The sequence below is a fragment of the Carcharhinus amblyrhynchos genome, chromosome 22, assembly GCF_965287045.1.
Source record: "Carcharhinus amblyrhynchos chromosome 22, sCarAmb.v2.hapA, whole genome shotgun sequence".
Lineage (NCBI taxonomy): Eukaryota > Metazoa > Chordata > Chondrichthyes > Carcharhiniformes > Carcharhinidae > Carcharhinus > Carcharhinus amblyrhynchos.
Genome location: NC_137345.1, coordinates 12,011,936 through 12,156,114, shown reverse-complemented (window position 1 = coordinate 12,156,114; position 144,179 = coordinate 12,011,936). Strand labels below are relative to the sequence as shown.

At 46.5% G+C, this 144,179-nt stretch overlaps 1 protein-coding gene and 1 pseudogene across 1 annotated transcript; both read left to right on the top strand.

The window, feature by feature from the left end:
• Positions 1–41,447: 41,447 nt before the first annotated feature.
• Positions 41,448–119,130, top strand: LOC145356902 (N-fatty-acyl-amino acid synthase/hydrolase PM20D1-like). Its single transcript, XM_080209891.1, has 12 exons — positions 41,448–41,974; positions 64,440–64,672; positions 66,072–66,158; positions 74,875–75,008; positions 79,222–79,341; positions 86,740–86,815; positions 96,190–96,251; positions 98,944–99,022; positions 107,035–107,106; positions 109,421–109,586; positions 110,793–110,892; positions 116,680–119,130. The coding sequence occupies exons 1-12, from the start codon at positions 41,686–41,688 to the stop codon at positions 116,807–116,809; spliced, it is 1,548 nt and encodes a 515-aa protein (XP_080066017.1). The 5' UTR covers positions 41,448–41,685; the 3' UTR covers positions 116,810–119,130.
• LOC145356888 (small ribosomal subunit protein eS21 pseudogene) lies at positions 71,824–72,196 on the top strand (annotated as a pseudogene).
• Positions 119,131–144,179: the final 25,049 nt, after the last annotated feature.

Sequence of the window (144,179 nt, the reverse complement as noted above, 5' to 3'; positions counted from 1 at the left end):
GCTATTTACCATTTATATAGATAATCTGGAGGAGGGAACCGAGTGTATGGTGTCGAAATTTGCTGATGACACCAAGACTGGTGGAATGGCAAATTGCGCGGAGGGTGTGGAGAGTCTGCAGAAGGATCTAGATAGGCTGGGCGAATGGGCCAGGAAATGGCAAATGGAATTTAATGTTGGCAAGTGCAAGGTGGTCCACTTTGGTCGGAATAATGGTAGAAAGGACTATTACTTGCGTGGCGAAAAACTGCAGCAGGCGACGGTGCAGAGGGACCTCGGGGTCCTTGTGCATGAGTCGCAAAAACCCAGCCTGCAGGTGCAGCAGGTGGTCAGGAAGGTGAATGGGATGCTGGCCTTCATATTGAGGGGGATTGAATATAAAAGTAGGGAGGTCTTGCTGCAGCTGTATAGGGCATTGGTGAGGCCGCAGCTGGAGTACTGTGTGCAGCTTTGGGCACCGTACTTACGCAAGGATATTTTGGCCTTGGAGGGAGTGCAGAGGAGGTTTACTAGGCTGATACCGGAGTTGAGGGGGTTGAGCTATGAGGAGAGGCTGAATAAACTAGGCTTGTACTCGTTAGAGTTTAGAAGAATGAGAGAAGATCTCATTGAGACGTATAAGATGATGAATGGGATGGATAGGATAGAGGTGGAGAGATTCTTCCCGCTCAGAAAGGTCAGTAGGACTAGGGGGCACAGCCTCAAGATAAAGGGGGGCGGTTTAGAACGGAGTTGAGGAGGAACTTCTTCACTCAAAGGGTGGTGAATCTCTGGAATTCTCTGCCCGTTGAGGTGGTGGAGGCTGCCTCGCTAAATATTTTTAAGACGCGGGTTGATGGGTTTTTGATAAGCGAGGGGATTAAGGGTTATGGGGAGAGGGCGGGAATGTGGAACTGAGCCACGACAGGTCAGCCATGATCTTATTGAATGGCGGGGCAGGCTCGAAGGGCTAGATGGCCTACTCCTGCTCCTATTTCTTATGGTCTTATGTTACTGAAAAGTTCGGGAACCTCTGATGTAGAGTGAACTGAGTAACATGAAAGAATTATAGAAAAGTTCAGGGGAACTCATTAGGGGGCGTGTATAAGAGCAGGGTTTAGTATTCCTGGCACAAAGCTATACTCAACGGAAGTGAGCAGAAGGAGTTCAGGCTTGGAGGTCATAACTTTTTTCACAGTCCATAGGATATCCCTCCCCTCCATTAACTTTGATGGATGGGAAATTGGACATTTCACATTCCAGGTGTGCTAAATTTCACACCCAAACTCCTAATTTTGACTCCTGTCACGCAAAGCTTAACACTGGGAGCACTGAGTCCAATCACTTATCTCTAAGAGTTTGTCCACCATTAACCCATGGCATCATTTCAGGGCCAACTTTAACTGCAAAGATCCACTTGACCCTTTTGCAAATTACAGTTAGTCGTTCACTAGCAATGGTTGATTCCTTTAAAAAATTGCTAACTGGTTTGATGAACCTCTCCAGACAGCAGAGTTCCGTGCGTTGACTTTGTAGACCAATCTCAGCCAGAGGCATGAAGCTTTGGCCTTGTTAATCTGTAATCACGCGCTGAAACCAGAAATATGTCAAGCGCAGGTGGCTATTTTTTGCTCTGGACAAAGTTACCATGACATCTGATTGCAAAATAAAAACACAAGGATGAAAAGATGCAATCGTAAGCAGAAAAAATAGTTAAAAGCGTTGCAACAGAATGCAACTGAGGCCCAAGGTGAAGCAATGCGAGGCATTTAACAACAGCTTTATCATTAAAGTTGATCATTGGCAGCGTAAAGCAAAACAAGACAGGGACACTGTTCTCAGAACTGTATTCAATTATCGCAGGATGTTGAATGAATGAATGTTATGGTATCAGCAGATCAAGATCTTGTCGCATTGTTAGAATGATATAGTACCTTGGGTTTATTTACTGTACAAGGCACAAAGCACCAATTTCTCATGAGACTTGGGTAAATGTGTTGTGGGTTAATTTATTAAAACTAGGCTCATAACATAGGTATAAAGCCTGAAGACTTCAGAGCTGTGCGTGTGTGCTCTGCTCCAAGCAGAAGTGAGACTAAGACTGGACCATCTGACACATTTGCTTTCTTGCAATGTCATGCTGATATCCCCTAAAGACATATTACAACATCCCCCTTTCTTTTTCAAGATATTTTCGCCCTTCCGAAGGAATTTGACTACTTTTAATACATGTTTATGTTTAGTTACCATTACATCAAACTGTAGAACAAATGAACCTATCATTTCAAAGATATTTTCTTTACTATGTGCTTCCAGATCCAACATCCTAACATCCTAACACAGCAAAAACTCCCATCAAGACCAGTAAGTTTTCTGGAGATGCACATCGCTGGACTTGTTCCTCTGGAAACTGGCGGGAAGACAGGTAAGTCATTTAAATCAGTTTTAAATGCATTCTAAATATGCTTTCAATCTAATTATCTAGAACATTCCAGACCCAATTGGATCTCCCACCGCGCCAGGAGTACTTCATTCTGGCAGGGTTTAGACTAGTTCCCCACATTCGGGGAACTAGTGGGAGACCCCTCAGGATTGAAGGGGGTGCAGTTGGGTCCCCCGAGGGCCGGGCAGCAGGAGGAGTTGGTGCTGCCTGGGCATTGACACCCTGGCAGTGCCAGCCTGTGCCCATGGCACTGTCCAAGAGGCAAAGTGCCCATGTCCAGGGGGCACCTTGGCACTTCCCATCGGGGGCAGGGCCTATTCATAGAATCATAGAATCCCTACAGTACAGAAAGAAGCCATTCGGCCCATCGAGTCTGCACCGACAGCGATCCCACCCAGGCCCTAACCCCATATCCCAACACATTTACCCACTAATCCTTCTAACCTACACGTCTCAGGACACTAAAGGCCATTTTCAGCATGGCCAATCTACCGAACCTGCACATCTTTGGACTGTGGGAGGAAACCGGAGCACGCGGAGGAAACCGACGCAGACATGAGGAGAATGTGCAAACTCCACACAGGCAGTGACCCAAGCTGGGAATCAAACCCAGGTCCCTGGAGCTGTGAGGCAGCAGTGCTAACCACTGTGTTACCGTGCCGCCCTTGTGGGCAGGGCCTAGGGGCAATTGGTGGGGGTGAAAAGTTTTGTTTAAATAAATAAATGCCATTTTTAATTTACTTATTTTCCATGTACCTCCTGTGCTTTTGTGAAGTGGAGTAGTTATTGAGGTTCTAATGTTCAATTCAGTCACCTTCAAAATATGCAAGCGAGCTTTAGAAATACGGCCCAGGAACTGACATCCTAGTGTTAATTACGCTGCATGTTTCATTTTCATTAGCTGTGAAAGAAGTGTTGGACCTCAGTAATTATTTCACTATGAAAGCACTAACAAAGACGTGTTAGATCTTTTCTGGCGTTATTAAGCAGCGTTTTCAACTGTAATACCACAAGAAACAAAACAAGGTGCAAGCAAACCAGCAGCAAATGATGTATAATTTGCATCCCTACAGCTGGTTCGCAAATATATTTGTCCTGTGAGTTACAGGGAGATGTGCTGGAGAAGGTTTTCTATGCAGAGAGTGGTGGGTGCTTGGAACGTGCTGCCAGAGGAGGTGCTGGAAGCAGGCACATTAGCAACATTTAACAGGCATCTGGATGGGTACACGAATAGGGAGAGAGTAGAGGGATACTGCCTGAGTAATGACAGATGGCTTCTTTTTAGTTTAGTTAGGGCATCATGAATAGCACAGGTTTGGAGGTCCGAAGGGCTTGTTCCCGGGCTGTACCTTTCTTTGTTCTCCTTTGTGTGTGTGGTATAAATCTAGTCATGAAGATATGCTTTTATCAAATATTGATTTGTAATTCACTGACAAAAAACAAGAACTGGACATTTAAAAATAAATTATTTTTCAAACAGGCTAAGTGATCTCAAGCTACATGGTCAACACTCCTTTACATTACCATATAAATTCCATATTTCAACCATAAGGAGAAGAGACGGCAAGTCTGAGAGACCCACCAAAGACAGTGACTCCCCAACCCACAGCCCACAAGTTGGGATTGTATATAGCCATCTTCCTATCTTGTCAAACACACCTATAGAAGCACTTACAGCACTCAACAATTGAAAATGAATCATTCAAATATTAATTGCTTTTGCCAAGAAGACGTCATTTGGAGATAGCAAGCAGACTGGATTTAATTGAGCTGTGGGAGGAACGTGTCATTAGTTTTTGAATTACTGACAGCTGTGGGTGGGGAGAAGTCAGGTAGCAAGCCAAGCCCGTGTTTAAGTATGTGTTTTTCAGCAGAACTGGACCAGCAGCGGAGCAAAGTGGAGGGTCCTGCCTACCACTCACTCTCCACTCAACCAGAAGTTTGGATCATGTCTATTAATGTGACCAGGTCTCCATTCTGCAGTAGATAGGGGGTTTCAATTTCTCAACAGAATCTCCACTGAAGAAGAAATACCAATTTTTGAACTGCCTCAGCCTGGATGAATGATCCATTGGATTCTACCAGCAGCCAGTAACAGCCAAAGCTGTGGACTTCCTTTATTTTTATAAACTCTAATTTAGCCAAATCTATCCTCCTGTACTGTGTAACCTGTATTTGTGTGGGTGTGAGCCTCAAGTGTGTGCGTGTGCGGAAGTATTTATTAGTTTACGGAGATCAGTTTAAGTATAAATAAAACAGACCACATATTAAGTTGATCTTTCTCTAGCTATAACTGTAACACTACGTTCTGCATCCTCTCCTTTCCTTCTCTATGAACAGTATGCTTTGTCTGTTACAGCGCACAAGAAACAGTACTTTCACTGCATCCCAATACATGTGACAATAATAAATCAAACCGGAAACAAACCCCTTTCTTTGGGAAACTCAAGAAAATCTGTCCGACTAGTGATCATTGTTTGTAAGCAGTTAAGTACACATTAAACTGGCAAAGATAGACTTACTCAAAACACAAAAATACATGTTGCAGTCAGATGAGAGGGAAAAGAAGGGAATCCTTGTAATAATTAATAATAATAACGTGTTGAAAATATACTACAGAAAAAAATGAGAAATTTCTGTACACAGAGTAGCAAATGTGTGGAACACTGCCACAGAATAAAATGCAGTCCGATTTCAAGAAGAAATTAGATATAGTTTTTGGGGTTAAAGAGATCAAGGGATTTGGGGAAGTGGGGATCAGGATATTGAATTTGATGATCAAAATGAATGGTGGAGCAGACTCGAAGGGCTGAATGGCCTACTCCTGCTTCTAGTTTCTATGAGAAAGGAATGCAGTTACTTTCTACTATTCTTCTTTACTTGATGATCAAGCTGATGGGTGCAATCTTACCGGCCGTTCACACTGTGCTCTCACTGCAGCGAAGTCGATGAATTTGGCACCCAGCCACACCTCAGTTCACTGCAGTGGGCTGGAAAATCCCCACCAGTGTGAACAGCCGTAACATTCCAGGTGATGTTGTTGGGGTTTTAAAGACAAATCATTTCTGTAAATTCTCTAAGCACATGGGATGAAAACTCCCTAAAGGCCCAAACAAAATAAATTGATACTTACCTGGAGTATTGTGCACGGTTTTGGTCGCCATAGTTGAGGAAACGTGTAGTGTCATTGGAAGGAGTTCGGAGGAGGTTCACTAGATTGATTCCAGAGATGAGGCGTTTGTCGTGTGAAGAGAGATTGAACAGCTTCGGCCGATACTGTCTGGAATTTAGAAGCGTGAGGGGAGATCAAAGTGAGGTGTTCAAGATGATAAAAGGTAGGGATAAAGTAGATGTGGAGTGGATGCTAACTCTGGTGGCATTCTGGGACGAGAGGTCATAGTCTTAGGATAAGCGATAGCAAATTTAAAACAGAGTTGAGGAGAAACCATTTCCCCCAAAAGGTTGTGAATCTGTGGAATTCTCTACCCCAAAGTGTGGTCGATGCTGGGACAGTGAGTAAATTTAAGGAGGAGTTAGACAGATTTTTAATTGGTAATGGGTTGAAAGGTTATGGGGAGAAAACAGGAAAATGGGGATGAGGAGCACATCAGTCATGATTGAATGGCCTAATTCTGCTCCTATACCTTATGAACTTACGAACTAAATAATTCAGCAAGAAAAATGAATAACAAGCTTCAGATTGTCAAATTATCAGGTCTTCGAGTGCCGCATAAATAGAGAATTATCCAATATTTTGAACATACTTTTGAAAAATTCATCTACAGGACTTGAGCATCGCTGGCTAGACCAGCATTTATTGCCCATCCCTAATTGCCCTTCAGAAGGTAGTGGTGAGTTGCCTTCCTGAACCACTGAAGTCCCTGAAGCGTAAGTACACCCACAGTACTGTTTGGGAGGGAATTCCAGGATTTTGACCCAGCGACAATGAAGGAATGGCAATATATTTCCAAATTGGGCTAGTGACTGACTTGGAGGGGAACATCCAGGTAGTGGTATTGCCAGGTATCTGCTGCTCTTGTCCTTCTGGACGAGTGGGTTTGGAAGGTACTGCCTAAGGAATCTTGGTGAGTTCCTGCTGTACATCCTGTAGATGGTTTACAGGGCTGCCACTGTTCACTGGTAGTGGTGGGGTGTCAATCAAGCGGGGCCGGGTTGTTAAGCCGCTGGAGTGTTGTTGGAGCTACAGTCATCCAGGAAATTGTAGAGTATTCCATCGCACCTCTGACTTATGCCTTGCAGCTGGTGAACAGGCTTTGAGGAGGAAGGGGAGTCAAAGTTGAGTTACTCACCATAAGATTCTTAGCCTTTGAACCACCTCTTAGTCATGTGGACCAAAATAATGAGGCTTAGATAGTGAAAATGTATGTTGCTGTATCCAACTAGTTTTTTAAGGGTCAACCACTAGAAATGAGGTCATCTTGTAGGGAAATCTATTTTGATGTACATTAATCACACATTTCACTGAGCTCACCATCCACGTCATTCGCTGGACATTACATGTGACTCTTGACATTTACGCATGTAACACTCGCACAAGCTTATTGCTTCGTTCCTGCTTGCTGCAGAACGTAGCTCGCTCATCCAGTCAAGCTGTGATTGAATCATAGAATCCTACTGTACAGAAAGCGGCTACTCGACCAATCGAGACTGCACCAACCACAATCCCACCCAGGCCCTTTTCCCGTAACCCCACATATTTACCCTGCTAATCCCTCTGACACTAAGGGTTAATTTAGCTTGGCCAATCAACCTAACCTGCACATCTGCTGGACTGTGGGAGGAAACCGGAGCACCCGGAGGAAACCCACGCAGACACAGAGAGAATGTGCAAACTCAACACGGACAGTGACCTGAGGTTGGAATTGAACCCGGGTCCATGATGCTGTGAGGCAGCAGTGCTAACCACTGTGCCACCCTCCCTGGGCTGATGGTACAGTGGTTGGCTGAATAGACTGCCACGGTTTCCCTAAATGATGGGACATTTGGGTCCTTTTTTTGATTCATTCATGAGACATTGGTTGGCCAGCATTTATTACTCATCCTTAATTGCCTTCATGTAACATGTAGGCCAGACCAGGTAAGGAGGGCAGATTTCCTTCCCTATAGGGCATTAGTGAACCAGATGGGCTTTTCTGACAATTGGCAATGGTTTCATTATCATCAGTAGATTCTTAATTCCACATATTTTTTGTTGAATTCAAATTCCACCATCTGTCGTGGCAGGATTTGAACCCTGGGTCCCCAGAACATTAGCTGAGTTTCTGGATTAATAGTTTAGCGACAATACCACCAGGCCATTGCCTCCCTCTAGGATCTGTTTTCAAAATATCTGCACTGTCCAAATGGGAAATTTAATTTGGCTGTCAGGTCTTGGGATCATTTCAGAATGTACAACATCCGTAACATAAATGATGGAAACCATTCAGTCCTTTCACTTACCGGCCCATACATTATTTCCAAAGTCAATATTGATCCCGGAAAGTGAAGCCTTTGCTATTTAACATGAACGCAGCACTGCAGGGCCCAAGCATACGTCCCACACATCTCAAGCAAGGTTAAAGAGTAGACAATATTTCCCCACATGATGATGAGTATTGCTTTTGGCTAAGTGGTGCACACAGAAATAGGTCACCATGTTTAAGAGTCTCCAAATTCCGCTATTGGTAACGTTATATTTGTCCAACAAGGACACATCCTGCCTAAATTTAGGGAACATAAATTCTGCATGTCAGGTGCTAACGTGCGCACAAGGTTCTGCTGGAGTTTAACAAGAAAATCTATGCAACCTGCCAATGCAAGGGCCATTGGCTTACAAAGCTATCTGAGGCCAACTGCACAGGGACCCAGTGTCACTTCCGCTCTTCTAGTTTCCATTAGCGAGCCTGGGCTGCTCGTCAGTTGCTAACTTTCCACGCCTTAATGACTGCGGAGCAGCCAGGTTTAGCCTTCGTAAGACATTACTAACCAGAAAGGGGCCATTCAGCCCATCCAGTCTGTGCTAGATCTCTGCAGAACAATCCAGCCATTCCCATTCCCTCCCATTTCTATCCCCATTCTATAGTTTATTTCCCATTGATCAGAAAACACAGGTGATTGATTGGATTATGGTCTTCCATTACCAACCATTAACCAATCTGAACTCAAAGAAATCCTCATTGCTTATCATCCCCACTGCCAACTGTCCCCTCTACCAAGATGTGGAAATATTTCACACCAAGAGCTGAACACCAGAAAGGTTGCCAGTTAAGGGCATCGAAATGTTATTATTATAAAGGATGTAGAGAAAGGAACTTTTCTCTCTTTCAAACCTCTCCACATCCCGATAGCACACAAGTCACATTGTCATCTGTTTCTAATGCTAATCATTCCTGGAATAGGTTGGCTCGTCTATTACCAGAAATTATAGCTTGACAGGCATTACACCACATCAAACACATCAAACTAAGGGGCAATTTAGCACGGCCAGTCCACCGAGAGCACACACCTTTGGAGTGTGGGAGGAAACCCACGCAGAGACAAGGAGAATCTGTAAACTCCACACAGACAGTGAGCTGAGGCTGGAATTGAACCCAGTGCTCTAAGGTGTTAACCACTGCGCCACTATGTCACCCAGAAAGGAACTTAGTGCTCCTTAAAGTGGGGTCCCACAAGTGGTGATGAGGAAACCACTTTAATAGAATAATTATAAATAGATGAAGAAGGATTGATGGGCTGAAATATTTTTGCTTTAGACCTTTTTAGATGGGGAGAGGGTGGGGCAGGAGGGGGGTGTGAGGGGGGTGGGGAGGGCAGGATTTCACAGCCTTGCTCGTCTCGAAACCATAAAATCCTGCCCGAGGTCAATGGACCTTTCCATTGTTCGCCCCTCGCCTGCTCCAATTCCAATGATAAAATTCCATTCCTGAGTGCCCAATTTTAGCTCGGGAATGATATGAAGCATTCCGTAACCGTTGAAATTCACTCCCCAGTACAGTATTTATGTAGTTACGAATTGAAAAACGCCCAAGCGAATGCACTGTTAAATACAGATCTTTAGAGTGCCAATCCATGTTTATTTAGTTATCCTCTTGAGCGCCGGGAGGACATGACAACCCTCACAACGTGCCATCCACAAAAAAAAAGTGTGCTAACTTGGGAAGCAGATCTGTTAAATTGTACAAGTGGCAGATTCATTAGTAATGCTTTAAGACATGATAATCTGGAATTTTATTATATTAGGATTGTTCAGTTAAAAGCTGTGCACAAGTATTAATTAAATCTGGGGGCCATTTGATGTCTTTCATTTATTTTTTGAAGTTGCATTAAGTGTGATTCTGGCCAACTTGTGGTTATTTGTTCCAGTTGTCACCAGTCAGCAAGGTACAAAAAAATAAATAATGTCTTCACAAATGGGGATTTTTCCCATAACATGTTAGTCTATGGAGCAAATTCAAAGCAGCCTCGAGCTATCATTATTTTTGATCAAATACCCAGCACATTTTCTCGCTAATTGCTCCCTTTAGTCCTTGTTTCTCCTTGTTCCCACACAATGGATTCTTCTGGGCTGAGTCTAAATCTGGCAATAAAAGCTTCATCAGTCACAGGCACTTGGGAATTGATGTTCCCGCTCCTTCTGGAATTTTTTAAAATTGCGGTAACTCGGGTAGCAACTCGCATTATGTGTGGTAAACATAGGCATTAATGGGTCCAAAATCTGCACCCCCCCACAAACTAAGATGTGTAAAAGAACACTCCAAAATACTTCAAATTACAATGTGGAGATGTCGGCGTTGGACTGTGGGGTAACAGTAAGGAGTCTCAGGTTAAAGTCCGATGGTTTATTTGGTAGCACGAACTTTTGGAGTGCTGCTACCACACTCACCTGATGAAGGAGCTGCGCTCTGAAAGCTCGTGCTACCAAATAAACCTGTTGGACTTTAAGCTGATGTTGTGGGACTTCTTACTATTTCAAGTTTTAAAATATGATAGGTAGGATTTTACGGCCTCGCTCATCCCGAAATCGTAAAATTCCCCCCTAAAGTCAACAGTCCCTTCCATTGTCCACCCCTCGCCTGCTCCGATTCCGTGACGAGTGAGACAAGTAAAATTCCGGCCGATGAGTACAATTTTACTCCTAACTACTGGGATGTCTCAATGCTCTTGATCGTCACAATTTACATCCCATGTCAGGCATGCAAGCTGAGGGGTGTTACACAGCATCCAACCCCTTGGAGGACTATTAGTCAAAGGTCTCTGCCCATCATGTCTCTGCTGTGGCTGCCTCAGACTTCAGTGCACCCTTCAGTGTGTGCTCCTGGGAGTATACCAGTCTGTGGTGGCGTTCCCAATCATAGAATCCTTAAAATGCAGAAGGAGGCCAATTGGCCTATTGAGCTGCACTGACTCGCTCTGACAGAGTATCTTATGCAGGCCCTTTCCCCCATCCTATCTCCATAACCCCACACACTAACCATGGCTAAACAATCTAAAATACAGAACTGGCGCACTAAAGGACAGTTTACCATGGCCAATCCGCCTAACCTACACATTGGTTAGGTGGATTGGCCATGTTAAAATTGCCCCTTTGCTCCTGAGATGTGTAGGTTGGAGGGATTAGTGGGTGGATATGAGGGTGGCCTGGGTGGGATTGTGATCAGTGCAGACTCGATGAGCCAAATGGCCTCTTTCCGCACTATAGGGTTTCTATGATTCTATGTTCCTAGAATCATAGGATCCTAGAGTTCAGAAGGAGGCCATTCAGCCCATCGAGTCTCCATTGACCACAATCCCACCCAGGCCCTATCCCTATAACCCCATGCATTTACCCGAGCTAGACTCCCTGACGTTAAGGGACAATTTAGCCTGGCCGCTCCACCTAACCCGCACATCTTTCGACTGTGGGAGGAAACCAGAGCACCCAGAGGAAACCCATGCAGACACAAGGAGATCATGCAAACTTCACGCGCACAGTAACCCCAGCCGGGAATCGAACCCAGATCCCTGGTGCTGTGAGGCAACAGTGCTAACCACTGCGCCACCGTGCTGCCCCTATGGGTAATGGTACCATGGCTAATCTATCTAACCTATACATCTTGCAATCTTAAGGGACAATTTAGCATGGCAAATCCTCCTAACCTAATATCTGGTGTTATTGTTAAACTTGCAAGGCCAAGGAGTAAGAGCTACAGCTGGGGTGCCACCACTTGGGTAACTCTCTAATGCACCTAGCCAGCATGTCTTTCAGAATGTGGGAGGAAACCAGAGCACCTGAAGTAAACCCACACAGACATGGGGACAAAATGTTGACTCCACACAGACAGACCATCACCCAAGGCTGGAATTGAACCCAGGTCCCCAGTGCTGCGAGGCAGCAATGCTGAACACTGGCCACTGCGCCTCCCTGGAGCAGTGTGAGCAGTTCTGGTCACCTCACTATAGGAAGGATGTGATTGCACTGGAGAGGGGGCAGAGAAGATTCACCAAGGTGTTGCCTGGGCTGGAGCACTTGTGCTATGAAGAGAAGCTGGATAGGTTCAGGTTTTTTCTTTAAATCTGAGAAGGCTGAAGGAGGGGACCTGATTGAGGGACATAAGATTATGAGGGTTCTGGACAGGGAGAAAAGGGGGGAAGCTGTTTCCTTAGTATAAGGGCATAATTTTAATGTCTTATGAACTTGGTTCTTATAATTTTAAGGTGAGGGCAGAAGATTTGGAGGGGATCTGAAGAAAAACCTCTCCATCCAGAGGATGATGGGAATCTGAAATGTGTTGCCTGCCAGGCGGTTATAGAGGCGAGAAACCTTTAAAAAGTACACAGATGAGCAATTGAACTGTCACAACATACAAGGCTATGGGCCAAGTGCTGCAAAATGGGATTGGTATAGATTTAGTGTGGTTTTGTCAGTGCAGACTCGATGGGCCAAATGGCCTCTTAACCTCTGTATTGTATGACTTGAGTCTTACGTACCAGAGTCACTGAGCAGAGACTGATAGCCAAGTTCCGCACACATGAGGACGGCCTCAACTGGGATCTTGGGTTCATGTCGCGCTATTTGTAACCCCCTTGATTTGCCTGGGCTTGCAACATCTCACTTACTGTCCTGTCTGGAGACAATACACATTTCTTTAATCTATGCTTAATGCTATCTCCACTCGCATTGTCTGCACCTTTAAGACTTGATCAGCTGTAAAGACTCGCATTCTAATCAGTATTCTGTAAACTGACTGTGTGCCTTTATATGCCCTGTTTGTGATCAGAACTCCCCACTCACCTGACGAAGGGGCAGAGCCCCAACAGCTCGTGGCATTTGTTACCAAATAAACCTGTTGGACTTTAACCTGGTGCTGTCAGACTTCTTACTGTGTCCTGAATTGCCAGCAGGTGGTGCTATTCAACAATTGGGTGAAATTTTGAGACCATGTCTTGCTTTGTCAGAGAATAATCAACAAATTGGAGGATTTGAACGGTTTAGGGACTTTGGGATCTGCGGAGCTGTTGACAAGATTGCTGAGGTTTGCAGTGTATCTCAAAGATTAATATCAGTCATCAAAATGTTATTTAACCTTCGATAAATCATTGTCAATATTTTGCTGATCTTCCAAGCCCCACATCCTCTCCATTAACAAGTCCACTTACTTCAACCTCCGCTATATCACCCAAATTACTCTTAGCCCCCCACCCCCAAGATCATCAACTGCTGAAACCCTCGTGCACAAATTGATTGCCTCCAGATTTCATTGTTCTAACACTCATCTGGCCAGTCTCCCATCTGATGTAGAGATGCCAGCGTTGGACTGGGGGAACCACAGTAAGAAGTCTTACAACACCAGGTTAAAGGCCAACCAATTTATTTGATAGTAATCTCACAAGCTTTCGGAAACGGTGCTCCTTCGCCAGGTGTGTGGAAGGTTCTGATCCAAGAAGGGCGTATAAAGACACACACAATTAACAGATTACTGATTAGAATGTGAGTCTTTACAGCTAACCTGCTATTCAAGTCTTAAAGATGCAGACAATGTGAGTGGAGATAGCATTAGCATAGGTTAAAGGGATGTGTATTGTCTCCAGATAGGACAGTAAGTGAGATTTTACAAGCCCAGGCAAGTCATGGGGGTTACAGATAGTGCTGGATCATCAACATGGATAACATCATCTCACGTGAGAACACCATCCACCAGGTACACTGTACATACTCTTGCAATTCGGCCAACGTTGTCTACCTAATACGCTGCAGGAAAGGATGTCCCGAAGCATGGTACATTGGGGAGACAATGCAGACAATGGATGAATGAGCATGGCTTGACAATCACCAGGCAAGACTGTTCCCTTCCTGTTGGCGAGCACTTCAGTGGTCACAGACATTCAGTCTCTGATCTTCGGGTAAGCATTCTCCAAGGCGGCCTTTACAACACACGACAGCGCAGAGTTGCTGAGCAGAGACTGATAGCCAAGTTCCGCACACATGAGGATGGTCTCAACCGGAATCTTGGGTTCATGTAACTCCCATCTCCCAGAAATGTACCCCAGTGCAGAATTCAGCCATCTGTATTCTGTCATAGAATCATAGAAACACTACAGTGCAAAAGGTGGCCATTTGGCCCATCGAGTCAGCACCGACCACAATCCCATCCAGGCCCTATCCCCATAACCCCACTTATTTACCTGTCTAGCCTCTTGATACAAAGGGGCAATTTAGCACAGACAATCAACCCTAACCCACATATCCTTAGACTATGGGAGGAAACCAGAGCACCGGAGGAAACCCACGCAGGCATGGGGAGAATGTGCAAACTCCAGACAAACAGTGGCCCGAGGCAGGAATTGAACCCGGGTCCATGACGCTGTGAGGCAACTGTGCTAACCACTGTGCCACCGTGCCGCAATCAGGCCCACTGCCTTGGCCTAAACTGAATGACCCGTCCAGTTCTACTCTTGTTATAGTTTTCCTCGCAGTGTGATGGAACTGAGTGACTTGCTAGACTGTTTCAGAGGGCAGTTGAGAGTCAGACACATTGCCGTGGGTCTGGAGTCACATGTAGGTCAGACTAGGCAAATTTGACAATTTTCCTGGGTTTTTACAACAGTCGTCTTATTGTCACCACCGCTGATATTAGTTTTTTATTACAGATATATTTAATTAACCAAATTTAACATCCACAGCCTCTGTGCACATTTAGACGACTGCAGCTCCAACTACACAATCATCCCAATCTTCAGTGACGTGCCGGAATGGGAACGCTTATGTCCGTAAAACACATTGGACGGGATTTTCCGGCTACGCTCGACCCAAGGTCGGAGATTCCCGTCCAAGGTCAACGGGCCTTTGTATGGTCTGCCCTCACCCACTACGATTCCCGCAGCAGGTGGGACGGGAGAATCCCATCCATTGTCCTTGAGGCAAGGCTTTTAAATTGTACAATGTTCTCATTGAAACAAAAACGCTTGTATTTATCTACAACCACTCGGGAGTAACAAATGAAGTGCCTTTGAAGTGTAGTAACTGTTGTAATATTGGAAAAATGGGAACCAATTTGTGCACAGGAAGCTCTCACTCAGAGGGTGGTGAGTGTCTGGAATAAGCTGCCAGAGGTAGTAGGAGAGGCGGATACAATTTGTCTTTTAAAAAGCATTTACACGGGTAAGATGGATATAGAGCGCGGCTAATTTGGGCTAGCTTAGTGCTTTAAAAAAAGGGGCAGCATGGACAAGTTGGGCCGAAGAGCCAGCTTCCATGCTGTAAACCTCTATGACTCATTAACATGAGGCAATGCGATAATGATCAGATCGACTGCTCTTGTGATGTTTATTGAGGGACAGATGTAGGCCAGGGCACCAGGGATAACTCTCCTTTCCTTCTTCTGAGATAGTCTCTCGGGATCGACCATGTTCACCTGAGAGAGGCTCTCACCTGGAAAGTAGCACACGTGCCTATGCAGCACTCCCTCACTCCTGCACTGGAGCTTTGCTTTGTCTGCTCAGGTCCAGGGATGGGACTTAAATCTTGTAAATTCGGAGGGAGGGGTGTTACAAAGACTGAGAAAGGAGGAAGCACAGGAAAGGGAAATGGATTTCAGAACGTAGATGAAAACACGGTGGGGGGGTAAAAGTCAGAAGTTAGCGAGCCGAGGGAATCGAACGCGTGGAAGCAATTTGCTTGGAGCAGCAGTTAGTGATGTCGCTCTCGCGTGCTTAAGGGTAATTAGATAAATATCTCAGTGATAGAGGTGCAAAGGGTGAGGTACAGATGGTCAAATACTGCGTGTTTTGCGTATTGCTTGAGTCATAAACAAATTCTCTGCCAGAAACAACTATTAACAGAAAATGGGCCACAAGCATCATGACTCACGGTGGCACATCAGTTAGCATTGTTGACTCACAGCGCCAGGACCCAAGTTCAATTCCCAGCTTGGGTCACTGTCTACGCGGAGTCTGCACATTCTCCGTGTGTCCGCGTGTGTTTCCTCCAGCTGTTCCAGTTTCCTCCGAAAGTTGTGCTGATCAGGTGCATTGGCCACGCTAAATCCTCCCTCAGTGTGCCCAAACAGGTGCAGAATGAGGCGACTAGGGGATTTTCACAGTAACTTCATTGCAGTGTTAATGTAAGCCAACTTGTGACACTAATAAATAAACTTAAACTCATGTATGGGTTATGAAAAATGATGCAGGAACTAAGAGGATTGGGTGCACTCCCAAACATTTTTTTTTATTCAATCTACGGGATGTGGGTGTTGCTGGGTAGGCCAGCATTTATTACCCACCCCGAGTTGCCCTTTAGAAGGTGGAGGTGGTGAGCTTCCTTCCTGAACGGCTACAGTCCCTAAGGTGTAGGTACACCCTCCATGTTGTTCGGGGGGAGTCCCAGGATTTTTACCCATCGAAAGTGAAGGAACGCAATATATTCCCAAGTCAGGATGATGAGTGACTTGGAGGGGAACCTCCAAGATGGTAATGATCATGAGTTTGGAAAGAGCTGACTAAGGAACTTTGGTAAGTTCTTGCAATGCATCTTGTAGATGGTACACCCAGCTGCCATTGTTTGTTGCTGATGAAGGAATTGAATATTTATGGTAGGGATAGCAACTTGCTTTATCCTGGATGGTGTCAAACTTCTTGAGCATTGTTGGAGCTGCACTCAAAGTAGAGTTTATTTATTAGTCACAAGTAGGTTTACGTTAAAACTGCTATGAAGTTACTGAGAAAATCCCCTAGTTGCCATACTCCTCTGGTGAGCACACTGAGGGAGAATGTAGCATGGCCAATGCACCCAACCAGCACATCTTTCAGACTGTGGGAGGAAATCGGACCACCTGGAGGAAACCCACGGAGACACGGGGAGAATGTGCAGACTCCTCAGACAATGACCCAAGCTGGGAATCGAACCTGGGCCCCCGGTGCTATGAGGCAGCCGTGCTCACCATTGTGCCACATCCAGGCAAGTGGAGGGAACTCCATTACACTCCTGACTTGTGCCTTGTAGCTGGTGGACAGGCTTGAGGGAGGGTCAGAAGGTGAGTTACTCACCACAGGATTCCTAGCCTTTGACCTAGTCCGGTAGTCACAGTATTTATTTGGCTAATGCAATTCAGTTTTGGTCGATGGTAACCCCCAGGATGTTGACTGTGGGGGATTCAGCTATTGAATATTAAAGGTTGATGGTTAGAGCTTCTCTTTTTGGTGATGGTCACTACCTGGCATTTGTGTGGCATGAATGTTACTTGCCACTTGTTGACCCAAGCCTGGATATTGTCTAGATCTTGCTGCATTTGTACATGGATTGCTTCAGTAGCTAAGCAGTGGCGAATCGTGCTGAAAATCATTACTTCACAGTAAAAATAATGTAAGTGCAAATTGATTGCGCACAAAGGTTGAGCTAATTTTGACCATCTATTCTTTTTTCCAAATGAGGCGTTACCTGTCATGTTTCATTTCCACTAACACAGTGGAGACGGAGTGACAAGGTGTGTGTGTGATTCAGCTGCAGGCAAAACCAACAAAAATACTTCAGCAGCAATGAGGAAACCTGTCAGTTAGGATCCTTCTATAACAATGCTCACATCACATTTCTCAAGCTAAGCTTCATTGCCGCTAAATAGATTGCACTAATGGAAATGTTGCTGCAATTGCGCAAAGATTTTGGGATGAACTTTGGCAACTGGGGGGGATTCTCCACAAAAGGCCCAAGTCTATTCAGCCCTGGGAGCCTTGGGAACCCTTGGGAACCCTGGGAGCAAAGGAATGGTCAGTTGGCCAAAGTTCAGCTGGTCAGGTAAGGGGAAGAGTTGCATCCTAGTTTATGTCCTGGGTTGGCCGCAGTTGGGATCAGGGATATCCCGATTGTATAGCTCTGGCACATAACAGTCCAGAAAGTACAGAGGGCCAGAGGGACCTTGGAGAGCATGTCCCAAGATCCCTGAAGGCAGCAGGAGAAGTAAATAAGATGGTTAAGAAGGTGCACGAGATGCTTGCTTTTATTAGCCGAGGCATAAGAGCAGGGAGATCCGTATGGAGTTGTATATAAAATGCTCAAAAGGCCATCCCTAGAGTACTGAGTGCAGTTCTGGTCACCACACTTTGGGAATGATGTGATTGCACTAGAGAGGGTGCAGAGAAGCTTCATCAGGATGCTGCCTAGACTTGAGCATCTCAGCTATGAGGAGAGGCTGGTTAGGCTGTTGTTGTTCTCCTTAGAGCAGAGAAGACTGAGGGAAATCTGACTGAGGTGTACAAGATTATGAGGGACATTGATAGAGTAGATAGGAAGAAACCTTTCCCCTTCATAGAGTGGTCAATAGCCAGGGGGGCAGAGAGTTAAGAGAAGTGGACAGGAGGTTTAGAGGGAATTTGAGGAAAGATTTTTTCACCCAGAGGGTGGTGGGAATCTGGCACTCATTGCCTGAAAGTGTGGTAGAGGTGGGAACCCTCCTTACATTTAAGAAGCATTTAGATGAGCACTTGAAATGCTGGAGCACACAAGGCTATGGGCCAAATGCTGGAAAATGGGATTAGAGTAGATAGGTATTCGATGGCCAGAGCAGACACAATGGGCCAAAGGGCCTTTTTTCCCTGCTATTAAACTCTGCAACTATGACGCTATGGTATAGGGTTAAAATGGGACTGAGTGTCGTACCACCCACACAGAGCAGCACGGTAGTACAGTGGTTAGCTCTGTTGCATCACAGCTCCAGGGTCCTGGGTTTGATTCCCAGCTTGGGTCACTGTCTGTGTGGAGTTTGCACATTCTCCCCGTGTCTGTGTGGGTTTCTTCCTGGTGCTCAGGTTTCCTCCCACAGTCCAAAGATGTGCGGGTTTGGTTGATTGACCATGCTAAAGTTGTCCCTTAGTGTCCTGAGATGCGTAAGTTAGCGGGTAAATATATGGGGTTACAGGGGTGGGGCCTGGGTGGGATTGTGGTCGGTGCAGTCTCGATGAGCCAAATGGCCTCTTTCTGTGCTGTAGGGTTTCTATGATGATGTAAGAAAACATATGACCTGCACCTCAAGAGTAGACAGAGCTGTATGTACAAGCAAGCTTGGAGACAGCTCCGAGCTTGAACCCTTTACAATGTATATGTACACCGTTATTGTAGTTAATAAGTGCATACAATTAACCTATTTAGGTCTACAAACACTTCACGAAGACCTACTGAACGGTATCCAACACTCTACTACAGTGTCCACTCATAGAAAAGAGACAATTCATTAGTTTTCCAGAAAATAAAGTTTCTGCTAATGTTGCAGTTGATTCTTTGGTAAAATACACTGTGACAGAGTGTTTAGCACTGCTGTCTCACAGTGCCAGGGACCCAGTGTTCGATTCCGGCCTTGGGTCACCGCTTGTGCAGAGTCTGCACATTCTCCCCGTGTCTACGTGGGTTTCCTCCGGGTGCTCTGGTTTCCTCCTACAGTCCAAAGATGTGCAGGCTAGGTGGATTGGCCTTACCTCAGTGTCAGGTGGACTAGCAGGTTAAACACGTGGGGTTACAAGGGTAGAGCCTAGGTGGGATTGTTGTCAGAGTAGGCTCGATGGGTTGAATGGCCTCCTTCTGCACAGTAGGGATTTTATGATTCAACGAAATTCTGACTTCAACATCCAATTTTTACCAGCCCCAATATGCCTTCATTCATAGAATCATAGAATCCCTACATGCGGCCTATCGAGCTTGCACTGACACCAATCCCTCTCCCGTAACCCCACATATTTACCCTGCTAATCTCCTGACACTAAGCCAATTTAGCATGGCCAATCAATCTAACCTGCACATCTTTGGACTGTGGGAGGAAACCAGAGCACCTGGAGGAAACCCGCATAGACATGGGGAGAATGTGCAAACTCCACGCAGACAGTGACCTGAGGCCAGAATTAAACCCGGGTCCTTGGCGCTGTGAGGGAGCAATGCTAACCATTGTGCTACCATGCCGCCCATCACTGCTTTCTAATTCAGAGTTGCCTTACGAGAACAGGTTGAGCAGGTTAGGCCTCATTGAAATGAGGGATGAATTTACTGACACATGGGGGGACTTGAGAGAATGGGTGCTGAAAGACTGTTTCTCTTCATGGGGGAATCTAGACTTATCAAATATTTATCAAATATCTTTATCAAATATTTAGTTATCTTAAGATCGACTTGCATCAGGATCAAGGACCAAATTAGGATTTTGCAATCCACCTAGTCCCAGAATGACAGTTCTTCCATTTATTAGAAGGGTGAGGAGAAGTTTATTTTCTCAGAGGGTTGTGAATCTTTGGAATTCTTTTCCTCAGGGAGCAGTGGAGGTGGGTCATTGAATATACTCAAGGCTGAGGTTGATTTTTGATTTACAAGGAAGGTCAAGGGTTAGGACGATTGGTATTCATATTGGGATGAACCATGACCTCACTGAACGGTGGAGCAGGCTCCAAATGGCTGACTCCTGCTCCTATTTCCCATGTTCCCATGTTTCCCAGATGGACCCACAGAATACACTGTCAACAGAGGAGTCTGTCAGTGAGAGGTTCATCAAAAAAACAGAGGGAGTGACATCCAAATAGGTCACTTCGAAGCCTCCCTTATGCGCCCTTGAGATGGCGATGGTGAGTCAGCTTCTCGAGCTGCTACAGTCCTTGTGTTAGGTAGGCCGTGGTTGCTGTTAGGGAGGGAGGGCAGGATTTTCCAGTCCTGTCAACGCTTGGCGTCATGGCAGGTGATAGAGGAAAATATAAAGGAGGACCAAAATTCGGTTCTCAGCAATAAAACTTTGTGATTGTTTTATTAGCTGAGGCATAAGAGCAGAGAAGGGTTAGAATGCCTCATAATTTAGCATAAATAATTTAGCATAACTCCAAACATCGTCTCAGCTGAGGTCACTTGGCATTCCTTGAGATTGTTTTCTATCCTTGGACTCCCGCCTCATCATTTATTTATCGTACAGCACATACTTTCCTTTTCTTAATCGATTCTGCGTGTTTTAGTTCCAGTCAGTGGGTGCAAACAAGATGAGGCAAGGCAAGTGTATTAATTTCCAGATCTCAGTTAGATTTCATGGGCAGGTTTCCCAGTCCAATGACATCACGAAGGGGAAGCTAAGCTTATTTTCCGTACTTAATTCCTGGCGGGGCCCCCAGAAATCTATTTGTGTAGCATCTCTTTAAGGGCAATCCATTCTGGCAAACAGCCCTGAGAGGTTTCTGCCAACTACTCCATCCAGAAATAATTCAGCAGTAAGTCATCAGACTCTTTCAGGCCTCTTTTGATTGAAAGAAGTGAGGGTAACCTTTTGCAAGTCTCAACCTTAGATTTATCTGCTCTTTTTATCTCCTCACTCACAGTGGGTGCACCACCATCGGAGGCTCCAGCTATCCGCACATTAGCTTCCAGTAGGCACTCACTCGGCATCTGCAAGAGAAAATGGGACGCAGCATAGTGAGCTTTCCTGTGTTGGATGGCTGAGATAGACACGGAACGTAGAAAATAGAAGTAGGGGTAGGCCATTCGGCCTGCTCCACCATTCATTTTGATCATTGGCCGATCATCAAATTCAGAGAAGGATCATGGAATCCCTACAATGCAGAAAGAAGCCCACCAAGTCTGCACCGACCACAATCCCACCCTATTCCCATATCTCCACATATTTACCCTGTTGATCACCTTGAAACTATGGTCAATCAACCTAACCCGCACATCTTTGGACAGTGGGAAGAAAGTGGAGCACCCAGAGGAAAGCTATGCTAACACAAGGAGAAGGTGCAAACTCCACACAGACAGTGACCCGAAGCTGAAATTGAACCTGGGTCCCTGGAACTATAAAGAACAAAATCAGCCCGGGAAACAGGCCCTTCGGCCCAACGAGCCCGCGCCGCCATCTCAACACCACCAGTCCCCCACTCCACCCACGACCCCTGTCTAATGTTTTATGGCCATCCAGATTGAGGGAAACTGATTTAGGGACAATTTATTCCTGCCAATCAGCCTAACAGCACATCTTTGGGGTGTGGGAGGAAACCGGAGCACCCGGAGAAAACCCACGCAAGCACGGGGAGAATGCGCAAACTCCCACAGACACCGGCCCAAATCCATGTGTCTGCACAGCAATCAGCGATAGTCACTGAGCTGTCGTCTTGCCCAGTATCTTGCCCAGTTTAGGAACACACTAATGACATGAAGCACTAGGCCAATCTCGAACAACCAAGAGCAGCCCCAGTACGACCCATCGCGTGTATGCCCCTCGGTGGACACGAGGTGGACCGACTTAAGACCTGTGAATGAAAAGAGAGAAAACATTATTATCATACCATACCCATTTACATTACCAGGGACGCCCCAATGCTAATGACCCTTATTTAAAACAATCTCCTATATCCACCCATCTCCAACCCACTCATGTGCCTGTCTAAGTCATTCTTAAATGACTCTAGTGTGTTTGCCTCCACCACCTTGGCAGAGCATTCCATACCCCCACTACCCTCTGTGTGAAAACCCTCCCTCTAATATCTGTGTTGTACCTCTCCCCCCTCACCTTAAGTCCATGGCCCCTTGTCCTACGTGTCTCTATCATAGGAAATAGCTTACCTCTGTTTACTCTATCTATACCCTTCATAATCTTATACACCTCTATTAGATCCCCCCTCAGTCGGCGTCTTTCAAGGGAAAAGAGCCCCAATTTCTTCAATCTTTCCTCATACCCCAGTCCTTCCATACCAGGCAACATCCTGGTAAACCTCCTCTGCACTCTCTCCAGAGTCTCCACATCCTACCAGTACTAAGGCGACCAGAACTGGACGCAGTACTCCAAATGCGGCCTAACCAACGTTCTGTACAACTGCAACATTAGACTCCAGCTCTTATATTCTATACCCCTTCCTATAAAGGCTAACATACCATAGGCTTTCTTCACCACACTCTCCACTTGCACTGCCACCTTCAAAGACTTGTGCACTTGCACCCCCAGGTCTCGCTGCGATTCTATACTCCTTATGGGCTTACCCTTTATCATATAACTCCCCCCTACATTATTCCGGCCAAAATGCATCACCTCACATTTATCCAGATTAAACTCCATTTACCATGTATCTGCCCAATCAACCAGCCTATCAATATCCTGTTGTATTGCCAGACACTGCTCCTCACTGCCCGCCAATCTAGCCATCTTGATGTCATCAGCAAATTTGCTGATCGCACCACCTACTCCCTCTTCCAAATCATTTATATACACTACAAAGAGAAGAGGTCCCAGTACTGAGCCCTGCGGCACATCACTAGTGACAGACCTCCAGCTAGAAAAAGACCCCTCCACTACTACTCTCTAACTCCTCTTTGCAAGCCAGTCCTCTACCCATCTAGATACCTGGCCACGTATCCCATGAGCTTTAATCTTCTGTACCAACCTACCATGAGGGACTTTGTCAAACGCCTTACTGAAATCCATATAGACATCAACGGCTCATCCTTCGTCAACCGTTTTTGTCACCTCCTCAAAGAATTCTACCAGATTTGTAAGGCAAGACTTCCCCTTGACAAAGCCATGCTGCGTATCCTTAATCAGATCGCAACGGTCTAAGTGCGCATACATCCTATCCCTAAGAATCCTCTCCATCAACTTACTTACCACTGATGTTAAGCTCACCGGCCTATAGTTATCCGGGCTATCCCTCCTACCCTTTTTAAACAACGGTACCACGTTCACTATCCTCCAGTCCTCTGAGACCTCACCCGTGTCCAAAGAAGAGACAAAGATTCGCGTCAGAGGCCCAGCAATCTCATCCCTCGCCTCTGTAAGCAGCCTAGGATAAATGCAATCAGGCCCCGGAGATTTGTCGGTTTTAATGCCATCTAAAAGCCCTAACACTTCTTCCCTCATAATCGATAGATCTTTCAATTGGTCTACCGCTCCCTCAATGACCGTACCAGACATCAAGCCCCTCTCCTTCGTGAATACCGACGCAAAGTATTCATTCAGGATCTCCCCCATTCCCTCTGCCTCTAAGCACAATTCCCCACGTCTGTCCCTGAGAGGACCGATTTTACCCCTAGCCACCCTTTTGTTTTTAAGATAGGAGTAAAACGCCTTTGGATTCTCCTTAACCCTACCTGCCAAAGCCATCTCATGCCCCCTCTTTTCTCTCCTAACTCCCCGTTTGAGATCCCTCCTACTCTCTCTGTATTCCTCCAACGCTCTCTCCGTTCCCAGCTGCTTAGACTTGACATACGCCTCTTGTTTCTTCCTAACCAGGTCTTCTATATCTCTAGTAATCCATGGTTCCCTAATCCTACCTTTCCCATCCTTTCTCCTAACCGGCACATGCCTTTCCTGCACCCATTGCAGTTTTCCCTTGAAAGACTCCCACATGCCTAACGTGGCCTTGCCTTCCAACAGCCTATCCCAGTCTGTATCCCTAAGCTCCTGCCTAATCCGGCTGTATCTAGCCTTCCCCCAATTTAGCACCCTCCCCTTAGGACAGCTCTCGTCTTTTTCCATTCGTATCCTAAAGTAGACGGAGTTGTGGTCACTATTAGCCACATGTTCGCCGACCGCAACCTCAACCACCTGACCCGGCTCATTTCCCAGAACTAAATCCAGTATCGCCCCCTCTCTAGTCGGGCTATCTACATACTGTTGCAAGGATCCTTCCAATACACATCTTACGAATTCCTCCCCATCAGACCCCCCAGCTCTAGGCACCTTCCAATCCACCCCAGGGAGATTAAAATCTCCCACTACAACAACCCTGTTCTTCCTACACTTATCCAAAATGTCCCTACATATACCCTCTTCCACTGCCCGGGGGCTATCTGGTGGCCTATAGTACACTCCTAGCATAGTAATGGCCCCCTTCCTATTCCTCAACTCCACCCACAGAGACTCAATTTCCAACCCCTCCATGAAACAGCAGTGTTGACCACTGCGCCACTGTGCTGCCCTTAACACCTTAATCTCGCCTTCCTCCACATCCCTTGATCCCTTTAGTCCCTGTGTAATTTCTTCTTGAGATTACACAACATTTTGACCTCAACTACTCTGTGTAATAGTGAATTCCGCACACCCTCTGGATGAAGAAATTTCTCCTCACCTCAGTCCTAAAAGGTTAACTCTGATTTTCAAGCCTTGACCTCTAGTTCTGGACTCCCTCACCATCGGGGAACATTCTTTCTGAATCCACCCTGTCCCTGATGTGGAAATCAGCCCCACCACGCCCCTCCCCTGTGAGAACTGTATGAACCAGAGACTCCAGGGCTGAGATCTGATCTGTACCAGCCTGGTGATTGTGCCTGATCATACGCATGTAGCTTGCTGGTGAATTCAGACACTTTGAACAGACAAAAGAAAGCAAAGTTTGTCTTATTAAGTTTCCGTTAAGTGTCTATTTCTCTACATTTTAAGTAGATGGCCCCAAGTAACCCTAATTATTCAGGTAATCTCAGAGTAAGGGGTGGCCCATTTAAGACAGTGATAGGGAGGAATTTATTTTCCCAGAGAATAGAGAATCTATGGAATTCTTTGCCACAGAGCTGTCAATAGTCAATGTACTGCCAACTAGGGTGGTGGAGGCAGGCATGCTGTGTAAGGCTTACCTAGATAGGCACATGAGCAGACAGGAGATGGAGGGGTACAAAAGACTGTTCTAAATAAGGATCAAGAGCCTGAGGACGTTCCTGGGAATTGTCAGCTTGGATCGGGAATGTCCCAACTTCTTGGGACTCTGAATTGGCTTTAATTTGACTTGATTGGATTGGAATAAAGTTTTTAAAAAATCAATAGATTCCTATGGGCCGTCCAACATATTGTATGTCTTACATTTGAGCTTCTGGGAATCTTCCATGAATGGCTATATAAGCTGCGTATGTTTGTTGCGTATGTCTTTTTTTTACATCCACAGGTGATTCAGTCCACCTTGTTGTCCAACAAGGGGCATACACGCGGTGGGTCGTGTGAGGGCTGCTCTTGGATGTTGCTTCGAGAGTTGCTTAGTGCTTCACGTCATTAGTGTACGCTTAAAATGGACCATCTGACGGGCAACACGACAGCTCAGTGACTATCACTGTCTGCTGTGCAGATACATGGACCTGGGTTGGATCTCCAACTTGGGTCGGTGTCTGTGTGAGTTTGCACATTCTCCCCGTGTTTGTGTGGGTTTTCTCCGGTTTCCTCCCACATCCCAAAAACGTGCTTTTAGGCTGATAGGTGTTAACAAATTGTCCCTAAACTAGACCTTCCTCAATCTGGCACGGATATAATTCTCTAAATTTGCACACCTTTATTGTGGAGTCCACTTTATTGTGGACTTTTGCGTAGGCAAAAGTCATAGGTAGAAGAAGGATTGGAATGAGGCGCTCACTGAATGTTAAAATGGCGGCGCGGGCTTGTTGGGCCGAAGGGCCTGTTTCCTGTGCTGTGTTGTTCTTTGTTCTTTGTTCTTTGTTAAGATAGACAGATTCTTAATCAATATGGGAATCGAGGGTCAAGGGGATAAGGCAGGAAAGTGAAGTTGAGTATTATCACATCAAATTAGTCATGATTTCACTGAATGGCAGAGCAGCCTCGATGGGCTGAATGGCCTACTTCTGTCCCTATGTCTTATGGTCTTAAGTAAGAAGTCTCACAACACCAGGTTAAAGTCCAACAGGTTTATTTGTAGCAAACACCATTGGCTTTTGGAACAGTTTCGAAAACTAGGGGCGTTTGCTACAAATAAACCTGTTGGACTTTAACTTCTTACTGTGTTTACTCCAGTCCAACGCCGGCATCTCCACATTGTGGTCTTAAGGGCATTCGAGGCTTCAGTAGAAATTCTGAAGGGCATAATGTTACCATTTGGATTGAAATTTCACAGGGCAGAGGGTGGCACAGGTGAGTTTGCTAGATTCATAAATGTCTCCGACCCCAGAATTTTATTTACTCTTTTAGCAAACAGTATTGATAAAGGACAATTTCATCGATTTTTCTCATCCACATTGCTTCGGAGATGATGACAACTCTTGCTGTGCCGCATGCCTCCCGTTGGACGGTATTTCACGGACGCTGGGCGGGTCATCTCACTCGCAGCAAGACAACCCCAGGGTGGAGCAGAAGGAATGCTTCTGGGGTATTCCCAAAGCATTCCTGAAGAGATCCCTGAAGAGATCCACTGATCTCCCATGAGGGGCATGGGCAGGATGGATAGGGAGCAGCTGTTCCCTTTAGTTGAAGAGTAAGTTACAAGGGGACACGAGTTAAAAGTGAGGAGTGGGAGGGGGGATTTGAGGAAAAACCTTTTTACCCAGAGGGTCCAGAATGCACTGCCTGGGAGGGTAGTGGAGGCAGAATGCTTCACATCCTTTAAAAAGTACCTGGATGAGTACTTGGAACTCCATAACGTCCAAGGCTATGGGTCAAGTGGGATTAGGTGGGCAGTTCATAGAATCATAGAGTGCAGAAGGAGACCATTCAGCCCACCAAGTCTGCATAGATCACAATCCCACCCAGGCCCTATCCCCACAACAACATGCATTTACCATCGCTAGTCTCCCTGACACTAAGGGGCCATTTAGCATAGTCCATCTCCCTAACTTGCACATCTTTTGACTGTGGGAGGAAACCAGAGCACCCAGAGGAAACCCATGCAGATATGGGGAGAATGTGTAAACTCAACACAGACAGTGGCCAAAGCCAGGAATCGAACCCAGGTCCCCGGCGCTGTGAGACAACACTGCTAAGTGGATCTCTTCAGGGATCTCTTCAGGAATGCACCACCGTGCTGCTCACCTTTCATGCAGACTCGATGGGCTGAAGGGCCTCTTCTGCACTGTAGTAGTCCGTGATTCTGTGAAATGCATGGGGTTACAGGGATAGGGCCTGGGTGGGATTGTTGTCGGTGCAGGCTCAATGGGCCGAATGGCCTCTTTCTACACTGTAGGATTCTATGATTCTCTGATACATTGGGATCCTTGCACACCCCACACGCGCCCCCCCCGCTCCCTCAATCCCCTGAAATGGGGAAAAAGCGTTTGTCGGAAGGCACCAAGCACCTGAAGAGGCTTTGGCAGGAGCCTGCAAGGGGAAAGTCCAGGCAGCGGGCTGGGTGTACAACTCCTCCCAGGAAACACAGCTACTCACCCTTTCAAACAGCACCCACTGCTGTTTTTTCATTCATTTATGGGACATGGGCATCGCTGGCTGGCCAGCATTTATTGCCCATCCCTGGTTGGCCTTGTTCAGAGGGCAGTTCAAAGTCAACCACATTGCTGTGTCTCTGGGGGGTCACAAGTAGGGCCAGACTCGGTAAGGATGGCAGATTTCCTTTCCTAAAGGTCATTGGTGTATACGGTACAGTCTGCTGATCACTCATCAGTCTGTTAAGCCATCTTCAAACACACAGAATCAAAAGGAGGTGACCCATGATCCTGAGAGACTGTCTAAGAAGAAGAAGAAACAATGTTCCTGTGCTGAGTGTTCTCCCCCATCCAGCTATTTGTTCCCAATAGCCCATCTCAGATCGAGAAATGGAAACAGAAAATGCTGGAAAAACTCAGCAGGGCTGGCAGCATCTGTGGAGAGAGAAGCAGAGTCCTTCATTCTTCACCCGAGACATCCATTGACTCCGTCTCTGTCTACACTTCCTGCGGCCTCAGAAGAGCAGCCAGCATAAGGCAGCCGGAAAAGCCCAGTCAATTTAACTCCAATCCCACTCAAGGCACAACATTCTCCAAACGTTGCCAAGTAGTTAACGGGTGACAAGGTGGCACAGTGGTTAGCATAGGTGCCTCACAGCACCAGGGACCCAGGTTCAATTCCTGCCTTGGGTCACTGTCTGTGTGGGATTTGCATGTTCACCCCATGTCTGCGTGGGTTTCCTCCGGGTACTCTGATTTTCTCCGACAGACAAAGACTTGCTGGTCAGGTGCACTGGCCATGCTAAATTCTCCCTCAGTGTACACGAACAGGTGCCAGAGTGTTGCGACAAAGGGATTTTCACAGTAACTTCATTGAGGTGTTAATGTAAGCCGATTTGTGATGAATAAATAAACTTTAATTTTCCATAATCATGGACTCCATGCACCCAGAACATGCTCTTTTCCACCTTCTGCCATTGGGAAAAAGATACAAGAGTTTGAAAACATACACCAACAGACTCGAGAACATGTTCTTCCCTGCTGCCAACAGACTTTTGAATGGTCCTATTAAATATTAAGTTGATCTTTCTCTTCGCCCTACGTGTAACTGCAACATTATATTCTGCACCCTCTCCTTTCCTTCTCCCCTCTGTACTCTATGAATGGTATGTTTTGACTGTATAGCACACAGGAAACAATACTTTTCACTGTGTCCCAATACACGTGGCAAAACTAAATCAAATCAACTCAGAAGATAGAGAATGTTGGGCTGTTTGACCGTGGAAGGCTTTACAGTCAAGTTCATTCCAAACCCACTCAAGACTCAACTTTCTCCAGAAGTTGCTAAGTAGTTAATTACGGAAACTCTGATTTCCTCACCCACCAGGATAGAGTGGGAAGATGGGTGTGTGACTAATTGAAGCATCACACATTGGCAGGATCCAACCAAAAACGTCAACATGGACCCAGATTTAAAGCCAGGATTGAGGACATTGGTTGCTCAGTATCCTACCCATGCATTTACACATTAAGCCAATATTTTTTCAAAATAGGTTGAGTTTAATAATTGGGTTGTTTTCACCAATGCCTTCTACACCCCTGTCAGACAAACAGACTAAACTGCTCACCATCCAATTCATAGAATCCCAAAAGTGCAGAAGGAGGCCATTCGGACCATCATGTCTGCAGCGACCACAATCCCACCCAGGCCCCACTCCCGCCGTCCCACATATTTACCCAGCTAATCCCCTGACACTAAGGTCAATTTAGCATGGCCACTCAACCTAACCTTTATGTCTTTGGCCTGTAGGAGGAAACCCACGCAGACATGGGGAGAATATGCAAATTCCACACAGACAGTGACCCAAGCCAGGAATTGAAGCCGGGAGTCGAACCCAAGTACCTGGCGCTGTGAGGCAACGGTGCTAATCACTCTGCCACCCTGCCACCTGGATTTGGAAATTTGTTTGTCTTCGTGCACCTAATGGGGTCCTAAAGCAGACCTTCATATGTTCCGACAATTCTCCACAGTGGGAGACTGTGGGCAGCACGGCGGCACAGTGGTTAGCATTGGCGCCTCATAATGCCAGGGAGCCGGGTTCGATTCCCAGCTTGGGGATTCTATAATTCTTCCAGGTGAGGACTTAAATCCCACCTACTGCCAATCAATGATCATTTGAATGTAATAACGGCAGCAGGGCTGTGGGATCCCATGGGAACGTATTCCCGGAACATTCCGGATGACGGGTGCTTGACTTCCTGAAAATTCAGGCCTAGCAGTTCCAAAAACATGTCACAATTTTCTTCAAGCCTGTTCCTCACTTTCATAAATGGAATGCAAAAAGGTCGAAGTCCATCTGGTCCCTCATCGCCAGCTTACCGTTGTATATCGTGCTGAGGGAGGGTTGGCATGTGGACCTCCAGTGGCCCACCTTGAACTAATTAATGTTAATCCCAAACCTTCACCACCCCTGCCAACCACCCACCACCTGAGAGCATGTCAGAGAGGGTTCTACATGCGGAAAGAAAGCAGGGCTATTTCTATCGCAGACAAGGGACTCACAGGCATCAAACTGTTAAATTCACCCCTTTAAATTCACGGCCGCACTAACTGCAGTTCTACTTCATCTATTCTTTCAAAGAGAAACAAGTCCAGCTGCTGCAGCAACAAAAAATGTTTATTTTGAATTCTAATTAGCCTGTCTAGACCTCCCAACAATTGCAGGATCTATTCTGCCACAAAATTACACATGCTTAATTGAGGGGGGGGGAGGTTGTTCAACAATTTTGCCCAAGGGCATTGCAGCATAGTAATTTCATCCAGTGATAAATCAAAGTTCTGAGTTAACAGCTGACTCAATATTCAGGGCAGGGGAGGCATTAGGGATTCATACAGTAAGTAATCCCACAGCAATCGTGAAATACAGTTTTGTCTTCAAAATTAGAAGTCTCACAACACCAGTTAAAGTCCAACACCATCCTGATATTATCCTGTATAAGCCCCAACAGTATGCAATCAAAATCAGTCAAAATTAGGCAGCGCAGTGGCACAGTGGTTAACACTGCTGCCTCACAGTGCCAGGGACAAGGGTCCAATTCTGGCCTTGGGTCACTGTGTGGAGTTTGCACATTCTCCCCATGTCTGTGTGGATTTCCTGCGGGTGCTCCGATTTCTTCCCACAGCCCAAAGATGTGCAAGTTAGGTGGATTGGCCATGCTCAATTGCCCCTTAGTGTTTGAAGATTTGTAGATCAGGAGGATTTGCGGGGTAAATAAGTGGGTTTACAGGGATACAGTAAGAAGTCTCACAACACCAGTTAAAGTCCAACAGGTTTATTTGGAATCACGAGCTTTCAGAATGCTGCTCCTTCCTCAGGTGAGAATCAATGCTCTGAAAGCTCGTGATTCTAAATAAGCCCGTTGGACTTTAACCTGATTTGTAAGACTTCTTATTGTGCCGACGGGAAGGGAACACTCCTGCCTGGTGATTGTTGCGCAGTGTCCGTTCATCCATTGTCGTAGTGTCTGCATGGTCTCATTTGACTTTAACCTGGTGCTGTGAGACTTCTTACTGTGCCCTCCCCTGTCCAACGCCAGCATCTCTACATCCTCAATATTAACCTTCAAAGTGTTAGGCAAATTAACATGTGAATGAGTGATGAAACCATTTGTTTTCAATGGTCTCCCTGGTTATGATGATGTGAAAGGATTTTACTTTTTCCCTTATGAAATCCTACAGCATTCGAAAAGTAAAACTGAAAAATTATTCACGCAAAGGTGCGAGTTCTGGTCACTGGGTAACAGAACCAAGAACAGTTTCCTTTATAATTCATTTGTAAACGAGGCATGTTTTAAGAGTAGAAAGTCCTTGCAATCAGGGCATTGAGGTTGGGAAGTTATGTTGCAGTTGTATGGGGCTTTGATGAGGCCGCACCTAGAGTATTGTATTCAGTTTTGGTTGCCTTGCTATTGGAAATATGTTATTAAACAGGAGAGAATGCATAAGAGATTTACAAGGATGTTGCCAGGACTTAAGGGACTGAGTTATAGGAAGAGATTGGACAGGCTGGGACTTTCCTCTTTGGATCGCAGGAGACTGAGGAGTGATCTTATCGATGTGTATAAGATCATGAGAGGCATGGATAGGGTAAATGCATTTTTTCCCAGGATTGGGGAATCAAGAACTAGAGGTAGATTTAAGTTAAGAGGGGAAAGAATTAATGGGAACCTGAGGAGCAACGTTTTTACACAGAGGGTGGCACATATGTGGAATGAGCTGCCATAGGAAGTGGTTGAGGCAGGGACAATTCAGCAAGGCCAATCCACCTAACATGGCCTGAGAGAGGAAACCCGAGCACCCGGAGGAAACCCACGCAGACACGGGGAGAATGTGCAGCCTCAGCACCGACAAGGCCAGAATCGAACCCGGGTTCCTGGCGCTGTGAGGCAGCAGTGCTAACCACCATACCACCCACAGATACGCAGTAGCACTTCCATGGTGGTTGCAGGGGAGGGAGACAGGAATAGCATAAGCACCTGGAATGAAGGTAACTATTTAGCTGGTGAATGGGCACTGATCTGAGAGAATTGGGGCAGACAAGACAGACACAAAAAGTTCCTGTTGAGTTTATGAGCCTTGCTTTCCAGTTTGTTGGCCCTATGGGTGTTTGCTCCCGTGAGTAAGCAGTTGGCTGAATAGTTACTATAACATTTTGCTACAATGTTTGAAACAATGTTTTCAATATCCAATCATGTACACCCTGCTGTCAATGATGTATGAATTAGCTGTGACATATCCACAAATAAGAACATAAGAACATAAGAAATAGGAGCAGGAGTAGGCCATCTAGCCCTTTGAGCCTGCCCCGCCATTCAATAAGATCATGGCTGATCTGTCGTGGCTCAGTTCCACATTCCTGCCCTCTCCCCATAACCCTTAATCCCCTCTCTTATCAAAAACACATCAACCCGCGTCTTAAAAATATTTAGCGAGGCAGCCTCCGCCACTTCAACGGGCAGAGAATTCCAGAGATTCACCACCCTTTGAGTGAAGAAGTTCCTCCTCAACTCCGTTCTAAACCGCCCCCCCTTTATCTTGAGGCTGTGCCCCCAGTCCTACTGTCTTTTTTGAGCGGGAAGAGTCTCTCCACCTCTATCCTATCTATCCCATTCATCATCTTATACGTCTCAATGAGATCTCCCCTCATTCTTCTAAACTCCAACGAGTACAAGCCTAGTTTATTCAGCCTCTCCTCATAGCTCAACCCCCTCAACTCCAGTATCAGCCTAGTAAACCTCCTCTGCACTCCCTCCAAGGCCAAAATATCTTTGCGCAGGTGCGGCGCCCAAAACTGCACACAGTACTCCAGCTGCGGCCTCACCAATGCCCTATACAGCTGCAGCAAGACCTCCCTACTTTTATATTCAATCCCCCTCGCTATGAAGGCCAGCATCCCATTCGCCTTCCTGACCACCTGCTGCACCTGCAAGCTGGGTTTTTGCGACTCATGCACAAGGACCCCGAGGTCCGTCTGCACCGTCGCCTGCTGCAGTTTTTCGCCACGTAAGTAATAGTCCTTCCTACCATTTTTCCTACCAAAGTGGACCACCTCACACTTGCCAACATTAAATTCCATTTGCCATTTCCTGGCCCATTCGCCCAGCCTATCTAGATCCTTCTGCAGACTCTCCACACCCTCCGCACAATTTGCCGTTCCCCCAATCTTGGTGTCATCAGCAAATTTCGACACCCTACACTCGGTTCCCTCCTCCAGATCATCTATATAAATGGTAAAAAGCTGAGGCCCCAGCACCGACCCCTGAGGCACTCCACTTGTCACCATCCGCCAATCTGAATAGCACCCGTTGACCCCCACTCTCTGCCTCCTATTTGACAACCAATCCTCTATCCACGCTAACACCCTACCCCCAACTCCATGTCCCTCGACCTTCTGCAATAACCTCTTGTGAGGTACTTTGTCAAACGCCTTCTGAAAATCCAGAAAGACCACATCCACCGGCTCTCCTCTATCCACCGCCCTAGACACATCCTCATAGATTGTTGCCGTTTATGCAGTAGCGGACAGCTAGCAAGTGATTACATTTTCTGCCTTATTTTCTCAGCTTGAGTCTTCCTTGACTTTCTTACTGGACCTTAAATTAGATTCAGTTGGATTTTGAATTTGTCTTTTGGAACAAGCAAGGAATGGATTCAGGTCCACCCTGTCCACTCCGAGCACTGGCTTTGTAACTTTAAGGATAGAATAAATACTTTTTTGTCGAAGGAACTTTCTGTGATTTAACTATTCATCCGCCTGTACATAGACATCTCCTGTTAGACTGTTTCTACCCAACTGTCAAACAGAAAAGGAAAGGGGATTTAAAGTAACAAGTGGAGGCGAAATGAGGAGAATATTTCTTCCGCAGCGAGTTGTTATGATCTGGAATGCGCTTCTCGAAAGGTCAGTGGAGGCAGATTCAACATTAACATTCGAAGGGAACTGGATAAATTCATGAAAGGGAAAAAATAATCGGTGGGATGCTGGGAAAAGGGGCAAGGAAATGAGATTAATTGGATCGCACTTTCAAAGTGCTAGAACAGACATGAGGGCCCAGGTGACTTCCCTCACTGATGCATTATTCAATGATTCTGAAGTGCCAAAGCAAACCCTGATATCATCCCATATAAGCCTCAAAAGTAAGCAATCAAAATCAGTCAAAATCAAAGTGGGTGGCACAGTGGTTAGCACTGCTGTCTCACAGCACAAGGGACCCGGGTTCAATTCCTGCCTCGGATGACTGTGAGTTTGCACATTCTCCCCTCGTCTGCGTGGGTTTCTTCCGGGTGCTCCAGTTTCTTCCCACAGTCCAAAGATATGCAGGTTAAGTGGACTGACTATGCTAAGCTACCTCTTAGTGTCCAAAAATGTGCACATTATGTGGATTGGCTGTGTAATTGTCGCTTAGTGTCAAAAGTGAGCAGATTATGCGGATTAGTTGTGTTAAATCGTCCTTCAATGTCCAAAAGTGAGCAGATTAAGTGGATTGGCCATGCTAACTTGCCCCTTAGTGTCCAAAGATGTGCAGATTAGGTGGATTGGCCGTAGATTGGTCCCGGGTTCAATTCCGGCCTCAGGTACTGTCTGTGTGGAGTCTGCACGTTCTTCCCGTGTCAGGGTGGGTTTCCTCCAGGTGTTCCAATTTCCTCCCACGCCCCAAAGATGTGCAGGTGAGGTGGATTGGCCATGCTAAATTGCCCCACAGTGTCTGAAGATTTGTAGGTTAGGGGATTAGTGGGGTAAATAAGTGCGTTTACAGGGATAGGTCAGGGGAAGGGGCTTGGGTAAGATACTCAGCGTCAGTGTAGACTCGATGCACTGAAGGGGCCTCTTCTGTTCTGTAAGGTTTCTGTGAGTGATCCACATGCCACATGGCTGCTACCATTTGTTTCCTTATAATGAATAAGACAATTTCCTTGGAGCCACACACCTTTGCTGTTGTAGTTAAAACTCTCTTTATGTGGTTAGCTGAGATTTCCAGTGAAGTTACGACAACAGAGCAGGAAAAGCTCTGAGGACCTTTATCCAATGTTTATAACAGGAGGTTAACACATTGCTGTAATATGTGGAGAGATGGTTCAGAGCATGTCAATGATAATGGATAGGCAAAAAGCAATGAGGCGAGAGGGGAGAAAGAAAATGACAGAGTGGGGCGGAAGCAATAGGGAGGAATTTTAAGGGAATCTTTGACAAGGAAAAGCTGCATTTATATAATGCCTTTCACAACCTCTGAATTTCCCAAAAACCTTTCAACAGTGTGCGGATTGTAGCTACTTTTGCAATGTAAGATATACAGTGGATAATTTGCAAACTCACACAAACAGCAACTGGAACCTGAGCGTAAAATCAGTCTCATCAATATTGATTAAGGGATAAATATTGGCCAGAACACTTGGGATAACTCCCCTGCTACTCTTTCAACTTGTTCCATAGGATCTTTTATGCCCACCTTAGAAAGCACGGTGGCAATGCTTCCTCACAGCGCCAGGGACCTGGATTCAATTCCGGCCTCGGGTGACTGATGTGTGTTCTCCCCGCATCTGTGTGGATTTCCTCTGGCTGCTCCAGTTTCCTACCACAGTACGAAGATGTACCGGTTAGGTTAATTGGCCATGATGAATTGTCTCTTAGTATCTAAAGGTGTATGTAGGTTTGGTAGATTAGCCATGGTGAATGTGTGGGGTTAAGGGGATGGGGAACAGGGGCTGGGCCCAGCTGGGATGCTCTTTCAGAGAGTTGGTGCAGACTGGATGAGCTGAAAGGTCACTGCAGAAAAAACGCACACGAGCCTTCAAGTTAATGCTGCAATTGAACCTGCAAATGTGCAACACCTCCTTCAGTACTGTAGCAGCCTCGATTCTTGTGCTTAGATCTGGAATAGGATTTGAGAAGGTCTAAAGGTGTGCAGGTTAGTTGGACTGGCCAAGCTAAATTGCCCCTAGTGTCAGGAGATTAGCAGGATAACTATGTGGAGTTATGGAAATAGGACCTTGGTGGGATTGTGGTCAGTGCAGGCTAGATGAACCGAATGGCCTCCTCGTGCGCTGTAAGATTCTAAGCTAAGGATGCAGCAGCAGAAGGGGCAGCCACTGATGTTTCAGTGTACGGATCAGGGAATGAGAGAAAGGCTGGTGTGTGTAGGGTCATAGGTTATTTGGCAAGGCATGAGAGAAAAGCCACATGAGAAGGACAGAAATAGAGGGTGGAATTTTACAGTCATCCCAGTCAGCAGCACTTTCCAGTCCTGTTAAAGTCAGTGGGCTTTCGAATATCTCGGCATATCACAATGGAATCAGAAAATTCTAACCAGGTTCTCAGTTACATGGGGAAGCCCATGCCGCTCACAATAATAAGCTTAACATCATTACTAAATTCACAATTAAACGTCAGTCTCCTTTCGTAAGCAAATTGTCTTTTTAATTAGACATAAAGAAACAAAAGTGATCATGTGCAAACTAAAAAAAATGCCTTGTACATCAGGATGAGTCATGGCACCAGAGTTGGAAACAATATTTTTGAATAACTGGTTAATCTACTTTGGCCACAGTTTCTCGACGGAAAAACACAAACAGTAACCAAAGAGATTAAACAAAAACAGGCAATAAGTCTCAGAACTTTTTTGACAAATAAGGATAACTATTCAATATAGGCAGATTAATACAATAGTGTTGCTATGGTGCATTGCTTGGTAACTCTTGAGAGAGAAACTCGGATGAACTGTATAGTACAATGATTAATTATATTAAATGTCATCCCTTTACATTTATTTCTGAAAATATTGTGGTATATAGTCTTTTGGAACCTAAACAATCCAAATGTTTTTTTGCATTCTATCGCCAGTGTTGGGGAGCTGCATTTAACTAATTAGTTGCTTACCCTATCCTGTAAGACTTTGAGGAGACAGAAAATGCAATTTACAAAGGGGATAAACACTTAGAATGGACTGAATATTATTTATGGGACACATCGCAGACACTGGGGAAGAGCGGAGCCAGCATATCGACTGCGTTTAGATAACGCTGCAGTGTAGCAAAACATCTGAAACTGCATAGAATCATAGAATCCCTGCCATGCAGAAGCAGACCAGTTGGCTCATCAATTTTGCAGCGACAACAATTCCACCCAGGCCCTATCCCCGTAACCCTACGTACTTACCCTGCTAATCTCCCTGACGCTAAGGGTCAATTTAGCATGGCCAATCAACCTAACCCGCAGATCTTTGGAGAGTGGGAGGAAAGTGGAGCACCCGGTGGAAAGCCACTCAGACATGGGGATCCGATCAGGCAAAACTTATTTTTAATGGGAATGGGGGAGGGGGTTCTGACTGGCCCAACATTTATTGCCCATCCCTGAGGGCATTTAAGAGACCACATTTTGCTCTGAATCTGGGGTTACATGGAGGACAGACCAGGTATAAGGATGACAGATTTCCTTCCCTAAAGGACAACAGTAAACAAAATGGGCTCTTATAATTGTTTCATGATCATCAGTAGAATTTGATTCCAGATTTTTATTGAAGTCAAAGTTTGCCCTCTATCACGGAGAGATTCGAACCCAGGTTCCCAGATCATTACTATGGGTCTCTGGATTACTAGGCTGGCAATAATACCACTACTCCACAGCCTCTTGAAACCAAACAACAGAGGAGATATTAAGACAAGGCCTTTTGGATAAGATCAAGTCCAAGATGGAGTGCAATGCCTTATCTTGTCAGCTTGGATCTTGTTTGTCTTTCTTATGGAGATTCAATTTGAATTTGAATTTGATTTTTGGAGCAAGCAAGGACATGGATTTGCCCGCTCCGCTCTGAGCATTGACCTTGTAACTTTAGGAATGGAGTAAAACATTAAATAAATAGACAACTTAAAGGGGGAGAGGGAGGTGGAGAAGCTAAAGGAGGGAGGGAGTTCCGGAGTCGAGCATCCAGACAGCTGAAAAAACAGCTGACAATGGTGGAAGGAAGACAGTGCAAGAAGCACAAGAAAAAATAGAACAGGAGGAAAGCAGAGTTGGTAAACACTTGCAAGAACTGGAGGAAATTGCGGAGTGAGGCAAGGTCAAAAGTGGTGGGATTATAAATCCGCCTGGTTCAGTGATCAGGAAGAATGTTTGCCGTCCCTCTCTGTCTGGCCCAGCATGCTACTCCTGACTCACAGCTGTGTAGCTGACTCTTAACTGTCCTCTCAAATGGCACTCAGTACAAGGGCAAATGGGATGGGCAATGAATGCTGACATTGCCAGCAATACAAACATCCCAGAAACGAGTTAAAAAAAAACCCCTTAATCAGAGTGCTGGCATTTTACTCATTTGTGGGACATGGGCATCGCTGGCTGGCCAGCATTTATTGCCCATTCCTAGTTGCCCGAGGGTAGTTGAGAGTCAACCACATTGCTGTGGCTCTGCAGTCATATGTAGGCCAGACCAGGTAAGGACAGCAGATTTCCATCCCTAAAGGAATTCTATGGACTCTCAAGTATGTAAAATTTGATTTTAGTTTAAAACCAAAATGAAAGCAGCTTCTCCTGCCTGGTTAATTTTATAGTTCCACTAACAATAAACATAAAAATAATTACACTACTTTTTGATTTACTTTCCTCAAAATGGTCCAACATATGTTGAAGATGAGTTTTTCCAATAATTGACAATGGTTTCATGGTCATCAGTAGATTATTAATTTCAGATTCTATTTTGTTGAATTCAAATTCTACAATCTGCCAAGACAGTATTTGAACCTGGGTCCACAGAACATTAGCTAAAGTCCTAGGTTAATAGTCTAGTAATAATACCACTAAGCTATCACTTCCCCAGCAAAGATCAGGCTGCACAGGTAGGATGGGTGATCAGGGTTTGGTGATATAGAACAAAGAACAACCCAGCCCGGGAAACAGGCCCTTCGGCTCAACGAGCCTGCGCCGCCATCTTAACAATGTCTTTTTCCTCCTCCACCCTTGACCCATGTCTATGCTTATGGTACCCTCACTGGAAACCAGATTAAGGGGAGAATAATTTAGGGACAATTTGTTACACCAATCAGCCTAAGAGCACATCTTTGGGGTGTGGGAGGAAACCGGAGCACCCGGAGGAAACCCACGCAACCACAGGGAGAATGCGCAAACTCCCACAGACACTGGCCCAAATCCATGTATCTGCACAACTGAGCTGTTCTGGTGCCCATCTGCGGGTCCAGTTTTAAGCATACACAAACGACGCAAAGTACTAGGCTACTCTTGAAACATCCAAGAGCAGCCCACGCACGACCCACCGTGTGCATGCCCCTCGTTAGACAACAAGGTGGACCGACGCACCTGCGGAGTACTGTCAGGGTGACTGTAAGGGTACAGGCAAAAATAAGATTTAAATTAAACTGGAAAAAATTAAGGAGAGGCTAGCGGAAATAGGATGAAGTATATCTTGGAACTGACACAGGAAGTCATTTTTCAAACAAAGAATGATCAACACGGATGTTTGGACAATGCAAGCTTTCAGCATTGAGAGCAACAGTTTGTAATTATTGAGTCAGGGAAACAGAGTCACATCTGGTTCAGGAAGCTCTGATACAAATGTCAACCCTCACCCTAACTGAATGGCAAGCAGACTGGATTATTCCTGTTTCTACATTACAAACCTCCAGCGAGAACAGTGAACTCTGGATCTCATCAAGGAAAAAGGCGGATGCCATCATAAATTAGAAAGACTTGCATTTATATGGCACCTTTCATAACTTCACGACTCCCCAATTCCAGCCAATGCAGTGCTTTTGGAGTGTTGAACTGTGGAAAGTGTATCAGGCAATTGGCGCACAGCAAGCTCCCACTAGCTCGCCACGGGGCAGTGACCAAAACATCCATTATTATTGTTTTTACAATGTTGGCTGAAGGATAAATATTGGCCAGGGCACCAGGGATGAACTTCCTTCCCCCAATAAACCTCAACCCGCTGGCTTTCCCTTTTCAGACAGGAGACTTTCATACATTCATAACATCCACACATAGCAGAAGAGGCCATTCAGCACTGATTCTCTGATAGGGTATCTTACCCAGGCCCTCTTCCCCTGCCCTATCCCTGTAACCCCACACATTTCCCATGGCCAATCCACTTAAATCTGCACAACTTTGGATACAAAAGGGCAATTTAGCATGGTCAATCCACTTAAACTGCACATCTTTGGACACTAAGGGGCATTTTAATACAGATAATTTGCCTAATCTACACATTTTTGGACACTAAGGGGCAATTTGGCACGGTCAATCCACATAAACTGCACATCTTTGGACACGAAGGGGCAATTTAATGCGGCGAATCCACCCATCTGCACAATTTTGAACAGTAAGGGGCAATTTAGCATGGCCAATCCACTTAAACTGCACATCCTTGGATACTAAGAAGCAATTAAATACAGCCAATCCACCTAATCTGCGCATCTCTGGACACTAAAGGACAATTTAATATGGGCAACCCACCTAACCTGCACATCTTTGGACACTAGTAAATTTAGTATGGTCAATCATAAGAACATAAGAAATAGGAGCAGGAGTAGGCCATCTAGCCCTTCGAGCCTGCCCTGCCATTCAATAAGATCATGGCTGATCCACTTAACCTGAACATTTTTGGACTGTGGGAGGAAACCAGAGCGCCTGAAGGAAACCCACACAGACATGGGGCGAACGTGCAAACTTTTGACAGCCCCCGACTCCTCCCCGCACCCCCACCCCTCAGCCCTGGCCAGGACAGATGGTTTAACATCTGGTCAGAAGGGTGGACACCACCAACAGTGTGGTATTCCAGTGGGAGTGGGAGTGATTTGGTGGGGGGGGGGGGGGGGGTGGTGTGTGCGCTCTGGGGGTGGGCAGGACAGACACAGATGAGTAGAATAGCTTCCCGAATAATGAACCAGGCTGAACACTGAACTCTGCAGGCTGAGAGCAGGGACTACAGTTCCCACCCGGCACTGCAATTTTCACAGGCTGACTGGCCAGTTGTTGCTGCTATGTACGTGAGAGTTTGCTGCTACACTGAGGATTAGTGAGGATTACTCCTGCTGGAACAGTGAGGATTTCTCTTGCTGGAACATTGGAGATTTCCCTGGCCGGAACATTAGGAATTTCTCTGACTGCTCCAAGTGTTTTTATTTTGGGAAAGGAGGATGAGGGATTCTAAGGGGAAAGTTAAAGCCGCTCTAATACTTATGCTGCTTCTAGTGTCTGTCTTTCTAATCTTTTTGAGCGCCCTGCTGATCCGGACTTACACCCTCAGACCGGCCGGCTCCTCCGGCAGTGCGAGCACCGTGGGCACCGCCGCCAACTTCACCCCGGGGGAGAGGATGCAGCTCCTGGACAACCTGCGAGGATCTCTCCGTATTGTCACCGTGTCCAGCAGCGCCGGGGAGCTGGACAGCGGCGCCCTGCAGGAGTTCGCAGCCTTTCTGCCCGAAGGTACAACTCATTCATTCAGCAGCAGCGAACCTGCAACTGGGGGGGACCAAACACAACCCTGCTGATCCCCCGGGTACATCCCTGCTCATTCCCTGGATACAACTCTGCTGATCCCCCTAGATAGATCCCTGCTGATCCCCCGGATACATCCCTGCTCATTCCCTGAATAGATCCCTGCTCATCCCCCTGGATAGATCCCTGCTCATCCCCCTGGAAACATCCCTGCTCATCCCCTAAACAAATCCCTGCTGATCCCAAATAGATCCCTGCTCATCCCCTGGATAGATTCCTATTGATGCCACACCCTGAATACTGAACCCCCTGAATAGATGTCTATAAATATCCCGCCCCTACTGATTCACCTGAGTATATCCCTGCTTGTCCACTGAATGATCCCTACTGACCCCCTAAATAGATCCCTACTGATTCCCTGAATAGATCCCTTCTGAACACTCTGATAGATTCCTGCTCACTCCTCTGAATAGATCCCTACTGAACCCCCACCCTGAATTGATCCCCATGAATAGATCCCCATCAATCCCTTCAAATAGATCCCCACTGATCCCCTGAATAGATTCCTGTTGATCCACCTGAAGAGATCCATGCTGGTCCCCTAAATAAATCCCCATTGGTGCCCTGAATAGATCCCTATTGGTGCCCTGAATGGATCCCTACTGACTCCCTGAATAAATCCCCACTGGTCCCCTGAACAGATCCCCATTGATCCCCCTGAATAGATCTCTACTGGTCCCCTGAACAGTTCCCTATTGATCCTCCAAACAGATCTCTATTAATCATCCTGAATAGACTCCTACTGATCCCCTGAATAGATCCCTATTGAACCGTCACCTTGTGATACCATCTATCTTATAACTGAGAATAACTGATCAGGGTTAAACACATCCCGACTGATCACCTCCACCTCCCCCCCCCACCCCCACCCCTCCCTCTGACTGCAACCCAGAGAGTTTCTTTTAAAGTTTTCATTTGAGGATTAATTAAACAAAACACAGGCAACAAAATTCCAATGAATCTGATATATATTGATTTGGTCAGGTTGCATGAAAAATCTCTCTGCGCCTTTTCCCCTCCACTGTTTTCTGCTGTGGGGTGGGGGGGGCGATGCGGGGGGTTGGCTCTGGAGAATGTGGTGATGTAGTTAATGTGTTTTGCAGCCAGGCATTCAGATATTGCAATGCTATGGGGCGGTGTACACGGTCACTGAAGGGCTGGTTTTGCAATGGAAATAGTGCACCCACACGTTTGTCTGCAGGTGTGTCTCTCTCCCACCTGCCCGCCAGTCTCTCGCCATGATCCCCACTCGCAAAACGGAGGGTATTTTGTGAGGGGCACTAGGAGGAAACTTAGATTGGGGCTCCTTTGATCAGCTGCTAGTGGTGAAACTCATGAATGAGTGTTCAGGTCAGCGTTTAAAGTAGAGTAGGAATTGCATGTCACCCACACTTGTGATGTATCCCCGTTTACAACAAACACTTTAAGTATTTGATTATGTTAGGGCACTGTGGTTGAAATATTATGCCCAGGAATATACTTGATTGAGCTCCAGCTGCAACTATGAATGGAGTTGTAACTTTGCACAGTCATAGAGGTTTACAGCATGGAAACAGGCCCTTTGGCCCAACTTGTTTATGCTGCCCCTTTTTTTAACCCCTAAGCTAGTCCCAATTGCCTGCATTTGGCTCATATCCCTCTATACCCATCTTACCCTTGTAACGCTTTTTAAAAGACAAAATTATGCCCGCCTCTACTACTACCTCTGGCAGCTCATTCCAGACACTCACCACCCTTTGTGTGAAAAGTTGCAGAGTTCAAGTCGAACATAGACTGATTATTTGGTACATCAAGAAGTCTCACAGCACCAGGTTAAAGTCCACCAGGTTTATTTGGAATCATGAGCTTTTGGAGCACTGCTCCTTCCATCAGTTAAGTGATATAGGAAAAAAACTATACGAATAGAAATCAGCAGAATGCAACACTTGAGGAAGGAGCAGCACTCTGAAGGTTCGTAATTCCAAATAAACCTGTTGGACTTTAACCTGGTGTTGTGAGACTTCTTACTGTGCCCAGTCCAATGCCAGCATCTCCATATCCTGATTATTTGTTGCAAAACATATTAAAGAGACACTTTGATATAATGGTAGTTCTCCCTGCCACTGCTTTGCCTGTGCTCTGTTGACTCATGTCGGGTTTGGCTTGGCCAACCGTTTGACATCTCACCCAGTGACTGTGTAACAGCCTGCACTGTGAGTCTTGACGATCCAACTGTCTGGGCGACATGGTGGCGCAATGGTTAGCACTGTCTGCCTCACAGCACCAGGGACCCAGGTTCAATTCCTGGCTTGGGTCACTGTCTGTGTGGAGTCTGCACCTTCTCCATGTCTGCATGTGTTTCCTCTGGGTGCTCTGATTTCCTCCTACAGTCCAAAAGACATGCTGGTTAAGTGAATTGGCCATACTAAATCCTCCCTTAGTCCACCTGAACAGGTGCCGAGGGAAATGTGGCGACTAGGGGATTTTCAGAGTAACTTCATTGCAGTGTTAATGTAAGCCTTATTTGTGACACTAATAAATAAACATCTCCAGCCCAGGGGCCACAGCTGAGTTCTGAGTGCAGCCCATGAGATATTTTGTTGACCGTTGCCCAAGCTTAGGGTTGCCACTTTCTGCTGATTCCTATCCACATAGTTTTTTCCCTACTGGTGGGGAATTTCAAGTAATTTCATTGCAATGTTGATGTAACCCTTACTTATAACTAATAAATAAAAAAAAAGGTGATCCCCAAGTGAAGTGAGGTGAATGCTGGTTGCTCACAACATTGACTGTACTCGTAAAGTGTCAACATTTCTTTGTTTTTAACCATTTATAATTCCCTGCTTAATATATAAATGATTATGCATTTTCTGTAAATCATTATGAAATGTTCATTGCGTATTAATATGTTTTTAATCTTATGGGGACATGGTTAGCGAACAAATGGATTTGCAATCTTGCAGCCCATTTAGATGAAGGAGGGCCACCTATGACCCACTCACCAGCCTAGCTTGTACGTCACTGGTCTTTGTGTTGCAAATAGAAATAGCTAGAAGTTTCTCAATCGGTCTGTATTGCATGTGTAATGCTTTCAAAATGCTATAAAGATGCTGTCAGATAACAAACCTTGTGTATGGAGGGCGCTTGTCTTACAATGTTGCACTCCAGCTGAGAATGCCATTTTCACCCGCTGGTCCTATTTAAGACGCAGCAACATCGGTGCAACTCCCGTGGTATTGCTCTTGTGTAGCGTGGACTGGGCCCTTAATAACAGCCCCATTACTAATATCAGTCATCACTGCCTGGCCTGTGAGGGAACATAAATCTGGCAGCTGAGGTCAAGGTTTAGATCACTGATGATCTGTGTCTTGTTTCCTGTGGATAAAATAAATCTCCCTGAAAGTTGGCACCCAGGTTGATAAGGTTGTTTAGAAGGCAGACGGTGTGTTAGCTTTTATTGGTAGAAGGATTGAATTTCAGAGCCGTGAGATCATCTAACAACTGTACAAAACTCTGGTGCGGCCGCACTTGGAGTATTGCGTACAGTTCTGGTCGCCGCATTATAAGAAAGATGTGGAGGCATTGGAAGGGGTGCAGAGGAGGTTTACCAGGATGTGGCCTGGTATGGTGGGAAGGTCATATGAGGACAGGCTGAGGGACTTGAGGTTATTTTCATTGGAGAGAAGAAGGTTACGAGGTGACCTGATTGAGGCACACAAGATGATCAAAGGATTGGGTAGGGTGGACAGTGAGAGCCTTTTACCTCGGATGGTGATGGCTAACACAAGGGGACATAGCTTCAAATTAAGGGGTGGTAATTATGGGACAGATGACAGGTAGGTTCTTTACTCAGAGGGTAGTAAGATCGTGGAATGCCCTGCCTGTAGCAGTTGTGGACTCGCCAACTTTAAGGGCGTTCAAATGGTCAGTGGATAGGCATATGGATAACATTGGAATAGTTTAGGTTAGAGGGTCATTAGATTGGTTCCACTGGTCGGCGCAACATCGAGGGCCAAAGGGCCTATACTGCGCTGTTATGTTCTATGTTCTATGTTCTAAAGTTAGAAAGGAAATTCTTTTCATAGTAGAACATAGGAAAATAAGGACAATGTCTAACTATAGGCACTGCAAGTCTCTAAGAAAGAAGAATGCCACAAAAAAGAATAACAATATATTAAATTAGGAGAGGATCTGACAGAGTAACTTTCAAGGTTATTTCTAGTTGCTGGGAGTAACTTAATCATACCAGGAATCATAGAATCCTACAGTGCAGAAGGAGGCCACTCAGCCCATCAAGTCTGCATCAACCACAATCCCACACAGGCCCTATCCCTATAATTCCATGCATTTACCCTAGTTAGTCCCCCTGACACTAAGGGACAATTTAGCATGGCCAATCCATCTAACCCCTACATCTTTGGTCTGTACGAGGAAACTGGAGCACCTGGAGGAAATCCATGCAGAACAAGCAAACTCCACGCATACACAGACCCAAGCTGGGAATCGAACCTGGGTCCCTGGTGCTGTGAGACAGCAGTGCTAACCACCGTGCTGCCCCAGCAGGAGAAATAGATGATATAGATATGTCAGTTGGGGTGTATTGGGCAGCATTTACGCCAATTTTTCCTGTTTCACTTAGCCATTTTTTTCAATTCTGACTTTTTTTGTGCTTGTTGGAGCTCAATAAAGATTTAAACACCTTTGTGCTTCCCTGAGGTATCGCAATGAACCACTCAGCTTGACCAGTACAAGTAAAACCCATGTCTCCTCTCTCCTTCAACATCCCCCACCTCCTCCATACATAAATGACCCTGATATGGGTGGCACAGTGGTCAGCACTGCTGCCTCACAGCTTCAGGGACCTAGGTTCAATTCCTGGCTTCGGTCACTGTCTGTGTGGAGTTTGCACATTCTCCCTGTGTCTGAATGGGATTCCTCTGGGTGCTCCGGTTTCCTCCCACAGTCTAAAGACATGCTGGTTTGGCAGATTGGCCATGCTAAATTGTCCCTTAGTGTTCCGGGATGTGTAGGTTAGAGGGATTAGCGGGTTAAATATGTGGAGTTACGGGAAAAGAGCTTAGGTGGGATTGTTGTTGGTGCAGACTCAATAGACCAAATGGCCCCCCCTTCTGGGGGTTCTAGGATTCAATTTCCAATCAGCCCTCACATCACTGCATTTTTTTTTCCTGCTGAAATGAATACTGTCTGATTAACCTTCACTCCCAGGTCTCACCTGTTGCTGTTACCCAAAGCTTCCACAAGACTGTTGCATGTGGGTACAGCAGCAGTATTCATTGAATCACAGAGTCACTCCAATGCACCAACAACAATCCCACCCAGGCCCTATTACTGTAATCCTCTATATTTATCCTGTCAGTCTCCCTGACAATAGGGAGCAATTTAGCAAGGCCAATCAACCTGAACCTGCACATCTTTGGAGTGTGGGCGGAAACTGGAGCACCTGGAGGAAACCCACGCAGACACTGGGAGAATGTGCAAACTCCACACAGACAGTGAGCCAAGACTAGAATTGAAACCAGGCCCCTGGCGCTGTGAGGCAGCAGCGCTAACCACTGTGCCATTGTGCTGCCCACATTATCCCATTGAAAGGAGACAAAAATATCAAAAAATGCAAAATTTCTTAGAACTGTGGGTGTGTACGGTGCTGCATAGACTGAAAGATGGGATAGGAGAAAATGCCTGTGGGAGGGAACCATAGGAACAATCTTACAGGAGGAGAAATCATGTGAGGGCAGCACGGTGACACAGTGGTTAGCACTGCTGCTTCACAGCTCCAGGGACCTCGGTTCGATTCCCGGCTCGGGTCACTGCCTGTGTGGAGTTTGTACATTCTCCTTGTGTCTGTGTGGGTTTCCTCCGGATACTCCAGTTTCCTCCCACAGTCCAAAGATGTGAGGGTTAGGTTGATTGGCCATCCTAAAAAAAATGTCCCTTAGCGTCCTGAGATGCATAGGTTAGAGGGATTAGTGGGTAAAATACGTAGGGATATGGGGGTAGGGCCTGTGTTCGGTATAGACTCAATGGGCTAAAGGGCCTCTTTCTGCACTGTAGGGTTCTATGATTCTATGAAAAAAAGCCAATTCAAATGAAGCCCAATCATGGGCCCCACATGAGGGACCAACCAGATCCAAGCTGACAAGTCAAGACATTGCATCTCATCTTGGGCTTGATTAGACAAGCTGCAAGCTGACAGGACGAGGCATTGGACCCCCCTCCAAGGCTTGATCTAACACTTCATCTTAGCCAAAAGGCCTTGAAAAGTTGACTTAGGTAAAGCCTCAATTTAACTTCAGTGGCTACCCTGAGCCTTTACTCTACGTTAGCTCAGGCAAACCATGATCGCAGGCGTCAGCACACTCCCAGTGCAACGGGCTAGCCTCGCCCCCTGCTTGGTTATGGCTTTGTTTCTGCCGGGTAAAATTTTTCCTCCTAACTACTAACCCCCAGTTCTCCCTTTCCCCATGCATTCAAAGGCCATTAGTCAATCAACATCCATCACCTGTTTACCCACAAACTTAACTATATAATTGTCAGTGGCACACAGTGGTCTGCACTGCTGCCTCACAGCACCAGGGACCTGGGTTCAATTCCCGGCTTGGGTCACTGTCTGTGTGAGGTCTTCACATTCTCCTTGTATCTGCATGGATTTCCTCCAGGTACTCCGGTTTCCTTCTACAGTCCAAAAGATGTGCTGGTTAGGTGCATTGACCATGCTAAGTTCTCCCTCAATGACCCAAGCAGGTGCCGGTGTGTGGCGACTAGGGGATTTTCACAATAACCTTATTGCAGTGTTAATGTAAGCCTGCTTGCGACTAATAAATAAACCTTTTTTTTAAGACATGAACACAAGTGTACCAGCACATGTTGGAGTTCATTTATGGAACCTTTATCGTCTGCCATGGTAGCGCTGCTACCTCACAGTACCAGGGACCTGGGTTCAAGTCCTGGCTTGGGTCACTGTCTGTGTGGAGGCTGCAGGTTCTCCCCGTGTCTGCATGGGTTTCCCCCGGGTGCTCTGGGTTTCCTCCCACAGTCCGAAAGTTAGGTGCACTGGCCATGTTAAATTTTCCCTCAGTATACCCGAACAGGCGCTGGAGTGTGGCAACTCAAGGATTTTCACAGTAACTTCATTGTAGTGTTAATGTAACTCTGGGTGCTCCAGTTTCCTCCCACAGTCCAAAGATGTGCGGGTTAGGTTGATTGGCCATGTTAAAATTGCCCCTTAGTGTACTAGGATGTTTAGGTGAGCGGGATTAGCAGGTAAAATATGTAGGGATTTGGGGGTAGGGTCTGGGTGGGATTGTGGTCGGTGCAGACTCAATGGGCCGAAGGGCCTGTTTCTGAACTGTAGGTTTCTATGGTAAGCCTACTTGTGACACAAATAAATAGACTTTTAAACTTTAGGTAGACAAACAAGTACATAAGGCTAATTGTTTTTGCTCATTCTTTCCCTATTGACTTTGTTCATGCCTATAACCTCTCTCTTTATCTCCAATAAGGGCTACGCCTTCCATGTATTAAAGCAGTTGTGATGCACTTGAGGAGGCTGCAATGCCAGCAATGCTCAACTACATGTTTGTTTAAAGCCCAGCACAATTACATGTTTGCTTAAACATTACCAGTGACACGATGCAAAGTCTGCCCTATGCGTAATCCAGAGATGTTTGTGCAGAACATTCAACCACACTGCCTCATGAGATGATGTCAGGCGTTTCAAACTAGCATCAGCTTTTCAAATACATGAAAATAGTTAAGCACTGGATTCAAATTTCTATTGGGGTAAAAGGAGAATAATTGTTAGAATGATTGTTCTGTTAAATTAACTTTAAAATTGTAACAGAATAATTCTTGGCATAGTCAGGGTCTCCTACATGGGCAGAGTCCTTGGGTTTTTCTCTCAATGTCTTTTTTTATTAATGTCACAAATAGCCTCAGATTAACACTGCAATTAAGTTACTGTGAAAACCCCCTAGTCGCCGCATTCCAGAGCCTGTTCGGGTACACCAAGGAAGAGTTTAGCACGGTCGCTGCACCTAACCAAATGTTACCAACTGAACATGATTTCTCCTCCTGTAAGATCGTTCCTATGGTTCTCTCCCACAGGCATTTTCTCCCGTCCCATCTTTGAGTCTATGCAGCACCGCGCACACCCACAGTTCTAAGAAATTCTTGTATTTTTCGATATTTTTGTCTCCTTTCAATGGGATAATGTAAGCACAATGGCACAGTGGTTAGCACTGCTGCCTCACAGCGCCAGGGGCCTGGTTTCAATTCTGGCCTCGGCTCACTGTCTGTGTGGAGTTTGCACATTCTCCCCGTGTCTGCATGGGTTTCCTCCGGGCGCTCCGGTTTCCTCCCACACTCCAAAGATGTGCAGGTTCAGTTGATTGGCCCTGCTAAATTGCTCCCTATGGTCAGGGAGACTAACAGGATAAATATATAGGATTACAGCAGTAGGGGCCTGGGTGGGATTGTTGTTGGTGCAGGTTCTGTACTGGAGTGATTCTATGATAATTGTCAGGAAAGCAGGAAAAGCCACCAGCAGAATTCAAACATTGGCTAAATGTTCAAAGTAATGGGCAAGAGATGGACTGGAAAAGTGATGTGAAAATTTGGAAAACTAATGAACATCGTGTGCATTCCCATAGCGGAACTGGAAGTGACTCTGATCCTAGGAAAAGTACTGGCAACTTAACCTCTGAATGTGGGAGAGAGGTCACGTAACAATAGCCCAGACTGTGATGGGAGAGCAAGTCGGGGCCATAGTTTACATACAAGAGCTTTGAGAACAAATTGTTCTTTCTCGTGCCGTTCCCAAATGATGGGGAGGTTTTGGGGGCCACAACTAATTAGAAGATAAATTGATAAGAGGCGTAAAACTAAAGAGCTGGATTGTTGGAAGGAATTTGGTGTCTATTCTGAAGTGCCAGATAGGGCTGAAACAGCCTCACCATGCTGGTGAATGTGTACAGAAAATGTACTGCCTGGTGGCTCATATGACACTAAAGAGATACTCGTGACTTTCAAAGGAATGCTTGGTGATCAAGGAGTTGGAATTGGGTCCTCCGCAGCCAGAAAATTGATCTTGAAGATTTTATTACCACTCTTAGCCATTTATTCTTGGGGATTTACATCCATCAATATAAAAGTCATATTTTGCAGGGTGACAAATATCAAAGGGAACCATTTTTGAAACCACCTAAAAAATTGAGCTGTGTAGAAAGAAAACTGTGGAAATTAGTATCCCAACAGTGCAGAATGGGGCCATTTGAACCATCAAGTCTGCACTGGCTTCCAGCCAGAGCATCTCACCCCGCATCTTACCATACATTTACCCCGTAATGCCCATAACCTACTCATTTTGGGACACTAAGGGGGCAATTTAGCATAATGGCTCCACCTAACCTAGGGTGGCACAGTGGTTAGCACTGCTGTCTCACAGCGCCAGGGACCTGGGTTTGATTCTGGCCTTGGAGACTTTAACCTGCAAAGATGTGCAGGTTAAAATAAAGTTTATTTATTAGTCTCAAAAGTAGGCTTACATTAATACTGCAATGAAGTTACTGTGAAAATCCGCCCCCCCACATTCTGTCACCTGTTCAGCTCCACTGATCGAGAATTTAGCATGGCCAATGCAGCTGACCAGTACGTCTTTTAGACTGTGGGAGGAAACCAGAGCACCCGGAGGAAGCCCACGCAAACAATATGCAAACCCCACACAGACAGTGACCCGAGGCCAGAACTGAACCCGGGTTCCTGCCGCTGTGAGGCAGCAGTGCTAATCACTGTGCCACCATGCCAACCCTTATTAATTAAAGAAATGCATTTCTAGATTGAGATCAAGGTTATATCAATGTTGCTGGAAGTAGATTGTTTCTGTCTGAAAACAGTCTCTGCAATGTTCTGCTGGTCTTAAAAAGAGAAACTTGATACACATCAGTGATTATCCCTCGGATAGTTCTGCAGAATTGTGACAGATATGACAAAAGGGAAATTCAAGATTAGAACTCTTTTGGCTTTTGGGGTCTTTACCTATGTGGGGTTAGAAACGAATTATTAAAATAAGTATGGAACCAATATTACTATCTGGAAAGTGTTAACCAGATGATGGGCGAGGCCCTCGCAGGCAGATGATCATGCTTCCAAAGACGAAACCAAGAAGCTTGATTGGGGCGCCACGATGACACAGTGGTTAGCGCTGCTGCCTCACAGTGCCAAGGATCTGGCTTCAATTCACGACCTCAGGTCACTGTCTGTGCGGAGTTTGCACATTCTCCCCAAGTCTGCGTGGGCTTCCTCCAGGTACTCTGGTTTCCTCCCACAGTCCAAAAGACTGTGATTGGCCATGCTAAATTGCCCCTTAGTGTCAGGGAGACGAGTTAGGGTGAATGCCTGGGATTACGGGGTGGGGGTGGGGGGTAGGGCATGGGTGGGATTGTGGTCGATGCAGGCTCGATGGCCTCCTTCTGAACTGTAGGGATTCAATAATTCAATGAACAGTTAAACTATGCACCAAGCCAAGACTAGACGTCAACAATGACATCCTGGAACATATTAGTATGATGGAAAATGCTACGGTCAAGGAGGTTTTGAGGGCAAATAAATCATTAAGGAAACTAAATTCAGAGAAATATGCACTCAGGTTTCCAGCCTTGGGTGATTCAGAAGTTGGTTGGATGTTTAGAGCTGTTTCTGGGGGCACTGTATGTTCCATATTTATTGCCTGAGGTTGCAGCCCTCTTTTTTTTCGCAATTTGAAGTGTTTGGTCCCCGTTCCTCGTCTTCAGCCACTGGTGGTGGTGGTGAGGGTGGGGGGAGGGGAGGGTGGGGGTGGAAGAACCTCCTCATAAGCCTGCTCCTGGGCCTGACCAGATTGGCCATTGACAAGTCCAGGCAGCGGGACGGCCGAGTGGGTTGTCCAACCCCACTTTCCACCCCTCTGCCTCGGCTATATTCACAGTCGGGTGGCCTTGGAGAGGGAGCCCACTGTGCCCACCAGCAAGCTTCAGGCCTTCCACGCCTGGTGGGCACTGCGGGGGCTGGGGGTGCATCAGCACCTCCATTTTTTGGTTTAGTTAGTTAAGTTTCCTTTGATGATTTGTTTTAGTTACAGCTCTCCATCAGGGGCTGTCACCCGCGCCCCGCCCCCCCCTTCCCCCACCCCCCAATATTGCTTAATTAATTGATTTCTTGTTTAGTTAGAGGACTAGAGGACACAGCCTCAAGATAAGGGGGGGGGGCAGTTTAGAACGGAGTTGAGGAGGAACTTCTTCACTCAAAGGGTGGTGAATCTCTGGAATTTTCTGCCCGTTGAAGTAGTGGAGGCTACCTCGCTAAATATGTTTAAGTCAAGGATAGATAGGTTTTTGATAGACAGAGGAATCAAGGGTTATGGGGAGAAAGTGGCGAAGTGGAACTGATCCACTTCAGATCAGCCATGATCTTATTAAATGGCGGGGCAGGCTCGAAGGGCTAGATGGCCTACTCCTGCTCCTATTTCTTATGTTCTTAATTAAAGGAGCATTAATAAAGACTACTGCATCACTGGGGTTTGTAGTGAGGCAACAGAAGCCTGTGTTCATATCCAAGAAACCCAGATCGATACATAACCAGCTCACGTCCTGATACAATGAGCCTGTGACTATACACAACAAGCCCATGACATGTAGCAACCATACAGAACTGGTATATAGACCCACTTCACATTCAGTAAACCTTCTTTACCAGGATGTTGCCTGGTAAGGAGGGCATTAGCTATGAGGAGAGGTTGGCGAAACTTGGTTTGTTCTCGCTGGAACGACGGAGGTTAAGGGGTGACCTAATAGAACTCTACAAGATTATGAGGGGCGTGGACAGAGTGGGTAGTCAGAAGCTTTTTCTCAGGGTTGGTAAGTCAATTACTAGGGGGCATAGGTTTAAGATGCGAGGGGCAAGGTTGAAAGGAGATGTACGAGGCAAGTTTTTTTTTACACAGAAGGTGGTGTGTGCCTGGAACTTGTTGCTGGGGAAAGTAGTGGATGCAGAAACGATAGTGAGTTTTGAGGGGCATCTGGACATATACATGAATAGGAAGGGAATAGAGGGATATGGTCCCCAGAAGAGTAGGGGGTTTTAGTTCAATTGGGCAGCATGGCCTGTGTAGGCCTGGAGGGCCGAAGGGCCTGTTTCTGTGCTATAATTTTCTTCATTCTTTGTTCTTGTCATCGTTTTAACACTCTGGGGCTGTCTAGAACATCTTGCAAGGTTGACTGGTTTCTGAAGCTGGAAGGTATGGGGAAGTTTTATAGATTGTATCTTCCCCTTATTAAATCCCACAGGCCCACAGGATGGAACATTTCATTTCAGCCTAGCTCGCATGCTGCGCAGTTCTAACCGTTCCACTTGACAAAAGGCAAATTTGTGAAAGAAGATCAACAAAATGCTTTGATAAACTGTCATCCCTTTAACTCAAATTGTTGAACTACAAGGTCAAGCAGCGAAATATAAGTTGAAAGAGGTAACAATTAAATTTCCCATGCTCTGATTAGACTGTTGCTGTAATCGGACACCAAGCTCCGGTTGTGTGAAATAACAAGAACGTTACATAGGCTTTGGAGGCAGTGAATGCAGAGAACCAGGGCGAGCTACTCCCCCGAGTCCTCTCCCTGGGTTATATGGAAAAGATGGAGAGACTGGTGTTTGGATGGGGCAGGAATTGGGGGGTGGGTGGGGGGGTTAGGAGAAAGGATTAGGGAATAGTTGGCACCTCATTTTGCATGCTTTTGGGCCTAACAACTTTCACATTGCAACCTCCTATCCAATTATACCCGTTAATGAATGTTGTGGTTCTTAAATCATTAACGTGAAGGCCTGCCAAATAAAGATAGTGTAAATCATGGTAGTAATCATGTCCTATTTCCTGTCTTTAGCTGTGACGAAGGGTCATCCTAACTTGAAACATTGGCTCTACTCTGTGGCACTGTGGTTAGCACTGCTGCCTCTCAGCGCCAGGGACCCAGGTTGAATTCCCGGCCGTGGGTCACTGTTTGTGCGGAGTCTGCACATTCTCTCTGTGTCTGCAGGCGTTTCCTCCGGGTTGCTCCAGTTTTCTCCCACAGCCCAAAGATGTGCTGGTCAGGTAGATTGGCCATGATAAATTGTCCCTTCGTGTCAGGGGGACTCGCAAGAGTAAATGCAGGGAGATAGGGCCTGGGTGGGATTGTGGTTGATGCAGACTCGATGGACTGAATGAGCTCCTTCTGCACTGTAGAGGTTCTATGAATCTGTGATCCCTGTGGAACCAAGAGGAGCTGGTGTTCTCTTTTCAACTCTACAGGAACATTTGGGTGGGGTGGAGGGTGGGGGTGGGGAGGGGACAAGGCAGGTGGGGAGGGAGGGGGGGATCACATGCCCCCAACCTCCAACCTTTGCTCACCACTTTACCTTAGACCTCCCCCTCCGCCCCGTCATAACCTACACGCAGCCCTGCTCAACCCTCCTTCAGGCCCCAACAAGTAGCAAAAATCAAAATAATTTCTGAAAAAATGTGATGCTTCAGTTTGGTGACGGGACGGAACTTCACTGAACGAAAAACATGTTGTAATGGGGCAAATGATTTTGTCTACTTCTAATTATTATTTGTGTGCAGGGAAGTACTGCAGATGTTCACTGATGGTTTTTGAAGCATATGACTTGATCATTTTACAAAGGAAAATCCATTTCAGTTTGATATTTCTACTTTCCAAACCATCTGCTGTCTAAAAAGAAAAATACTTTTTCAAGGAGACACAGCTAAGAAAACAGCTGTTGCTGGGGTTTGTCATGTCTAAATAAATGCTAAAATTGATGGAGTTGTTTTTGCTCCCAGTTCCTCTCGTGTCTCCCATTGAAGAATAACAAAAACATTGAATATATAAGAGGTTTTGAAGTATAATTGCTATGATGTACAACCTCTGGGTTAAATAGTCTACAGTTAACAATACCAGTGCAGGCAGTCCTCAGGCTTCTCGGCACAATCAGTGAGTTGAAACTTTGTAAGTTGAAACCTTGTGAGCCAGAACCAATTTTCCCATTGGATCAATGGTATAAATGGAGGATTGGTTCCTGAACCAAGGCTGGAAATCACTCATGGGGCGCACGGCAGTGTTAAATGCTCTCAACTCTTTGCCCCGTCAAGTCACTGAGGTGACAGTTGGTACCTGCACGCCACAGCACAGGTTCCTCAGTTAGTATGGATGGCATGGTGGCACTGTGGTTAGCACTGCTGCTTCACAGCTCCAGGGACCTGGGTTCAATCCCCGACTTGGGTCACCGTCTGTGTGGAGTTTGTACATTCTCCCCGTGTCTGCGTGGGTTTCCTCCAGATACTCCGGTTTCCTCCGACACTCCAAGGATATGATAATTAGATTGATTGGCCATGCTGAATTGCCCCTTAGTGTCCTGGGATGCATAGGTTACTGGGATTAGCAGGGTAAATATGTGGGATGAAAGCGATAGGGCTTGGGTGGGTTGCTATTGGTACAGACTCAATGGGCCTCCCTCTAGATTGTAGGGTTTCTACGATAATGAATACATAGATCGTTGTCAGTTGCCTGTTTAACCTTGAACTTCTGTGAGCGCTCATAAAATGCAACATTTTTTATTCATTCGTGGGACATGGGTGTCACTGGCTGGGCCAGCATTTATTGCCCGCCCCTAGTTGCCCTTGTTCAGAGGGCAGTTGAGAGTCAACTACATTGCTGTGGCTCTGGAGTCACATGTAGGCCAGACCATCTAAGGACAGCAGATTTCTTTCCTTAAAGGACATTAGTGAACCAGGTGGGTTTTCCCAACAATAGTTTCATGGTCACCAATAGATTCTTAACCCAGATTTTATTTTATTGAATTCAAATTCCACCAGCTGCCATGGCGGGATTCGAACACAGGTCCCCATAACATTAGTTGAGCTCTTGGGTTGATAGTCTAGCAATAATACCACTAGGCCATCGCCTCCCCTTGATAAGTGTACAAATGCAATAAAATCGTGATAGAGGACGAAGAAAAGAACAAAGAAAATTACAACACAGGAACAGGTCCTTCGGCTCTCCAAGCCGGCACTGACCATGCTGCCCAACTGAACTAAAAAGAACAGAAAAAAATTACAGCCAAAAACTTTTAGTAGAATAAAGAAACTTGTTTCCCCTAATCCCAGTGAAGACAGTTCAGCCTGGCCAGTTTTACCAATGGATAATACAGGACATCAAAGCACACGAATGTACATGCAGTTGTGGCGTTGTGAAGTTGAAACCGACGTTATAAAAATGAAATAGGCTGTCAATTCATTCACGTTGTAAATGCTATAATGTTATAACCTGAAAAGTCAAGAAGCTGAGAGCTGCCTGTATTAAGGAAGAGTTACTGGATCATAGAACGGCTACAGTGCAGAAGGAGGCCATTCAGCCCATCGAGTCTGCACTGCCCACAATCTCACCCAGGACCTATCCCCACATATTTACCCTGCCAATCCCCCTGACTGTTAGGGGCAATTTAGCATGGCCAATCCACCTAACCTGTACATCTTTGTCACTATCTGCTGGAAGTCACTGATGTATTGCTTTCTTAAAAAAAGCCACTTAATATTGAGACAAAGTACATCTGAAGGCCAATTAAAGGGGGAGGAAAGAGCTGCTCTGACAGATCATTTGAATGTTGACAATGTGTTTTCACATAAATCGGTGCTCCTCGGGAAATAATGCAAAGTCAGTTCCCTTCATTATTTCTCTAGCATGTCTGTCTGTCGCATGAGAACAGTTGGGCCAGGAGCCCAAGGTGATTTGGACGCCCATCAGATAGTGAGCCCCCCAGAGGTAACTAATGGATGCTGACTGAATGGGGGGAGGGCTGAGTGGAGAGCAGTGGTGGGAAGGATTCTGCAAGCCATACTCCACAATGTCCTTCCCTACTCTCCCCCACTTTACCTCCTTCTCACAACCCATCCCTATCCATGCTATAGTCGCCTCCCTTTATTCCCCTCTCAGTTTAAAGTTTATTAATTGGTCACAAGTAAAGCTTATATTAACACGGCAATGAAGTTACTGTGAAATTCCCCCAGCCGCCACAGTCCGATACCTGTTCGGGTCAATGCACCTAACCAGCACATCCTTCAGACTGTGGGAGGCAACCGGAGCACCTGGAGGGAACCCACACAGACACAGGGAGTACAAACTCTGCATGGGCAGTGACCCAAGCAGGAATCGAACCCGGATCCCTAACGCTGTGAGGCAGCAGTGCCAACCACTGTGCTACCCAAGTGTCAGCTTCTCTCCTCCTCTGAGAAATCTCCGTGAAAAGGTGCCATGAGAAGACGTTACTGTTCATGCACTTCATATTGCGTTGCAATTGCGTGACATGCTCTGCGCTCGTGGCCAGAGCCTAGGCACTTTTCCCAGTCAACATCCTACACCAGAAAGGCAGCTAGACTGTCGGATTTAATGAAGGATATGTGGAAATCATATAAATAACTCTTACCCAAGAGCACAGGCTAAAGAAGATTAAAATGCAATACAGGAAATGTCAGCAGGTGGGGTGAATAAGTTGTCTTGAAACTGTTGCCAGAAGCTTTCCTTATCCCCTCAATGTCATAAGTTGACTGAATACACCAAAACTGGACAGAGAAATGAGGAAGTTTGTTTCCAGTAAGTTGTCCAAATTCTGCTGCCTTCATATTAATTGAATCAGTGAGCCAAATCTTCACATTCTAAGAACATATAAATTTCTTGTCGCTAATTTTACTTAGAACTTGAAAAAGGATTCTGATTTTGAGACGAGCGACTTCCTGTAACTGAACTGAAAGTGACCTTTTAAAAATGAGCCATTGCAGAATATCCGTTGGGCGGGATTTCCCGGCCTCGCTTGTCCCGAAATCGTAAAATCCCACCCAAGGTCGAAGGACCTTTCCATGGTTCCCCCGCTCTTCCTCCCAAGTACCCGTTCCGATGGTAAGATTCCGGCCATCTTTTAACTGGGAGCCAAACAGCCATCTCCATGAGTTCTTTTTTTGGGATGAATAAGAGTACAAAGCTGTTGTTTCTTGAGATCATATATCGATGGGAGTTTAATCGTGGGAAGTAATTTCACAACGATTCCTGACCGTACCTTGTTTCAATCCAAACAATGGCCAGGGTTTTCCGCTCTGTTTTGTGACGGGCGGCGAGAGCGGAAAGTATCACGAGAAGGTCCAAGTTGAGTTTCCTGCTGACGTAAAAGCGGGGAGTGATCGTCCCCCCCCTCCTCCCCCACCCACCTACTCCCAACTCCCCACTGTGAGTGACTGAGTGGCATTTCCCATTGTTCAACATTGGAAACCTCATTAGAATGAAATAAGTTAGGGGAGGCAATGGCCGAGTGGTATTACCGCTAGTCTGTGAAGCTCAGCTAACATCCTGGGGACCCGGGTTCGAATCCCACCACGGCAGATGGCGGAATTTGAATTCGATTAAGAAGTATCTGGAATTAAGAATCTGCGGGTGACCGTGCAACCATTGTCGATTGTCGGAAAAACCCTTTAGGTCCCTCTATAGGGAAGGAAATCCGCCGTCCTTATCCGGTCTGGCCTACATGTGACTCCGGAGCCACAGCAATGTGGTTGACTCTCAACTGCCCACGTCCTGTGAAAGAATTAAAAAAGAATGATCGGGCCCATATGCCGGAATTGTTCACCCACGTCAAAAAATGCATCCACAAGTGGCCTGATGTCAAAACAGTGCAGTGCACAAGTGGTCTCGGAAGGTGTGCAGCTGGCAATTGGTGGACTGTGGGGAGCTCAGAGGTGAGCACAGTACATGGGTGGAGAGGGGATCACGCCACTGTGATGCCAGGGTAATACAAGTGGATACGAGAGTGATGCTGGGGTGGGGTGGGGTGGGGCTCACCAGGGTGAAGATGTTTCTAGGTTTGTTGGCTGTGTGCTGGGGCGGCCTTTAAATGCGACACCCTGACCATTGAGGTTGATGGCAATTACATCACAGAATTCTCCCTCCCAGGTCACGGAGTGTACACTATCCAAAGTCTGTCCTGATAAAGCATTCTAAAGCTTTGGAATTTATTGTAGCGTTCACAGCTGTAATATGATAATCTAAGCTTACATTCCATCTCATCTTGATTCTGGATTTTGTGCCCTAGCAGAGTTTCACAACAGATTATTTATATCTACATGGCAGCAGCGAGAAGCAAATATTTAACTCTGAGATGAGAGGGACAAAGCAGCAGATCTCTGAAGTCCAATTCTCCCAAAATATTTGGCTGCAATGTTACCCCCCATTCACGCCGGCAGGATTTTCCCATCCTGCTGCACTGAACGGGAGATTTGGCTCCAGATTATCCCGCCCTCGCTGAGGCGGGACCGTGGTGTGAACGGCAGATATAATTGCACCCAAAGTATCATCTCCAGCATGAAAACTGATGGGAATTCTGCCAGGGGGCAGGCGATGCAATCCAGATTCAATTCACCCACACTTAGGCCAGGATTCTCCTACCTTGCCCACAGCTCGGATTCTCTGCTCCCGCTGAAGTGAATGGAGATTTGGATGAATCTTTGTTCTCGATGACAGCGGTGTCAGAGACCGGAGAATTCCAGCCTTATTCATTACTGCGGAGATTCCCACCAGCAAATAGATGTGCCGGATCAAAAGAGACCGGCTTCTCAGAGATCGGGGCATCCTTTAAAAAGGGATGCCAATCCCAATCTACCCAATCCCTTTCAAGAGATTGGTGCCTTTATATCTTCATAAAACCATAATGCTGCTTCACTGGAGTGTCATTAAAGGTTGATTGTGAAGCATAAAGTGGCACCAGGTTCAAGGTACCTTAGTAGAGAGAACAATATGAAGTGCGGCGTGGTGGCACAGTGGTTAGCGCTGCTGCCTCACAGCGCCAGGAACTGGGTTTGATTCCTGGCTTGGGTCAGCGCCTGTGTAGAGTTTCTGTGTTCACATGGGTTTCCTCCGGGTGCTCCGGTTTCCTCCCACAGTCTGAAAGACATGCTGATTCGGTGCATTGACCCATACAGGCGCCGGGGAATTTCACAGCAACTTCATTGCAACATTAATGTCAGCCTTATTTTGACAATAATAAATAAAATAATATTCAGAAAGAGGTGTTTTGGATTGGTTTCTAAATACTGTACAGTTTAGCCATGTCTACAGCTAAAGCTTTGCAGTATGGAAAGACATCTTTTTAAACGGTTAATTGATATCAATGCTTGATTTCAGTTGGGAAACTGCAGGGGGTGGAAATATTTCTGCTCTTGTTATTCCGACAATCCAACAAATTAACTTTGTTTGGAATCCATGCCCTTCCTGCCATTCCCTGCAGATATGCATCAGTGCAACTGCCTCAAAATGGGAGTGAATCCCCATTGGCTGTGTTTTACTTGGAGCAAGATAGACCATATGCAGAGCGGCTGTATGGCTCACGTGCATATACACAGACACGTGCACACACACGCACAAACACGCATACAGACATGTGTACACGCATATGCACACACAGACACACACACAAGCGAGCACACACATATATATGCAGAATGGATGTATGGCTGCATGCACAAGCACACACGCACATGAGCGCACACATGCACACACAAACACACACATGGACGCACAAATATACATGCATGTACGCACACATGTATGCGCGCACACACACATGCATACGCACACACATGCATGCATGTACGCACACACATACACGCACACTCGCACATACGTGTGCACTCACACATACACACACACAAGGAATATTCCATATCATGTGGCCTCCTCATTATGTTGCAGAATCAGTCTCCTGGGGTTGGGTGGGGATCTTCATCCTTCTCTTTCTGCATCTCACTGGATATAACGTGTTTCCCCTGGCTGTGCGATTGTGAAACTTTTTGCTAAATTACAACCATAATCAGGGCCAGCAATTAATAAAACTGACGCAGAAAGGCTGGGAAGGAAATGGACTTGAGGAAACAATGAACAAGCCACAGATTTCCCAGCATCAGATGTACATCCCAGCAGCCTTATTTCAACAAGGGATTGTAAATTCTGGGTTTGACCTCTCAAGCACGATTCGAGAGGGCTGGTTAACAGAACCTTATTTATTTTTAACAAGAATATAAGCAGCATTTCCCGATACTTCCCGCCAGTGGGACATTCCGGTCCGACTGAAGGCGAACCCCTGCGCCAGGTTCCCAAAGTGCCGCAAATATCGGTGGGACCGGAAGATCCAGCCACTGTCAAATGTGGCAGGGCCGCCTCCACGGCATGAGGAGGGTGGAAAATCCCTCTCCTAAAAGAATGTCACGAGACATTCCAAGCTGTACATCACAGTGCAATGGTATTCAAATTTTCCAAGTGGATCGTGGTGCACTCTGAGGTGCTTCAATATAACTGTGTAATATTCACTGTATACTTTTCATGTGAGTCATAATGGGTTCTGTACAATTTGTAGCCTTGGTGTACTGTTGTTGACAGGTCTTCGGCAGTGACCTTTCCCTGCTTAATCTCGTCATTCTTGATTGACGCCAGAGCAAAGCAATTTCTTGCAAGCTGTGCCCAGCATACCTTCTAATTCTAACTTTTAGAACATAGAACATTACAGCACAGTACAGGCCCTTCGGCCCTCAATGTTGTGCCGAGCTATGTCCAATCCCAAGATCAAGCTATATCCTCCCTTTACTCTCACTCTATGCTTCTAAAACTTAATTGGGGATTGGGGGTTTTGGGGAAAAGGCAGGAGAATGGGGACGAGAAAAATATCAGCCATGATTGATCAAACTCAATGGGCCGAGTGGTCTTACTCTGCTCCTACGTCTTCTGTTCTATGGTCGCAATTCTAACTCTTTTAAACTCTCTAAAAACACTCAAATTCAATCTCTTACAGATTTGGTGCTCCCCTGCGGCCATCAGACTTTTGATTCGACTGACCTCACATTAAGTTGATCTTTCTCCACACCTTAGCTATGACCACAACACTATACTCTGCACTCTGTCCTTTCCTTCTCTATGAACGGTATGCTCTGTCTGTATAGTGCACAACAAACAATACTTTTCAATATATCCTAATGCATGTGACAATGATAGATCAAATCAAATCATTAGTTAGTGGAGCCTCCATTTCTTTTAAGTTTTATTCGTTTCTCAGAGTTACAAAGCCTACGCCCAGAGTGGACAGGGCCATCCATCTCCTTGCTTGTTCCAAAAAACAATTCAAATTCAAATTGGATCCAATTCATGGCGGCCAGAAAAAAGACATACTAGATCGAAGCTGACAAGAATGGGTGTTACACCCGATCCCGAGCTTGGACTAAAAGGCCGAGAGGCCTTGATTGTCAGCATAGCCTGTCTTATGAAAGAACGAAAAGGAAAGAATTGCATTCACATGGTGAGCACAGGACACCTTAAAACATCTCACAACCAGTGAAGAGTGGTTGCATTGTGGGGATAAAAAAGCCCACCATAAGCTTCCACCGACAGTGGTGTGCTGATGACCAGATGATCTGTCATTGTGATGCTGAACAAGGGATAAATATTGGCCAAGTATAAATCTAGGGGGGGCCTTGTGGCACAGTGGTGGCACCCCTGTTTCTGGACTAGAAGCTCCGGGTTTGAGCCCAAACCAGGACTTGTTGGCCTCGGAGACAGTGTTTAACACGTTTCCACAAGCTGATAATCAGCTCGGGAGTCCTCCCCCACTCTTCCCCAAACAGTGAAAGAAACAGTCAAGCTATGCTTTTAAAAGAATCTCCACTACAAAACAGTGCAAGATCTTTGACATTGTCAGTGGTTATAAAGACCCATCTGGTTCACTAATGTCCTCTAGGGAAGGAAATCTGTTGGCCTTACCTGGTCTGGCCTACATGTGGCTCCACAGCAATGTGATTGGCTCTCAACTGCCCTCTGAAACGGCCTAGCAAGCCACATAGTTTCAAGGGCGACTAGGGATGGCTGGCCAGGCAGTGATGCCCCATGACCCACGGATGAATAAGAAGAAACCGCCTTCTGAGAGAGCAGACAGGGCATCAGTTTGACATCCCATCCAAATCCAGCATCCTTCATCGTTCGGCACTCCCTCAGTACTGGAGTGTTAGGCCTGGTATACGTTTTTCTACTGGGAGTTGTGCCTTGTGCCTCAGACACAGAAGCGTCATCAACTGAATTGTGTGGTTGTTTTCATTGGGGGTGGGGTGGGGGTGTCGTTGGGACCTGTTTGAGGTGTACAGGATTATGAGAGACATGAACAGAGTGGATGAGGAACAATCACTCCCTTTAGCTGAAGGGTCAGTCACGAGGGGAGATATAAGTTCAAGGTGAGGGGGTAGGAGGTTTAGGGGGAAATGTGGCATCAAGTAATTGCCCGATTTCATGATCGATTTCGTATTTCTTCGCAGTATTTCCCACAGTGTTCTCCTCGGAGATTGTGCAGCACGAGGTTATCGCTAACTACAGTCACTTGTTCACCGTACGTGGGTCAAACGACAGTCTCCAGCCCTATATGCTGACTGCCCACCTCGATGTGGTTCCTGCCACGCCTGAAGACTGGGAGGTGCCACCCTTTACAGCGGAGGAGCGGGACGGCTATTTGTACGGACGCGGAACCCTGGACGATAAATCATCCGTCATGGTATTGTTTCTGGGAACTCTTGCTGCGTACAGCCTCAAATTGTCTGGGGTGTCCTTAAAAATCGGCTGCCTGATTCAACTCTGAGGAATGCAGCCCTGTCCGTGGCCAATCTGTAATGTCAGCCCACAGAATTTTCCAGCAGAGAATGTTGGAGAACTCCATGTCATTCTTTGTGACAGAAAAATAGCCGCCTGAGCTTGCCAGTTTGATGGGTTCTCTTTTAAAATGAGCGCACGTTGTGCTGAGCCCTTACCAACACACAACAGGCAGTGTTTTATTGTGGGCAGATTGAATACAACACAATGGGGCTGAGTTAATACTTCCCTGGCAGCTACTGTTCTGCAATCTTTCACCGGCAATGCTTTGCCTGTCCGTGACGTGAATTTGATTGTTCCAATCAGGCAATCAATCAGAGAATCCCTGCGGTGCAGAAGGAGGCCATTTGACCCATCGAGTCTGCACCGACCACAACCCTACCCGGCCCTTATTCCCGTAAACCCACATGTGTAATCCCCCAGACACTAGGGTCAATTTTAGCATGGCCAATCCACCTAACCCACACATCTCGTGGAGGAAACCGGAGCACCCGGAGTTAACCCACGCAGACACGGGGAGAACGTGCAAACTCCACATAAGACAGTGACCCAAGCCGGGAATCGAACCCAGGTCCTGAGGCAGCAGTGTTAACCATCGTGCCGCCCCAGGCCTAGAGTAACGTGCCCGAATTAAGAAAGGGGGATGACAGGCACAAAGCAATGTCGGCCAAACTGGCACCGAATTTGGTTAGCTGTCTGATATCAGTTTCTGCAGTGTGCTAACAGTCACTGTGCAGGAGCTGTGAAACAGCTTGTTTACCACATCAGCCATTAGCTTGTCTGACTCAACCTCATTGAGACATCTAAGCTGGAATTTTGGCATCCCCCCTCCACCCCCGCCCTGGGAATCAGAGAGGGCGAGGGTCAGACCACGTAAACGGGAAAATCCCACCCGAGGTTAACAGCCCTTTCCAAGATCCGCAACTCACCCACTCCGATTCTGGTAGTGGGCGGGATGGTAAAATTATAGGGCTTTTCCTGATGCATAATGCTTAATCCTCATAACTCATTTGTGGTCCGGAATCTATTTAAGGGATATTTTCCACGGATGGACAGGTTGGGAACCAGAGGTCACATAAGGTAATTGACAAAAACAATATAGAGGGGGAGGTTTTGTTTATCACAGTGAATTGATATGATCTAGAATGCACTGTCTAAAAGAGGGTGGTGGAAGCAGGTTCAGTGCTAAGTTTCAAAAGTGTACAATATGTGAAGGGGAAAGTGTGAGTGGGTGGGACTGATTGGATATGTTCCTTTCAAAACCTGGCAATGACATGCTGAAACCTAAGCTTTCTTCTCCCTAGGGAATTCTCCAAGGCCTTGAATTCCTGCTAAAACGGGACTACAAACCTTGTCGATCGTTCTATATTGGAATTGGCCACGATGAAGAGGTAACTCAAAGCTAAGTGAAGAACCTCGGTGCCGCTACGCTGTGCAAACTGCCCTTTTATTATTCATGTGGCTGTAACAAACATTTTGACTTTTTATTTTGTGCTGAGCAAGAGGCCCTACTTTAAAGATGGTTTTTGTTTAATACTGAGTGGGGAAAAGTTGCCAGTGCTGAAAATCTTGACGTTTAAACGGCCGTCAACATCGACTAAAGAAAGGAGAGGTTAGCGATTCAGGTATTGACCTTTCACCTGAACTGAGAGATAAGCTAGATCTCCCATTAGGGTACCAGAGCAGAAACCCCAAAGTATATTATGAAGCCCAACTAGACTCCAAAAGTTTGGCTATTTTGGCATTGGTGTGACGATAGGTGTTTCACTCCTGTGATGACTTCAGCCAGGCTAGTGAGGTTGGCTTGCTAGAGGATGAACTATCTGATGAGTCCTAATTGATGGCTAAATCAGGGAGCCTCACGCTCCCTATTTAAAGCAGGTGTGTCAGACTCCCAGCCTGCATTCAGCAGGGAGCAACTGGAGAGTTGGCTGTGTGCAGGTGTATGGTGTAAATAAAGTAACTTGGTCATGGGACTTTCACCTCCGTGGAGTTATTACAGCTCCACGTATTATTCTAGTGACACATCAGGAAACTTCTATCAAAACTGAATTTATTCAACAATTAGTGTAACTAATGAACTAGTTTAACTTTTGCCAAATCAAATACTTAAACATGACAAGATACAATTCTTAACTGCTAATCTATCTCTATTAGTTCCAATTTAAGCAATATTCCCCTTATAGACTTAAACTCCTCTTCAAAACTAGTTGGCAAACAATACAGGCATATGCATTTTTACTTGTTAACAGTCCTAGCAGTCCTGGGAACACTTTTGGAGACAGAGAGAGATAGAGAGAACCCTGTCTTCTGACACTCAAATAGCAGCTTGCAGAGAGAGAGAGAGAGAGAGAGGTGGACAGACAGAGGGACACCTGTCTTCCGACAGTCAAACAGCAGCCTCCAGAGAGAGAGAGACAGCTCTTGTTTCTTTTAGGATCAAACAGAAAACTAATTGTTTTTCTTTGTAAGTTTAGCTCCTCCCATTAAAACTTGACTCCATCTTTTGTCAATCAGGCAAACCAAACCCTACTCTGAAAGCTTGGGTGAGAAACGTAAATAAACAAAAATGCTTTAACTCAGATTAAAACGAACACCCTATTATCTAAAGCGAATTATTCTGCATTCTTAGCATGGAGCTGCCTGGTTTGCAGACAAATCAGCACCGTGTAACTCAGAGCTGAATTTTAAGCATACCTCTCACAAGAAACATCTCTTAAAGGCACAGTATCATCATACTTCCAACAGAGGACAGAGGAAACAGCGCAAGGACATAAGAAATAGGAGCTAGAGATGCCTGTATGGCCCATCTAACCTGCTTTGTCATTCAGAGGGTTCATGGCTGATCTTCACCTTTAGCTCCACTTTCCTGTCCACTCTCAATATCCTTTGATTACCTGAGAATCCAAAATTATTTCTACCTTAGCCTTAAATATATCCAATGATAGACATCCCACAACCGCCTGGGGTGGAGAATTCCAAATATTCATAACACTTTGAGTGAAGAAATTCCTCCTCATCTCAGTGCAAAATAATCACCAACTCCTCCCCCTATCCTGAAACTGTGTCCTCCTCGTTCTAGATTCCCCAGTCAGGGGAGACAATATGTCACTATCTACCCTGGCATCCCCTTCATAATCTTGAATGTTTCACTGAGTTTACCTTTCATTCTTCTAAACATAAGAACATAAGAAATAGGAGCAGGAGTAGGCCATCTAGCCCTTCGAGCCTGCCCCACCATTCAATAAGATCATGGCTGATCTGAAGTGGATCAGTTCCACTTTCCCGCTTTCTCCCCATAACCCTTAATTCCCCTTATCTATCAGAAATCTCCGAAGTATATGAACCCACTTTACTCAGCCTCTCATCAGAAGACAACCCTCTCTTCCCAGGGACCAAGCTTTACTTCTATTTATTCGTGGGACACGGGCGTCGCTAGCTAGGTCAGCACTTATTGCCCATCCCTAGTTGCCCTTGGAGGGCATTTGAGAGTCAAACATATTGCTGTGGCTCTGGGGTCACATGTAGGCCAGACCAGGTAAGGATGACAGATTTCTTTCCCTAAAGGACATTAGTGAATCAGATGGTTTTTTTCAACTATCAACAATGATTTCATGATCATCGTTAAACTTTGCCATGTTGTTTATTGAACTAAAATTCCACCATCTGTCAGGATGGGATTCGACCCCGAGTTCCAGAACATCAGCTGAGTTTCTGGATTAATAATCTGGTCCTAATACCATCCAACCATCACCTCCCCATATAGTGAGCCTTTGCTGCACTGCCTCCAATTCCAGTGCATTTTTCCTTCACTATAGAAACCAGAATTGCACACAGAATTCTAGGTGTGGCCTTACCAATGCCCTTTAGGAAGATTTATTTTTGCATGTACTCCAATAACCTTGGAGAGGAGGTCAACGTGTCATTTGCCTTCCAAAATGTTTGCTGTATTCACTCTTAACTTTCTTTTACTCCTTTGTATGAGTACAGCCAAGTCCCTCTGCACATTTATGAGATTCAAGCCTTTTAAAATATGCAGCGTTTCTATTCTTATGACCAAAGTGAATAACCTGCAACTTGCTTACATTACACTTTATCTGCCACCTTGTAACCAACTCACTTATCCTGTCCATATCAGTTTGCAACCTCTTTTGTGCCTTTCTCACAGCTTGCATTTCCATCTAGTTTTGTAGCATCAGCAAGTGTAGAAGCATAAGAAGTAGGAGCAGGAGGAGGCCATTCAGCCCATTTAGCTTGCTGCATCATTCGTTATGATTAGTCTGATCCCACCTTGCCCCCCATCCTCCATCCTTTTATCCCCCTTCACCCCAAGAGCTATATTTAGCTCTTTCTTGAAAACATACAATGTTTTGGCCGCAACTGCTCCCTGAGGTAATGAATTCCACAGACTCACCACCCTTTGTGTTAAAATATTCTCCTCATCTCAATCCTAAAAGGTTTACCCCCTATCCATCGGCAGCGACCCCTGGTTTTGAATACCCCCACCATTGCTGAAGTTTAACCATGCTCTCATAAGAAAACATCACATGAAGGTATGTACATGAATCATAAACAACTCAACTTTGATGAGTGACACTTTAAAAGAAAGAGAGATGGGGAAAGGATGTTATTAGACGCTCTGACTACATAAAAGTTCAGTATCTTTTCTACGTCCAGTTAAGTGGCTGCTTTGCCCTGGATATTGAGCTTCTTGAGTGTCTGTTACAGCAGCACTCATCCAAGCAAGTGGACCATATTCCACCACACTCCTGACTTGTGCTTTGTAGATGATGGACAGGCCTTGGGAAGTCAGACGGGAGTTAGATGCCACATAATAGCTAGCCTTTGATCTGCTCATTGTAACCACAATATTTATTTGGCTAGTCCAATTCAGTTTCTGGTCAATGGTAACCCCCAGGATGTTGATAGTGGAGGATTTAGCAATGGTAATGTCATTGAGTGTCATGAGGAGATAATTAGATTTTCCCTTGTTGGAGTTGGCCATTGCCTGGCACTTGTGTAGTGTGAATGTTACTTGCCAGCTCAAGCCTGATTGCTACATATTGAGTGGAATGCTTCAGCATCTGGGAAATCAGAACAGTGTTGATAAAGTTGCATTGAGTGTGCCCAATTTAACAAAATATGTTCTGATACGAATTTTGATAACTCTGAGGTTTTAGCTCTGAACTATTTACCTTTACCATCACACTTTGTGGTATGAACATGTTGATCAGACTTCATTGAGGCAATGAAAAGGCTCAAAGAGCATGAATGTAGATGTGTGTTAGCTTGGCTCTGTGCACCCACGCTTCTGAATCTAAAGCTGTGGTCCAAGTGTTGCGACAGAATTGACCATGCAATCTTGGCTGTGGTTAGCACTGCTGCCTCACATCGCCAGGGACTCGGGTTCAGTTCAAGCTTGGGTGACCTTCTGTGTGAAGTTTGCACATTCTCCCCTCGTCTGCGTGCGTTTGTCCGGGTGCCCCGGTTTCGCCCCACACTCCACAGATGTGCAGATTAGGTGGATTGGCCACGCTAAATTGTTCCTTAGTGTCTCAAGATGTGTAAGTTAGAGGGATTAGCCATGGGAGGGGCGCGGGTAGGGGTTGGGCCTGAGATGCTCTATTGGAGGTTTCGGTGCAGACTCTTTCTACACTGTAGGGATCCTATGTTTCTATGATTCAGTGCAGTAACAGAGAGCTGCAAATGTCTAGGTGTCATGTTTTGGGTTATATAGAAGCCCGACTTGATAGATGTAAGTAGGGTTTTTACTAGATTCACTCATGAAACTAATGTCACTGGTACAAAAGATAACTTTATTAAGACCAGGGGCCAATGAGAGAAATTATCTCAAGGGTCCCAGATACAGAATTATCAACAAAAGATCAACACGGTTATACATTTTCTTTATCAAATTACCCACCTTCTCTTGGCATAAAATCAAATGATTCTTAAAACACACAAGTCAACAATAAATGCTGTCGCATATTTCGGCCAGTCAGCAATTCTAAACACAGAGTTTATTTATTAATCACAGGTAGGCTTACATTAACGCTGCAATGAAGTCACTGTGAAAATCCTCCACTCCGGGTACATTGAGGAGAATTTAGCATGGCCAATGCACCTAACCAGCACGTCTTTTGGATTGTGGGAGGAAACCGGAGCACCCAGAAGAAACCCACGCAGACACGGGGAGAACGTGCAAACTCTGCACAGACAGTCACCCAAGCCGAGAATTGAACCCGGGTCCCTGGCGCTGTGAGGTAGCAATGCTAACCCACTGTGCCACCGCGCCGTGTCCTTCAGTGCTTCTGTGTCCCAAGTCTGGACCTGAACTCCCCTGTTGGCAAAACCTCAATTTCCCTATTACCATGCCTCCCATAAAAGTTGTTGTCATGAGTTTGAATTCAGTTCACTGTAAATGCAGACAACAGTTGATACCTCGCATCTGGGAAACTTGCCAGCTGGACTAAAGTTGAAATATATTTTAAATGTTTCATTTCCCTGCCCTTGAACTAAATTAGTTTCCATGAGGTCTTTCAATAACACCTTCTAAGCATTACAGTTTAGTGAGACAAACAAGGACAGTAATTCAATTATTTCTTAATTAACCCTTCTAGAACCAACTCAGACATAAACAGTTGCAACTTTTTACTGAACTTTAACTCTAACTGAACATCAACTTTGAACTGAACTGTAACTCTTAAACTGCACGTTAACTCTAACTGAATTTCGCTTTTAACTATTTAACTGAAAATAGATACCACTGAGTTTAGGAAAACCTTGGCCAAGAAATATCCTCGATGTAGAATCTAACTTCTTCTTCTCTGAAGTATCTTTCAGAGTACAAGGTCTTGTTGCGATGGTTGCTCTCTTGGAATTTTCGCTGCCAAACAGAGAACTCACATGTCTTTTACCCAGAATTTTCCACTCGATTCCGGAAGATTCTCTGTCATCCGGCCAGCCGTGTCACCAGAAACTGATCACATCCAGTAAATTACTTTTGAATGATGCTATGATGCTTAGCTCACTTGACATGTTCTACACATATTTTCCAGCCGCTGCCATTGTGAGTGCAGGATCCCTGCATAAAACACAATTTTGAACAAAGTCAGCAACTAAATAAAATCCAACATGCAGAACGACGCTGGTGAATTTGTTGATCTTTATGTTCCACGGAAATGCTCTGCAAGCAACAGAATTATTGGTGCCATGGACCGTGCTTCCATTCAAATCAACCTCGCTGATGTTGACAAAGTAACAGGAAGATTTAATGGCCAGCACAAAACCTATGCTATCTGTGGAGCTATCTGTAGGATGGGTGAATCAGATGATTGTATCTTGAGGCTGGCTGAGAATGATGGCATTGTGGCCAAAACTGTCTAACAAGCTGAAGACTTGGGTTATAGCAAGTTTCGTGTTTGTACTGAAATAAAAAGTCAAACAAAAAAAGAATGTGTGCCATAAAAATTAGAGCCACATTGTCTCGGTTAACATAAACAATTTCCCTGATCTGACCAACACAGGAAGCTTCAGATCACAGCTCCCAGACTGGAGCCTCTTTACCATCTGCATCTGGTTTTAATCTATAAATTGACCAAAACTCCCAGCATGCTTAACTCTCAGCCAGAAAAGCCCTTTTAAAGCCACTACTGCCATTATTGTTGTTAAATCATTGTTGTAGCCATTCTTTCTCCATCCACACCGGTAAACGTTTTTACCGAAACCATTAGCTACGAGGAGAGCTTGGAGAAACTCGGTTTGTTCTCACTGGAACGACGGAGGTTGAGGGGTGACCTGATAGAAGTCTACAAGATTATGAGAGGCATGGACAGAGTGGATAGTCAGATGCTTTTTCCCAGGGTGGAAGAGTCATTCACTAGGGAGCACAGGTTTAAAGTGCGGGGGGCAAGATTTAAAGATGTACGAGGCAGATTTTTTACACAGAGTAGTGGGTGCCTGGAACTCGTTGCCTGAGGAGGTAGTGGAAGCAGATACGATAGTGACTATTAAAGGGTGTCTTGACAAATCCCTGAATAGGATGGGAATAGAAGGATATGGTTCCCGGAAGAGTAGGGGGTTTCAGTTCAGTCAGGCAGCATGGTCGGTACAGGCTTGGAGGGCCAAAGGGCCTGTTCCTGTGCTATAATTTTCTTGTTCTTTGTTCTTGTCATTAAATAGCAGCTTTTCAGAAGGAAGAGCTGCGAGCAATTATGCCTCAGGAACTTTGAGGAAGCAGCCTTTATCAGAACCATAGAATCCCTACAGTGCAGAATGAGGCCATGCAGCCCATCGAGTCTGCACCAACCCTCTGTCAGAGCATCCCAGGTCCACCACCCTGCCGTATCCCATAACACCACACTTTTTCCATGGGTAATGCCCCAATCTATAAATCTTGGGACACTAAGGGGCAACTTAGCATGGCCAATCCATCTTAACTGCACATCCTTGGACTGTGAGAGGAAACCGTAGCACTCGAAGGAAACCCATGCAGAAACGTGTTTCCTCACACACTCCAGAGATGTACGGGGTAGGTTGATTGACCATGCTAAATTGCCCCTTAGTGTCAAGGAGACCAGCAGGAGTGGAGTTACGGGGATAGAGTGGGACTGTCATCAGTGCAGGCTTGATGGGCTGAATGGCGAACTTCTGCACTGTAGGGATTCTATTGTATTCTAATCCTCTTGGCACTAAAGGACAATTTAGCATGGCCAATCATCCTAACCCGCATATCTTTAGAGTGTAGGAGGAAACTGGAGTACAGGGCGGATGTGCAGACTCCACACAGGCAGTGGCCTGAGGCTGGAATCGACCCCAGGTCCCTGGTGCTGTGAGGCAGCTGTGCTAACCATTGTGCCACCGTGCCGCATGACTCTACAACTACTCTCCAACTTTCCTATCCAATGCAAGAGGCGGGGTAGTTTCAAAACCAATTTGCGTATAAAACTTAGCTGTACAATCCTGGAACAAAGTGCAGAAGGCAGTTAAAACTCCTTATCATACACTATATAACCTCTGTCTAAACTGTTGTAGCTCACTGCCATCTTATCGGTTGTTCTCAGCCACAAGGCTGTAACCCAATGCAACTGTCATGCATATTTTGGTTTGTGTCTCTAACAAACGCAGGTTGATTGGCGTTTGGTGAAACTCAACTTTGACAAGTAACTAAAACGTTTTTATTATTAGTGTCACAAGTAAGCTTATGTGAACACTGCAATGAAGTTACTGTGAAAATTCCCTAGTCGCCACACTCCAGCAGTACACTGTGGGAGAATTTTAGCAAGGCCAATGCACCTAAACAGCACATCTTTCAGGCTGTGGGAGGAAAGCAGAGCACCCAGAGGAAATCCACGCAGACATGGGGAGAATGTGCAAACTCTGCACAGACAGTGACCCAAGCCAGGAATTGAACCCAGGTCCCTGATGCTGTGAGACAGCACTGCTAACTACTACGCCACCAAAAAATGTATAGTCACTCAGTAGCATAGAACCCTCGATATTGCTGAAAAGAGTGGGATTTGACAAAACCCTTTGACTTGCTCTCACCATTCTCCGCAAAGAAAGGAATATACACAAACTTTTTTTTGAATTGTTCGAGAACTTTGGGAGCCTGTGGCTCCCTCCTGCTTTCCCCACGGCAATACCTCAGCCAATCAGAGTTGACTTGCCACCCAATCGATGGGGTGGACCAAGCCAAGGTGCTTCACAGGAGTTTTCCAGCACCAGGTGTGGCACTGATCGACATCAGGAGGTGTTGGGTTGGGTGAGTAAAGAGCTTGGTCATAGAGGCGGGTTTCAACAAGTGTCTTCAAGGAGGAAAGCAAGGTCCAGAGGTAGATTACAGAGAGGAAATTACAGAGCAAAGGGGCCTAACCCCCAAATCACATGGACCAGTGGTTCAAGAAGGCGGCTCACCACCCCTTCTCAAGGACAATCAGAGATGGATACTAAATAGCCAGGGAACCTGCAGGAGGGGGAGACTTCAGTGGGTCTGGAAGGCTGGCGGGAAAGGCCAGAATGTCCCACCATTAATCATTATCACTGAGACTAGCTTTTAATTCTGAGGTGAAAGATTCCAGCCTTTCTCTCTTTCCTTCCTATGTATAGGTTGGAGGAAACAATGGAGCCAGGAACATCGCGGCAGTCCTACAATCCAGAGGGGTAAAGCTCGCCTACCTACTGGATGAAGGCTCAGCTATCCTTACTGGAGCCATGCCAGGGCTGGACAAACCTGCTGCGCTGTAAGTACCTCAGCCTCCCATATTCAAACAACACCCCGCTATGTCAATTGCCAAAAGTTGTTCCCTTACGTGAGCAGCTGATACTTAATGAAACACAGAATATAGAATTCCTTGGCATCCATTGAGCTGTAATTAGACCCTTTCCTGATTAACCTAGAGAAGGAAAGGCCTGGAACGCATGATAGTCTGAATAGCTTTTCCAGCTTAAAAGCCATGATTTTTCTCTTGTAAATATATAAGGAAGTAAAATTTAGTTGCTCGTGTCATGTGAAGGAGCTGACACAGTAACATTTAATGCTCATTCCTATCAGGCACATTGGCCATTCAGCCCATCAGCCCTGTAGCAACCACATCCCGCCCAAGCCCTATTCCCATAACCCCACCTTGCTAATCCCCCTGACACTGGGACCAATTTAACATGGCCAATCAACCTAACCCGCATATCTTTGGACTGTGGGAGGGAACTGGAGCACCCTGAGGAAAGCCAAGCAGGCACGGAGTGAAAGTGCAAACTCCACACATGAAGACAGTGGCTCAAGGCTGGAATTGAACCCAGGTCCCTGGCACTGTGAGGCAGCAGTGCTAACCACTGTGGCACCGTGCCACCCCATGACTTGGGTTGAAGGGACCAAAGGTGAAGTTGCTAAATTTGCTGATGACACAAAGATAGGTCGGGAAGTAAGCTGTGAAGAGAACATAAGGCAGCTGAAAATGGGGAATAGTTGTATTGATGCTGCAACTACTAAAAAACGCAGCATGCCCGCAGATCAATTCCATCCGGTTTTATTTCCCGTTTGAACTGGTAAACAGCCTTTCTGTCAGCTTGTGGGGGGGGGTGGGGGTTGGGGGGTGGGGGGGGGAGGTGGTGGTGGAATGGGGAGGCTGGGTGGAATTTAAATTATTTTGTCACTAATCTCCTCAGGGAAAGTATAGGGATGGTGGCTGGTGGGAACCTTTCACAGAAACCCTACCGTGCAGAAGGAGGCCACTCGGCCCATCGGGTCTGCACCGACAACAATTCCACCCTATCCCCACAACCCCACACATTTACCCCGCTGATCCCTCTAACCTACACATCCCGGGCCACTAAGGGGCAGTTTAACATGGCCAGTCCACCTGAGCGGCACATCTTTGGACTGTACCGGAGCGAACCTATGCAGACATGGGGAGAACGTGCAAACTCCACACAGTCACCTGAAGCCAGGAATCGAACCCAGGTCCCTGGTGTTGTGAGGCAGCAGTGCTAACCACTGTGCCACCATGCCGCATCCAGCTGTGTCAGGCAGGACCTCGAACAGCAAGTACCCTTTGAGAAAAAAACACACAGAACCTTCACGCGAAATGTTCCAACATTGTACGCATAGCAGCTCAGCAACCAGCCAGCGCGTCTTTTTGCTGTCAACTGAGTATAAATAGCAGCTTGGGCCACGGGAATCTGTGTAATGAGTTGTGGAAACAAAGGAATGCCTAGAAGCCCAACAATAGCATTTTTAAATAGCTGCCTTAACAGCCATCTTCCTGCTGTGGTAGAGACTTTAACTGCACCAACTCCACATCAGTTATGTACATGCACCAGTTGTGCTTTTATAACTTCTTACACTCCACATGTTAGTCTTCAAAGTGCGGAGCTTGACGGTGCCTTCAGCCACAGCCCGGAATCACAGGAATGCCTTGGGATGCGTTTCGCACACTAACGGGCTAGGGACCTCCACATTACTGTCGAATGTGCAGAACAAGAAACCACCATTACTAGCCCCAAAGTTCAAACAAATAGATTGGCAGATAAACATTTCCACTTTGAGTCAGTCTCGAGCTGTGCAGGGCTCATTAAAACTGGCAAGTCTTCAAACAGACAGATACCACAAAGTCAACTGCAAATGTTAGGTGGTGAATCACACTGGGGGAAGTTCACAATGTGGACACGAGATTAAAGTTACCATCTCACTTCAATGCAGCTAAACATTCGGACTTGTGGTAAAAGCTGCTTTATGTGTCTATAATTAAAATGCCTCCCCACCCCACCACGGCAAATATACAAATAGCAATGTCATTTGGAAAATTCTTGAAATAACTCCTCAGAGATCAATGTCCCTTCACCAGGTTCCCTTTATTTATAAACTCAATTCCACTCCTAAAAGTGCTTCAGATACAGAGTCAGAATCCAGAATGTCAGGGGCCCTGTGGCTTCCGATATATACAGAATCATAGAATGCCCACAATGCTGAAGGAGGCCACTCAGCCCATCAAACCTGCACCAGCAACAATCCCACCCAGGTCCCATTCCCATAACCCCACATGTTTACCCTCCTAATCCCCCTTACACTCAGGGTCAATTTAGCGTGGCCAATCCACCTGGCCTGCACATATTTGGACTGTGGGAGGAAACCGGAGCACCCAGAGGAAACCCAGGAGGGAGAATGTCCATGCAGACAGTCACCCGAGGCTGGAATTGAACCTGTGTCCCTGGCGCTGTGAGACAGCAGTGCTAACAGCTATTTTATATATATACATATATGTAGTGAGACTCCCTGATTGGACAGGCAACCATTAATTCAATCAGGGAGCTCATACTCCAACAGGCCAACCTCATGGACCTCATTGAGGTAATTGCAATTCTGCTGCAGCGTTTTGCTCTTTGAGTGTTGGTGTACAAATGGAGGTATAGATATCTGTAATGAGCAAAATTCCCAGTTTTGTGCCATCTGAAAGTAATCATCGTCACATCCACACTGTTCCCTGCACAATAGCTCAGCCTTGTATCAGAACAAGCTTTGGGTGTTCTTCATGTCCCATCCTACAGAAAGAATGTTGCTGAAGTGTCAGATGTGGTCAAATGATATGTCAAGCCCCATGGTCTCCACCTACAGTATCCCAGCCCTGTATCATGACTACATTGCAGGATAGACACTTCAGGTCTCTGCAGTGTGATCACCAAGGGAAACATTCTCTGAATTTCCACAGGGATCTACAGATACATCTCCATAATTTTGGTGGAAGAGCTAGTGAAACCCCCTCTCCCATTGGAAATTTCAGGTGATGGACTTCATTGGAGACCCTGTCTGGCTAAAAGCCTATGTATACTGCTGCAGCGCATCTAATGACCACCGCGTTATGTTAAAATGGAACACTGGTATATCACAGGTAGCACGGTGGCACAATGGTCAGCGCTGCTGCCTCACAGTACCAGGGACCCAGATTCGATTTCCGGCTTGGGTCACTATCTGTGTGGAGTTTGCACATCCTCCCCATGATCGGCGTGAGTTTCCTCTGGGTGGTCCTGTTTGCTCCCACAGTCCAAAGATGTGCAGGTTAGGTGCATTGGCCATGTTGAATTCTCCCTTAGTATACCCGCACAGGCACTGGCGTGTGGCGACTAGAGGATTTTCACAGTAACTTCATTACAGTGTGAACGTAACCCTACTTGTGACTAGTATATAAACTTTTACATTCTATGAGGATTGAATGAACCATAGAATCCCCACTACGCAGACAGAGGCCATTCAGCCCATCAAAGTTTGCACTGGCTCTCAGAAAGAGCATCCCACCGGGCTGCCCTCCTCACCCCATCCCTGTAACTCCATGCATTGCTCTGTCTTTGTGTGATTGTTCATTATTCCCAAAGCCCAGTGGGCAATATCATTGATTCTGTAGCAGCCCAGGTATAGCTCACGCCTCAGGTAAGGGCAGATAAAGGCTGGTATAGTACAGATAGCAGAGTTGGAAAAATGAGGCGCACTTGGAGATGTCAGGCTTAAGCTGCATATCAAGCACTTTGATCTTCTGGTGGCCTCATGGGACACTTAAAGACAGCTGACAAACCCTCTCCAAAATGAGATATCTCTGAACTTGCTTAGAAAGCCTCTGGGTAAGGGGGGAATCCCAAATCTATGTCATAGCATAATACCCTCAAAGTGCCCCCCATCATGTCCCCTCCCCTTGCCAGAGAGGGCATGCAGGATCAGCCAAAACATATAGCATCCTGGTTTGAAGTCTTAATCTTAAAGTCACTTCTTAAAACCTCCCTGTGCGATGAGTCTTTGGTCATCTTTCCCAGTATCTCTCTCGTGGCTCAGTGTGAAGTTTTGCTCGATAACATTCCTGCAAAATGCCTAGGGTTGTTTTACTGGGTCAAAGGCACTGTATCCTTGTCTTTTGTTTAAAATTGATGCAATGCATGGAATTTTAAGTTTCAAATGTGTCTGTTTCTCTCCAGCATAGCTACCTCTGAAAAGGGATATGCTACCATTAGCCTGAGTGTGCACTTGGGCACAGGACATTCCTCCATGCCACCGAAGGAGACCAGCATTGGAATCTTGGCAGCTGCAGTGTCCAAGTGAGTGAGAGACTGGTGCATGGCAGTAAATCACTTCCTTCTCTTTCAATAGCTTTGTTATAGTTGGGGGTCGGTTTAGCTCGGTTGGCTGGACAGCTGATTTGTGATGCGGAGCGACGCCAGCATGGGTTCAATTCCTGACCCGGCTGAAGTTATTCATCTTCTCAACCTTGCCCCTCACTCGAGGTGTGGTGATCCTCAGGTTAAATCGCCACCACCAGTCAGCTGTCCCCTTCAAAGGGAAAGGCAGCCTATGGTCCTCTGGGACCATGGCGACTTTATCTTTACCTGTACAAGTAACTTTGGTGCCACACAAGTGCCAGCAACTTGAGAGGATCTAACCATTGCCTCTTCACATTCAATGGCATTACCGTTGTTGATTCCACCACCATCAACATCCTAGGAGTTACCATTGCCCAGAACCTGAACTAGAAGAGCCATATAAATAATGTGGCTACAAAAGCATGTCAGAGGCTGGGCATTCCGCAGCTAGTAACTCACCTCTTGATGTCCCAAAGTCTGTCCACCATCTACAAGACACAAATCAGGAGTGCCACTTGCCTGGATGAGTGCAGCTCCAACATCATTCAAGAAGATCTATACCATCCAGGACAAAATAACCCAGTTGATCGGGTGCCCCTTCCACAAGCATTCAATCCCTCCACAATCGATGAACAGTACCAACAGTGTGTACCATCTATAAGATGCACTGCAGGAACTCACCAAGGCTTCTTAGGAGCATCTTCCAAATCCACAGTCATTCCTATCTAGAAGGACAAGAGCAGTAGATACATAGGAACAACACCACTTGGAAGTTCCAACCTAAGTCATTCACCTTCCTGACTTGGAAACAAATTGTTATTCCTTCACTATTACAAAGTCAAAATCTTGGAATTCCCTCCATAACAGCACTGTGGATGTAGCTATACCTCAGGGGCTGCAACAGTTCAAGAAGAGCAGCACAGTGGTCAGCACTGCTGCCTCACAGTGCCAGGGACCCAGGTTCAATTCTGGCCTTGGGTCATTGCCTGTGTGGAGTTTGCACATTCTCCCCATGTCTGTGTGGGTTTCCTCCCAGCGTTCAAGTTTCCTCCCAATCTCCAAAGGTGTGCATGTTAGGTTGATTGGCCATGCTAATTTGACTCCAGTGTTAGGGGGATTAGCAGAGTAAATATTTGGGGTTATGGGGTTAGGTCCAGGGTGGGATTGTGGTTGGTGCAGACTCGATGGACTGAATGGCTTCCTTCTGCACTGTAGTGATTCTATGAAGGCAGCTCACCATCACCGTGTCACGGGCAACTAGGGATGGCTAATAAATGCCTAGTACGAAGTCTCACAACATCAGGTTAAAGTCCAACAGGTTTATTTGGTAGCAAATGCCACTAGCTTTTGGAACGCTGTTCCTTTGTCAGGTGAGTGAGAGTTCTGATCACAAACAGGGCATATAAAGGCTCACACTGGTGTTGTGAGACTTCTTACTGTGTTTGCCCCAATCCAACGCCAGCATTTCCACATCATAATAAATGCCTAACCAGTGACACTTGCATGCTATTAATTAATTTTTAAAAACACACCATCCAATGCACTATCCATGACAAAAGCTTCAATCATCTCAGCCCTATTTTCTGGAACTGCCCCACCCAACCCATCTGTCCCTCTGTTTTTAAAATCCGTCTCCTTATATGCCAGCAACAGTCATTTCTCTGACATCCTCCAGGAAGGATCAGTTTCTAATTTCCTTTCTCTGTGAAACACAGTGGGTTATTCATTATTGTTTGGTATAAGTTGTCCTGCTGCTCTGTTACACTTCCTTTGTGTCCTAGACAGACACCCTGGGCTGGGCCTCCCTCTCTTTCCACAATATCTTTTCCATTCTTGTGGAGAGGTGTCTGCTCTCAGTCACATCCCCTGTTGAAATGGCTTTGCCCCGATGGGAAAGTCACCGCCAGAACTTGAAGCACTGATAAAAAAACACCTTTTTCAAGGTCCATTATTTCCTCTGCAGTCAGTATCAAAATGGATAGAGAATTATACCCAAATGAACCAAAGATGAGGAAAAAATTATCCCCTTTTATCTGTGTACATGATCACTTTTTATCTGTAAACACTGCTGCCTCACAGCATCAGCTTGGGGGTCACTGTCTGTGCAGAGTCTGCACGTTCTCCCCGTGTCTGCACGGGTTTCCTCCAGATGCTCCAGTTTCCTCCCACAGTCTGAAAAATGTGCTGGTTAGGCGCATTGACCCGAACAGGCGCCAGAGTGTGACGACTTGGGGAATTTCACAATAACTTCATTGCAGTGTTAATATGAGCCTTACGTGCGACACCAATAAATAAACTTTAAGGCTTTTAAACTTTGCTAACTGAGCCAGAACTGGCAGACAAAATGGAAAGGATTGGCAAACATGGACTGAATCCAGACATGTTTTATTAGATTATTTAGTGTCACAAGTAGGTTTACATTAACACTGCAATATGTTACTGTGAAAATCGGCTAGGCATGTTTCTGAGTCAGCGAGGCAGATCTGCATCCATTTGCAGACATATCCATTCACGTATTGCCATGTGACAAACTTTGGAGAGACACAAATGGATCGTACTAATGTCAGTATCCTTCCTCCTCCCTTGGTCTATCCAGAAACAAAACCTTTCTGTATCCTAAGCACAAATCTCAGTGAAGACAGTGTACTTGGTGTACAATGTACATCCAGGCGAGTCTTCATTGTCACGCTGCTGCTTTAAAGATTTTTTTATTATTGTCACAAGTAGGCTTACATTAACACCCTCGAGTTGCCACACTCTGGCGCCTGCTCGGGTACACTGAGGGAGAATTTAGCACGGCCAATGCACCTCACCAGCACAGCTTTCAGACTGTGGGAGGAAACCCACGCAGACAATGGCCCAAGCTGGGAATCGAACCCAGGTCTCTGGTGCTGTGAGGCAGCAGTGCTAACCACTGTGCCACCGTACTGCCCCCCCACCTCCCCCCGTGTAATTCTTTTACTTCCCACCGCGGAGGTTGCTTCAAGGCCCATTCCAGGATCCGAGTGCAAAAGTCAAGGCTAACACTCCAACACGTTGCAGAGGGAGTGCTACACTGCCAGAGAGGTGGAGATGTTCATTCAAGGTTCCCGAACACACTCTGAGCTCGATATCAAAGCTCCCATGACACCATTTTGAAGAAGAACAAAGATGTCACCCCTGGTGTCCTGGCCAATGTTTATCCCTCAAACAACCTCACAGCAACATATGATCCAGTCGTTGTCACATTGCAGTCTATGTGAGCTTCCTGTGCTTAAATTGGTTACTGCGTTTCCCTACATTGCAATAGTGGCTGCACTTCATTGGATGTAAAGCAGCGACGATGTTGGCGCTATATAAATGTAAGCCTTCTTTATCGGCACACAGTCTGGCAATGGTTCAAATTCACCCAGAACCGTTGACCGCCCTACTGCATTCACCCTCCAAGCCCCCACCCCAGTTCCCTAGGTAACTATAACCCTGTACTACCAGCTGTGAAACAGTTTGTAAGTGAAATTATAAGTATTCTGTCTTCCCCAGAGAACGGTGGAGGGCAGGGTCATTGTATATTTTTAAAGGGAGAGCTGGATCGATTCTGGACTAACGAACAAGTCAACGTAGCCATAATCTGTCACAAGGGAGGCCAAAATACTATCACTTTTGCTGGCTAGTGTTAAACGTGTTTGGGCCACGGGTTAACTGTCTGTCCAAAGATGTGTGGGTTAACACTCCTGTGAAGTACCTTGGGTTATTTTATTGCGTTAGAGGTACTATATAAATATAAGTTGTTGTTGAAAAGGCAATAGTTGAGTATTGTTTTATTTAACTCTGGATAAAAAGGTTTTTCCTCACATTTCCCCCTAAACATCCTGCCCCGCATCTTAAACTTGTGTCCCCTGGTGTGTGACCCTTCAACTAAGGGGAACAGCTATCCATTCTGTCCTTGTCCCTCATAGTCTTGCACACCTCGATCAGGTCAACTCTCAGTTTTCTCTGCTGCACCGAAAACAACCCCAACTCAACCTCTCTTCACAACCTTCACAACCAGGTACCCTCTTTGGGCAGCACGGTAGCACAGTGGTTAGCACTGCAGCTTCACAGCTCCAGGGAGCTGGGTTCGGTTCCCGGCTCGGGCCACTGTCTGTGTGGAATTTGTACGTTCTCCTCGTGTCTGCGTGGGTTTCCTCCGGGTGCTCCAGTTTCTTCCCACAGTCCGAAGATGTGCGGGTTAGGTTGATTGGCCATGCCAAAAAAAAATTGCCCCTTAGTGTCCTGGGATGTGTAGGTTAGAGGGATTAGTGGGTAAAATGTGTAGGGATATGGGGGTAGGGCATGGGTGGGATTGTGTTTGGTGCAGACTCGATGGGCCGAAGGGCCTCTTTCTGCACTGTAGGGTTCTGTGATTCTAAATGTTCCATCCCAGGCAGCATCCTGGTGAATCTCCTCTGCACCCTCTCCAGTGCGTTTGCGTCCCCCTATAATGTGGCGACCAGAATGTGGATTTGAGGCCACAATCAGGCCAGCCATTTTATTGAACAGTAGAGCAGACTAGAGAGGCCAGTCCTGCCCCTGATTTGCATGTTTGTGTTAATGTTGCAATCTCTCAAATCACCAGCAACTCAACTGGTTTACATGCACAACACAGCGTTCAAAACGAACAGATGTTTATACTGGAGAGAGCAGAAACCACAATAAAGAATCAGAACCCTGTGAGGAAATGAAAGACCTGCCATGGAATGAGAGAATGATTAGTAGGTCAGGGATCAGCATTCACTGGGCCCTGGCTGTGTATTTTAAAAAAAAAGTTTCGTTTTACTTTCTGCTGCTCTTACAGTGTGGAGTGATACACTTTGGAAGGAGCAATTCAACAAGGAACAGGCAGGGCAACACGGTGGCACAATGGTCAGCGCTGCTGCCTCACACCGCCAAGGACCCAGGTTCGATTCCCGGCTTGGCTCACTGTCTGTGTGGAGTTTGCGCATTCTCCCCAGGTCTGCGTGGGTTTCCTCTGGATGCTCCAGCTTCTGCCCGCGGTCCAAAGATGTGGGGGTTAGGTGGATTGGCCATGCTAAATTGATCCTAGTGTTAGAGCCTGAGTGGGATTGTAGTCAGTGCAGACTCAAGGGGCGGAATGGCTTCCTTCTGCGCTGCAGGACTATATGATTCCACGCGTCTGAACCAAAAAGGGAATTTCAACCTTTTTTGGTTAGCAGGAAATGGGAGTAATGCAAGCTCGAAATCTGAGCAGTCGGTTTACTGAGAGGGAGTGTGACGGAGGGGCAGTGTGAGAGAGACAGAGACAGAGGGACTATCACTCTTTTAGCCCAGACTAAAGATAAATATGTGGGATCGTGGGAATAGGGCCTGGTGGGATTGTGGTTTGTGCAGACTCGATGGCTGAATGGCTTTCTTCTGCACTGTAGGGATTTTATGAAAATTCTAAGGAATTAAGCGATGGATGGCATGACACTAGTGAATTCTGTGGAACAAAGGAACCTTGGCATGTTTGTCCACTGATCTCTGAAGGGAGAAGGACATGTTACTAGGGTGGTGGAAAAGGCACATGGTATACTTACCCTTGTCAATCGAGGCACAGATTACAAAAGCAGGGATGACATGTTGGAGTTGTACAGAACTTTGGTGAGGCCACAGCTGGAGAGTACTGTGTGCAGTTCTGGTGGCCACATTATCGGAAGGATGTGATTGCGCTGGAGGGGGTGCAGAAGAGGTTGACCAGGATGCTGCCTGGGATGGAACATTTAAATTGTGAAGAGAAGCTGGATAAGGTTGGGTTGGTTTTGTTGGAGCAAAGAAGACTGTGGGGTGACCTGATCGAGGTGTACAAGATTATGAGGGACATGAACAGAGTGGAGTAGGAGCAGATGCTCCCCTTAGTTGAAGACGAGGGGACCAAGTTCAAGATGAGGGACAGGAGGTTTAAGGGGGGATGTGAGACAAAATGCTTTTACCCAGAGGGTGGTGACGGTCTGGAACCCGCTGCCTGACAGGATGGTCAAGGCAGGTTGCTTCAGATCCTTTAAAAAGTAGGATAAACTCCACACCGTGGAGTTTGCACATTTTGAGTTTGGATGACCCTTCATCTGAGCGCCATCTAGACTTGACATGTTAGCTCTATTCTCTCTTTCCACAGATGTTGTCTGACCTCCTGGGATTTTCCAGCACTTTTCTGTTTTTGTTCCTTTAAAAAGTACCTGGATGAGCACTTGACACAAGATAGCATTCAGGGCTGTGGACCAAGTGCTGGTAAATGGGATTAGGTGGGAAGCCAGGTGTTTCTCGTGTGTCAATGCAGACTCAATGGGCTGACATGCCTGTTCTGCACTGTATGGTTCTGTGATTCTGTGAATCTACTGAGCTTGGTCTACAATACAGTGGAAGACAGGGAATAAAAACTAAACTAAAGTCCTGAAAAGCCCCGAGTTTAGCTCAGGCTATAATAAGGCCAATTTGGGGCTCAACTGAATGGTAAACAGTCTACCCATGCCACGTATCATGAGTTTGCCAATTAATGCCTTAACTTCACCTACCTGCTTCTGACTGAGCCTCCAACAGGTCAAGGGACAGGAACAGAACTCTGGGCATGAGGAGGTCTGATGAATCCTAAAAGTAATTTGTAATGAAAATAACACTACAAATCACTTGAACAGCAAAATGAAATACTTGCATTTATATAGCACCTTCCATGGCTGTTGAAGCACTCCACAAAAGCACGTCTGAAGTGGAGCCACAATGTGGAATAAAGAGCAGCCAGAAATTGTAAACTTCCCATAAACAGCAGTAGGACAATGACTGGACCATCTGTTTCTGTGGTGTCCATTGAGAGTTAAATATTGGTACAGCAGTACACCAATGGAACTCCACTACTCTTCAAAATAGTTTCATGGGATCTTTCCTTCTGACAGTGCATCCCTCCCTCTATACTACACCATCATGTCAGCCTTGTCTCCCAAGCATATGTCTTGAAGTGGACCTAGAACCTACAACCATCTTGTGAAGAGGCAAGAGGACTGCTCACTGAACCATGGCTTACACATATAGTGAAAGCTCCAGCAAATACAGACAGCTAACCCAAGATTTTATGGGAATTAATACTTAAAGACTTTTATAGACTAAACTGAACTCCAGAATAATACAATCAATGGGAAATGTGAACTAACATTGGATACTTCCTCTATTGACTGACTGGTGAAGTCCATTACCCTCTACACTGTCAGAGACCCAGGGCTAGAGATTCCTAGCCATCGAGGAATTCTGAGCAAAGAAGGGTTCACAAACATTGATAACATCTGAGCAGAGAAGGGTTCACAAACATTCCACTTTGCAGTAACGACTAATACTATTTCTCTTTATCTCCAGATTGGAAAAGAACCCAATGCCCAGGATGTTTGGACAGGGACCAGAATATGGAATGTTTGAACATCTGAGCCCTCAGGTATGGGGCTCGTATCTGTCGATAGTGCTGCTCAGGGACATGGTGGAAGGACAGTTCCTTCACGCTTAAAACAGGGTCATTCCTGTATCAGACATTTTAGGTGGACAAGCTGATTTAAATATAGTTTTGGGGGAAATTTTCCCATCCTGCCCGCCGCAGGAATGGTAGTGGGATGGGGTTCGGATCGTGCAAAGATCCATTAACCTCGGGTGGGATTTACCGGTCTTGGGGCAAGCATGGCCGGAAAATCCCGCTCTTAAAGTGAAAGTATGATTCAGAGGCGTTTTTTTAACGTTCATGGGAGAAAAGCAATACATAAAACTGTTTGTCCACACCAGATCTTATCATTAGCCTCTGATGTTTGCGGAGGGGTTGGGGGATGGGTGTGAGTGGTGATCGAACCACTGAAGTTGACCGCCCTTTGACCCAGAGCAGTGAGATGATGAAAGGCGATAGTTTATTCTCATAGCTGCAACGTCACCGAACTTTCACTCTGGTCCAAGTTCCAGTTGTCTTATCTCAGCTATCGCCACATGGGAGACCAGTAAGTTGTGCATTAGATTTTTTCATAATGCCTTTGAGCAAAGAACAGGAATGGGTCCTTTGGCCCTCCAAGCCTGCACCGACCATGCTACCCGTCTCAACTAAAAGCCCCTACCCTTCCAGGGACCGTATCTCTCTATCCCCATCCTATTCATGTACTTATCAAGATGCCACTTAAAAGTCACTATTGTTTCTGCTTCCACTACCTCCCACGGCATCCAGTTCCAGGCATCCACCACCCTCTGTGTAAAAAACTTACCTCGTACATCTCCTTTAAACCTTGCCCCTTGCACCTTAAACCTATGTCCCCTTTCAATTGACTCTTCCACCCTGGGAAAAAGCTTCTGACTATCCACTCTGTCCGTGCCCCTCATAATCTTGTAGACTTCTATCAGGTAGCCCCGTCAACCTCCATCATTCCAGTGACAACAAACCAAATTACTCCAACCTCTCTCATAGCTAATGCCCTCCACACCAGACAACACCCTGGTAAATCTTTTCTGTACCCTCTCCAAAGCCTCCACATCCTTCTTGTCTATACTTTGAGCTGCCGAGTTGAGATAGATGGAGTGAAATGAGGTGTGCACGGATTATAAACATTACGGATGGGCAATAAATCCTGATCTCGCCAGCAATGCCCACATCCCCACATTAGGGTGGCACGGTGGCATTGTGGTTAGCACTGCTGCCTCACAGTGCCAGGGACCCGGATTCAATTCCCAGCTTGGGCCACTGTCTGTGTGGAGTTTGCATGTTCTCCCCGTATCTGCGTGGGTTTCCTCGGGTGCGCCGGTTTCCTCCCACAGTCCAATGATGTGTGGGTTAAGTTGATTGGCCATGCTAAATTGCCCAAAAGTGTCGGGGGGACTAGCTAGGGTAAATGCATGGGGTTGTGGGGATAGGGCCTGGGTGGGATTGTGGTCGGTGCAGACTCGATGGGCCGAGTGGCCTCCTTTTGCACTGTAGGATTTTATCCCATAAAAATGAATTTTAAAAAAACAATGGCCTGCTTCTATGCTAGATATTCTGTATCATTCTAAATAATGGGTCTTCCCTCTATCTCAGGTCCTGCCCTGATTACCAGTAAATAAAGCTAATCTGTGATATTATTGCCCATCTAGCCTTTCAGTGGAGATGCAGTCTAAAGATTTTTGACCCTCTGTCATTTGATTTGATTTATTATTGTCACATGTATCGGCATACAGTGAAAACTATTGCCTCTTGCATGCTATCCAGACAAAACATACAGACTACTTAAGACAGAAGGAAAGGAGAGAGTGCAGATGTAGTGTTATATTCATAAAGTTTTAAAGCCTATTTATTAGTTACAAGTAGGCTTACGTTTACACTGCAATGAAGTTACTGTGAAAATCCCCTAGTCGCCACACTCCAGCGCCTGTTCGGATACACTGAGGGAGAATTTAGCATGGCCAATCCACCTAACCCGCACATCTTTGGACTGTGGGAGGAAACCAGAGCACTCGAAGGAAACGTATGCAGACACGGAGAGATTGTGTGAACTCCACACAGACCGTGACCCAAGCTGGGAATCAAACCAGGGTCCCTGATGCTATGAGGCAGCAGTGCTAACCATTGTGCCACCGTGCTGTAGCTAGGGAAAAGAGAGAGGTCAGCTTAATATATGGTAGGTTCATCCAAAAGTCTGAAGGCAGCAGGGAAGAAGCTGTTCTTGGGTCAGTTGGTACGTGATCTCAGAGTTTTGTATCTTTTTCCCAACAGAAGAAGGTGGAAGAGAGAATGTGCGAGGTGTGTAGGGTCCTTGATTATGCTGACTGCTTTTCTGAGGCAGCGGGGAGTGTGGACAGAGTCAATGGATGGGTGGCTTGTTTGAGTGATGGACTGAGTTTCATTCACAACCCTTTGTAGCTTCTTGCGGCCTTGATCAGAGCAGGAGCCATACCAAGTTGTGATGCATCCGGAAAGGATGCTTTCTATGGTGCATCTGTAAAAATTGGAGAGAATCGTAGCAGAAATACCAAATTTCCTTCGCCACCTGAGAAAGTAGAGGCGCTGGTGGGCTTCCTTATAGTTGAATTGCTGTGAAAATCAATTGTCTTAACCCTAGTTACTTATATATCTTCTATTTGTGTTGTAAATATTTAACCAGTAAATAAACTTAATTGTTAATTTTAGCCTGAATAGTATAGTCCAATTACATGATAACCCCCACCTTTTTATTTGGAAAGGTGAATGCAGTGGAGAGCGCCATAGTTTCCATTGCAAAATGCCATGGTAACAAGACAGCAATTAGATCTGTGTGTTTTATTTTAATATTCTTTCATGGAATGTGGGCATTGTTGGCAAGTCCAGCATTTATTGCTCATCTCTAACTACCCTTGAACTGAGTGGCTTGCTAGGCCACTCAAGAGGGCAGTTGAGAATCCATCACATTGCTGTGGGCCTGTATCATATGGAGGCCAGACCAGGTAAGGACAGCAGATTTCCTTCCCTAAAGGGTGAGTGGCTTTTTACAACAGCTGTTTTGACGGTCGTTTCATGGTTACCATTACTGAGACTATCTTTTCATTCCAGGTTTAGTGATTAGGTGACACGGTGGCACAGTGGTTAGCACTGCTGCCTCACAGCACCAGGGGCCTGGGTTCAATTGCGGCCTTAGGTCACTGTCTGTGTACCGTTTGCACATTCTCCCAGTGTCTGCGTGGGTTTCCTCTGGGTGCTCTGGTTTCCTCCCACATTCCAAAGATGTGTGAGTTAGGTTGATTGGCCATGCTAAATTGCCCCTTAGTGTCAGGGGGACTAACAGTGTAAATTCATGGGGATAGGTCCTGGGTGGGATTGTTATTGGTGCAGACTTGATGGGCCAAATGGTCTCCTTCTGCACAGTTTGGATTCTGTGACTTGTATGAAATTCCTTCAGCTGCCAGAAATGTGAACCCAGTTTCCACTTAGAAAGGAATCTTTCCACTTTGAAAGGAAACCAGAACTAGAGGCACAGCCTCAAAATAAGGTGGGGGGGGTGCAGTTTGGAACAGAGTTGAGGAGGAACGTCTTCTCTCAGAGGGTAGTGAATCTCTGGAATTCTCTGCCCATTGAAGCAGTGGAGGCTACCTCGCTGAATATATTTAAGTCACGGGTAGATAGATTTCTGATCGATAAGGGAATTAAGGGTTATGGGGAGCAGGCGGGTAAGTGGAACTGATTCACTTCAGGTCAGCCATGATCTTATTGAATGGCGGGGCAGGCTCGAAGGGCTAGATGGCCGACTCCTGCTCCTATTTCTTATGTTCCCCAGACTATTAACCTGAGCCTCTGGATTATTAGTCCAGTGACATTAGCACTTCATCTCCTTGTCCTATTCACGTAAATCAGGTCATGCATTTCTCACACACAGATTAAACTAAATAGGTAACTAATTAGTATTGCCGATGTACAATAGCTGAGTGTGTAATGTTCAATAACAGCCCTAGATTGTGCCAAATATAACTTCTGAACTTTTACTCACTAGTAATGTGACTCTTACACATCAAATCATAGAATCCCTAATGTGCAGAAGGAGGCCATTTGGCCCATCCAGTTTGCACCGTCTCTTTGACAAAGCAACCCACCCAGACTCTATCCCCGTAACTCCACATGTTTACCCGGCCAATCCTCCTAACTTGGAACACTAAGGGGCAATTTAACATGGCCAATCCACCTAATCCGTACATCTTTGGAGTGTGGGAGGAAACCGGAGCATCCGGAGGAAACCCACGCAGAAACAGGAAGAACGTGCAGACTCCGCACAGTCAGTGACCCAAGGCCGGAATTGAACCTGGGTCCCTGGCGCTGTGAGGCAGCAGTGCTAACCACTGTGGCACCGTGCTGTCCATAAATGACTTTCATTTGCCGATGTCCCTCTGCCATGGAATACATAAATAAAACCACATTTGTTAAACTGAGCGAGCTGTGACCCTGGCCGTGCACTGAGCTGTGGCACCAGCTATCAGACAGAGTGAAGTACAGGAACAAATCTGGAACAAATTTTGTAGATTAGGGCCTGTTTATGGAAAGTGCTTTTTTTTTGTGTAGTTAAGAGATGGTTACAGCGATAGCCACAGTGTTTACGGGCTGCGCAGAAGCACATCCCCTCAGTGCATCTTCCTCGCAGGATGGGACCCCGCTATCAGCCGTGCCATCATCAAGATGAGGCATTTCCCAGAGTGAGAGACAGGAAACCAAAGGGCCAGTCCTTAATCACAAACCTGTAATTGTATAACTTCCCCATCTATTGGGTGATTGGGATATCACCGGAGCGAGGCGACTTCTTCCAAGCTGTGCCTTCTAATTCTATCTCGTACCTATTCGTTAAGTGATTGTTTTTGGTTCAGAAAGATTCATTCTGCACCCTCTCCTTTCCTTCTCCCCTTTGTACTCTATAAACAATACGTTTTGTCTGCGCAAGAAACACTACTTTTCGCTGTATCCCAATACATGTGACAATAATAAATCAAATCAAAGACTCGGGAGGAAGAAAGTGAAAGAAAAATAAGTTTGATTCCGGCTTGGACACCAGGGAGTTGAATTTTCATCCAATTTCTCACACCACAGTTTCAGAACTCAGCGAAGCCACACCATCTGTGGCATTTTTTTTTTACAAAGCTTATTCTGAACTCCCGTCAACCGTTCAAGGAACATCCAACAAAAAACAACACCAAGGTCCCACATAGCCTCAAAATGAGGGGGAGCAGATATAGGACTGGGTTGAGGAGGAACTCCTTCACACAAAGGGCTGTTAAAACATTGAATTCCCTGCCTAGTGAAGCAACCTGAGAATCAGTACAGAAGGAGACCATTAGGCCCATCGAATCTGCACCGACCAGAATCCCATCCAAGCCTTATCCCCATAAACCAATGCTTGTACCCTAGCTAGTCCACTCTGACACTAAGGGGTAGTTTTGCATGGTCAATCCACCTAACCTGCGTATCTTTGAACTGTGGGAAGAAACTGGAGCACCCAGAAGAAACCCACGCGAACGTGAAGACTCCGCACAGACAATGGCCCAAGCTGGGAATCGAACCTGGGTCCCTAGCCCTGTGAGGCAGCAGTGCTAACCGCTGTGCCACCGTGCCGCCCCCTTGTTGAATGGTTTTAAGGCAAAGATAGATAGATTTTTGAACAGCGAAGGAATTAAGGGCAATGGTGAGCGGGCGGGTAAGTGGAGCTGAGTCCACAAAGAGATCAGCCATGATCTTATTGAATGGTGGAGCAGGCTCGAGGAGCCAGAGGGCCGACTCCAGCTCCTTGGTCTTATGTCCTCCTTAAAACAAGTTTATTTTTGTTCTTCCACTGATTTAATTTTTGGACTGACTGGGATTCTCAGCATTATTAAATTTTGTAATTTACTTATGTTTCATAATATCAAAGCTTCCGGTGAGAAGTGCTGATCCATTTTCTGGCATGTTGTAACACGCCACTGCATTAGGAATCGGCTAACTTGAATTAGGAATAAAATTAAAAAGTTTATGTATTAGTCTCAAGTAAGGCTTATATTAACACTGCAATTCAGTTACTGTGAAAACTCCTTAGTCGCCACACTCCGGCCCCTGTTCAGATCAGACCAGCACATCTTTCAGGGAGGAAACCAGCGCACTTGGAGGAAACCCACGCAGGCATGGGGAGAAAACTCCACACAGACAGTGACCCAAGCTGGGAATTGAACCTGGGTCCCTGGTGCTGTGAGACAGCAGTGCTAACCACTGTGCCGCCCCTAAAACCCTGTGAAAACCAAACACCAGAAAATTGAAAATGAGCTCAATGAGAGTCTGAGGACTAAACTGCTGAATACTCCTTCTATGTCTCTTATCTGTGCCAAAAACTGACATGTTATACAATTTGAAAACTTACTGCATTCCTCTTGAGGTTAGGTTCCAAGTATATGTGGATGTTTTCAAACTGATGCACACTGATATCAAAAGCAATTTTTTTTTGAACTCCAATCTCCATAATTCATCTGAATATTTGTGGATTCTTCCCAGCAAAATGCAGCTCGCAGCTGGTCACCAAATGCCATTTGTGCCAGGGCATTTATTTCTGTGAATAATGATAAGAAATGGTTAGTCAAAACTTGTGCCTCAGTGACCTCCTCAGTACTGGGTCATTAGATATGCTTTTCATCGCAGTCTAGACAGACCTTGCAACCAGAGATGAAGGTGGCACAGCGGTTAGCACCGTTGCTTCACAGTGGCAGGGATCCAGGTTTGATATCCCACCTCTCTGGATGGAGTGTGCCATGTTTTCCTCCTGTCTGCCTGGTTTCCCTCTGGAAGCTCCTGTTTGCTCCCCCAGGCCAAAGATGTGCGGGTTAGGTGGATTAGCCATGGTAAATTGCCACTCAGTGTCCCAAGATGTGTAGCTTAGATGGATTATACATGATAAATTGCCCATTAATGTCAGGGGGATTTGCAAGGTAAATACATGAGATATGGGATAGGGCCAGGGGGATTGTTGTTGCAGGCTTGATGGACTGAATGGTCTCCTTCTGCACTGTAGGGAACAAAGAAAGGTACAGCACAGAAACAGGGCCTTCAGCCCTCCAAGCCTGCACCAATCATGCTAAAACTGAAACCATCTGCACCTAGAGAATCCGTATCCTTCCATTCCCATTCTATTCATGTTTTCATCTCGTTGCCCTTTCAATGCCGCTCTCATACCTGTTCCCACCACCTCCCTGGGCAGCGCGGGATTCTATGATTCTATGATAAATGTGTGGGGTTAGGGTGGGTAAAGGGCCTAGGTAAGATACTCTGTCAGTGCATCATTCAGAGTCAGTGCAGACACAACGGGCCAAATGGCCTCTTTCTGCACTGTAGGGGTTAGATATAGTCATAGATAAAATCATAGAGGTTTACAGCATGGAACTAGGCCCTTTGGCCCAACTTGTCCGTGTTGCCTTTTTTTTAAAACCCCTAAGCTAATCCCAATTGCCTGCATTTGGATCATATCCCTCGATAGCCATCTTACCCATGTAACTGTCTAAATGCTTTTTAAAAGACAAAATTGTATCTGCCTCTACTACTACCTCTGGCAGCTTGTTCCAGACACTCACCACTCTCTGTGTGAAAAAATTGCCCCTCTGGGCACTTTTGTATCTCTTCCCTTTCACCTTAAACTTATGCTCTCTAGTTTTAGACTCCCCTACCTTTGGGAAAAGATATTGACTATCTTGCTGATCTATGCCACTCATTATTTTATAGACATCTGTAAGATCTATGATTTTGCCTCCAGGTCCATTGCACAGACACAGAGAATTCCTAGCACCGTAACCACAATATGTGTTACAGGATATGTAACAATATATGCAATCATAAGAGAACATAAGAACATAAGAAGTAGGAGCAGGAGTAGGCCATCTAGCCCTTCGAGCCTGCCCCGCCATTCAATAAGATCATGGCTGATCTGTCGTGGCTCAGTTCCACATTCCCGCCCTCTCCCCATAACCCTTAATCCCCTCGCTTATCAAAAACCCATCAACCCGCGTCTTAAAAATATTTAGCGAGGCAGCCTCCACCAATCTTCAATTACATATTTTGATACCATGATACAATATTTTACAAGATTTTTCAAATCCCTGTCAGATATTTGCATTTTTGTTACTTCCACGATCTTGATCCCATTTCCCATGATCCATTTACCTCAATATATCACCCCCTTTTGAGACAGAGTGGAACTTCTGTTACACTGAAATGTTAATTTAGTTTTTGTAATGTCCGAACTACGTTTGTGGTTGTGGGTTCTAAACAAAAAGAAAAAGGTGTGGTATGGACACGTTAAGTGCCCAAGTGGGGAAGTGATGGCCTAGTGGTATTATTGCCAGACTATGAATTCAGGAAACTCAGCTAATGTTCTGAGTTTGAATCCCACCACGGCAGACAGTGGATTTTGAATTCAATAAAAAAAAATCTGGAATTAATAATCTACTAATGACCGTGAAACCATTGCTGATTGTCAGAAAAATCCAACTCGTTCACTCATGTCCTTTAGGGAAAGAAATCTGCTGTCCTTACTCGGTCTGGCCTACATGTGACTCCAAATCCACAGCAATGTGGTTGACTCACAACTGCCCTCCAAGGACAACTAGGGGTGGACCATAAATGCCAGCCAGCCAGCAATGCTCATGTTCTATGGATGAATTTTTTAAAAAGGTGCTTCAGCTGACAGAGGAAGGACGCTCCACTATGCTGAGGGGTTGAGAATGCACGCCTTGCCAATAGAGGTCACCATTTGCATTGTGAGGGGACCTCTCTGCGATGACAGAGATCAGGGTGTCATTTAAAAACGGCACCTGATTTCCATAAAGCCAGGTTGGCTGCCCTGTTTCCCACAATGCATAAATTTGCATTGCTCAGGTGGAGGAATCCCACCTGGGTGCACCAGCGGGAAATATATCGAGTCCCATCAGGGGATTCGCAGCCAAGGCTTTCACTGAAATAAACTTTGCTCAGACCACTGTTTTCTTGCAACTGGCCGGCACTGCTGCCTCACAGTGCCAGGGACCTGGATTCGATTCCTGGCTTTGGTCACTGTCTGCACATTCTTCCCATGTCTGCATGGGTTTCCTCCGGGTGATCCGGTTTCCTCCCACAGTTCAAAAAACGCGCTGGTCAGGGGTATTGGCCACGCTTAAATTCTCCCTCAGTGTACCCAAACAGGTGCCAGAGTGTGGCAACCAGGGGATTTTCACAGTAACTTCATTGCAGTGTTAATCTAAGCCTACTTGTGACGCTATTGAATAAACAAAATGACTAATAAATTTGTCATCTTACTGGTTCAATCTGTACAGTGTATGTAAACATCCCTTCTCCTTTTGCAGCTTCACTTCCCTCTGAATGTAGTCATGGCCAACCTGTGGTTGTTCTCTTCACTTGTCAGCAGGTAGGTGACGAGGAGGAACTATCACTAATCTCTCAGTATATCGATCTCCTTGTAGTTCAGCAAAAAGTCAGGGACTGCTGACCTGACCTGGAAGAGAACGGGTAAAACCAGAGTTTGGACACTGGATTGGGCTGGGTTGACATGCTTTGATAATAAGGTTTTAGGGTACTTTTTTTGACTATTATTTTGTTCCCCTGATACATTTGCTCTTTATGTCGCCCACCCTCTTTCCTTCTGGTGTAGGCGAACTGCTCCTCCAGCTACTCCATGTTGCCCAAGTGTAGGTATTGAATGACCCTTCTCTGAGACCATTGTCCATCGCGGAGTCAGCTGTGGGTCAGTGCTAGCATTTTGCCTTTGAGTTGTGTGTTCAGCTGCCGCTCTGGAAACTTGGCTGATTTTCCAGTACTGAGGAAGTGCCACATTATCAAATGAGAAATGAAAACATAACCTGAACTGCACTTTTAGACGGAATGTAAAAATTCTGTGATTTCACAGAACGATAGAATGCTGCAGAGCAGAAGGAGGCCATTTGGCCCAGCGAGCCTGCACCGACAACAATCCCACCAAGGCCCTTTCCCCGTAACCACACGTATTTACCCAGCTAAATTGACACTCGGGGGCAATTTAGAATGGCCAATCAACCTAACCCACAAACCGAAGCACCCAGAGGAAATCCACGTAGACACCAGACATGCTGTGACCCGAGGCCGGAATTGAATCCAGATCCCTGGGGCAAGTGAGGCAGCAGTGCTAACAACTGTGCCACTGTGTTCGCAGAAAGACCAGGGGTGACCTCCTTGGTATCCAGGCCAATATTTATCCCTCATCATCAACATCAGTTAACATTACTAAAACTGAGTAACTGGTCGTTGTCACATTGCTTTCTATGGGTGCTTGGTGTGTGGAAACAGACGGCTGCATTCCTTAAATAACAACAGTGACAAACAAAATACTTCATTATTGTAACACAGTTTGGTATATCCTCTAGTCAGAAAAACTGCAGTGTAAATCATAGAATCCCTACAGTGCAGAAGGAGGCCATTTGGCCCATCAAGTCTGCACCAACAACAATCCCACCCAGGTCCTATCCCTGTAACCCCACGTATTTGCCCCACTAATCCCTCTAATCTACTCATCCCAGGACAATAAGAGGCAATTTAGCACGGCCAATCAACCTAACCGGCACATCTTCGGACAGTGGGAGGAAACCGGAGCACCCGGGGGGAACCCACGCAGACACGGGGAGAATGTGCAAACTCCACACAGACAGTGACCCAAGCCGGGAATCAAACCCGGGTTCCTGGAGGTGTGAGGCTGCAGCGCTAACCACTGTGCCACCGTGCATCCCTAAGTGTATGTCTCTACCTACAGCATACAAAAGTCTGATCATCAATCTGCATCGTCATTCAAACTACTGGTTAGGTTGATTGGTTGCGCTAAATTGCCCCTTAGTGTTCTAAGATGTGCAGGTTAGGGGGATTAGGGGGGTAAATATGTTGGGCTTGCTTGGATGTGGTCTGGGTGGGATGCTCCATCGGAGAGTCGGTACAAATTTGACGGGCTGAATGGCCTGCTTTTGCACTGAAGGCATTCTACGATACTGCCCCTGTGATCTTTCCATCTGGGTATAAAATTCAAATTGCCGATTGTTCAGTCAGTAACATAATCACACGATTCGCATTCACAAGAACTAACGTGCCTGCTTTAATCTCGGGCAAATTAACAAACTATTCCTGGGCTGGGATTTCCCAGTCCCGCCCACCACAGGATGGTAAAATCCCACCTAAAATTAACTGACCTTTGGCTGGTCCATCAAATTTTCCAACTCCCCACTGTCCCCTCCTACACTGCCCAGTGATGAGCCCCATCACAGGTTCAAGCATCTAAACCTGAGTTTTTGCTCACTGATTTTTGAAAAGGAGTTTAAGTCTATGAGAGGAATATTGCTTGAATTGGAACTCATAAGGATAGGTTAGCAGTTAAGAGTGAGGAATTCTTTACCTCAGAGGGCTCTGGGAAGCTCAGTTGTTGAATAAATTCAAGACCAAATGGATCAATTTTTCAACACCGGAGGAATCCAAGAACATAAGGTTCAGACAAGGAAATGTAACTAATGTAAAAATTGATCAGTGACCTTATTAAACAGTGGAACAGAGTCAAATGACTCAATCGCCTGTTCCTACCTCTGCCCCTTACATTCTGTCTACACTTCCCGCTACCCTTGGCAAAGCAGCCAGCATAATTGAGGACCCCACGCACCCCGGACATTCTTTCTTCCACCTTCTTCCTTCGGGAAAAAGATACCAAAGTCTGAGGTCACGTACCAACTGACTCAAGAAAGCCTTCTTCCCTGCTGCTGTCAGACTTTTGAATGGACTTACCTTGCATTACATTGACCCTTCTCTGCACCCTAGCTATGGCTGTAACACTACATACTGCACTCGCTCATTTCCTTCTCTATGAACGGCATGCTCTGTCCATATAGCGCGCCAGAAATGACACTTTTCACTGTATGATAATACAGGTGACAATAAGAAATCAAATCAAATCAAATATCCTTATGAGGTGCTGCAATGGACCCTGCAGTTTATACTTATTACTTGCTCCCCTGGTAGATGGACACAGCTGGAGAACATGCAGCAGGGAGCAAAAACAAACTTGTTTCTTACTTTATATTTCCTGGTTGTAGGATGATGGAGAAGGACCCAAGTACCAACAGTATTGTGCGGACCACCACTGCGGTGACAGAGTTTCATGCTGGAGTCAAGGTAAAAGATCGAGTGTTTAATTGCGTAAAATCAGGCATTCTATGATTCTATGAGAGGCCAGGCCTCTGGGAGTTGTATGTGGGAGGGGGGTTGGCCAGGGAGTTGGGGGAATGATGTCACATGAGGACACCTTCTGGATGACATCCAATCACAGCTTTCAACACTACCTGCGCTCGGACTCTCGGCAGTGATTCCGACACAAAAAACTGACACTAATCTCATTTGGCACGTGCTCCAGAACGTTTCGTCTTCCTGTTACATGTGTTGATGTTTTTCTCTTATACTCTGCTGGTGCGTCAGTCCACCTTGTTGTCTAACGAGGGGCATGCACACGGTGGGTCGTGCGAGGGCTACTTTTGGATGTTTCCAGAGTAGCCTAGTACTTTGCGTCGTTTGTGTACGCTTAAACTGGACCAGCAGATGGGCACCACAACAGCTCAGTGACTATCACTGCTAGCTGTGCAGATACATGGATTTGGGCCTGTGTCTGTGGGAGTTTGCGCATTCTCCCTGTGGTTGCGTGGGTTTCCTCCGGGTGCTCCGGTTTCCTCCCACACCCCAAAGATGTGCTCTTAGGCTGATTGGTGTAACAAATTGTCCCTAAATTTTTCTCCCCTTAATCTAGTTTCCAATGAGGGTACCATAAGCAAAGACATGGGTCAAGGGTGGAGGAGGAAAAGCACATTGTTAAGTTGGCGGCGCGGGCTCGTTGGGCCGAAGGGCCTGTTTCCCGTGCTGTGTTGCTCTTTGTTCTTTTTGACAGGCACATGATTCCCAGCGGGGATGGAGTCTGGTGTCTCGGGATTTAGTCTTAGGTCAGATCCTCATAACTGACACTGCTGGAGGAAGCCAGGATAGTAAGAGGGTGAGAGAGAGAGAGAATAGAGAGAGAGAGAGGGGGAGAGAGGACAAAGAGAGAGGAAGAGAGGACAAAGAGAGAGTGGAAGAGAGAACACAGAGAGTGGACAAAGAGGACAGAGAGGCAGAGGAAGGAGAGAGGAAAAAGAGAGTGAACAGAGAGAGGGTACAGAGAAAGAGAAGATAGAAAAATAGAGGAGAGAGAAAGAACAGAGAGAGAGAGAAGAGAGGGTAGAGAGAGACAGAGAAAGGGAGAGAGGACAGAGTTAGAGGAGAGAGAGTACAAGAGAGGGAGGACAGAGAGAGAGAGAGTACAGAGAAGGAGAGAGGTCAAAGAGCAAGAAAGAGGACAGGAAGAGGGAGAGAGAGGACAGAGAGAGAGAAGACAGAGAGAGAGGGAGAAATGACAAGAGAGACATAGAGAAGAGAGGGTACAGAGATAGAGGAAGAGAGAAGAATGACAGAGAGAGGGAGAGAGGACAGAGAGAGAGAGAGAAAGATGACAAAGAGGGAGATAAAAAGAGAGTACAGAGATAGAGGGAGAGAAAAGAATGACAGAGAGAGGGAGAGAGGACAGAGATAGGGAGGGGGGGGGAGAGGAGATTGTCAGGACAGAGGAAGTGAGTGGAGAGAGGGGTGAGAGAGAGGGATGGAGGAGACAGAGTGAGAGGAGAGGGAGGAAGAAGCAAGGGGGGGAGAAGTAAGAGAGAGAGAGGGAGGGGAGAGAGAGAAGGAGAGAGAAAGAGACTAAGATCATTCTGTTATTTTGTTCCTACATCTCACATGGTGGGGTCTTCCCCTCAGACAGAGACCAGTCCAACTCTCTCTCAGAGACACACAGAGGGTGGGAACTCAGATCTGGCAGCTTGTGTAAGGGAATATGAAAGAGGTCAGCGGAAGAACCCAGAAAATACTCTAGCCCATAAATTTTAATGAAATGTTTATCTCAGCTGCCATCCAGTCTGTTCCCTGCGTGATGTGAGGAGGATTTGATCAGAATCCAGGATGATGAAGCTGCGAATGAGTACAATCACAAATTAATGAGCAGAAACATAAGGGACAGAACTTCCCGGCAGTTCATGCTGGTGGGATTATCTGATCCCGGAGACAGCGTGGCCCTGCCTCGCAATTCCTGGTGGTGTAGGGTGGAGTCAACGGGAATGGCAAATTCTTCAGAAAAATCAGAAGCAAGTCAATTACTTCGTGATGGACTACGTGCTTTAAAAAACATTTGCATGAAGCTCCTATCAAATTTGACCAAAGCCAAACACAGAAAACTTTTCTATGCAGAGGGTCGTGGGTATCTGGAGTTCACTGCTCGAATTGGTGGTGGAGGCAGAGACCCTAAACTCTTTTAAGAAGTACCTGGATCAGCGCCTTAAGTGCTGTAAGTTGCAGGCCGGGCGCAGGAAGCTGGGATTAGGAAGGGCACGTGGGTGTCCTGTGGCTGGCATGGACTGCGGGAAGAAACCGGAGCACCCAGAGAAAACCCACGCAGACACGGGGAGGGCAGTGACCCGAGCCGGGAATCGAACTGGGGTCCCAGGCAGCAGCATTGACCACTGTGCCACACAAATGGACAAAAATGTTAACAGAATATGTAATGGAAAACAGTTTTTTGAATTATCTCGAGATTGTTGCTGTGGGTGGGCCGAATGGCCTCCTTCTGTTCCACAACTTTCTTATGTTTCCAGAAGCAGGTCAGGTCAGCATGTCTCCTTCCCCAGCGTGGAGGGAGAACGTTGACTTTTAAGAAACCACCTTCCACCTCCCACATTCTCAATTCCCTCGAACGGCTCCGAGGTTCGGTGTTGAAAGACTTGGGCTGGATGTTGACGGAAAAAGTTACTCACAAGGCGAAACATGAGCTTTGTCATGAGAGGAATCTGATGTCTGTCAGAGATTCTATTCACTGGAATTGGTTAGCTTTAGATTTTTGTTTTAACAGTAGAGTAGAAAAAGTGCAAAGCCTCACGCAATACTGGGACAAGCCATCTGTAATGGAGCAAAATCATTTATATATCTGATCCATTCTCAGTCTTTCAACCACAAACTTAACAAAGATGTTGACTTGTTGGCTTGCGACTAGATCTGATTGACAGATGGGCTGCAGGTTGTGATAGATGGTTGCCAGTAGGGATTTGTTCAAACATGTAGCTGTTATCAAAACATGACATTAATCCCGATGTGTTCTCATGTTCTCATGCTCCCTCCCTCTCTCTCTCTCTCTCTCATTTAGTCCTCTCTCACTGTCACTTCCTCACTCCTTTGCCGTCACACATTCTCACTCTCATTCTCCCTCGCTCTCACTCACTTCCTTGACTCGCTCATCGTTCTCCTTCACAAGACCCTGGTTCGGCCTCAACTGGAATATCGGGCGGGATTTTCCGGCCCTTCCTGCCAGCAAGATTTTCCGATCCCGTCCAAGTCAAACCCCGGTGTGTGTGTGTGTGCGTGTGTGCGTGTGTGTGTGTGTGTGTGTGTGTGTGTGTGTCCCCACAGTGGCAGGACGGGCGAGTTCTGCAAATCGCCATTGGCTTTGGCGGGACTGGAAGATCACGCTAGCAGCCAATAGTGAGCATCCGCCCTCCTGGTGGATAGTTTCCTGGGATAGAAGTGTCATCAAAAAAATAGAAACCTACAATGCAGAAGGAGGCCATTCGGCCCATCAAGTCTGCACTGACAACAATCCACCTAGGCCTTATCCCCATAACCCCACATATTTACTCTGCTAATCCCTCTAACCGACACATCACGGGACACTAAGGGGCAATTTAGCACGGCCTATTTTTTAATTCATTCATGGGACATGGGCATCACTGGCTGGCCAGTATTTATTGCCCATCCCTGGGTAGGTGGTGGTGAGCTGCCTTCTTGAGTCACTGCAGTCCATGTTCTGTGGGTTGACCCACAATGCCAACAACGCACCTCGCCCGCACATCTTTGGACTGTGGGAGGAAACTGGAGTACCCGGAGGAAACCCACCCAGACATGGAGAGAACGTGCAAACTCCACACAGTCAGACATCCAAGCCAGGAATCCAGCCCAGGCCCCTGAGCTGTGAGGCAGCAGGGCTAACCACTGTGCCACTCTGCAAATTACAAGGGGGTACAGATTCAAAGTGAGAGGAAGAACGTTGAAAGGGGATGTGGAGAGGAAATTTTTTGTGCAGAGAGTGCCTGGAACACACAACGGGAGGAGGTGATGGGTGGGATTGTAGTTGGTGCAGACTCAGTGGGCCAAATGGTCTCCTTCTGCTCTGTCGGATTCTCTGGATCCTATGATTAGCAACATTTAAGAGGCATCTGGATGGGTTCATGAGTAAGGCGGGAATAGAGGGATACGGACCAAGTGAGGACAGAAGGTTTTTGATTAGTTTAGCGAGGGCATCATGATGGCACAGGCTTGGAGGGCCGAGGGGCCTGTTCCTGTGCTGTACCTTTCTTTGCTCTTTGTACATTCTGGCCATTGCACCCGGTTCTGGCCACAGCAGACTAGGAAGAATGCGAGGCATCGGAGAGGGTGCAGAAAAGATCTTTTGAGAATGGTTTCAGGGTTGAGGGACATTAGTTCGGTAGATGGGCTGGAGAAGCTCGGATTGTTCTCCTTACAGAAGGGCAGGTTAAGAGGATTTCATCAGAGAAGATAGAATATTTTTCCATTGGATCAAAGACCCAGAGAAACAGATTTCAAACATTTGGTAAAAGACCCAAAGGAAATACAAGGGGTAGGATTTTATACCTTCGCTCGAGCGAGACCGGAATTCTGCATCCAAGATCATTTCCCTTGTCCACCCCTCACCCACTCCAATTCCATGGTTAGCAAGGCGGTAGATTTCCAGCGGATAAGTTTTCTTTCCAAGCTGCAATTTGCTCCAGTCCAGAAGCTTTTGGCTCTCGAGGTCTACACAGCTCCGTTGATGTCAGTGGTTCTGCACGCAGTACATCACTTGAGTAGCCATTCGTGTACAAGCTATTCAACTAGGGAGGTACTTTCCAGCAAGATGCACTCATTCAATAATCAGAATCCTGATTGTGTACTGGCCCTTCCTCCCCCAGACCAGCACTGAGGCTCATCATTACATGCAAATTGTGTTAGTTCAGCAAAGTCATGTTGTTGATCCTGGGTCATTCGGCACTGGATAGCTTAATATTACATGACGCATTGTCTCCAACCACTAACCCATAATTTTCACCGGTAATCAGCAGTAACGCAGTTCTCAATCAAACTATGATAATTACATCAAGGTATGTCCTGATGCTTTCATATAATTGAATAAAGGCCCAGACTGTTTGTTGTAAATTTACCTTCTGTGGTTTTGAACCTCATTTGAACACGTGACTTATTTTGCGGTCTTGAAAATCAGTCACCGATTGGAATCGCTGAATGGTGCAAGAACAGGAGGAGGGACTCAACTTTCTCAAAGAATCCCTACAATGCAGAAGAAGCCCATTCGGCCCATCGAGTCTTCACCGACCACAATCCCACTCAGGCCGTATCCCCCTAACCGCGCACATTTTCCCCTAGCTGGTCCTCCTGGCATTAGGTTCAATTTTGCATGGCCAATCCGCCTAACCCGCGCATCTTTGGCGTCTGGGAGGAAACCAGAGCACCCGGAGGAAACCCGCACAGGCACGGGGAGAATGTGCAAACTTCATACAGATAGTGACCCGAGGCCGGAATCGAACCCAGGCCCCTGACGCTGTGAGGCAGCAGTGCTAACCACTGTGCCGCCTTGCCGCTGAAGTTTGTGCCGGCTTCCTGACCGTGAATCTACTGAAACGGCAAAGATTGGAGAGAAGAATGGTCCATAGAATCAAAGAATCCCTTCAGTTGCAGAAGGAGGCCATTTGGCCCATCGAGCGTGCAACAATCTCACCCAGACCCTATCGCAATAACCCCCTCACACTAAGGGGCAAATTAGCATGGCCAATTTGCCTAATCAGCACATCTTTGGATTGTGGTGGGGGGGGGGAAGGGGATTCCCCACTTTGCAGACAGGGGGACAAAAAGAGGGGGGGGGGGTACCCACAAAATAGGGTGGGTGTCCATCCTACTACCTCCTCGCCTATCCCCAATCTCTCCCCTAATACAGAGGGGGAGGCGGGGGGGAAACACCAAAATCAGCCTGCCTGCCATGTTTAAAGGTTAATTAGGCTTATTATCAATGCACCGTCCACGCCGTAAAACATTACGCAGAGACTGAGAGTGGGAAACCAGATTTTTTTAACTTCAAAGCGTGAGAAGGAAGTGAGGGCGGAGGGGAGGAGGGTTCACTGTTCAGCGGCTGCCCTTTGTCGATTGTGGGGCGGCCCCCCCACCCGCCTACACCCTTTCCTCCCTACCCACTTTAAAACCCAATGCCCTCTCCGCCCTGCCCCACGTTCCCAGCTCAGGGTCAACTGTGTGATCAAGGTGACTGAGCTGCTGTATCTTAAACAGGAGGCTTCACCTTTAGCGTGGAGCCTCGTCTTAAGCAGTGGGTTGCTACTGGAGTAGACTTCCAATCATAGACCCCAAGCAGTCGTACAGCGGGCGTGCGGAGGGATTGGAAATGAGAGATTGGCTAACCCTCAGACCGGCTTTGTCAAATCACGGCTTGGGGCTGGGGCACCAATGGCTAAATGGGAGCAAAACACCGCGGAAATAGATGCAGAAAGCGCTGGGGAGACGGCTGGCAAGGCCATCGACCTGAAACATTAGGCAGGGTTCACCGGCCTTCCCTCAGCCTGTTTCCCAGTGGGCAGCAGGAGGCAAATCGCCATCCACTGGGGTCCTCTGGTCCCACCGCTGTCCTTGGGAATTCCAGCTGACGGCACCCCACCTCACCGGAGAGGGGGACAATGCCAGAGAATCCTGCCGGCAGGAGAATTCCGGCCGTTAACTCTCCTTCTCTCCGCACGGATGCTGCCTGACTTGCTGATGTTTTCCAGCATGTTCTGTTCTTGTTAAATTGTGTCACGCCCGTTGAACTCCACACTGGATGCGGTGGCGCGGTGGTTAGCACTGTTGCCTCACAGAGCCAGGGACCTGGGTTCAATTCCCAGCTTGGGTCACTGTCTGTGCGGAGTCTCCACATTTTCCCCGTGTCTGTGTGGGTTTCCTCTGGGTGCTCCAGTTTCCTCCCATAATCTGAAAGACATGCTGGTTAGGTGCATTGGCCATGCTAAATTATCCCTCAGTGTGTACCCAAACAGGCACCAAAGTGTGGCGACTAGGGGAACATTGCAGAGTTCATGTAACTTCATTGCAGAGTTAATGTAAGCCTACTTGTGACTAATGAATACACTTTAGTTTAGAACATAGAACGGTACAGCACAGTACAGGCCATTCAGCCCTCAATGTTGTGCCGAACTATGTCCGAATCCAGGATCAAGCTATCCCACTCCCTATCATTCTGGTGTGTTCCATGTGCCTATCCAATAAACGCTTGAAAGTTCCTAAGTGCCCGACTCCACTATCACAGCAGGCAGTGTATTCCACACCCCAACCACTCTCTGAGTAAAGAATGTACCTCGGACATCCCTCCTATATCTCCCACTACGAACCTTATAGTTATGCCCCCTAGTAAACAGCTACATCCACCTGAGGAAATAGTCTCTGAATCTCCACTCTATCTATCCCCCTCATCATCTTATAAACCTCTATTAAGTCGCCTCTCATCCTCCTCTGCTCTAAAGAGAAAAGCCGCAGCTCCCTCAACCTTTCCTCATAAGACCTGCCCTCCAAACCAGGCAGCATCCTGGTAAATCTCCTCTGCACTCTCTCCAATGCTTCCACATCCTTCTTATAGTGAGGTGGCCAGAACTGTGCACACTATTCCAAATGTGGTCTCACCAAGGCCCTGTATAGTTGCAGCGTAACCCCACGGCTCTTAAACTCAAACCCCCTGTTAATAAACGCTGACACACTGTAAGCCTTCTTCACGGCTCTATCCTCTTTATTCCCATCAGTTGCAGAAAGAGTGAGAAATTTGAGCTCTGTCCTGTGCGCTGTGTGATCCGGAATAGCTGAAGGGGTCGGGACAAATCCTGTTTTGCTAGTTTGTGCTTTTCAGTACTCTAGGCAAACAGTCAAGGAGGAGTTTGGCATCAGTTCTTTCTGCTCCCTACACCTTCCCTCCTTCAATTATTGTCTGTTTTTGTCCTCTTTAGGAAAATGTGATTGCTCCTTTCGCAAGGGCAACTGTGAACTTCCGCCTTCACCCGGCACACACACTCGAAGAGGTATTTCCAGGGGGTGGGTGTGGGGAGGTGGGGTGGGGGGTGGAGGGTGGCGGAGGCAGAGAGATGATGGGGAGAGGGGGTGGCGGGGGTGGGGGTGAAGTGGGTTGACTCTAAATGGTATTTTCTTGTCTCACTTTCCATTCGGCCGCAGGGCTGGGATTGCAGGCTGAGGGGGCAGCAGTTTTCTATTGGCAGCCGGTGGGCCGGTCCGTTGCCGTAGACTGCCTCCAGACAATTTCCACGGAGCAAGGACCAACGGGGAGGACGATAGCCACCTGCCCGCGTCCCCGTAGGAGGCCGTTCAACCCATCGAGCCTGCACCGACAGTAATCCCACCCAGGCCTTAGCCTCGTCATCCCACATATTTATGCTATTAGTCTCCCCGACATTAAGGGTCAACTTTAGCATGGCCAATCAACCTAACCCGCACATTTTTGGACTGTGGGAGGAAACCGGAGCGCTCGGAGGAAACCCACGCAGACATGGGAAGAATGACAATGACCTGAGGCCAGAATTGAACCCGGGTGCCTGGCGCTGTGAGGCAGCAGTGCTAACCACCGTGCTACCCTTGATTAAGATGAGCCACGGGCCTATTAATGCCAGTCTGCAATTGCCAGCTGTAATACAGAGGATGGAGGTGACAAATGGTTGGCAAGGAAGGGCAGTAGCCTTCTGCCTCCATTCTGCACTTACCATAACAGAGGGGGCCACTGACACGGCTGCTCCATAGATTGCAATAGACCCTCAGTGATTTAAAACACTTGTCAAAGCTCTTCAGGCAGCATCTCCATCTTGAGGCACCCACTTTTACCCACTGACCTCAGCAGCTTCCACCTCCCGTGGCGAGGCTGCCAATCTCAGTGCTGGTGGCACTCCTCTTGGCTCTCCAGCCTCCAGAGCCTGCCCGCCATCCTTAATTGGATGTAGCTCACTCAAGCAATTGGTCACTTTCTCCTAGCAGTCAAAAAAGCCCCAAAACCAGAGACAGAGCCAATCCATGCAATGTCCACCATTGCAATGTTAATGTAAGCTTACATTATTACTGTGAAAATCTCCTAGTGGCCACACTCCGGCGCCTGTTCGGGTACACCGAGGAAGAGTTTAGCAAGGCCAATGTACCTAACCAGCACGTCTTTCAGACTGTGGCAGGAAAGCAGAGTACCCAGAGGAAACCCATGCAGACACGGGGAGAACGTGCAGGAGCACATTGAAAGATACTGGCCTTATGAGCATCACAGTCGCACAGTGTGTATCACAATCGCATCACAGCACGTCACACTGCTGCCTCACAGCTCCAGCACACCTCGAGGTAGTGATAAAGACATTGCTAGTCTCTAGCCTCTAGCTAGCAGACTACTGACAGCAGAACTTCCACTCCACTGAGAGAGACAAGTAATCGTGCTTTCAGTCTGCGGTCCAAATAACTTCTGACCAAGATGAAACTAAACCCTGATTGTGAAAAAACTGTCAATGCAGGCATCATTGGCTAATCATTCACAAATCAAAGCCCAAGTAGCAATCCCAAAAGACCATAAAACTCAAGGACACTGCATTAAGCATTGCTTCGATTATTCTGCTTCAGCAACAGTAAAAGATACCGGTTACAGACAGCATGGCGTCAAAACAAAGAGCTTTGAAAAACCCTGCGAAACATGGTTAAATTACATTTTCTAAAGGATACAGGGCAGAATTCTTTGACCACGCTGGTCTAAAAGCTGGAAATCCCCACCCAACCATCAATGATGTTTCACATTCTCTGGAACCCGCCCAACTAAAATTCCAATGGCAAATGAGATGAAAGAATTCCAGCCACAGTATTGTCACACTGTTAGAGTGAATACAACAACTTTTTTTTATTATATTCGTTCATAGGATGTGAACATCGCTGGCTGGGCCAGTACTTATTGCCCATCCCTAATTGCTCTCAATTTCAGAGGGTATTTAAGAGTCAGCCACATTGCTGTGGATCTGGAGTCACTTGTGGGCCAGACTGGTTAAGGATGGCAGATTTCCTTCTCTAAAGGGCATTAGTGACCCAGATGGGGTTTCTCTGACAATCGGCATGCGTTCATGGTCATCAGTAGATTCTTCATTCCAAATTGTTATTGAGTTCAAATGTCACCATCTGCCATGGTGGGATTCGAATGCAGGTGCACAGGGCATTACCCTCGGTCTCTGGATTACTAGTCCAATGACCAGTGACAATACCACCGCCTCCCCCTAGATGTCTGTGAGACGTTATCACAAGATGTTTCCATTTTCTGTGATGTCAATGAAAGTTAATGAATTGTGTCACCTCCAACTTTCTTTCCAGCTTCTCCAGCAAGTTAAAAATACTATTTCGGATGATCGAGTGAAGATTGAAGTTCTACATCATTTTCCCTCGCTCCCGTTGAGTTCTTACGATGACAGCGCATTTGGGTATCAGGTTATCAAAGAGACAATTGGAAATCTTTTTCCTGAAGCAGTCATTGCTCCAAGTAAGAGAAATCCCTGAATCAAAGGGTTTCCTTCACATTTGAATTAAAACAATCAGAATGAGTAGATTCCCACAAGATAAGGGATATTGGCCTGCTAGTTCCCTGACTCCTATAATGCTGAGAGGTTTCCTCGGCAACAGCTGGGTTTTCTACAAAGTTCACAACCGAAATGTATATCATTGCCATCTTGACTTGGGATTAAAATATTTTTGAAGTTTAGATTGGTGGATCATAGTCATCTGTTGCTGTGGAAACGTAACCCATCATTTTTTTTATTTGTACGTGGGACGTGGGTGTTGCTGGCCAGCAGTTATTGCCCAACCCTCGGGGCATTTGAATGTGAACCACATTGTTGTGGATCTGGAATCGCATGTAGGCCAGACCAAATAAGGACAGCAGATTTCCTTCCCTAAAGGACATTAGCGAACCAGATGGGTTTTTACGACAATGGTTTCATGGTCGTCAGAAATCATTCTGAGGACCGTGACTTTTAATTCCAGATGTCTTTTATTGAATTCCAATTTCACCGTCTGCCGTGGCGGGATTTGAACCCGGGTGCCCAGAGCAGTTCCCTGGGTCTCTGGATTACGAACAAATGTGGAAACATCTCACAACTGGACATTCAATCCAGTCTGGGCAAAATGGGGGTTGATGGTGGCACGGGGGCACAGTGGTTAGCACTGCTGCCTCACAGCGCCAGGGACTCAGGTTCAATTCCGACCTCGGGTCACTGTCTGTGTGGAGTTTGCACCTTCTCCCCGTGTCCGCTTGGGTTTCCTCTGGATGCTCTGATTTCCTCCCACAGTCCACAAATGCGCGGGTTAGGTAGAATAGCCATGCTAAATTGCCCGTAGCTTCAGGGGGACCAGCAGGGTAAATGTTTGGGGTTACGGGAATAGAGTCTGGGTAGGATTGTGGTCAGTGCAGACTCGATGGGCTGAATGGCCTCCTTCTGCACTGTAGGGATTCTATGATTTGCCAGAGTGGCAGAGTAGATTGGGTAAACACCCTTGGAAGTTTCTGGGGAACACCTATTGCGTCATATTCATCTCTCCAAACCTCACTTCACCAAAAACAGGTATAAGTGTGACTTCCCTTTACAAACAGGTGCGAAATATTGTCTGGCGTTTATTCAAGAAAAGTAAGGGAGGCGTAGCCTGGCACTTTGCTAATCATTTTCTTCCTTTTCCTCTGCTTTACCATTAGATGTGTGTATTGCAAACACAGATACCAGACACTATCAGAACCTGACTACGGACCTCTATAGATTTGCACCATTATTATTGAAGAAGGAGGACCTATCTCGGTAAGGAGTGGCAACAATATTAATCACATTTTAACCATTCTCTTTTTGAACCCTGAGTCTAACTGGATTAGTAAGTCTTGGCCATTGCCTTGTGTTATGTTGCTATGCTGAATGGGCTTGCCAGGCGAGGGTGTTTTTCCCAACCTGGCGGTGGACTAAGGTGGCAGACACTGAGTTAAGGTGGCAGACACTGAGTTAAGGTGGCGAACAGTGAGTTAAGGTGGCAGGTGGGGAGAACAAGGTCATTATGGGCAGCACAGTGGCACAGTGGTTAGCACTGCTGCTTCATAGCGTCAGGAACCCGGGTTCGATTATGGCCTCAGATCACTGTTTGTGTGGAGTTTTCACGTTCTCCCCGTGTCTGCATGGATTTCCTCCGGGTGCTCCGGTTTCTTCACACACTCCAAAGATGTGCAGGTTAGGTAGATTGACCATGTTAATTGCCTTTTACTGTCAGGGGGAGTAGCAGGTGGGTTATGGGATTAGGGCCTGGGTGGGATTGTAGTCGATGCAGACTTGATGGACCGAATGGCCTTCTGCATTGTAGGATTCTATTATTGCCTTTTTATGATTCCACACAAAGGCAGTTTCAAACTTGTCATCTAATCTGGCTTTCCGTTCTTGTTCTTCATGTTTCTAACACATACTTAGCCATCATGGTTTTCCCAAATGAGTTCTCACCTCTCAATGCACATTTTCCACTTTAAATTCTAAAGCAGGCCATTCTACTCCCCGCCTGCTACCTTAACGCAATGTCTGCTACCTTAACTCACTGTCTGCCACTTTAACTAATTGTCTGTCACCTTATCTCACTGCCTTCCACCTTAACTCAATGTCTGCTACCTTAATTCAATGTCTGCCACCTTAACTCAATGTCTGCCACCTTAACTCACTGTCTTCCACCTAAACTCACTGTCTGCTACCTTAACTCAATGTCTGCTATCTTAATTCAATGTCTGCCACCTTAACTCAATGTTTGCCACTTTAACTCATTGTCTGTCACCTAAGCTCACTGTCTGCCACCTTAACTCACTGTCTGCTGCCTTGACTCAATGTCTGCCACCTTAACTCACTATCTGCCACCTTAACTCACTGTCTGCCACCTTAACTCACTGTCTGCTACCTTAACTCACTGTCTGCTACCTTAACTCAATGTCTGCCACCTTAACTCACTGTCTTCCACCTAAACTCACTGTCTGCTACCTTAACTCAATGTCTGCTATCTTAATTCAATGTCTGCCACCTTAACTCAATGTTTGCCACTTTAACTCATTGTCTGTCACCTAAACTCACTGTCTGCCACCTTAACTCACTGTCTGCTGCCTTGACTCAATGTCTGCCACCTTAACTCACTATCTGCCACCTTAACTCACTGTCTGCCACCTTAACTCACTGTCTGCTACCTTAACTCACTGTCTGCTACCTTAACTCAATGTCTGCCACCTTAACTCAATGTTTGCCACTTTAACTCATTGTCTGTCACCTAAACTCACTGTCTGCCACCTTAACTCAATGTCTGCTATCTTAATTCAATGTCTGCCACCTTAACTCAATGTTTGCCACTTTAACTCATTGTCTGTCACCTAAACTCACTGTCTGCCACCTTAACTCACTGTCTGCTGCCTTGACTCAATGTCTGCCACCTTAACTCACTATCTGCCACCTTAACTCACTGTCTGCCACCTTAACTCACTGTCTGCTACCTTAACTCACTGTCTGCTACCTTAACTCAATGTCTGCCACCTTAACTCACTATCGGCCACCTTAACTCACTGTCTGCCACTTTAACTCACTGTCTGCCGCCTTAACTCAATGTCTGCCACCTTAACTCACTGCCTGCTACCTTAACTCAATGTCTGCCGCCTTAACTCACTGTCTGCTACCTTAACTCACTATCGGCCACCTTAACTCACTGTCTGCCACCTTAACTCACTGTCTGCTACCTTAACTCACTGTCTGCTACCTTAACTCAATGTCTGCCACCTTAACTCACTGTCTTCCACCTTAACTCAATGTCTGCCTCCTTAACTCACTGTCTGCCACCTGTACATGCACAGTTAGCCCTGTTTCATCATTTCTACGGCAGTGGCTAATTTTCTAACTTTTGTGCAAAGATCACAGGACAGATTAGTTTGACGTACAGCGTGTTTTACATGCCGAGGATTTTCTGGACAATTGTGGTGCAGTGGGCAGTGTCCCTGCCTCTAAGTCGGAAGCTCTGAGTTTGATTCCCACCCCAGGACTTGATGGACAAGGGAAGGTACGACTGAACAGGTCTGAGCAGGTAGATTATCAACATGCAAATCCTTCCCACACACTGATGGCTGGAGGCAAGAGTGGGACAGACCCCTGGTCACTTGCAGAACCAAGACTCTCATTGCTAAAGCCTCTGGCTTCAGGCCAGCAACCGATTTCAGGAAAAATAAACTGTGAAAACAGATGTAAATAGGTCTGCACTGACTGACTCATGCACCTCTCGGTACAGGAAGCTATTTGAGAGAGCAAGAGAAAGAGGTCATTATCTCCTTATGATTCAATACAATGGAAATGTCAAAGCTGTCATCTAATCTGTCTTTCTATTCTTGTTCATGTTTCTAACACATACTTAGCCATCTTGATTTTCCCAATTGAGTTTGCATCTCTCAATGCACATTTTCCACTTTAAATTCTGAAGTTCTACTCCCCACCTGCCACCTTAACTCATAACTGCCATCTTAACTCTCCCCGCCACCTTAATTCTCCACCTGCTACCTTACCTCCCCACCTGCCACCTTACCTCCCCACTTGCCACCCTAACACCCTGCCTGCCACCTTAATTCCCTGCCTGCCACCTTAACTCCCCGCTGGCCACCTTAATTCCCTGCCTGCCACCTTAATTCCCTGCCTACTACCTTAACTCCCCATCGGCCACCTTAATTCCCTGCCTGTCACCTTAATTCTCTGCCTGCCACCTTAATTCCCTGCCTGCTACCTTAACTCCCCGCTGGCCACCTTAATTCCCTGCCCATCACCTTAATTCCCTGTCTGCCACCTTAACTTCCCACCTGCTCCCTTAACTCACTGTCCATCAGTTTAACTCACCGCCTTCCACCTTAACTCTGCCACCTTAATCTACCACCAACCAGCCCATAAGGCCAAGGGGTTAAAATACCCCCTATAAATCTGAGGAATTCTAGTTGCTGGAGCCCTGAATTATTAAAAACATCTTCCTTTGCCACATTTGTCCCCTTACTCTTCTAGAAGGTTTTAGTTCTTTTCTCAAGCATGATGCAGAGCTGCTGGAACAGGCAGTGAAGTAAAATCGCAATAGAAAATGCTGAGAAAACTCAGCAGCTCCAGCTGGTTCGGTGCGGAGAGAAAAAGAGTTAAAATTTCGAGTCCATGAGTTCTGGAGAAGAGACGGGTGCCCGTGCGGCTGCTCTCGCACCCAGGCAGGTCAGGAGGAACTCTGAGTCTGCCTTGGAGTTCTGGCTTCCTGGGTTTGGGTCCACCTCCAGATAAGTAAGCTGGCCCGTCCCCCCCCCTCCGTCGCCCCCTTTCTCCCCCCACATTCTGCCACTTCAGGAATATCGAGGCGGACTGGAAAATCCCAGTCGGCTTCCTCTAATTTTCCCCTTAATGAGCTGTTCACCTGCCCATTGTGGGTGGCTGCAGAAGCAGAATGGAACCAGGAACCACCACGCTGGCCAGTGGGGCTAATTTTAGCTCCCACCCTCCTCGGTTCCGAGCCCCCGACTGGCCTCCTGTGTCAGTCACCTGCCTGATGGGAAAGCTAAAATATGTGCTCTTCCTGTTTGTTGCCCTGGTGTTATACATGTGCAGTGGATAATGGGGAACCTGTGGATGTGATGTATCTGGATTTCCAGAAGGCATTTGACAAGGTGCCGCCCCAAAGACTGCTACATAAGATAAAGGTGCACGGTGTTACAGGTAATGTATTAGCGTGGATAGAGGATTGGTTAACTAATAAGAAGCAAAGAGTGGGTGTAAATGGGTGTTTTCCTGGTTGGCAATCAGTGACTAATGGTGTGCCTCAGGGATCAGTGTTGGGACCGCAATTGTTTACGATTTACATAGATGAGTTGGAATTAGTAGTGTGTCAAAAGTTGCAGTTGACACTAAGATGGGTGGCAGAGCAAAGTGTGCAGAGGATGCTGAAAGTCTGCAAAGGGATATAGATAGTCTAAGTGAGTGGGCAAGGGTCTGGCAGATGGAGTACAATGTTGGTAAATGTGAGGTCATCCATTTTGGTAGGAATAACAGCAAAATGGACTATTATTTAAATGGTAAAAAATTGCAGCATGCTGCTGTGCAGAGGGATCTGAGTATCCTTGTGCAAGAATCACAAGGAGTTGGTTTGCAAGTGCAGTGGGTAATTAAGAAGGCAAATGGAATTTTGTCTTTCATTGCTAGAGGGATGGAGTTTAAAAACAGCGAGGTTATGTTGCAGCTGTATAAGGTGTTGGTGAGACCACACCCGGAGTACTATGTACAGTTTTGGTCTCCTTGCTTGAGAAAGGATATACTGGCACTGGAGGAAGTGTTATACATGTGCAGTGGATAATGGGGAACCTGTGGATGTGATGTATCTGGATTTCCAGAAGGCATTTGACAAGGTGCCGCACCAAAAACTGCTACATAAGATAAAGGTGCATGGTGTTACAGGTAATGTATTAGCATGGTTGATTCCAGAGTTGAGAGGATTGGCTTATGAGGAGCGACTGGGGATATACTCATTGGAATTCAGAAGAATGAGGGGAGATCTTATAGAAGATTCCTTTCATATGAAAGGAATAGAGAAGATAGAAGCAGGGAAGTTGTTTCTACTGGCAGGTGAAACGAGAACTAGGGGGCATGGCCTCAAAATAAGGAAAAGCAGATTTAGGACTGAGTTGAAGAGGAACTTCTTCACATAAAGGGTTGTGAATCTGTGGAATTCCCTGCCCACTGAGGCAGTTGAGGCTACCTCATTGAATGTTTTTAAGGCAAGGATAGATAAATTTTTGAACAGTAAAGGAATTAAGGGTGATGGTGAGCGTGCGGGTAAGTGGAGCTGAGTCCACAAAAAGATCAGCCATGATCTTATTGAATGGCGGAGCAGGCTCGAGGGGCCTGATGGCCTACTCCTGCTCCTAATTCTTATGTTCTTCTAATAGAATGACTCATTCCAGCTGTATCTTTTGTAACCTTGGCATTGGTTTACTCTATCTTTTTAAGTTTTTTTGTAACAACAGATGTTATGATAATAGATACCCTTCGATGTTATGGGCGGCACGGTGACAGAGTGGTTAGCACTGTTACCTCACGGCACCAGAGACTGCAGTTCGATTCCTGGCTCGAGTCACTGCCTGCGTGGAGTCTGCACGTTCTACGTGCATTTCCTCCGGGTGATCCGGTTTCCTCCTACAGTCTGAAAAATGTGCAGGTTAGGTGGATTGGCCATGCTAAATTTTCCCTTAGTGTCCCCAGATGTGTAGGTTAGGGTGGCTAGCGGGTTAAACACGATGAGGTTACAGGGATAGGGACTGGCTATGATGCTCTGTCAGATTGAATGCAAACTCGATGGGCTGAATGGCACCTTCTGCACTGTGGGGAATTCTATGATAACAGAATTAAATCAACCTACAGTTGATAAGGGCTACTTGGAATACTGGTCAAAGAGATGAGACAAATGGGGGAAGTGAATGTACATTTCAGAACAGGAGGAGACCATTTGGCCCATTCCACCATAATGGTTTTATTAAACAGCACTTTTTTTCATTCTCTCTATCTTTCTCCTTCTTGCAGGATACACGGTGTGAATGAACGGATATCCGTGGAGAACTATGAAGAATTTGTTAAGTTTTACTTCCAATTGATTCAGCTTTCTGACATTTGGAGTCTAGCACCTCCTCACTGTGCCTCGAGTGACTTGTAGTGAGGGCATCCCCAGGTTGGCACGACCTGCTCCATCCCTGAAGTCTCCCAACATAATTCATGTGGGAATAGTTATATTTATGGAAAATCTAACTGGGAATATTTTCTCCTCTTCAGCCTTTTTAGGAGATTGTGTCAATTTTTCATTCTTCGTGGACTTTTCTTAAGGGTGGGTGATGAAGGTATTAACATGATTAGTTCAAGAAATAAGAATACTGACAGGCCCTAGTGACCCAGTGTATGAAACAGGGTTTACCTCTGGCCTGTGTGTTGAGTCTGTTCAATGTGCTTAGACCAGGAAAGGTAAAGGTAAAGGTGGAGGGGCAGCGCCGTTAGCACTGTTGCCTCACAGCACCAGGGATCCGGGTTCGATTCCCGGCTTGGGTCACTGTCTATATGGAGGTTTGCACATTCTCCCTGTGTCTGCGTGGGTTTCCTCCGGGTGCTTCAGTTTCCTCCCACACTCTGAAAGACGTGCTGGCTAGGTGCATTGGCTAGGCTAAATTCTTCCTCAGTGTACCTGAACAGACACCAGAGTGTCTAGGGGCTTTTCACAGTAACTTCATTGCAGTGTTAATGTAAGACAACTTGTGACTAATAAATAGACTTTTAATTGGTGTGCGGGGCAGAGAAATCAGCCTGGGTAACCTGTTCAGAGCGCAATGCAGCAAAGCTGAACTGGAAATGTTTGTGTGTGGATGGCAGATGGAGAATGTTGGTCAGTTGGACTCACTGGGCGGGATTTCCTGCACGCAGTCCCGCAGTACATTTTCCAGCAGCAGGAGTGAAGGTGGCTCGCCAGCAGAATCTTCCAGTCCCGCCGATGTCAATTACATGGGGCCATAGGTTTTAAAGTGCGAGGGGCAAGGTTTAAAGGGGGTGCACGAGGCAAGCTTTTTACACAGAGGGTGGTGGGTGCCTGGAACTCACTGCCAGGGGAGGTAGTGGAAGCAGATACGATAGTGAGTTTTAAGGGACACCTGGACAAATACATGAATAGGATGTGAATAGAGAGATACGGTACCCAAAAGGTTGGGGTGGCAAGGTGACAGAATAGCTAGCACTGCTGCCTCATAGCTCCGGTGACCCAGTTTCAATTCCTGGCTTGGGTCACTATCTGTGAAGAGTTTGCACATTCTCCCCGTGTCTGTGTGGGTTTCCTCCAGATGCTCCAGTTTCCTCCCACAGTCCAAAGATGTGCGGGTTAGGTGGATTGGTCATGCTAAATTGCCTCTTAGTGTCCCAGGATGCCGAGGGTAAAGGGATTATCAGGGTAAATATGTGGAGTTACGGGGACAGGGCGTGGATAGGATTGTTGTCAGTGCAGATGCGATGGGCCAAATGGCTTCCTTCTGCACTGTAAGGATTCTATGAAGGGTAGGGAGTTTTGGTTCAGATGGGCAGCATGGCTAGTGCAGGCTTGGAGGGCCGAAGGGCCTGTTCCTGTGCTGTAATTTTCTTTGCTTGATGGCTACGCGGTTTTGTGTAGCTCACCCACCCCCACCCCACTGCCGGGGTACATACTGCAGCGGGGGAGTCGGTGGGGGGGGGGTGGGTGGATCACTTTTGGCAGGAACGTATGATCCTGTCATCAAGATGTGCCAGAAAATCCTGTCCACTGGCTAGAATGGCGAAGAAGAACCAGAGAGACTGGAAAAATACTGCCTCCTGTGGGACAGTGCTATAACAGCAATTACCTTGATAATCCATTTGGGCATAGAGAGGAACATTGAAGAGGAAACACTTTTTAAAAACATGAAAACACCTACAAGTTACCACTGGGCTGATCACATCAAAATTTTTTTTTAAATTGTTCATTTTGTCATCTGGCCCAAAGAGAATGTTGAATACTGAGGCCGGAATTCTCCGACCTCACCCACGGCTGGGATTTTCCAGTCCCGCTGCAGTGACTGGAGGTTTGGCTGAGCGCCATATTCTCCGTTCTCGCTGGCAGTGGTAACGGGGCGTGCGAGACTGGAGAATTTCGACCATAGTCTTGTCTGGATTTATCTGCTTGGCGAGCATTCTTATCAAACACCTTTTCAACCTGTGCGGTTTGTGGATTTAAATTTAATGAAGTACTTTTAACAATGTTGTTCCCAGGGTAAATATTTATGCTTGGGTTGCATCCCTTTGTCAAAGGCAGCAATACAATGAAGAGTATATATTTAAAAAAACTACTCATACATAAATTATAAGCTATGGTTTGAGGCCCTACATGCTGGAGGCATACTTCCAAGCCATTCTTATGGCTTCAAAACACTATTGTCAGTTTTACCAGAATAGTATTATAATTATTGAAATGATTAATAAATAAGCAGATATTTGAAACCAAGTTTTGTTGCTCTTTCATTCTCTGAAACAAAACCCGGCTTGGCTCACTGTGACGTTTGCACGTTCTCCTCGTGTCTGCGTTGGTTTCCTCCGAGTGCTCTGGTTTCCTCCCATAGTCCAAAGATGGGCGGGTTAGGTGGATTGGTCATGCTAAATTGCCTCTTAGTGTCCCGGGATGCCAAGGATAGAGGGATTATCAGGGTAAATATGTGGAGTTATGGGGGCCGGGCCTGGATAGGATTGTGTCAGTGCCATGGTTAGGTCGATTGGCCGTGTTAAAATTGCCCCTTAGTGTCCTGAGATGCATAGGTTAGAGGGTAAATGTGTAAGGATAAGAGGGTAGGGTCTGGGTGGGATTGTGGTCAGTGCAGACTCAATGGGCCAAATGGCCTCTTTCTGCACTGTAGGGATTCTATGACTGTATGAAAATGGAACAATCAAATGTTGGGTGGTAGAGGCCGGTTGCCTCACATCCTTTAAAAACTATCTGGATGAGCATTTGGCACATCATAACATTCAGGGCTATGGGCCAGGTGCTGGCTGATGGGATTAGGTGGGAGTTCAGGTGTTTCAAAATGTTGCAGACTCGATGGGCTGAAGGGCCTCTTCTGCATTGTATGATTCTATGAATGTTGAGTATTTGAGACCGGCTGTCACCTTGAGGGCCATGTTCTCTCATGCTGATTCATTCTATAGATTGTGAGGTTATAAAAACGCAAGAACCGGGAGTAGGCCTCGAGCCTACTTTCTCACCATCCAAACTAGATCGTGTCTAAGCTGGCTGTGGCCTTCATCCCACCTTCCTGCATGTCTGTCTTGACTCCCCGGTGGAACCTGGTCCAAGCTGAATACAAGCTCCCGGCCTAATGTCCCTCCTAGCAATTTATTTGATATTAACCATTAGGCGGGATTTTATGGCCTCACTCGTCCTGAAACCCTAAAATCTGCCCAAGGTCAACAGACCTTCTCATGGTCCACCCCTGGCCGGCTCAGATTCCCACAGCGGGCAGGGCGGTAAAATTCCAGCCATTGTCTCTATTTCAGTTCATCGTGCTTAAGGCACCTGAACTAACCTGAAACAGGTTTTCTGAAAGCCAGGTTGGTGCTGTGTTGCCCTACCTGAGACTTTAACAAGAAGCCTTGTCGCTGGCAAGACCACATTCAGTACCCTTGGCAATGTGAAGTGAGCCACCTTCTTGAGCTGCTGTTGTTCCCATGACGGTCCGTTGACGCGGCGTGTAGAGTATCGTGAGCGCAGAATTCAGAGCTTTACTTTCTGTCCGTTCATATTCAGTGGGCAGACGGTCCATTTTGCAAAGAGTGGGAGCCTCGCCCACTTCACCGGTCCAACATTTTTCAGAGACGTTTCTGTCTTAAACCTACAGAGGCCCACCGAGTTTCGTGAAACATTTATTCTACGTAAATTCAGATTGCGGAACTTGCCTGCTCTTTGCCGATAAAAAGCAAATTACTGCGGATGCTGGAATCTGAAACCAGAAGAGAAAATGCTGGAGAATCTCAGCAGGTCTGGCAGCATCTGTAAGGAGAGAAAGGAGCTGACGTTTCCAGTCCAGACGACCCTTTGTCAAAGCTCACTTGAAATGTCAGCTCCTTTCTCTCCTTACAGATGCTGCCCGAGCTGTTGAAATTTTCCAGCATTTTCTCTTTTTGCTCTTTGCCGGTCTCTCTGCTCGGATGTATTCGGAGTCGGAGCAGGCCGTTCAGCCCTTCCTCATTGGAGACGGCAGTCGAGTAACGGTATGTCATCACATCAATCCTCTGCCCTTCAGAGTAAGTAACTTGAAAAGTTGAATTGAGATCCTGTGGCTTTTATGGGGAATGAGATCCATCTGTCCAGTAATGGCAACAAACTATGCAGGTATCTGGTTAGCAATGATTGGCTTGCAGAGGTGGTGAGTGATCAGGGATGCTGCACACTTATCTGATTAGCCATTCACTCTTGCAATTCTTCTATGATAGTATCAGTGACTGAGTATCAAAGAGTAATTTGTTCCAACAAGGCAAAGAAATGTAAAATCATGCCCTGTGTTAAAATATGTCTGGTCAATTTAGGTAAGGGTATAGACATGAAAATAAACATGATTCCACATGTTTAGCTCATCTCCAATGGATAAAGAAAGGCTACATTAAGAAATAGGTTCACTAGCATTACACATAGGGTGAAATTTTCCCATCCTGCCTGCCAAGGGGATGGCAGGACACGAACCACGTAAAGGACCGTTGACCTCAGGCGGGATTTTCTGATCTTGGGACGAGTGTGGTGGAAAATCCTACCCACAAGCTCTAAAATGGAAGTGTTGAGTTGATGCTACATGACCATAAAGGAACATAATATATAAAATTGATGAGCAATTGGGTTTAATGGTGATGACTATTCCTTGGTTCCAGTGCAGCTTCCAAGGAGATGGTGGCACACTGGTAAGGTTGATAATCCAGAGGCCAAGGGGACAAATCCCACCATGGCAGCTGGTGGAATTTCAATTCAAATAATAAAATTTGGAACTGAAAAGCTGGTTTCAGTAATGGCGACCATGAAACCATCCTTCTGGTTCACTAATGCCCTTTAGGGAAGGAAGTCTGTCCTGATCTGGTCTGGCCTACCTGTGCCTCCAGACCTTCAGCGAAGTGGTTGGCTCTTAATTGCCCTCTGAAAGTGGCTGAACAAGCCTCTCAATTCAAGGGCAGTTAGGGACAGGCAAATAAATGCTGGCCTTGCCAATGATGCCCACGTCCCATGAAAGAATAAGTTCTTAAAAATTTAAATTTACTCATCCACTTATCCAGCTACCTGTCTATTCTACATCCAGTGAGTATTTTTTCTCTGTGTGGGAAACATATTTGTCATATTTGGAGGCATCACCTCTGATAATTATCCTTTACGTATTAGGGACTCCATCTCAGTGTATCTGACCTTCTCCCTATTTAAAGTCATAGAACCATAGAATTCCTATAGTGCAGAAGGAGATCATTCGACCCATCGATGTTGCACCAACTCTCCCAAAGAGCATCCAACACAGTGCTTTCCCACCAGCCCTATCCTCATAAACCCACACATTTACAATGGCCAACCCATCTAACCTGCACATCTCTGGATACTAAGAGGCAATTTAGCATGGCCAATCCACGTAACCGTCTTTGGACATTAAGGGGCAATTTAGCATGGCCAATCCACCTGACCATCTTTGATTGTGGGAGGAAACCGGAGCACCCGGAGGAAACCCAGATAGACAGAGGAAGAAGGGATTATGGGGATAGGGCCTGGGTGGGATCGTGGTCAGTGCAGACTCAATGATCCAAAGGGGCCACTTTCTGCACTGTTGGATTTTATGAACATGCAAACTCTACACAGAGAGTCACCCGAGGCTGGAATTGAACCCAGGTCCCTGGCACTGATGGGGCAACAATGTTAACCACTGTGCTGCCCAGAATCACCTCGTGGACATATCTCTCAACACATTTCGTATTGCTTTGCACTGTCTGTCTCCATTGGAAAAATGCAAACAACCCCCAGGGGGGTGGAAACAATAGAATGAGAAAGACAGGAGAGAAATAGAACAGGAGTTACGTTGGCAGCAGTAAGATATTTATAGGAGCCAAAGACTTTTTCTGGCTGTGAAAAGTGGCACGATTGATAAAGAATGAAGATATTTGCATTTTTCCATTACCTTTCAGGACATACCAGAGCTGATGAATTGCTATCGAAGATAATCAATAGATAAGGTAGTCAAGAAGGCATACGGCATGCTTGCCTTCATCGGTCGGGGCATTGAGCACAAAAATTGGTAGGTTGTGCTGCACTGTACAGGATCTTATGTACAAATATTATGTACAGTGCCGGTCGCCACATTACTAGAAGGATGTGGATGCTTTGGAGAGGGTACAGAAGAGGTTTACCAGGATGTTGCCTGGTCTGGATGGAATTAGCTATGAAAAAAGATTGGATAAACTCGGTTTGTTCTCACTGGAATGATAGCGGCTCAGTGGTGGCCTGATAGGGGTTTACAAGATTATGAGTGGCATGGACAGAGTGGGCAATCAGATGATATTTTCTAGGGTAAAAAAGTCAAAGGGACGTAGGTTTAAGGTGCTTGGGGAAATGTTTAGAGGAGATGTGCGAGGTAGGTTTTTTTATACAAAGGGTGGTGAAAGTTTGGACTGTGCTGCATGGGGAGGTGGAGGGAGCAGGTGTGATAGCGGCATTTATGGGGCAACTAGACGAATACATGAATAGGATGGGAGTGGAAGGATAGGGAGTCCGTAAGTGCGTACTGAGTTTAGGCAGGAATCATGGTCGGCACAGGCTTGGAGGGCCGAAGGGCCTGTTCCTGTGCTGTAGTGTTCTTCGATCTTTGAAGTATAGTCAATGTTGAAATGTGGGAAGTGCAGCAGCCAATATGTGCACAGCAAGCTCCCACAAAGAACATTGTGATAGTGTCCAGATTACCCGCCTTCGGGATGTGGTGGGCTGGGGTGAGGAATGCATATTGGCCAGCCACCAAAAGACAGCATCTGACCTGGATCCAGTGTTGATGATGTGCTGGAATCTCTGGAGTGGGATTTAAATCCACAGCCGAGATGACTCAGAGCATGTTACCAACTGAACCACAGCTGATAGCTTAATTATGTTATAATGGCTTTTAATTACATAGCACTCCCTTCATTGGAAACAGCACGGCCTGGACGATGAACAGGGAGCCGGTATAATTGGCAGCCATGAGCAACACATGGGATTAACTGTTCTGGCAGCTGTGATTGGGCAAGAAACATTGATACCGCGCCGATATTGAAATGATCAGACAAGCAAAGTTAACCCAATCCACCAGGAAATTAATGCGGGCTATGTTGGTGTAACAACCGGAGGCGGTTCGAAGTGGCTCTAACAACAAGAAGGGTTTATTTAATTGCGATAACTACTAACACACAATAAGGGCGGGACTTTCCAGCCACACTCACCCCAGGGCCAGGAAACCTCACCCGAGATCAACTTATCCATGGTCAGTGTCCCGTCCGCTACAATTCCCAAGGGGAGCCTAAGGGTCTGACGTAAACAGCACACAGTGGTCTGCACTGCCGCCTCGCAGCGCCGGGGACCCGAATCCAATTCCGGCCTCGGTCACTGTCTGTGTGGAGTCTGCACGTTCTCTCTGGATTTCTTCCCGGTGCTCCTCCCACAGTCCAAAGATGTGCCGGCTCGGATGATTGGCCATGCTGAATTGACCCTAGTGTTAAGGGGATTAGTGGTGTGAATATGTGGGGTTACGGGAATAGGGCCTGGGAATAGAGGGATTGTGTGGTCAGTGCAGGCTCGATGGACCGAATGGCCTCCTTCTGCCCTGTAGGGATTCTATGATCCTTTTAAGCTCCTGCTCTTTCCTCCCTGCCTCCAACTGAATTCCCCCCAGTGCCCGGCACGCACGCCCTCACTCCCGTTTGGCTTCCCTTCCATAGGATGCAGCCCAATCACATGGCCTGCGGAAGACCGCCCCTTAAAGGGGCCACGTTACCATAGTTGGATATTTGATAATCTGATACTTGATGTCTGCAATGGCTCAAAATAAGTGATGCAAATTGGACCCCGCAGTGGGGGAAATGGTACTGTTTGTATTAATATATTTTGTGCTTTGTTCTATGCAAGTATTCCTTGAGCAATAGCCATGAAATGGAAGAATGGCAACTGATTGCTTCATTCAGTGATTCAGGACATTCTCCTCATGTTTGCGTGGGTTTCCTCTGGGTGCTCCGGTCTCCTTCCACAGTCAGAAGATATCTAGGTTAAGTCGATTGGCCAAGCTAAACTGCCTCTCGCTGTCCGAAGAGGTGCAGGTTAGGTGGAGAGGCTACACGAAGGGTGTGGTCTTACGAGGAAGGGGAAAGAGCCGCAGTAAGGTACCCCGTCAGAGAGAGAGTCAGTGCAGACACAATGGGCTGAATGGCCCCCTCCTGATCTGTAGGGACAGTAAGTAGTCTCACAACACCAGATTAAAGTCCAACAGGTTTATTTGGAATCATAAGCTTTCGGAGCATTCCACCCACCTGATGAAGGAGCGGTGCTCCTAAAGCTCATGCTACCAAATAAACCTGTTGGGCTTTAACCTGGTGTCGTGAGAGTACTTACTGTGCCTACCCTAGTCCAAGGCCCGCATCTCCACATCATGATCTGTAGAGATTCTATGACCAAATAGGAATGAATCAGAACCTTACAAAATTGAGAAATGATGTTCAGAGTGTTCCACTCTCTTTTATCCTTCAGTTCATAAACCATGCGGAGTTGGAACTGCACAAGGCTCATTAATGGCCCTCTTCCAGTGCTGTTTGTCACTCACTATAATGAATAAGGATCTTGGGGTGGCACAGTGGTTAGCACTGCTGCCTCACAGCACCAGGGGCCCAATTCGATTCTGAGCTCGGATGACTGTGCGGAGTTTGCACATTCTCCCCGTGTCTGCGTGCGTTTCCTCTCAGTCGAAGCACGTGTGGATTAGGTTGATTGGCCGTGATAAATTGCCCCTTAGTGTCGGGGGCATTAGGAGGATAAATAACGTGGGGTTATGGGGATAAGGCTTGGGTGGGATTGTTGTCGGTGCAGACCCGATGGGCCAAATGGCCTCCTTCTGCAGTGTAGTGATTCTATAACATAAAGACATGACAACAGCCCCGAAGCCCTGGCTGACAGGTGAAAACAGGGGTGTAATGTCAAATTTTGACGCACAGCAGTTGAGAAAATATGTTGGCCATATCCTTACTAAATCTATTATTACATTGTTTTCCTGCACATCTGAAATTCGAGTCTCTAAATGCCAATAAAACTGTGTTTCTTAAGTGAAAAATATTAGTACCAGTAAGCATTTTAATTGAAACCATGTGGTCTTTGCAACCATTTGTCGTTAGCCTTGCAGGAATTTCATTACACAACAGTTTAATTATTTAATTCAAGCCTATTAAAAACATAAATTAGGGAAAACTTTACTAACTTCTAACCGGAGTGGTGTGATATGTGGAAAGTTAACTGGTCTTCCTGATTTATATGAATAATGTGGGTATGCCGGCGTTGGACTGGCGTAAACACAGTAAAAAGTAAGAGGTTTCCCTCTTCGTCCTGACGAAGAGGGAAACCTCGAAAGCTTGTGAGTATTATCAAATAAATCGGTTGGACTAAAACCTGGTGTTGTCAGACATTTTATTATATGAATAACCCAGACCAGACTGTACAGGGCGTCATTTCAAAAACTGAAGATGAAGCAAGACTTTGAAGTATTGTGGACGCTTCAGGAGGATATGGACAGGCAGGTGGAATGGGCAGACAAATGAAATCTAATGTAGAGAAGGGTGAAGTGATCCATTCTGATCAGAAGAGGTGACGTAAAATAAAGTGTACAACGCTAAAGGAAATGCAGGGATCAGAGGGTCCGGAGTGTATATCTTTAAAGGTAGTTTGAGAAAGCAGTTAATAAATTGTACTGAATCCTGGTTTTATTACTAGGGGGGACAGAGTACAAAAGCAAGTCAATTATGAACCTTTGTAAAACACTGGTTCAGTCCGAATGGAAAGGTTGTGAAGGTTTTAGAAAGGCCACAGAAAAGATTTATGGGAATGGTTCCAAGGATGAGAGACTTCAGTTATGCTTAAAGTTTTTGAAGTTTAAAGTTTATTAGTGTCACAAGTAGGCTTACATTAACATTGCAATAAATATTCCTCACTCTACCCTTACCATCAAGCTAGGAAGGAATGCTAGGAGCAGCACCAGGCATACCTGAAAACGAGGTGTCTACCTGGTGAAGCTACAACACAGGATTATTAGCTCGCCAAACAGCATACACAGCAAATGATAGAGTTAAACAATTCCACAACTAAAGGATTAGCTCTGCAGTCCTGCCACATCCAACCGTGAATGGTGGTGGACAATTAAACAACTCACTGGAAGAGGAGGCCCCACAAATATCCCCAAACTCAATGATGAAGGAGCCCAGCACATCTGTACATGTTTTTTACACAGAGGGTGGAGGATGCCTGGAACTCGCTGCTCAGGAGAGGTAGTGGAAGCAGATACGTTAGTGACTTTCAAGGGACATCTTGACAAACACGTGAATCGGATGGGAATAGAGGGATGTGGTACCAGGAAGATTGAGGGGTTTTAGTTCAGTCGGGCAGTGTGGTCGGTGCAGACTTGTTCCCGTGCTGTAATTTTTTATTCGATCTTTGTTTTGTGTGTGCAAAAAGTAAGGCTGAAGCATTGACAATAATCTTCAGTCGGAAATGCCAAGTAACTGATCCGTCACGGCCTCCTCTGGAGATCCTCAGCATCACAGATGCCAGTCTTCAGACAATATCCAGGCTTGGGCTGATAAGTGGCAGGTAACATTCATGACACGCAAGTGCCAGGCAATGACCATCTCCAACAAGGGAGAGTCTAACCATCACCTCTTGACATTCAATGGCATTACCATCACTGAATGCCCCACTATCAACATCCTGGGGGTTACCATTGACCAAAAATTGAACTGGACTAACCATATAAGTACTGTGACTATAAGAGAGGTGCAAGGCTGGGAATCCTGGGGTGAAAAGCCCACCTCCTGACTGCCCAAAGCCTGCCCATCATCTGCAAGGTACAAGTCAGGTGTGAGATGGAATATTCCCCACTTGCCTGGATGAGTGCGGCTCCAATAGCACTCAAGGAGCTCGGCACCATCCAGGCATAGCAGCGCGCTTAATTGGCACTCCTCCAAAAACATTCACTCCCTCCCTGCGATGCACAGTGGCAGCCGTGTGTAGCGTCGACATGATGCACTGCAGGAACTCATCAAGGCTCCTTCCATAGCACCTTCCAAATGCATGAAAGTACCATGTAGAAGGACAAGGGCAGTAGACCTTCTGGGAACGTCACCACTTGGAAATACCCCTCCAAACCGCTCACCATCCAGGTTTATTTTTTTATTTATTATTTATTAGTCACAAGTAAGGCTTACGTTAACACTGCAATGAAGTTGCTGTGAAATTCTCCTGGTCACCACACGACAGCACCTGTTCAGGTCAATGCACCAGTTAGCATGCCTTTCGGAATGCGGGAGGAAACCGGAGCCCCCGGAGGAAACCCACGCAGACACGGGGACAACATGCAGTCTCCGCACAGACAGTGACCCAAGCCGGGAATCGAACCCGGTTTCTTCAGCGTCACTGGGTCAAAAACCTGGAAATCCCCTCCCTAACAGCACTGTAGATGTACCTACAACATATAGAGACTGCAGCCGGTTCAAGAAAGCAGCTCGCAGCCACCTTCCCAAGGGCAATGAGGAATGAACGGTGACTGCTGGCCATGGCAGTGACGTCCACATCCTGTGAAAGAATTTAAAAGAACCAGAATTGACATAAAGAACAATTTCTTTATTTGGATCTGGAATGTCCAGCTTTGGGTGGGAGGTGGAGACAGATTCAATTATGTTTTACAAAGAGAACAGATAATAATTTAAAGAGAGAAGATTTTCCAGTGCTGCAGAGAAAAGGTGGTGGATTGGAACAGTTGTAAAGAATTGACTCAGAGACAATGGGCGTGATTTTCTCACCTTGCTGCACAACTCGACCAGAATAGCAGGACAGGAAATTTGAACGAGACAAAAAAATTGAACTGGCACCTGGCATCTGGCAGTCATGATCTTCCTGGGCCATGTTTTGTGTCATGATTGGCCTTGCACCATTCCTCAATGTGAGGCTGATTTAAATGTTCAGCAACTCATTTCAATGTGTTTAGTGAACTCCGGGTGCCAATGCCTGCGTTCATTTGGCTTTCTGATCTCACTTCTGGAGGTCCAGCTGGGAATCACAGCTGATCCCCAGCAACAAGGACCAGACATGATAGCCTCACCAGTGTGACTGGTGGCCATTGAGATCCCCCCAAGAGGTCAGGGGCAGGGGACAACAGTTTCCCCTTGGGCAGTGACAGCCTGGCATTGCCAACCAGGGACCCTGACACTGCCCACTGGCCACCTTGGCAACTGCCAGCCTGACAACACTGGCAGGCCCATCCTGCACTGGGGCTTGCTGGGACAGGGCCTCATGGGGTGGGTGAGCAGGTAGGGACAGAGCCAGATGGGGGTAGGTAGGAGGATAGGGAAGGGAAGACTCTGCATCAAGGAGTGAGAGCTAGTGGTGGGGCCAGTGATCAGAGGATGTGGGGACATTGGGGACGGGTCAGGGCCAGCGTTCAAGAGGTCTTGATCGGGGGGAGGGGGGAGCCATTCCCACGGAAGAGAAGGCCATGTCCATGTGATGGGGGCGGATGTTAACCGGTCTCCCAGGATACTTGGGGGCCAGGCACATGCGCGATGGCCCCCTGAGCACCCTGCTGTCGGCATCACTGGTGGGATTAGGTGCCACCCCACCCCACCCCCCTCTTCCGACTGCCATGAATGAATCTCCTGAAGCCCTCTGCACTGCACAGAGTTCCATAAATAACCAAGGCTTGCCTCACTGAGAAAACCATTGGGAAAACCTCCCATCCTTTGGACACTTAGAATTACTTTGCGAAAGTCGCCTTCAATGTTCTGAATGGCCTCCTCCTGCTCGATAACCATTCTATAATTCTAATATAGATACGTTCAAGGAATTTGATGAACACGGCAAGAAGATGGAGGTTAACAGTGTGGCTAAGAAGGGTGGGAGGAGGCGTGTCTAAAACATAAACACCATCATGGACGAGATGGGCCTAATGGCCTTTTTCTGTTTTGTAAATTCAGTTGGAATACGAGCACTCAGGGAGGAATTCTCCAGCCGCGCTGACTTTAAAGCCCGACCGTCAGTGGTCTTTCACATTCTCCATAACTCGCCCGCTAAAATTCCAGTGGCCGGCGTGATGGAGAATTCCGGCCTATATTGTGTTTCACATCCTCACCCTTCACAGCCCAGGAATTAATGCTCAGTAGGCTACTGGGGCGGGGTGTTTGGGGATATTGATGCTGTTTTAGATCCCTTGAATCTGGTGTTTCAAAGCCCCTGAAATGCCTGTTGATGAGAAAGCTGTGTGCAGGGAGTTGTAAGGCCTGTGTTTATTTTACATTCAGGGATCTGGACAGGAGGGTTACAGATACTACTGCTCCCCATTTACTCAGGCACCCAGCAAGAGGGTGGCATGGTGGCGCAGTGGTTAGCACTGCTGCCTCACAGTGCCAGGGACTCAGGTTCACTTCCCCTCGTCGCCACACTCCGGCACCTGTTCGGGTACACTGAGGGAGAATTTAGCATGGCCAATGCATCTAACCGGCACGTCTTTCAGACTGTGGAAGGAACCTGGAGCACCCGGAGGAAATCCACGCAGACACGAGAAGAATGTACAGACTCCACACAGACAGTGACCCAAGCCGGGAATCAAACCCAGGTCCCTGGTGACGTGAGGCAGCAGTGTTAACCATTGTGCCACCAATCTGGACCCCTTCTCTGAATGCCTCGTTCTTGCAGGAACATACAAACCTAATACTTTTTTTCAAAAGGCCACTTTTCAGATAAGGTAAAGGACACTATTGTAGAGGGGCTGTAGGAGTAGAGGGACTTGGATATAGTTGTGCGTAAGTCATTGAAGGTGACAGAACAGATTAAGAGAGCAGTTAATAAAGCATGGGCATACGCATGGACTTTACTAAACAGGAGCATGGAGCACAAGAGCATAAAGGTGATGGCCTAGTGGTATTATTACTAGACTATTAATCCAGAAACTCAGCTAATGTTCTGAGCACACGGGTTCGAATCCCATCACGGCAGATGGTCAAATGTGATTTCAATAAAAAATATCTGGAATTAAGAATTTACTGATGACCGTGAAACGATTGTCGGAAAAATCCATCTGGTTTACTCATGTCCTTTAGGGAAGGAAATCTGCCGTCCTTACCTGTTCTGGCCTACATGTGATTCCAGAGCCACGGCAATGTGGTTGAGTCTCAACTGTCCTTGGGCAACTAGGCATGGGCAATAAATGATGGTCCAGCCAGCAACACCTCATGTCCCACGAATGAACTTTTAAAAAGGTTATGTTGAACTTGGACCCTCGCTGGAATGTTGTGCTTAGTTCAGGGCGCCACAGGGGAAGGATGTGAAGGCAGAGGAGGAAGGGCTGAAAAGATTCATGGGAATGTTTCCTGGAATGAGGAACTTCAACCATGAAGATAGATTGGAAAAGTCAGGGCTGTTTTCCTCGGAAAAAAGAAGTTTGAGAGGAAACGTGAATGGATGTGTTCAAAATCGTGAGAGGTCTGGCAGAGTATAAAATAGAGAAACTGCTCCCGTTAGTGGGAGGATTGAGAACGAGACGGCACAGATTAAAAATAATTGGTGAAAGAAGCAAAAGTGACATGAGGAAAAATGTTTTCACACAGCCAGTGAATGCATTTCCTGGAATGCATTTCCTGAAAGCATGCTGGGGCAAGTGGCATGGTGGCACAGTGATTGGCACTGCTGCCTCACAGCGCCAGGGACCCAGGTTCAATTCCTGGCTTGGGTCGCTGTCTACGTAGAGTTTGCACATTCTCCCCATCTCTGTGTGGGTTTCCTCCAGGTGCTCCGGTTTCCTCTCACAGTCCAAAGGCGAGTGGACAAGGTTGATTGGCCATGCTAAATTGACCCTGCTGTCAGGGGGCTAATGGGGTAAATATGTGGGGTTCCGGAAATAGGGTCTGGGTCGGATTGTGGTCAGGGCAAATCCAATGGGCTGAATGGCCTCCTTCTGTACTGTAGGGATTCTTTGATTCTCTGAAGCATTCAAGGAGTTAGACCAGTATCTGAAAAGAGAGAATGTTCAGGCTTACGCTGAGAAGGGGCACAGAATGGCAAAAGGTTAAGAACATAAGAAATAGGAGCAGGAGTAGGCCATCTAGCCCTTCGAGCCTGCCCCGCCATTCAATAAGATCATGGCTGATCTGTCGTGGCTCAGTTCCACTTTCCCGCCCTCTCCCCATAACCCTTAATCCCCTTGCCTACCAAAAACCTATCAACCCGCGTCTTAAAAATATTTAGCGAGGCAGCCTCCACCACTTCAACAGGCAGAGAATTCCAGAGATTCACCACCCTTTGAGTGAAGAAGTTCCTCCTCAACTCTGTTCTAAACCGCCCCCCCTTTATCTTGAGGCTGTGCCCCCTAGTCCTACTGTCCTTTCTGAGCGGGAAGAGCCTCTCCACCTCTATCCTATCCATCCCATTCATCATCTTATACGTCTCAATGAGATCTCCCCTCATTCTTCTAAACTCTAACGAGTACAAGCCTAGTTTATTCAGCCTCTCCTCATAGTTCAACCCCCTCAACTCCGGTATCAGCCTAGTAAACCTCCTCCGCACTCCCTCCAAGGCCAAAATATCCTTGCGTAAGTGCGGCGCCCAAAACTGCACACAGTACTCCAGCTGCGGCCTCACCAATGCCCTGTACAGTTGCAGCAAGACCTCCCTACTTTCATATTCAATCCCCCTTGCTATGAAGGCCAGCATCCCATTCGCCTTCCTGATCACCTGCTGCACTTGCAGGCTGGGTTTTTGCGACTCATGCACAAGGGCCCCAAGGTCCCTCTGCACCGTCGCCTGCTGCAGTTTTTCGCCATGTAAGTAATAGTCCTTCCTACTCATTTGGAGAGTAGGTGCATGCATGATGGGCTAAATGGCCTCCTTTTGCGCTGTAACTGTTCTGCAATTCAAAGCCAGGACAATGAGTGTCGGCTGCAGGTTTACCAACCCTCCAGGGTTGCCCTGGAATCTTCAGGAATCGAAGGTTATTTTCCAGATCCTGCTGCAAGCAACCTAGGAGAGGAGAAAAAAATCACTGGGGTACTCAAATTATCTTCTTCACTCTTTAATCTCTTCAAAGGATTAGGGGATTAGCAGGGCAAATATGTGAAGTTACAGGAATAGGGCTTAGGTGGGATCCTGTTTGGTGCAGATGTGATGGGCTGAATGGCCTCCTTCTGCACCGTAGGGATTCTATGATTCTATGAAACACTTTCCCCCAATAGTTAGAAAATATTAGAAATGGGTGAAGAAACCTATTACCTTGGATGGAATGGTTGGAGGCTAATTTTTCCGTAACAAATCTTTCAGGAATCACATCCAGTGGAATAGTTGGCAGGCGCATTCATTTTATTTATTTGATTCCAACATATTGGAAAGGTTGGCATTTGTTCAGCCAATTTCTATTTCTCTGAAGCTGCTAGTCTAAAGCATTGTTTTTCACCCTAAGGTCCCTTGGACTGTGTCACCCTGTTCACCCTGACTGAGATCCCTTGGACTGTGTCACCCTGTTCACCCTGACTGAGATCCCTTGGACTGTGTCACCCTGTTCACCCTGACTGAGATCCCTTGGACTGTGTCACCCTGTTCACCCTAAGGTCCCTTGGACTGTGTCATCCTGTTCACCCTGACTGAGATCCCTTGGACTGTGCCACCCTGTTCACCCTGACTGAGATCCCTTGGACTGTGCCACCCTGTTCACCCTGACTGAGATCCCTTGGACTGTGCCACCCTGTTCCCCATATTTGAAAGCCCTGCTCAGGGTGCACTATTTTGTAATATTACTACCGTATACCACCCTCTAGTGGTCTAATAGAGTACTACATGCATGTCAAAGCTAATTTAAAAATATGGTTGTGCACAAATTAATGGCGAGTCCGGCTCACTTTTCTCATTACTTTTCATTGAATACCGTGCCTAAATTTAATATTGAAACCAAATTAAATGCTAGGTCATGTACCCAATTAATTGCCCACTCATATTCAACTGGGATCCTCACAACACCTTGTTGCACTCCACACTGGTGGTCCCGTCTTCAGTTACCAAGGGCCTAAGTTCAGGGATTCCCTTTCTAAACATTTCCTTGCCATTACCTTTCTTTCTTCTTCTCTAAGACCTTCCTTAAAATCTATCTCTTCAAGAAAAGCGTGGCACAGTGGTTAGCACTGCTGCCTCTCAGTGCCAGGAGCCCAGATTCATTTCCAGCCTCGGGTCACTCTCTATGTGGAGTTTGCACGTTCTCCCTGTGTCTGCGTGGGTTTCCTCCCACGCCCCCAAAGATGTGCAGGTTAGGCGGAATCACCATGCTAAATTGCCCCCTTAGTGTCCCAAGATTGTAGTCTATGGGGATTAGTGGGGTAAATGTGTGGTAAGATTAGGGATGGCCAATTAGTTCCCTGTTGAACTGCGGCAGTCCATAGACCTGAGTGGCTTGCTAGGCTATTGCAAAGAGCATTTAAGAGTTAATCATATTGCTGCAATAGATGGCACATGCTTTGCTAGGAAACCAACAGGAACTCTGGGGAAATAAAGCATCTGTCCTTATGGCAGCAGCCACATCTTCCAATTAGAGTAGAATCCATAGAATCCCCTCAATGCAGTAGGAGGTCATTCGACCCATCAAGTCTGCAGTAACTGTTCCAAGTCCAACCCACCTCTGCACTATCCCCATAACCTTGAATATTTGATACACCAATCCTGCATATACCACCCAGGCCCTATCCCCATAATCCCATGCATTTACCCTAGCTCGTCCCCCTGATACTAAAGGTCAATTTAGCATGGCCAATCCACTTAATCCGCACATCTTTCCACTATGGGAGGAAATCAGACCATCTGGTGGAAGCCCATGCAGACACGGGGAGGTTGTACAAACTCCACACAGCTAGCCGCCCAAGGCTGGAATTGAACCCGGATCTCTGGTGCTGTGGAACACCAGTGCAAACCACCGTGCCACCTGGTGAAGGGGTGGGGGAACAAGCTTGCCAGAAAAAGTACATATGCAAGTATACATACTATCGACTCCCGTCATCATCTCTTAAAAACCTCAACCAAATGACCGCATGAGTCTGCAATTCTCCAAAATGCAGAGTTCAGTTCTTTGAGATTGTTTTGGCAGCTCAAATATTTCAAACTGGGAATCAATTCTGCAATAAAAGTTAAACTGGAATCTTGGCTCCAGCAGAATGCCCACCACAGCCAGATTGGCGTGTGTTTCAGTGGACCTTCCTGCAAAGACGCAGTGCGGTCTCTCACTGCTCTTTGGCTATGGACAGAACCCCGGTGCCTCAACAAGATTCCACCCTAAGACAATGATCAGAAAATATACCCTCCAACGTGTAAAAGTACTGATCGGCGGCTGAAAAGAAGGAACAAATAAATTTTGTCTTTGAAATCCTAAATATACCTGAAAATATGGGTTTAACTTTTATTGCAGGGTTGATTCCCAGTTTGAAATGTTTTAGCTGCCAAAACAATCTCAAGGAACTGAACTCTACATTATAGAGAATTGCACTCTCTACGGGTCATTTAGTTGAGGTTTAAAAGATAATGATGGGAATAGATTGCGTTTGTGCAGACAGTTTGTTTCCACTAAGTAGGTCGGGTAACCTACTTAGCGAGCCACCCGGTTTCAAGGGGCAATTAGAGATGGGCAATAAATGCCAGTCCAGCGATGAAGCAGGAAGGTGGCACAGTGGTTAGCATTGCTGCCTCACAGTGCCAGGGACCCGAGTTCAATTCCTGGCTTGAGTCACTGTCTGTGTGGAGTTTGCAGTTCTCTCTGTGCCTGTGTGGCGTTCCTCCGGGTGCTCCAGTTTCCTCCCACACTCTGAAAGGTGTGCGGGTTAGGTTGATTGGCCATGCTAAATTGCCCTTTAGTGTCAGGAGATTAGTAGGGTTAATAGGTAGTGTTATGGGGATAGGGATTGTGGTCAGTGCAGACACAATGGACCAAATGGCCTCCTTCTGCACTGTAGGGATTCTATGATTCTATGAAGAGTTGGATGCCAATTCTCCGAACTCCTTCAAGTGGGAAGTGAACTTGCTGATGGCAGGACTGGAGATCACCTTGTATTAGGGGCGGATCGGCGGCACAGTGGCTAGCACTGCTGCCTCACAGAACCAGGGACCCGGGTCTCAGGTGATTGTCTGTGTGGAGATTGCACATTCTCCTCATGTCTGCCTGGGTTTCCTCTGGGGGCTCCGGTTTCCTACCAGAGTCTAAAGATAGGTATGGATAAGGTGGATTGGCCTTGCTAAATTGTGCCTTATTGTCCCAAGGTGTATAGATTAGAGGGAATTAGTGGGATAAATAAATGGGGTTACAGGGATGGGGTCAGGATAAGATGCTCTATTGGAGAATCGGTGCATATCTGATGGGCCAAATGGCCTACTTCTGCACTGTAGGGATTTTATGATTCAATGATAAAGGGTAGGTACAGCACGATTTGCATCAAGGGTTTGAACTGGCGTACTCTATCCAATTGTCTAACTGGGTTGCAGAGGAACTTTCACAATACTTCCCAAATCCCTCACTCCCACCTCATCCTGCGATGGGCCTGAATTTTTAGTCTTTTTTTTCACCGTGTCTGTGGAATTCAGTTGGGGTGGAAGGTGTTGGCAGAGTGATGCACAAAACATTGCAGTTCTGTGGAATATGCTGCTTGGATCAGGGATTTTTTTCTGCCACTGTATGTATAATTTATCAGCAGGCAAACCAATCTGCAAAAGCCCTTTTGCACAGCTTTGTGGGACGATAAGTAGGTGGGACATAAACTGGGCATCTGACCCAAACACAACTGAATGAGTTCCGTCAAAATCAAGTCTTGGACGCTGGTCCGTGAGAACCATTTTTTAAAAAGTTAATTTCATTAGTAGGTTATATGTGAACAGAAATATAAATCATTGGGTTCACAAACATGTCTTTTTTTCATTCATTCGTGGGACACGGGCATCGCTGGCTGGCCAGCATTTATTGCCCATCCCTAATTGCCCTTGAGAAGGTGGTGGCGAGCTGCCTTCTTGAATCGCTGCAGTCCACGTGCTGTGGGTTGACATTTGGGAAGGAATTCCAGGATTTTGACCCAGCGACTGTGAAGGAACGGCAATATATTTCCAAGTCAGGATGGTGAGTGGAGGGGAAATTGCAAGTGGTGGTGGCGTTCCCATTTATCTGCTACTTGTGTCCTTCTGGATGGAAGCGGTTGTGGGTTTGGAACGTGTTGTCTAAGGATCTTTGGTGTATTGAGTAGATGTTACACACTGCCGCTACTGAGCATTGGTGGTGGAGGGATTGAATGTTGGTAGATGTGATGATAATCAAGTGGGCTGCTTTGTCCTGGATGGAGCTTCTTGAGGGTTATTGGAGCTGTGCCCATCCAGGCAAGTGGGGAGTATTCCTTCACACTCCTGACTTGTGCCTTGTAGATGGCTTTGGGGAGTCCAGAGATGTGTTACTCACTGCAGTATTCCTAGCCTCTGACCTGCTCCGTTAGCCACTGTGTTTATGTGGTGAGTCCAGTTGAGTTTCTCGTCGAAGGTAACCCTAACAATGTTGACAGTGGGGGATTCAGTGATGGCAACACCACTGAATGTCAAGGGGCAGTGGTTAGAGTATCTCTTATTGGTGATGGTCATTGCCTGACATTTGCATGGCACAAAAATTACCTGCCACTTGTCAGTCCAAGCCTGGATATTGTCCAGATCTTGTTGCATTTGAACATGAGCTGCTTCAGTATCTAAACATGTCTAAAGGACAGTATTGGCAAATCAGAATTTTTTTAATGAGATGACATTTCTGAGATATAACCTAAAAACAGCGCTGCCTTCATCAATGGGTGGAACCTTCTGCCTCAGAGGAGTGAGGGAGGAGGTAGTCTGGCCTGAAGATTTAGTGGTTTGGCATCAAGACCACTACCCACAGCCTTCCTAAGTTCTTGGAGGAAGGCCCAATCTCAACCCTTCTAACCCATCTCCATTCGAGACCTTCAGGTGGTCAACTTACGACCGCTTAAGAGTCTCTTCCGGACTCTGCTGAAACCTTCTCAGCTCCAGGCTGGTCTGTTGATGTGCGGCCTACATGACTGGTTAAGCTGTGTGTGGGCTACATGTCAGCTGAAGGGGGGAGATGGAGGAGTGGGAGGGGGGAGGGGGGCCAGAGGGGGGTGGGAGGGGCAGCTGCTCCCTCGGTCTGCACTAATTTGTGAATGATTGAGGGCATGGAGTGAGGAGGGAGTGTTGCCTGTGACAGCCACTTCCACCTTGCTTTTGCCACCAATCTCGAAGACTCCCTTCTCCTGCGACCACCTTTCTCCCCAGCAGCACCAACCTATTGCCCTGTGTAGTTGTTCCAGCAGTAGCCATGACCATCTCCAATTGGGCTGCTGAGTGCAAGATCTGCTAGCCTCTGACTGGCGGGCAGCTCTTGGCGAGTGGGGACATTGTTTCTTGATTTGATTTGAATTAATTAGTGTCACACGTATGAGAAGTATTGTTTCTTGCACGTTATACAGACAAAGCATACCATTCATAGAGAAGGAAAGGAGAGGAATGTGGTGCTAGTGGGGACCTCAGTCTGGGGAAAGGCTCGCTGCTGCCCATCGAACTGCCTAATGGGCAGGGGATATGCCAGGTCTTCCTCCTCAAAGCCAGTGTGGGTCTCTCACCACTTTTTCAGGCAGTGCTCAAAACTCCCACCAAGAAAGTATGGTTCTACCCAATGGCAGGAGCATATTTTTGGTTTACGTTAACACTGCAATGAAGTTACTGTGAAAATCCCCCCAGTCGTCACACTCCAGGTAACACTGAGGGAGAATTTAGCATGGCCAATGCACCTAACCAGCACCTCTTTCAGGCTGTGGGAGGAAACCGGAACACCGGGAGAAAACCCACGCAGACACGGGGAGAATGTGCAAACTCCACACAAAGTGTGACCCAAGCTGGGAATTGAACCCAGGTCCCCGGTGCTGTGAGGCAACAGTGCTAACCACTATGCCACCGTGTCACCCTGGTCTTAAAGGGACTGAGAACGGCATGCCACCAATACACTGCAGTTGGCCCCTTAAAGCCTGTTAACCTGGCAATGGCAGCAACAAGCAGGTTTTACCATAATCCCCTTGTTAACAATATGCTTACACCAGCACAATGTTTCTTTTACTTATTAAACGAAATCATCTGTCATATTAAAACAAAATCTCTAATCCAGCTCACCAGCAGAATTTAACCTCAGGATTATTTGCGGCATGTTGCTTTTTCAATGAGTTGAAGGTGGTGGGGGAGTGGGGGCAGTGGTGGTTAGTGATAATATTCGCCAGAGCTGTGAGAACTTCCAGCCTTCTAAGAAACAGGCCATGGGAGGTGTTGCTTGCTGCTAAACCCATTTGCAAAAACACATTGGTCACTTTCTGATGAAAGGTCACAGGTCTCAAATGTTTCTCTCTCTCTCTTTCTCTCTCTCTCTCTCCCCACGCACCCTGCTGAAGCGTTTCTAACGTTGTCTGTGTTTGATTGGGTAGGACACAGCGGTAACTGAGTCAGGACAAACTTTTCTTAAAGTAAAGTTTATTTATCCGTCACAAGGAGGCTTACATTAACACTGCAATGAAGTTACTGTGAAAATGCCCGAGTTGCCACATTCCAGCGCCTGTTTGGCACAATGTACCAAACCAGCACGTCTTTCGGACTGCGGGGGGAAACTGGAGCACCCAGAGGAAACCCACGCAGGCAATGCGCAACCTCCACCCAGACAGTGATCCAAGTCAGGAATCTAACGCAGACCCCTGGCACTGTGAGGCAGTAGTGTTAACCACTGTACCACCCTGTACCATCTTCGAAACTCGCAGGATAGATTGGTCGGGGATGGACGGATCCTCTGGGTTTTTGCTTGGTCCTTTTTTGAGCTCACGGGAACTACTTGTAGAGCCAACTCTCCTCAACACTTGAGATTCTCAAATAGGTGCCGGAATTCCACCGCTCCGTCCATCATGGAATCGGAGGGGACGAGAGGTGGACAGTGGAGATGTCCATTGACCTCAGACAGGATTTTCTGGTCTTTGGGTCACGTGAGGCTGTAAAACCCATAGGGGGTCTCTAACCAAAAGTCTAAAGTGCCAGATAAAGACATTCCAAATCATAAAACAACAGGAGTCATTTTTGTGCTGGTGCACAGGTTGATTACTGCGGCCTGGGTGAGGTTATAAATCCAGATTGCCAGGCGCTGGGTTTCTGTTGGAGATATCACTTGCCCAAGTCTCAGACGGGTCAGCATCTGAGTGGAGTGCCACACCAGCCATCTGACATTGATCGAACAACTCCTCTGACTCCGCCCGACAAGAGACCGGGCAAGGTTCACCTGGGGAAACGTCTCCGTGTTGAGTGGGTGACGGCGGCCCAGGTGGATTAGCAGACTAACACGAGTGTCAATCTACTGATCCCAGGTACCTTGACCATTTGTTGGAAAATGAAGAAGATTGTGGCACACTATATAAACATGACTGGAGTCTGCAGAGCAACCTTTACCTGCTCGTGACCTGCAGGGCAAGGTGATGGTCAGCACTCATGATGGAAGCTGACATTTTAACAGGTCCTTATCTCTTTCTTATTGTGAAGGTCCAAGCAGCCATTACAAGCTACTTTCAAATAGAAAGATATAAAACAAAGCCTCGGGAGATTGTCTGAGTGGACTTCGCACGTTTACCCCGTGTCTGCGTGGGTTTCCTCTGGGTGCTGAACTGAGATGCCATTCCTCTTTCCAGTGGCTCAGATGCAAATGATAAAGAGGCACTTTGCAAGGTGGCACGGTGGTTAGCACTGCTGTCTCACAGCGCCAGGGACACGGGTTTGATTCCTGGCTTGGGTCACTGTCTGCACATTCTCCCTGTGTCTGCGCGGGTTTCCTCCAGTTGCTCTCGTTTCCTCCCACAGTCCAAAAGACATGCTGGCTAGATACATTGCCATGCTAAATTCTCCCTCTGTGTACCCAAACAGATGCCAGAGTGTGACAACTAGGGGAATTTCACAATTAATTCATTAATGTAAGCCTACTTGTGACATTAATAAATCAACTTTAAATGAAGGTTTGATTGTTTTTGACAAACTATGTTTCTGGCAGAAAGTTGTTTAGAGATGTCAAATAGTTATCCTGGTTGCTCCTGCTGTGTATACAGTGGTACTAATTGATAAAAGTTCTCTGTTTTAATTCCAGCTTCAATAAGTTAATCTCTGCTAGGTTAGCCATTGGATTGGGGTTTGGTCCCTGTGCTGGGAGCAGGAAACTGTGTTCTTGTTGAATGCTGCCCATTTACACTGCAAACAGAAAGCGCATCTATGGATGTTGGAAGAGACAGGCTTGTGAGCAATGCTGTCACAGAGAATGGCCAACACCACACTCACTGGTTCTGCTGCCACATGAAGAATGCCCACCTTGGTGAAGTTTTGGAGGATTTCTGTCACCCTGTGCCCTGACAGCAATCACTCTTTCAGGGAAGAAGAGGAAAGAAAATTTCATAGAATCCCCGCAGTGCAGAAAGAGGCCAATCGGCCCATCGAGTCTGCACCTACAACAACCCCACCCAGGCCCTATCCCCATAACCCCATGCATTTGTCCTAATTAGTCCCTTTGACACTAAAGGGCAATTTAGCATGGCCAGTCCATCTTACCTGCATGTCTTTGGACTATGGGAGGAAACCGGAGCACCCAGAGGAAACCAACGCAGACACAGAGACAACGTGCAGACTCCACACAGACAATTAAAGCATAGTTTATTTATTTGTCACAAGTGGGCGCACTGCAATGAAGTTACTGTGAAAATCCCCTAGTCATCACACTCCAGCTCCCTGTACCTGACCAGCACATCTTTCAGACTGTGGGAGGAAACCAGAGCACCTGGAGGAAACCCACGCAGACACGGGGAGAATGTGCAACCTCCACACAGACAGTGACCCAAGCCGGGCATTGAACCCAGGTCCCTGGCGCTGTGAGGCAGCAGTGCTAACCATTGTGCCACCCCCATATAATACAACATCACTTCCAGCAAATATGAGCACTCATCAGAATCTGAGGACCCTGTGGATGCAGTCTTCTCCTCATTGGTGTCTGAAAGCTTGAATCCATCTTCCTTTCTAAAATCTTTAATCAGTTGGTCTCCCTTTTCTCTTTATTGTGTGCGCTATCCTCTCATGCAGCTTATTTTAAACTGTTGGGCTGCTTCCTACGGTGCTTGGCTTCCCCCTTTTGTCAGCAAGGCTTTGTTCAAGGAGCAGGCGATACTTTCAGAGGCTTCAGAACTCCAGCTGTCAGGAACACATGGGACGTGAAGCTCTTGACTGCTTTTCCCTCTTTCAATAAAGCTCTTGAGCAGAGTGTCAAATCTGGTGACCTTGGAAAAGGTCGAGTGCCTCATTTTTAATTGTTGAGTTGATAATTTGCCTATTTGTTTCTTATAATTAATTGCATGACTTAGTTTACTGCCTGTTACTATATTATGTTAGTTAAAGTAAATGAGCTGATGTTAATACTTGGCGATGCTACCCTTCATTAATTGCCCAAATACCAGTGTCAACGTCAGCTCCAAAGTACTTTAATAGACTTAGTGCTCTGCAAGTGACTTCCCGTCACCAGAGTCTGAGTAACAACGACAAATTGAGGTTCTTCCCCTCCTGCCGGACCTGAAAGGGATGCTCCACAATCGATTGGGATGGGTCCTCTCTATGACGTTCAGGGAATGTTCAGGGAACCACCTTGGTTTCAATCCTGAGCCTCTCTTGGGCTCATTTGATTCTCACCAAAAGCTGAAGGAGTTCCAGACCTACAAGGAATGTTTTTATTTAACAGGACTCCGGGTATGAGCGGCAATAGAAGGTGACACAGTTACGAGGGGGCACATGTTCAAGGCGAGAGGGGGAATGTTCAAGGGAGATGTTTAGGGGAAATTTTTCACACAGAGAGTGGTGGATGCCTGGAATGCGCTGCCAGAGGAGGTGGTGGAAGCAGGGACATTAGCAACATTTAAGAGGCATCTGGATGGTTACATGAATAGGGGAAGTAGAGGGATACAGACCAAGTAAGACCGAGTAAGAGACTTTAGTTTAGTGCACACATCATGTTCGGCACGGGCTTGGAAGGCTAAATTTGTCAAAAACAATCAAACCTTCATTTAAAATTTTTTTATGTCACAAGTTGGCTTATATTAACGTTGCAATAACACTCCTGTGCTGTACATTTCTTTGTTTTTCGTAACCAATGAGCAAACCCAGATGCTGAAACGTTTTTGACTGATGTTTATCCAGTTTTGTTTCACAAGTTGGTGTAATGAGTTCAAAATTTTGATGACAGTGCCTATTGGGTCACGTGATAGATAAGTGGTCACATTCCAGGAAGGAATATTTGTCCAACAGAAAGCACACAAGAAGTGATAGACAAAAGAGAGACGGGGGGGCAAAACGCATTGGTTCATTAGGATAGAATTAGGTCCAATTAATGTGGACTCACCATATTTACCTGATTATGAAATCTTTGTTGCTGTTTTTCTATTGGCACATATAGAGTTAACATGGGACTGAATAGAACACCACCCACACAGTGATTCTCCAACCTCGTCCATAGCTTGGATTCTCCAGTCCCGCTGCTGTGAATGAAGATTTGGCTGAGTGCCAAACTCCCCATTCTCACGTGCGGGACCGGAGAATTCCGACCGGAGTCTGAGAGAATTCAGGTGAACAACAATTTACATGATGTCTTTTAACATAATTAAACATTACAAGGCATTTCACAGCAGCATTCTGAAGAATAGTTTGACAGTAACCCACATAAGGAGATATTAGAGTTGGTTGCTGAGAGTTTAGTCAATGGAGTAGGTTTTAAGGAGCTGGTTAGAAGTTGAAAGAAAGGAGTAAAGTTTTAGGGAGGGAATTCCACGTGGAACATGAGGTGGGGAGGCCAATCGCGACAAATGTGGAGTCGTAAGCTCATTCCTGCTCCTTTTGGCTCCATTGTAAAAATAGTCTTACCCGTCACTGGTGGCCTCACGAGGGGGTGGGGAGGGGTCGGCGGGGTGGGGGGTGGGGGCGTTAGTGGGGGGAGATGCTCAAGAATTCTGAGCAGAACAGATCCAATTGAACATGGCAATGGACATGACACACGCACCTTGGCTTTGCAAGTTTGGTACAAAGTGTTGGGCAAACCAACCCCTACAAAATGGCAATGGAAGAAGGGAAATTAGCAACAAAATGTGTTTGTACAAACAGCAGAATAAAAGGCACACTC

What these genes read in the sequence shown, in the direction of transcription:
- LOC145356902 (XM_080209891.1), top strand. Translation starts at nt 41,686, where the DNA reads ATGAGGGATTCTAAGGGGAAAGTTAAAGCCGCTCTAATACTTATGCTG. An exon ending in ACGATAAATCATCCGTCATG is followed by an intron (nt 64,673 to 66,071) that starts GTATTGTTTCTG and finishes TCTTCTCCCTAG; the next exon opens with GGAATTCTCCAAGGCCTTGA. An exon ending in TGAAGCAGTCATTGCTCCAA is followed by an intron (nt 109,587 to 110,792) that starts GTAAGAGAAATC and finishes CTTTACCATTAG; the next exon opens with ATGTGTGTATTGCAAACACA.